The sequence below is a fragment of the Telopea speciosissima genome, chromosome 7 (genome assembly GCF_018873765.1).
Source record: "Telopea speciosissima isolate NSW1024214 ecotype Mountain lineage chromosome 7, Tspe_v1, whole genome shotgun sequence".
Classification (NCBI taxonomy): domain Eukaryota; kingdom Viridiplantae; phylum Streptophyta; class Magnoliopsida; order Proteales; family Proteaceae; genus Telopea; species Telopea speciosissima.
This window is the reverse complement of record NC_057922.1, coordinates 29,892,135-30,036,313: the sequence shown is the minus strand read 5'-3', so window position 1 is coordinate 30,036,313 and position 144,179 is coordinate 29,892,135. Positions and strand designations below refer to the sequence as shown.

General features: G+C 39.6%; 5 protein-coding genes, 1 non-coding gene and 1 pseudogene across 18 annotated transcripts; 6 read left to right on the top strand and 1 right to left on the bottom strand.

The window, feature by feature from the left end:
* The first annotated feature begins 4,144 nt into the window (after window positions 1-4,144).
* On the top strand, window positions 4,145-4,769 carry LOC122669429 (histone H2AX-like). The gene is made up of 2 exons (XM_043866187.1): window positions 4,145-4,423; window positions 4,533-4,769. Exons 1-2 carry the CDS (start codon window positions 4,226-4,228, stop codon window positions 4,752-4,754), a joined length of 420 nt encoding a protein of 139 aa, XP_043722122.1. The 5' UTR covers window positions 4,145-4,225; the 3' UTR covers window positions 4,755-4,769.
* Window positions 4,770-10,481: 5,712 nt separating this feature from the next.
* On the top strand, window positions 10,482-29,139 carry LOC122669428 (histone H2AX-like). Of its 2 annotated transcripts, none has more exons than XM_043866186.1 (4): window positions 10,482-10,738; window positions 10,835-11,061; window positions 11,569-11,576; window positions 13,241-13,251. In XM_043866186.1, exons 1-2 carry the CDS (start codon window positions 10,541-10,543, stop codon window positions 11,054-11,056), a joined length of 420 nt encoding a protein of 139 aa, XP_043722121.1. In that variant the 5' UTR covers window positions 10,482-10,540; the 3' UTR covers window positions 11,057-11,061; window positions 11,569-11,576; window positions 13,241-13,251. The 2 variants fall into 2 exon arrangements, with proteins under 2 accessions (XP_043722121.1, XP_043722120.1); XM_043866185.1 differs by lacking the exons at window positions 11,569-11,576; window positions 13,241-13,251 and adding exons at window positions 18,722-18,733; window positions 29,129-29,139 and having other exon boundaries at window positions 10,483-10,738; window positions 10,835-11,077.
* A 6,048-nt stretch (window positions 29,140-35,187) lies between these two features.
* On the top strand, window positions 35,188-42,852 carry LOC122667793 (serine/arginine-rich SC35-like splicing factor SCL28). 8 transcript variants are annotated; one of them, XR_006333859.1, is made up of 7 exons: window positions 35,188-35,576; window positions 36,255-36,332; window positions 38,050-38,214; window positions 38,304-38,368; window positions 38,504-38,543; window positions 40,935-41,120; window positions 41,256-42,070. XR_006333859.1 is itself a non-coding variant. In XM_043864222.1 (7 exons), the coding sequence occupies exons 1-7, from the start codon at window positions 35,404-35,406 to the stop codon at window positions 42,632-42,634; spliced, it is 795 nt and encodes a 264-aa protein (XP_043720157.1). In that variant the 5' UTR covers window positions 35,190-35,403; the 3' UTR covers window positions 42,635-42,852. The 8 variants fall into 8 exon arrangements, 3 of the variants coding, with proteins under 3 accessions (XP_043720159.1, XP_043720157.1, XP_043720158.1); XR_006333858.1 differs by having other exon boundaries at window positions 40,935-41,160; XR_006333860.1 differs by having other exon boundaries at window positions 40,935-41,531; window positions 41,900-42,070.
* A 2,690-nt stretch (window positions 42,853-45,542) lies between these two features.
* LOC122669951 (probable protein S-acyltransferase 17) lies at window positions 45,543-54,922 on the top strand. Its single transcript, XM_043866872.1, has 10 exons — window positions 45,543-45,754; window positions 45,828-45,921; window positions 51,409-51,503; window positions 51,607-51,774; window positions 51,856-51,928; window positions 52,029-52,081; window positions 52,446-52,537; window positions 52,618-52,670; window positions 54,033-54,158; window positions 54,339-54,922. The coding sequence occupies exons 1-10, from the start codon at window positions 45,606-45,608 to the stop codon at window positions 54,615-54,617; spliced, it is 1,182 nt and encodes a 393-aa protein (XP_043722807.1). The 5' UTR covers window positions 45,543-45,605; the 3' UTR covers window positions 54,618-54,922.
* A 3,281-nt stretch (window positions 54,923-58,203) lies between these two features.
* On the top strand, window positions 58,204-58,276 carry TRNAA-UGC. The gene has a single exon. It is a non-coding gene; the product is annotated as a tRNA-Ala (tRNA).
* Window positions 58,277-74,770: 16,494 nt separating this feature from the next.
* LOC122666619 (protein tas-like) lies at window positions 74,771-96,941 on the top strand. Of its 5 annotated transcripts, none has more exons than XM_043862644.1 (12): window positions 74,771-74,902; window positions 74,981-75,080; window positions 75,193-75,301; window positions 80,090-80,178; window positions 81,695-81,751; window positions 81,918-82,026; window positions 82,109-82,210; window positions 82,339-82,403; window positions 83,048-83,151; window positions 83,225-83,289; window positions 84,294-84,348; window positions 96,749-96,941. In XM_043862644.1, exons 1-12 carry the CDS (start codon window positions 74,845-74,847, stop codon window positions 96,907-96,909), a joined length of 1,074 nt encoding a protein of 357 aa, XP_043718579.1. In that variant the 5' UTR covers window positions 74,771-74,844; the 3' UTR covers window positions 96,910-96,941. The 5 variants fall into 5 exon arrangements, with proteins under 5 accessions (XP_043718579.1, XP_043718580.1, XP_043718583.1 ...); XM_043862647.1 differs by having other exon boundaries at window positions 74,878-74,906; window positions 74,975-75,080; XM_043862645.1 differs by lacking the exon at window positions 81,695-81,751.
* Window positions 96,942-115,743: 18,802 nt separating this feature from the next.
* On the bottom strand, window positions 115,744-116,586 carry LOC122669118 (annotated as a pseudogene).
* Between the last annotated feature and the right edge of the window lie 27,593 nt (window positions 116,587-144,179).

The window sequence follows — 144,179 nt, the reverse complement described above, 5'->3', positions numbered from 1 at the left end:
GGTAGGCTTTGATTTCTTTTAAGAGTGTTTATTTCATTCTTAGATGTATTTGCTAGGAATCATTTGCATATTTAAATTCATGTTTATTTATAACTTATGGTTGTGAATGATATGATGTGGAATGGTTGGCAATATGAATGCTTGTGATAGATTAGATGTCGCAGTCGGCTTGAAAACGAGACGTATGGTATGCCATAGTATGGGATGCGGGAGCACTATACACCTCATACTATGCCATTTAAATGCATGGCTAGGGATGTCATTCCTTGATGCTACAACCCTTACCAGCAGGGGTTCAGGTGTTGGGTGATCATAGCTCCCTGTCACTGAGGAGTGTGAATGACGCCGGGATGGGGTCCTGGCTATGATTATCGGGGTCTACCCATGGGAAGGTATATCATACCAACGACCACTGTGGGCTCCCTACAATAGTTGAGGTTACGTCTCGGGGCGGTTAAGAAGGAACCGAGAACGTCTCCCGAGCTGTTGTCATAGCACCGACCCGACTTAGGCATTTATTTGTTAGGTGGATTTAATATTAAAATTGAACCCATGCATTTAGGATGCATGCTTGTGTGTGTGTGGTCTATCCTTTACTTGCTGGGCTCAGTGGAGCTCACCCCTGTGGAATTTTCTCTTTTTAGATGATCCTGCAGGCGAATGCGTTTGTGACAGAAATGATTACTTGGAGAATAGGAACTGATGACGTGACGCTACCTTTTTATTTTCTTTTGTTTAATACTATTCTTTTTGGGTGGATGAATTTTCACTGTTTATATTTTAGAATGGTTGTGTGTTGGCTTGATGGTCATGAACTTAGGAACATCGAGCTGTTGGAACTTTCAATGTAAATAATATGTATAAAACTTATAACACTTTACTTTCCCTGCACTCTGATCAATGTAACAAGAGTTATCTTGAAATTGTGTTGTGCTTGTGACGTGTATTTACTGCATTTGGATCCTGGGGGTCTTCGAATACTTCGGGTATTCGGATCAGCCATCGAATCCTCCCAAGGGTGGTTTCACGGTGTGACAGAGGAGCTTTTTGACCTTTATAGAATTTGATAGCAACAAGAATCTCCTCAAAGTTTATTTTGTAGCTGGTTATATTTATGTGGGATTTTATCTACTTGTTTGCATTTCCTGGAGGTAGTCTGTTCTTTGGTAACGTCAAACCACTAGTTGTGATGTAGTTCCTTTATAGTCAACTTCATGTGAATGTAAGACAGCATAGCTAATCAACTTTTTTGAATATAACCTACTGTCTCAAAGCTGTCAGTAGACATTTTAATTTTGGCAATGATTGAATTTTTTGCCACATCAACTTATATGTAAGCAGAGGCGCTATGATAACTTTGATAGATAACCTAAATAGATCAATGTTATTTTGATTTATATATAAGCACAACTGCTATGAATTCTTTTTCAACAAAGGGAGTATGATGCAGGCTGACCAACATCATGACGAAGAACCAACCCACATCTTGAAGACCCAATCACAAAATCAGCTTAAGATCAACAAGAGCCTTGTTAGTGGAGAATCTCTACAAAGCCTCTTGAGTTATCATAGTGATGATGTGGAAAACTTATTAGTGGATGATGATGTGACACTCACAAACAAAATATCTTTGACTAAGTTCATCTCCTCTTGATTCTTCTCTTGAAAATAGCATCAAGACTCCCTAAAACAATAATCAAGGTTCTTTGAAATAAGTATCGATGCTTAGGAACAAGTATCAACACCTTGAAACAAGACTGGGCGGATTGGACTGCGCATGCTCGAGAGAAAAAGCATATTTCTTTCGATAGCCTCCTTTGACGTGATTCAAAAGCCATTTGAAAGCAAACTCAAAGGGCTAAATCTTTCATTCTTTGGGTTTTCTCTAAATCGCATTTTAGAAAACCCGAAAATACCCTTGAATTAGATATATGTTCACAGGTAAAAATTTGGTGACAACTTTGGATTGCCACTTTGTTGACCTTGGTCTTTGGTTCCTTTTAGATTAAGAGTTGGTATTGGGACTTGAGTTGGATCTTGGGCATGCTTTTGAAATAGGACCTTCATGATGTAGGTCTACATCAGAATGCCTTATTTCAGAATCATAAGTAGTAGTAGTAATTTGGTTGGATAATGGCATTATCATATTCGTATCTAATTATATTCAGACGGATTCGGATAGTGATTTTTTTAGTACAAATTCTCCTAAATGGATATCAATGTGGATCGAATACGAATTTTTACTATCCGTTGACATCTTTACTGTTTGGGAAATTATCAACGACACCCCCTTCAATAGCCCGCCAAATTAATGCCACCTCACTAAACACCAAAATATCAATTTTGGCCAAAAAATAAACGGAAAAAACCTTTTAACTATTAATTAGTGATGTTAACATGTTAGTATTTTTGTAATGACATTTTTTACCTTGTTTTTATTTTTTTTATTCCTTTTTTCTTTCCTTCTTCTTCTCATTCTCCTTCTGCTATTTTTTCCAACGCAACATATAGCCTCACCGCCGTCGCCACCACCACCACCACCTCCAACCCTCCTTCTCTCGCTCCCCTGCAACCCCACCATCATCCTCTCCAATCTTCCCCGCCCCACCATGCTCTCAACAATCAAAGATTTGAAGATGATTACACAGCACAGTTTGAATCAGTGTTGATCATATGGGGAAAGTGGCATCACCTCCATTCCATTGGTTTCAGATTACTTGACCTAAGATAATGAAATCGAGAAGAAAAGATTTAATAAAAAAACTTTAAAAAGCATCAAATCGCCACCATTACTGGAAGGATTTAATTATACTTTTCTTAATTGCATCCAAAACCTTGATTCTCCAACTCCCAGTGAAGTACGTCCACTAACCGTAGCCAAATAAGGAAAAGAAATGTACAATATTGACAGATCGAGAAGACGAACAGTATAGACTGAAGTAGAGATATCTCGTCTCTGGTTACACTATATCAATAGATTCCGAGTTCTAGCAGTTTGTACTCGATCCAAAAGCATCACAAATAACAGGAAAAAAAGAAGAAGAAGGGAAAATATATATCGCTAGAGAGAGAGAGAGAGGTCACACGACCTTGTACCAATCTGGCACAACTCAAATGTCCATTATTGCTGAATTAGGGTTCCCTAGTTCTTCTTCTTTTTCTATTTAAACGGTTGTGAAGTTGCAGAAATCGAATTGGGGATTAAGGATAGATTTGTGAGAGATGGAGATGAAATTAGCAGCTACAATGTTGTAAGAAGCCAGGTGATTAAGGATTTGTAAATAGATGGAAGTAGAGGATCCTCTGCTCTGTTCTAACAAGCCAAGGGAAGAAGGTGGGTGATGGTGGTGGTTGCCAAAGCCTGTTCTCCGAGCATAGGGTATTTTAGTTATTTTTATTGTACTCAGTTAACCCCTTTAGTTTTTGGGCTAAAATTGATATTTTGGTGCTTAATGGGGTGACATTAATTTAGCAGGCTATCGAAGGGGGTATCGCTGATAATTTCCCTTACTGTTTTGTTGATGAGGGTTAAGATTGAGACTTGAGAGTTCAACAACTACCCGTTCTTCTACTCTTCTTAGTATTTGATTTTCTCACGTTCTTTTCTTTTGATTTTATCTTGTATTTATTTTAATAGATATGTGATTCCATGTATCATAGTGTATAAAACAATATATATACCAATAGAAAATCTTGAAAAAGAATCACATTATCTTAACTTATAAGAACGAATTGAATAATATTAGATCAAATAGAGGGGGTTATGATTCAAATTCTCCTAAATGAATACGAACGACGATTGAATATGAATTCGACCATACGACATCCTTGATTTGGATGGAGGGAGATTCCACTCGAATGATTTCCTTATCCACACGTTTGAATGACACCACGCGTAGAAGAATCCGAAAAGAACCGCGAAAAGTAGGAACAAAGAGCGATTGAAACAAACCCAAAAATCGAATATTTGTTTCATTTATTTTCCCGCGAGAAGTGCAGGCAGTCGAGACTGAATGCCACGTTGGCGATCCGTGTGAAGACAATACAACTAATCAGCACAGAGGAGTCCACAAACTTTGACACTACATAAACACACCCTTGTGCAGATTTTGAAATTGGAATACTTCCGCAACGGTGTCTGAGACTCGCTGGTGCGAATTCTAGGGTTAGGGTTTGGTTGAACTGTACAAGTTGTCCAAAATTCCGATCGAATAAAGACGCAGAGATGAGTTCGACGGCTTCAACCAAGGGTGGGCGGGGTAAGTCTAAATCGTCCAAATCGGTGTCGAGGTCAAGTAAGGCGGGATTGCAGTTCCCCGTCGGAAGGATCGCTAGGTTTTTAAAGGCTGGAAAATACGCTCAGCGTGTTGGTGCGGGTGCTCCGGTCTATCTCTCCGCCGTCCTTGAGTATCTTGCTGCTGAGGTCAGTGTTGGATTGATCTATCCGCGTTCGTTTTTCAGTGTTTTTCTTTTTTCGTTGTCTTGTTGAATTGGAAATCTGAGGATTTGTTGTTTTTTTCTTGATTTGTTAGGTTTTGGAATTAGCTGGAAATGCTGCGAGAGATAATAAGAAGAACCGTATTGTTCCGAGGCACATTCAGCTTGCAGTGAGGAATGATGAAGAATTGAGTAAACTTCTGGGAGCTGTGACCATCGCAAATGGAGGGGTTTTGCCGAACATCCATCAGACTCTATTGCCGAAGAAGGCTGGGAAAGGGAAGGGTGAGATTGGATCTGCGTCTCAGGAGTTCTAAGATATTATCTCTAACCTTTGATGCTATGTAACATAAACCCCCTTTCTTTCTTCGTTTACTTCTATTTCCTCTTCACTTTTGTGAACGCTGTTGGAGGAAAAAAATGTTATTTTCCCCCTGTACAATTATGGTGTGGAATTGAAATGTTAGGGTTTATTGCTATTGATCCCAGAGTGTTTATGAAAGACTGGTTGGGCACAGATTGTGGTTGGTTGTTCCTTAATTAAACCCTTTTTATGTTGCACCAAAAATAAATTTAAACCCTAATTGTGTTAACTTCGCTTTGTTCTTCATCCATTTGAGATTGAAATTTAAACTTAGCACCCCATCAGTGACTGTACTTTGCACACGACATTTTAAACAAAAAAGAAACTAAGATTCGGTTCATGGTTTTAGTAATCCAAATCGAAATTAAGTGGGAATTGGGGAGGGTTATAATGTATGTAGTTTTTAACCTGAAGATTTGAACCTAAAACCAGTAGGTTTCAATTGAGCAATTTCTCTATTCCTTTTGGTTGTTAAGAAATGAAAAGAAAAGAAAAACAAACCTAATAAGACAACCTATGTTGATACAATGATTGATTTACTTGTCTATTTTTCTTTTCTTTTCTATCCATTTCTTACCAACCAAATATAGCTTAAAGAAAAAGAAAAGCAAGAGAAGGAAATGGAAGTGTAGTTTAAGGCTGGATCAGTAAATGTCTCCTACAATGCTAGAGTGGATAATAGCACTAATTAGCACCATAGAGGGGATGGGTGAAAACCTCCTCTCATGCCACACCAGTGGGGGAAGTGAAGAATATGGATTTAGGCTTTCCTTGGTATGATTTGTATTTGTATTTATCTTATGAATTTTTATTTTTGTAGATGTTTGGTATAGTTTATAATATTGATTTATATTTTAGACAAATTAGGAAAAATAAAAAATCATAAATAGGTCTGGACCTATTTGTGATTTGTGATTACAAATCATTTTTTTCTTATTTTTAAGTTTATCAGGTTTTTTTAAACCCTCAAATCTCAAATCTCAAATCCTGTCTTTCTCTCGCCCTCGTGTTTGTGAAGGCGAAACCTCTTGTTGTGCTCTCGGTTGCTTGCGAACTGAAAGTGCTATTCATTGCTCATCATCCTGAGTGAAGGTAAGCTCTCCCTCTCTCTCTCTCACCTTGTTCTGGAGATCATATCTTGTTCTATTCGTTCCATTTGTGAGATGAGAAGTGCATTTGCAACCCTAGATACTTGATAGGAAGACATCCCTCTTCAATGCTGAGAATATTTACATAAAAGAATCCTTCAACTGCCTTCAATTGCTGATTTGTATTAGCGAAGAACACCCTAGACTTGGTCGAGTTAAACTGGAGCCCTGCAACAATGTGAAAACGTGATACTATCTTCTTTAATTTGTCAGAGCGTACTTGGAATTGGTTGCCGAAGAATGACGTGAGCAAATCGTAGGCAATGGGAAGGAATAACCTTGTTGGGTTGCCGTACGAGCCTAGTTTGTGTGCAAGACACAAATTGCAAATCAAATTAGAGAAACTTGTCAAAATTGATGATAACAAAATATTTAAACTCATTTCAAGTTTTGCAGACGTGTGACAAAGTGATGGTTTTCTTTTTCAATTGTTATGTGTATGATTGTTTGCACATCCGTATAATTTGCCATAACGTTCTCATGGTACTGACAAAATTATTTCTCTTTGTACTTCATGATATGTGTTTGTAAAAGGCCTCAGGATCCTTTGTTCAAATATTTTATAGATTCTAATAAAAGTTTTAGGGTTATATAATATATGGCAGAGAATTCCTTGAAAGGTATTGAAACCCTTGTATTAGTGTGGGGGCAAATGGGAGCGCTCGCGGAAGCATCAATGGGGTGGATTTTCACCTTTCATGGGGGTGCGGTGATAATTTTGTGTCCTTGTGTGTTTGGGCACAAGGGTCACGCTGTCTTGCAAAGTTCTTTTTCCCATAACATATTACGTACATAGGCATACCAAACCTATTTCTAATTATATAATAGATTGTACAAATTGTAACCAAATGATTATAATTTGTAGATCATAATTTATTGTCACAAATGATTTTTTAAAAATAGATAATAAATACAAATATAAATCATACCAAAGAGACCCTTAGTTCATGATATTGGTCATCATTATGTTTTGTCCTTAAAATTTTGATATCTTTTCTTTTTTACTATTTTGCACTTAATATTTTTGTTATGTCCAAAACCGATTTTGATTTGATACAGATTCCTAAATTCATGGTGAAGAATGGTATCATCAAGATACAAATTTCTATTTACATGGTTATGAAATGAGAGAGAAATAATAAAAAAAAAAACATTACATTTGTAATTTTGTAGTATATGAAGAGTCGTTGACATTTATTTATTTTTCTATAATCTATATTTTAAAATGGCACAATCTTTTTAAATGGCTCTAAAGAACTGACATAGGACAAATTAAATAGGACCTTATTTTGTGGACAAATAGTTCCTTAAGTTTCTTCACATGTCCAGTACAATCCAATAGGAGTTGCCAAGTGGCAAATTGGGGCTATTAAAAATTCTATGGGAGCATGTACACTTAGAGTACCATAGGTATGGCCTATGCATAGACATACATGAGAGGATATTTAGTTTGATTTTAGTATAAAATTTGACATGTGACTCCAATACATCTTTGTTTTTCAACCATCACACATGCCATATCCTTTACGATGTGTCTCAAAATGGTAGACTATTTAGGAAACCCCTAAAATCAAGGTTGTGTAATCGCATTATTTCCATAATACAAGTTTGCTTTGTCAAACTTGCCATGGTACAACTTACAAGTATAATTGTACAAGTATGTCGTTTGTTTTTTTTTTTTGGGGAAAATTATAAAAAAACACCCCTGTAGTTTGAAAAAATTACACCAATTCCTCTTAAAATTACATCCACCTCTTCTTTGAAAGGGGTAGGCATAATTTTAAGGGGGATCGATGTAATTTTTTCAAACTACAAAGATGATAAACATAATTTTCTCTTTTGGTAAACTTACAAGTATAAGCGTGTCAATTATGAATTTTCTTACACCACCTGACTATGAAATCCATTGTTTAAAAATAATATTAGGAATGTCAAGGTGATGTAGCAATTTTAACCATTTGATTGATGGTGGTGCACTTGAACAATTATTTATCAAATTTTAGAGCTAAGGTCAATCATATACCCTCTTTACCCCCCAAAAAAAAATAAAAAAAATAAAAAATCAATCATATACCCTCATACTTTGGCATTTTCTTTCTATTTTCTATCATCCATTTGTTTCAATTATTTCTTTCAAAATGAAAAAACAAAAAACTCATTTACAATGTCCCACCTTAAAAAGGGCTTACTTTTAGTGTGCTACATGGATAGATGAAATTGCTATTTCAACTGTTGGATATAGATGACATGGTTTCGCTTAGCCATTTGGTAAATTTCAAACTCAAATTCAATCAAACCCTCAATGTATATCTATATACACTTATAGTACTTGCACCACTATGGTGCATTCTCCCATAGTTTTGGACTTTTCAAAAACATGTTTTGTCACTTGAAAACTTCATTTGGGTTGTGGTATATGTGACTAGGGACCCTTGTGGTCAATTCATCCACAAAATTTGGACTTCAATTCGTTGTGCTACATAGCAAATATTTGGGTCATGCTTCAAGAATTCACCTTTTTTCAAAAATAAGATACTAGCTTAAAGGAGCAGGTTTTAAGAATGAGATTGTCCATAGAAAATATGAGGATTTCCTACTTAAATTTGTTGATAGGTGGAGTTGAAAGTCCTCATAATTGATAAATCCAAGACTACTAGAAGGGTCCATGTCAATACTTAGATTACCAAAAAAAAATTACTTAGACTACCAAGAGGGTGTATGCCAAGAAATGGTGGGTATATGATTGACCGAGAGTGTGAAATTCGACAAGTGCATGATCAAGACCATTCATAAGATATTCAATAGTTGGAATTACCAAATTATCCTTTGATGTGGTATGAGCAACCCATAAATATCAAGTGGATATGTACCTTCATTTAAGTTTGGAGAAAGTTTCTCACCACTAAGGTGAAGAGAGAATCTTTATCATCCAAGTTAATTTGACATTATGCTTGGACTAGTGGAATAATGAAGGGAAAATTACATGATTAGTTACTTTTGGGTTTTCATTTACAAAACTGTCTACTTTATGTTTGAGTTAACAAAAATAGACAAAAACAAGTTAAGGTTTACAAAACTGGACAAAATAGTGTCTCTCCCTCCCTAACTTACTTTTTTAGATATTTTTATCCCTGCCATTGTCTTCTCGCCCATGCATCTTGACCTTTTGCCTTATTTTGTCACAATGATTGCAAAAACATGTTAACTCAGTAGTTGAGCCGGTTCAAATGCTTTGGGACAAGCAATTATGTGGATTGAGAAGGTTCAAACTAAATCTGCACTGAAACTAAATACAGTACATTTGCCCATTGGTTTAGGGTCCATAGTAGCGCCCAATGTGATTAGGGTTGCCATAATAGGTAAGGGTGTTTATCAGTTTGATTTTGATTCATTACTTAAATAGGTATACACCAAAACCAAATCTAAAAGTATTATGAAAATTTCATATCACTATTCGGTTTTGTTTTGAACTTAACTCCATAAGTTCTATAATAGCATTGAGGATTTTTTTTATTTTTTTTTGGGTACAAGCATTGAGGATGATAAAATTTACAAAATGATTATGATACTTTGAAACTTTAAAGGTTTTAACTATAATTAACATATTCAACAACATATAAAAATACAGTACATCTGCCCATTGGTTTAGGGTCCATAGTAGCGCCCAATGTGATTAGGGTTTGCCATCATAGGTAAGGGTGTTTATCGGTTTGATTTTGATTTATTACTGAAATAGGTATAAACCAAAACCAAATCTAAAAGTATTATGAAAATTTTCATATCACTATTCGGTTTTGTTTTGAACTTAATTCCATAACTTCTATAATAGCATTGAGGATTATTTTTTATTTTTTTTGGTACAAGCATTGAGGATGATAAAATTTACAAATTGATTATGATACTTTGAAACTTTAAAGGTTTTAACTATAATTAACATATTCAACAACATACAAAAATACATTACAAATCAAATTTTCAAAATCAAAGAATTTGATATATGTAATGGTTTTAGATTGATCGTTGAACGTTTGGTTCAATTTTATTCGATTTATTATTTTGCGACTTGTTTGATTTCTATTCAATTTAATATTTTATTTTGAATTATTGGTTTCTTATTAGTAAACTTAGAATCGATAATTTTATGGGTAACAATCGAACTTTACGTATTAATAATTGAAAGTAACCAAAACTGAATAAGTTAACTTTTATTCTGTTCAACTTTAAACGATTGGTTTGAATTTGATTTCAATTCACTTTTGACACCCTTCTAGGGCAAATGCATGTAGTAACTAGAGGCCAGAGGGGGCCATCCCAGCCCAAGAACCAGTTCTTTCATAGCCGGGTTTGTTCATTTCTTTTTTGAGCAAAAAAAAAAAAAAAACGAAGTATTTTCCACTGTGGCAATCCGTGTGCTCCTTGACGGACAAATTAGAAGTAAAGTACCATTCCTCCAACCCTCTTTTGCGTGCCCTATATAAATCAGAAATTCTCCCTCCATCTGAACTGTATTCGTGTGTGGGAAAGAGGAAGAGAAATGTATACTCCTATCCTGTAGCAGTTTGTGCCAATTGCTATTCGAAATACAGAAACGATGAGCTCCACAGCGTCAACAAAGGGTGGCAGAGGGAAGCCCAAATCCTCAAAATCGGTATCCAGATCTCATAAGGCTGGTCTGCAATTCCCCGTAGGAAGGATCGCCAGATTCCTCAAAGCTGGAAAGTATGCCGAGCGTGTTGGTGCCGGTGCGCCGGTCTATCTGTCTGCGGTCCTTGAATACCTCGCGGCTGAGGTATGTGAACAATTAGGTTTTCTTTTTGTTTTTGTGTGATTTCTATGAATCTGAGTGGATTGATCTAATGTTTAAATATGTTCATCTTTTTATCAGGTTCTTGAGCTTGCTGGAAACGCTGCAAGAGATAACAAAAAGAATCGTATTGTTCCGAGGCATATACAACTCGCAGTGAGAAATGATGAGGAATTGAGCAAGCTTCTGGGCACTGTTACCATCGCCAACGGAGGTGTTTTGCCCAATATTCATCAAACTTTGTTGCCGAAGAAGATTGGGAAGGGCAAAGGCGAGGCTGGATCTGCATCACAAGAGTTTTAGTTTTTGTGTTTTGTCTCTTTTTCCCCCCAAAAGAGAACATTTTTTCCTTGTATTACTTGTTGAATTTGAAATATCTCTCATCCCAAGGGAATCCTAACAAGGGTTATAATTTTTGTTTACGTTCTATTGTGTATAACTGCTGCATTCGCAATGTTAAAGGAAATGTTCCATTTTTCCGATCAACTGTCTTGTCAAGTTTTAGTTTTTTTTTTTTTCTGATAAAACTGTCAAGTTTTTGTAACCTTAGTGTTTATTGCCGTTCTTTGTTTTTTTCCACTTGCGCTGAACAAATGGTTGCAGTAAAGTCGATTAAAACTGTAGCCACCCGCTGTTGGAATTTCATTTGTCCATCTTCTAAATCATTATCAATTAGTCGACGATTGCGGTTTAGTTTTCTTATTTTTTCTTCCAAGCAATACTATTTTGTGGTTGAAAGTGGTGGAGAACTCCCGATTCACGTATTTGGTAAAACATTCGAAATTGATAGTGAGTGCCAACTGTGCTGCCTGCAGGCTTGCTTGTTTGTGGGAGATTGATCTTCTGGGGAAAGAAGAGTTGGGGTGTTTAGGACTGTAGGTTCTTTTCAACCTTGGTCGCAGAAAGGTTAGCGCTCTCTCATTAATGATTTTCAGGAAAAGCATGGTGCTCTCCCTGGCTTTGGTGCAGCGAGGCAAGTCGTTTGGTTTTTCACCTCTGCACTTTCTGAATGATTGAGGCCATTTATTTTGTATTTTCCTGTTATGAGTATATGGGAGTATTTTGTTATCATAGTTTTGGAAGGATTTATTGGCAGTATGTGTTTCTGGATAGAGTGCAAATATATTTTCTAGTTCCCAGTGAATGTTCCATTGAGATTAGGGATCTGGACATTTATTTCAAGCATCGATCATTTTGATGAAATTTGGACATCAATCTTTTGGGTGAAGGTATATGTGTGTGCAGGTTTCTAGGATTACATTCATGGAGATGGAAGATGAAGCATTGAGTTTCATTCTTATTCTGCTTAAATTTTAGTCCCAAAATATGGCACATGAGCAAGAAGTGGGCTCCTTGGGGAAGTTGATTCTTATTAAACTATTAGGGCAAAGAATTCAAGAAGTTTCAGTAATCTAAGTTATGCTGCTCCTTGTCATTGGTAGGTTATGTCATGGAAGTGAGTTTGGCTGTGGTTTTCCATAGAATTTTCAATGTTATTTTCCTTGCATTCCAATTTGATTCATGTTGTAAATCACAAAGATTGGGGGGCACTGATAAGTTAATTTTCAGGAGTTTTTAAGTTTATCTCTAGTCTGTAGTTTAAGTAGGGACTCTTGTGAGGAAGTGTGGCATGATTTGCACAATGATTATAGTAACCATATTCATTCTCCATGACTCTGTTAACTTTGTTTTGCTCCTCTGCTCTAATTTTCTTTACGTTGAAGAAAAAGATCCTGACATATCTAACAAGAAGTTTCAGGAATATATGTTGTTTATACTTTATGCAAGTTTTGTGGTGCAGATTCCCCAAAAACCCTACAGTTTGGATGAACTGATTGAATGGCATATATAATTGGTCTCTTCTATTGCCTGTGGACGCAACACTGGGGTTCAATAGAAAGAGGTCTTTAGTTTGCTGCTGCTTTAGGATGGCTTTCTTCAAGGGCGGCTTTTGGATTTACCCAACAACAAAATCTGTGTCTCTGGGTTTCCTGTTTCTATGGTCATTAGATACAGTTAGTTCCTTTGAATTTATAAATCGGTTACTTTTGCCATGTCTTAAATCACTTCTTATTTGTATTATCTTCATGATCATGGAATTTATCCTATATTATCATTCTAAATCATGACTTAAGGATGATTCCTTTTCCCCCTAAATTTATTTTCTCGTGTTCTTAAAAACAAATTATTATCCTCCGCTGAACTGCAAGTAACTTGGGTAGGAATAGGAACCTCCTTCCCTGCCACTGTAAATATCATTTGGATGTGAGTTTGTATGTTGTGATATGTCATGAAGCAAATCAAAGCATAGATGCCAGTTGCCCTTATCTTAATATGCTTGGTGAATGCTTTAGGCTCCTAGCTTCTAAACTTCAAGGCAGGGATTGAGCATTCTGTTTGTCCAATGTGGTTACTTTTCCAGTGTTCCCTCTAAGTGGGTGAGCCCTATTGCAACCTGTTGGTTGTGGGTTCAAAACTTGGAAACAGCCTCTCCTGTAAAGCAGGGGGTAAAGCTGCGTACATTTGCCCCTCCCAGACCTTGCAGTAGTGGGAACCTTGTGCACCGGGACACACTTTTTTTGTGAGATCACTGGCCAATGTAATGGGGAAAGTTTTGAAGGTGGACAGCCCCACTCCATGGTTCTTGAGAATGAATGCTGCAAGGGAGACAAACCTTTCATTAGCTGGGAATGTCACACAACAATGTGGCTCAATGAACCTGCTGCTTGTTAACAATCATCCATCTCAAAATCCAATTCTAAGACTACTCTCATTTTATGAATGCATTGTTTCTTGGTTGTCCAACATTGTGTGTCATTTACACCAACCTTCCCCCCCTCCAAAAAGAAATAAAGACAAAGGCAAGCTCCAGAAGAGCATGGTTGGACATATGGCTGTCTTGTAAAACTTTCTCTCAAGTACTGCCAATTTTTTTTAATGATATTTTCTGGTTATGCAGCATTCTAGGATACCTTTCACTTTATCCACTCTCTTTAATCAGTTGGGCAACAACCTTTTCAATCTCCCCTTGTATCCTTCTTGTTGACCAATTTTGACACTGTTAATGGAGCATCTTGAGGTATCTTTTGACTGTCAATCTAATTGCTTATTCTTCACTTGTGTTTTACTCCAATTTTTACTAAACACTCTCCATATGAAGCTTGAATCACTGTCTGAAAAGTTTTTTTCACCTTGGCAAGTTTTGAATGAATTGGTGCTTTGCTGAAGATATGTAAGTTTTGCTGTATGCAGGCAAAACTCTATCGGTATGTGAACAAAAAGCAATGCTAAGACTCCCTCATGGAAACCATGGTGCCAATAAACCACAGCATTAGTCTATAAATGAAGTTACAAGAAGGAAAAGTTAAAATTATAAAGCACCAGAGAACTTAGTGGAACTGTAGGACTTGCAAGCCCTGAGGAGTTTTGTGCTTGCACTATTTGGATTATGACCTTGGAATTAGTTCTCTATTGATGTTCAGATGTTTCAGTTGAGAAAATGGATTTTTGCGTTTTCCCTTGGGCTCCATTTGGTTGCTAGGGAAATAAGGGACGGACTGAAAAATCAAATCAATACAAAAGTGGAAACTTTTGTAATAATTACCTCATATGATAATGTAACTAACTCCAAAACCTACCATATTCGTTTATATATCATGTTGCTTTGCAATAGAATTCCTTTGATTTTGAAAAGTAAAATAAATTTTACATCTGAAAAATATATTTACTATATATGGTCAGAGTTTTAGGTAAGTTACACAATCATCATTAGGAAACGTTTCCTTTTCTTTTCAAAAGTGATTTCACTTTCCTTTGCTTGCAACTAAATGGAGCCTTGGAGTTGAGCATGATCTGATTTCATGTAATGTGAGGGCTGTGACAATTTTATCTTACAAAGACCTACTTGATATCGGCCTTCTTCCAAAAATTTTCGTTGTGCTTTCCCTTAGTTGATGTATTCTAATAAATTAAAGGGGAAAGGAACTACATGATGCCAGTGTGCAGATTCCTGTGCACGTTCTCTCACATCTCACCCATGGACCTCACACACTCTCTCCTCATTAAATTCCTGCCTCCTATTGGATGATTCATAACCCTCCCCCCCCTCCCCCTCATTGGTGCAAAACTGCACCCTGGCATCGTAGCAAATCCTCCCCCTAAATCAAATTAAGATTTAATGAACTGAAAACAACCACAAGACAGAATTGTAGTGAACTAGCTTTAGAAAGCTAAATGGCAGAGCCGATGGGGATAAAATTTTGACTTATAAGCTAGTCTTAACTTGGTGATCTTGTATCTAAAATATCATAGAGATCCAATGGTTTGAGAAATAATGGAGGTGGACAGAAATTAAAAACTTCGTGAAAATCGAAAATAGAAAATAGAAAGTTACTAGAACATGAAGAACTCCCAAACCACAGATCTGATGGTGCTGCAACTTTGGACAGATGTATTCCTAAGAGGGAAGAACATCATATCCAAGTAACGTTTGATTGACCGTTAGGTAATATAGGAAAGGCTGGAATCTTTAAGAGAATATTGAGAACACAAGTGGACAGAAACTGAAATGTATGAACAGAAACTTAGAAATAAGATTAGTAGAACAAGGGGAGGATATAAACCAAGGGAAAAAGATTGCTTCACTGCTCTTGTACACATTCTTTTATACCTTTATCACATAATAAATAGTGGGCCCACACTGACATTTTTTCTCCTATTCTGACCATGTTGGCCCGTGTGAATGATACCATTTTCCAGCCCCTTATTGGCGTAGTATGCAGATGCCTTCTTACACTGCCCTTGTAGGAAACCCTCCCCCATAAACCAAAACAAAACCAAGAGATTGGAAGCAAAGGTGTAGGAATCGAACACAGTAGAAGAGGGTTTCAGATTACTTTGATTAACACCCACACACTCACCTTGTAGCTTGCTGAAACTTGAGAACAAGATGGAGAGAAGAGAGGGGAAAGAAAGGGGATATGACCTTGGTTTCACCACCAAGGCCTATGGAAGGCTTTACCACCTAGTGTCGCTGATGATTCACCACAGTAGCATGCATATCACAAAAGAACACAAATTTTCTTCAAAGCCAAAAATCATTGGGAGGGTCTCCTTTCCCTTGTATTTATAAAATTAAAAGCATGTAGTACAAAAAAAGTAAGTCTTAGCTGCCAATCAACTTACAACTTAATAAAATAGCAACTCCCTTGAAGTTCTAGCTGCTATAACACACAAAAAAAAAGGAAAGAGAGGAAACCAAAATAGAAACTACTAAGTTGAAAATGACTAAACAACTAAATTTATTACAAAAATAGAAACTAACTACTTAATCCTGTATAAGACCTAAATCCCTAATATCTGTGCTTATAGATTTGGCCTATTATAACAGAAAACTCAAAAATACTAAGCCCATGCCCCATTTAGCCTATTGGGCACTCAAACTAAACCTAAAACCAAACTTGAACCATAGTGTCGGTTGGACCCAAAAAACTAAACTAAGTCCAATACAATAGGCACATCTTCTCTTCTTGTTGGAATTCTGCATTTTTTTGGCAGAAGATGAAAATTCATGAGGAATATTTTTGGGCATTCGTGCATGAAATGAAGTATTAATACTGATTATAGACTGTTGTTAGCTAGACATATTTGAGAAACTTACAACACTTTATCAAGCTCTTGCAAATTCTTCTGCATCATTTATTGGCCGGGGGGGGGGGGGGTGTTCTCTACGTCAAATAAAACATAATAGAATCATCTGATTTTAATTACGTATGTAAAATGTTTTTCAGAACTGGTTGCTCGAGATAACCAGTAGATAGGTACTGGAGGAAAAGTCTGACTCATTCTGCAATTATTTGCAATGGCTACTGGAGGGAAAGTGTGACTCAGATGCTGGAGTTATTTGCAATGAAGACCACTGACCATACTAGAAGAGTGCTATGATGCAAGTTGGAAGCCTTTGAAGAGACAAGGGGAAGGCAACAAGAGAAGTGGGTAGGGTGTGAGTGAAAAAAATGAACACTTGTCATTTAACAGATAATGTTGCTTCCAAGAAGCAGGATTATTCTACCAGGTCGAGGTTTTGTTTAATGGAGTTGAGTTTGTGATATTTGTTCCTCTTAATGTCATGAATTTGAGCTCTGAGACAACAAATGTATATAATCCTCAATACTTATCCTAGTGTGGTAATCTATATACTATGATATAGAAGCTTGAACCCACCTGGAAAAACTAGTAAAGGCTTGTAAATGCAATTGCTACAGTATCTATATTTAGTTATTATCAAGGACATGGAGATGACATGCATTATAATAAAAAAGAGAGGGATGTGTAGATAAGTTGCTAATGTTTTGTGCATGATGCGGTCTTGCCTTCCATCACTCATGAACGGTTTTGTCTGTCCTTTTAGTGACGCCAAAGGAGAGGATGTATGTTCTTTACATTGTTGATGTGGTGGACAAAATTATTCTGAAGGCTTTATGACCACCAATGTGAGATACATTTTTATATGATTCAAGTGGAACAGTAATATACTAATATATCCTGATGATCTTAGCCTTAAATGAGCTAATTGGTCAGGGAAAGCTGTTGTCTTGTCATTCCACTCTATTTTAGGGTAATAGCTTCACTTGGGGTATGCATGGTCAATATTTCATTCGGAATCTCTATTTATTTCCTTAAGGCTGCTTCACTTGGTGCATGTTTGCTCAAAATTTCATTCACAATCTCAATTTCTTTCCTTGGGGCTTTCTTCACCCATTAAAGTTTTTCAAAATACACCATGACACTTAATTTTACTGGTCTTATTGCTGGCCTAATTTACACACTCATTTTTGGCTTATATATGAGTAGAATTTTACAGAATTGCATAACAACAAATTCCTTGTACTGTTGTGGTTTCTCAAATGGTGTTATTTCTCTATGTTTGTGTGTGCATGGGCCACATGCATGTGAACCTGCTTGTGCAGAGCATTTGTTGAAGAATCTACACATTTGCTTTGGCAAATCTCTTCTGGGCCTCTGGGGTGTAGTTTTGGGTCTGGGTGTGGACATCAATTATTGTGGTCTTAGATAAATATGATACTTTGGATTTTATGATTGTTTCATGCTTATGCTTCTTCCATAATCTGTTACTGGAGTGTTGTGAGGTTATGTAGCTTTTTCACTTCTTTAACATTTGTCCATTGACGATGGATCACTCAAGAGATTCCTAAAAGGTGGTTCAAACTCTTTTTCCTTGATGAATTCTAGATGCTTAACAACTTCTTGTTTTGTTGGTCTCTTTTAATGGAGGAATTGGCAGTTTGGTTCTTGATACAATTGGTCACATACTAGGTTCAAAGTATCATAATAGGGTCATTCAAGTAAGATATGCACCAATTAATTGCCTTTTAGTTTGCTAATATTCTTATTGAACTAATTTATTGGTATGGAACCCTAGTAAATGATACCTCTTGCTTTGTAAATGTAAAGAACATCCTGCCTGAGATATACTTTGATGAGTTTGAACCCATCTGAGAAACTGTGAACTGACAGCATAAACTGGGTTGTCTTCTCTTTTGGCGTTATGTAGTTTTCTTATTATCTTGAACTTGCTTTTGCATATGAGTATATTATATAATAATGGAAAAACCTTGATCTTTTACATACTGTCATGTGTATGATATTCTTTCTCATGAATTAACCATTGCATGATATTTTATGCAAGCATGAAGCTGGCCACTTGTTGATAGCTCTAAGGAAAGAAGGCTCCCTCAATGTTCAGGCAGGGACAAATTTTGTGGAATTTTTAGTTTCTTGAAGAAGTAAGCTGATAATCTGCTGATTTATATGTTGCTTCTTATCTAGGGCTTTGTATTATGTGTGATACTTGAACTCTCTGTGTGTGTTTATGTTTGTGCTGCTGCTGCTGATATAACTATTTTGAGTTTGATGCGATGATGAGCATATTCAAGAGCTGCTCTTGACATTTTTTTTCTTCTTCTGATGAACAAATGTAAAGAAACAACAAACAATAAAAGCAGGAGAACGAACAAATTACTGCCTAGTTGTGCATCTCACCTGGCTATTGTCCGTAATTTTATGACAAAACCTGTTTCTCATATTTAATTGCATAAAACATGGATCTTGGATGATCTGCATTTTGATTTCCTTAACTCCAGTGCAAGAAACCTGAACCTCCCCTCCTCCATGATCATCATTTGATGGATATCTGCCACTATATTCATGATCTTCTACATGCCTGCTAATTTCTGGTTGATTCTTTCCATTAAAATCTTGGAAACTCCAACCATCCAGAGGTGTCTATTAGCAAGTGATAGGCTATTGGCATATGTTTTGTTCCCATCTATGGATGATAGATAAATTTATTTGGTGACTAGGGAAGTTTTCCCTCGTTGGAATAGAAAACAGTTGATGTTTGCTTAATTGTATCAGTATGATTGCTTTCCTCTGCTTTGTTGTTGCTCCTGTATCATGTAGGTAAATACTGAGAAATTATCTTCATAGGTGAGATCTCATTCTACTTGAGTTATGCTGATGAAATTAGGGTGGCATCGTACCTCACATATACTGCTCTAGAAGCACAAAAGGATGAGTTTCAATTTCCAGTTTCCGAATCCTTTATGCGTCTAAGTGCCATAGATGTCCTGTAATGATGTTAACAGACTAATACCAAATCTGTTTGGGTAAAAAATTATTGGTACTCATCATTTTAACAACTTTATTGTGCTTGTGGATTTTAAAAATTCTCTTTATGTTGGAATCTAGATATTGTCACATTTTTCTCTTCATGTTGGAATCCTTAATTTTTGAATCATTTAAAATTCCAACTACCGTTCTAGTTTTGTGTCATCATGAAAAGAGGTCAGAGCTAGCTTAGGCCATGTCCATGGGAAGTTCAGTGGGCTTTTGAATTGAAGCCATAGAGCGAGCCATAGATGGTGTTGACATTTAATGGCGAGTGGATGACAAATGACAATTCATTATTATTGATGATGCCAAATGATGAACCCAAATTCTCACCAACCAATCAGGGACCGCCACATGTCCAAACCCAATAAGGAGGACCGGTCCAGGACAAGAACCCAAAAATGAAGAGCCAAATAAGGATTTGACCTAACCCAGCATGGGCACCCGGGGCGCAGATCGTGGGCACGGACCCGGACTCGGGCATGACGTCCCCGACACACGTCATCTCCAAAGCACAAGTTCCTTCGGATCGCCATCAACAAGACAACATCGCCAAGGACTCTAGGCCACCACCTATCGAGTCACGCAGAGTGAACGGACTCATACATCATGAACCTCATCTACCACGTAGATGAGTCTATCCATCAAGATTACTAAGGCAACTTCCAAAGACACCACATCTCTAAGGAAGGCAGCTACCTAGTCTACCAAGGACACTACATCTCTCGGGAAGACAACCAATCAGGATAAGACCTGCCACTCAAGGATTCCATCACCTACGGCAAACATTCTACATCAACTGGGACTCTCCACACCGCCACACACTACTATAAAAGGTAAGGTACACAACCCCATCAGGGGGACATCTTAACTCATCTAGAATACTACTATTCATCTGTTTGCTCAGAGAGATCTAACTTAGGCATCAGAGAGTCTTAGGCCGGAACCACACCGGTTCTCCTTTGTCACCTTAGGGTCTTTTGCAGGTTACGGCATTCGAAGGACCGCTGAGCGATTTCTTGACGCAACAGATTGGCGTCGTCTATGGGAACAACACTAGCCATCACCTCTACTAGCTTGTTTCCATACTTGTTCAACCATGGCACATAGGAAGACCGCTCCCTCCACCAACAATGCCCCGAGAGAGGGGAACGGATCACCTCCTCCAGAGAGTTCATGTCGCAGGGTCAATGACCATGTCTCTCATGAGGAGGAGGTCCCAGAGAACCAGTAGGTTGGGGGAGTCAACCTCAACCCTGAAGCAGCCATGGAAGCCCCCGTGGAGTTAGTACCTGATCCTAGTGCACCAGCCACTGCGGGTCAGATCAACGACCTGTAGCGTCAGATCCTCGATGACCAACGACTCTTCCGTGAATACCTCAAGCAGAAGGCGATGACCCACCGTCGCAGAAGAGAGCAAAGCCCCAGGAGATCACCTCCCAGGGGTGACAAGTCCGAGAGGCATACTAGGCAATAGGGAGAACTCTCCAACATCCAAGGAGAATGGAGGATCTCCCAGCACGATCGGACCGAGGGAGAACACCATCACACCGTTCCGTGGTACCTAACCCTGAAGGGTCCATTCGCAGGTCGATGTTTGATGGTCGACTAGAAGGAAGTCATGTACCAAAGCGAAGCCAGACTTACCGTGAAGGAAGCCCCTCGCGGTCAAGACAAGATTCGTCACGATGTGACCCTTCACCATCTCGCCAACAGTCGAGACCGGAGGGGACTCCTAGGAGAGGACGTGAACGAGCTCACAGTGAACGACCAATAAGGCGTGAGGAACAAGCACGAGATGAAGAGTTAGACAAGAGACTCCGAGAGTTGAACGAGAAACTGGAAGGGTTGAAGAAGCAAACCAAGGGGGAGATACACTCAATCCCTGGGCAATACCCCTTCTCAGAAGAGATCATGTTAGCTTCATTGCCATCTAGGTTCAGGTTACCTACCTTTGAACTCTACAGTGGTACCATTGACCCTAATGACCATATCAACTACTTTAATGGCATGATGACTTTATATGGTGGATCGAACGTGGTATCCTGTCGAGCATTCCCTGCATCCCTCAAGGGTGCAGCAACTTCATGGTTCTCCCGACTACGACCACGGTCGATTGGATCGTTTGCAGAGCTATGCGAAAAGTTCGTGACTCGCTTCCAGAGCAGCGTCAAGCAGAAGAAGACCACGGTCAACCTACTGAATGTGATCCAAAACCCTGGGGAGTCCCTCAGGGAGTATGTCAGCAGGTTCACTAAGGAATCCCTAGAAGTCTGTGACCTAGATGATCAGACCCAGCATGCAGCCCTAGCAGGGGGCATCAGAGACATGGAACTAATCAAGGACTTGGCACGTCATGAGACCAAGACCATGAAAGATCTCCTGGAGCGATGTAATGAGTTCACCAACATGGCCAAAATAGTACAGTCACGGACAAAGGCCATTGAAGGCAAGACCCAAGACAACAAGAGGTCAGCACCAGATGACAGCAAGGAAAATAAAAGATCCAGGACTGAGCGACGACAAGAGAAAGCCGATCGCCCATCGGGAAGAAGTGATTGCTGACCATAGAGAGGTGAGAGGGCAAGCAGCCCAGAGTTCACACCCCTCAACACCACCAGGTCACATATCCTCATGGAGATACAGGACCGTGACCTAATCAAATGGCTACGACCCATGCTGGCAGGACCTGAGAAGCGTAACCCACACAAGTACTGCCTCTTCCACAAGGACTATGGGCATGACACAGAGGAATGCTATCAACTCAAGAGAGAGATAGAAAACCTTGTGAGAGTAGGGAGTCTGAACAAGTACGTGAAGCAGAGACGTGATGGCCGTTCGAGCCAAGGAGATCGAGGACATGACTGAGAAAGAGAACCAAGGAAGGAAGAAAGAAGAGCGGACCAAGATAGGGAGAGAGACTGCACTGATGAAAGAAGAGATGCAGCAGAGCCAAGTGCCACCAAGGGAGCCCCCATCCTCACCATACTTGGAGGGCCGGGGCAAGAGTCTACCAGAAAGGCCAAAGCCCAAGCTAGGTTCGTGGGAGTAGCAGAGAAGCCAAGCAAGATAGCAAAGACCGAGACAGTGATCTCCTTCTCGGATGATGACTTGGAAGGTGTGGGCTTTCCACATGAGGACGCCCTGGTAGTACAGGTGGAGATAGCCAACCAACCCGTGCACAGGGTGCTGATAGATACAGGGGCGTCCGTGGATGTACTCTCACTGGAAGCCTACCGCAAGTTCGCATTCGGAGACGATCAACTCAAGCCAGAGCCCACCTACCTCCATGGATTCTCAGGCACCACAGCCTCCATCAGAGGCACCATAGAGCTGCCCGTCACCTTTGGAGAGCACCCTCGACAGGTGACCATCATGGTAAACTTCATGGTCGTCAGGTCCGTGGTGTCGTTCAATGGCCTCCTAGGGCGACCTTCCCTGATAGCCCTTAGAGGTGTGGTGTCTCCACTCCACCTAAAGATGAGGTTCCCCACTAGCAACGGAGTGGGGGAAGTTCGAGGTGATCAGAAGAAGGCCAGAGAGTGCTACGCCACCTTTGTGAAGAAGAATAATGGCAACACACGGGGGATGGCACTATACATAGAGAACCTGGTCAGTGACCAGAGAGATGAACTAATCGAAACAAAAGGAAGACCAGTGGAGGACCTCATCCCCTGGCCACTCAGCAAAGACGACCCTTCTAAGGTCGTACAGGTTGGCTCATTATTGAGTGATGAGCAGAAAGAAGAACTAGGACACCTCTTGCAGACAAACATAGATGTCTTTGCATGGTCAACTGCAGACATGCCAGGCATACCCAGATCCATAGTAGAGCACTGAATACATGTAGACCCAACCAAGAAGCCAGTCCAACAAAAGAGAAGGAATTTAGCCCTTGATCGATAGGCATCCAGGTCGAGAAGTTGAGCCGAGCAGGGTTCATCAGAGAAGAAAAGTTCCCTACCTGGCTAGCAAACGTGGTCATGGTACCCAAGCCTAACGGGAAGTGGAGGATGTGCATCGACTACACTGCCTTGAACAAGGCATGTCCCAAGGATGAGTACCCACTACTCAGGATCGATCTATTGATCGATGCAACTGTAGGACATGAGATGATGAGTTTCATGGACGCCTACTCCGGCTACAACCAGATCTTCATGCATGAGGATGATGAGTCATACACCGCCTCCCGAACGGACAAGGAGAATTACTGCTACCGTGTCATACTGTTCGGAGTAAAGAATGCAGGGGCCACCTACCAAAGGATGGTCAACAAGATGTTCAAGGAACAGATCGGGTGCAACATGGAGGTGTACTTAGATGACATGCTCGTGAAAAGTGTCTAAGCTCATTAACACCTAGCTAATCTGGAAGAGGTATTTTTTTTTGGTCAAAATCTGGAAGAGGTATTCACCCTGCTGAGAAGGAACCAGATGAAACTCAACCCTGCGAAGTGTGCTTTCGGAGTAACGTCCAAAAAATTCCTGAGGTTCATGGTCTCAGTACGAAGAATAGAGGCCAACCCCTCCAAGATCAAGGCCATCCAAGAGATGGCACCCCTGAGGACAGTCAGGGAAGTACAAAGGTTGAATGGAAGGATCGCCGCCCTATTAAGGTTCGTGTTACGGTTCGGAGATAAATTCCTACCATTCTTCAAGACGTTGAAGAACCTTCGAAGTCCTAAAGACTTTGCATGGATAGAGGAGTGCCAAAAAGCATTTGAAGAGCTGAAGGTGTACCTCGAGAATCCACCATTGCTTGGACGCCCAGAACCCAATGAAGAGTTGCAGACCTACTTGGTAGCGACCCCCGTCGCAGTGAGTGCAATGCTGCTTAAAGAGGAGGGTAAAATCCAGAGGCCCATCTACTATGTAACTCATGTCTTAATTGATGTAGAGACCAAATACACAAGAATAGAGAAGGTAGCATATGCACTAGTGATCGCGGCAAGGAAGCTCAGACCATACTTCCAAGCCCATACCATCACAGTCCTCACCAACCTACCATTGAAGAAGGTACTGCACAAGCTAGACGTCTTTGAACGATTGATTGCCTGGGCGGTCGATTTGGGTGAACACGACATCAAGTTCCAACTCAAGACGGCCATCGAAGGCCAAGCTTTGGCAGACTTTGTAGCTGAGTGTACCCTGCCTGAGAACGAGACAGAAGCATAGGAACCAGAGGAGCAAGATCGAGGATCGTGGGAGATGTTCATGGATGGCTCGAGTAATGCCACCGAAAGTGGAGCTGGTTTCATACTTACCAGCCCCGAAGGATTCCGAATACAGTATGCTCTCCGGTTCACCTTCCCAGCATCCAATAACGAAGTAGAGTACGAAGCACTATTGGCTGGACTCCGTGTGGCCAAAGTCATCCAGGTCACACACTTATCCATCCGGAGTGACTCCCAGCTTGTAGTGAACCAGGTGAACGGAGAGTATGAGGCGAAGGATGAGCGCATGGTGTCATACCTAGCACATGCTCGGGAATTGATCGGGGAGTTCGTGAAGTTCGAGATGGTTCGAGTACCCAGGATCGAGAATGCTACTGCAGATGCACTGTCTAGGCTAGCCAATGATGAACCCAAGAACCTAGCCAGTGCAGTGTATGTGGAAATATTGCATGAACTGGCATACCAGGAGAAGCTGGTCAATGAGATCGAGGAAGGGTCTAGCTGGATGGACCCTATACTCGACTACCTGCAGAACGACGTCTTATCAGAAGACAAGATCAAGGCAAGGAAGATAAGGATGAGAGCTGCAAAGTACACTGTCTTGGACGGAGTACTGTACAAGAGGGGGGCCACGGCACGGCTACTTCGGTGCCTAGGGCCCAAGGGAGCCTAATATGCCCTAGCAAAAGTACATGAGGGGATCTATGGAAGCCACATGGGAGGAAGACATCTAGCCTATAAAATCCTCCGTCAGGGGCTCTACTGGCCAAGAATGCAAGAGGAAGCCATACAGTATATCAAGGCCTGCAAGCAATGTTAGTTGTTCGCCCCAGTACCCCATCTACCCGACACCAAGCTGACATCGATCCTCAACCTCATTCCCTTTGCCATGTGGGGGGTCGACATCTTAGGGGACTTCACGGCAGCATCAGGCAACCGCAAGTACTTGGTGGTTGCCAACGATTACTTCACCAAATGGGTAGAGGCCAAACCATTGGCCAAGATCACAGAGAATGAAATGGAGAAGTTTGTCCGTGATGACATCATCTATAGGTTCGGCGTGCCAAAGATCATAGTCTCCGACAATGGGAAGCAATTCAATAACCCCAAGTTCAGCACTTTCTGTCAGAGCTACAACATTGACCATCGGCCTATTTCGGTAGCCTACCCACAGGCCAATGGTTAGGTGGAGGTCACCAATAGAACCCTGCTGGACGGAATAAAGAAAAGATTGGAAGGAGCCAAAGGGAAGTGGGTCGAAGAATTGCTAAGCGTTCTGTGGACATACCGTACCACAATAAGGATACCCATAGGAGAAAGCTCATTCCTCTTGGCATATGGCACAGAAGCCCTGGCACCAATAGAGGTCCTCGCCATGTCCCACAGAGTACTGCACTTCAATAAAAGAACTTACACAGATGGACTGCGAGCGAACCTAGACTTCCTGGATGAGGTACGAGAGAAGGCACTGCTGAGGAACGTGGCCTACCAACAACGAACAGCCAAGTACTACAATGCCAGGGTACGTGAATGGTTATTCCATCAAGGAGACCTAGTCCTAAGAAGGGCAAGTGCATCACAGCCAAGAAAAGAAGGGAAGCTATCAGCAAATTGGGAAGGACCCTATATAGTTTCCAAGCAAACATGTCCAGGGACATACCGCTTGAAAACTTTGTGGGGCAAGAAGGTAGACCATACCTGGAACTCAGAACACCTGGAGAAGTACTATTAGCAGAAGCAACAGCAGAGCAACACCACCACCAACAATAGTAGCAGTAGCAGTAAATGGCAGTACTGCTTCAAGGATAATTTAAAATTTTAGATGGGGATACATTCGTCTACTCTACCCAGCGGTCGAACACCTCCAAAGCACCAAGGTCCGTTGACCACCAAGGCATTATGCCACCGAGGCTTTATGCCTAAGGCATTATGCCACCGAAGCTTTATGCCTAAGGTGTTATGCCACCGAGGCTTTATGCCTAAGGCATTATGCCACCGAGGCTTTATGCCTAAGGCGTTATGCCACCAAGGTCCATGGACCACCGAGATAAGACATCCCTATGGACCACCAACTACATGGGGTTGCAGAGGTACGAGAACCATCGAAGCAACAAGGATCAAAGGCATGTCATATCAACATCACTAAAAGAAAAGTCAAGTACATATCATCCCGGGAAGACAAAAAGCAAGCATCATAATCCAAAAGTTCTCATCCACAAACTCAACATCAAAAAAGAACATCTATAAAATCATAGGGCATCTGATGGAGGAGCAGCCTCTGATCCAGCAGGAGACGTCATGTCAGCCTCAGCAGGAGGAGAAGTAGAAGCTGGGGATACCACACCAGAAGAACCACCCCCAGAAGCAGTAGCCTGAGCGCTCCTCTTCTGCAGGTTGGAGCGGAAGATGCTAAGATCCGACCTGATGTCCAATGCACAACAACATCCAATCGAAAATACAAGACAGGTCAAACCAGCAGTACATTGAAGGAGGGTACATAAACAAATGCCAAAGAAGTCAAGTATTTTACCAGGACTCAACTTCCAAAGACACAAGAAGGCCTCAGAATCCAACTGATGGACATCGAGCGGGTGGCATCCCTGACATCGCTGGAGGCAGTCGCACTCATAGTCGCTCAACTCAAGAGGGCGGTTCACCCTCTTGATATCAATAACCTCCCAGGTAGACCGCAAGGCACATCGGGGGACCGTGGCAAAAAAGAAGCGATCCCTCCAGTACTTCACCGAACTGATGATCCCCACCAGAGGATCGAGCGTGGCAAGAGATCCCCTAGGGAGACGACGGGCGAAGTGGTAACACCCACCTTCCCCCTTCTTCAACACATAGAAGTAAGAGAACAAGGGAACAGTGGCAGCACACCCCATTCGGGCGAAGAACACATAGAAGCCCAGTATGACCTGCCAAGAGTTGGGCAACACCTGCCCAGGGGTAAGGCACCAATGCTCCAACACCAGCTCCACAAAGCGGGAGACAGGGAAATGAAGACCATGAACAAAGAAAATGCGGTACAAGCAGACCTCATCTCCTCGATGGGAGTAAGCATGGTCGTCCGGTCCAGGGACATGAAGCACGACCTTAGGGGGTATATGGAGCTCCTGGCGGAGGGACACCAAGTCTGAAGAAGTCAAAATGCTAGCAATATGGGCCAACTTACTCCTAGGGTCGCCGACATAAGTGGAAGCTTTGGAGGCCTGACGACCTCTACTAGGAACGGAATCTCCAGAAGCCTCTTCCCCATCACTAGCAAAGGGGGAAGGTAAGGAAGCAGAAGTATTCGCGGGGGAAGACGACCCCAAAGAAGATGCCTCAATAGATCCTACTCCAATCGAAGTCGGATCAGAAGTCGTCAGAGGAAGACATGAACAGACAAGGAAGACAACGGGTCACTTACTCAAAGAGACGATCTCCCAAAACTTAGCAACCAGGAAGAAGAAGACCAGCCTGCAATCATCAATGCAGGGTCAATCAATCCAAAAAAAAAAGAAAAAGAGAATGTAGATGCTACATGAAAAAGCAAGAAAGGAAGAATAGTACTCACCAAGGACGTCGATCAAAGCCGGGTAGGCGCGGATAGCAATCAGATCAGAGGTGCGGACCGCCTATAGGTGTGGACCTAGGCGCGAATCCCCTACAGGCGCAGATCGACCGAGTAGATGGACCGCGGACCGCCTACGGGCGCTAAGGGTGTCAATTTGGGACCGGAACCGGGAACCGTCCCAATACCATCCCACTAAAACTCGGTACCGGACCGTCCCATTAGTAAATGGGACGGTACTGGTATTTGATTTTGGTACCGAATGATAAATGGAACGGGACAATTCTGGGACGGGATTCCCAACGGTACCAGTACCGAAATACCAATTAGGTACCGGATGGTACCGAAACTACTAGTACTGTTTAAAAAGAAAGGGTATATAAGATCTTTTAAAAAAAAAAAAGAAAGGGTATAAGAATTACGATTCATTAGGGTTTCACTAATTGCCTTTTGAATACGAAGAGGAACAACAGGTCAACAGCCGTAGCTTGAAGTCTCTCCTCACAGAACCTACTACAGTGCTACTCCCTCCTCCCTTGACCAACTACATCTACTAGGTTCTTCCTTTTTGCACTTCGTACTTTGTACCATACTACCATGTGACATGTGTGATAAATAGAGTTTTGTTTGGGAAAATCAAAGAGGAAACACAACGGGATTCTTCCATTTTGTAGGACTTCTCTAGATTTAAAAAAATGAGAAGCTTATTACATATGATCTTAGGGAGTTTGAAAAAGTAAAACTATGATTTCATAATTTAAGTTGCTTTATAAAAAGCAGTAGACAACTTAGATTTCATGATAGTGAAAAAATTCCACCACACTACTAAACCTGCCTTGTTAGAAACAATTAAACTTCTTCTCCATTTTTTTACAGTGTCTAGAACCGTTTAAGAACCGGTATCGTCCTATCCCGCTAGTAATCGGGATTGGGATCTAGGTTTGGTCCCGTTAACTAAATGGGATGGTACTAGGATTGGCACTTTTAGTACCGGTACCGGTACCGTCTCATCCCAAATATCGGGAACCGTCCTAATTGACACCCTTAACGGGCCCGGATAGGCCAAGCAGACGGGCACGGATGCCTACGGGCGCGGACCACCCACGGGCGCGGATCGGCCAAGCAGACTGGTGCGGACGCCTAGGGCACGGACCACCCACGGGAGCGGACCGCCTACTGGTGCGGATCGACCAAGCAGACCGGTGTGAACCACCCACGCGCAGATCGCCTACTGGCGCGGATCCACTGAGTGGATGAGGCATAGAACCGCCTACGGGTGCGGACCAAATGCACTAGGCGCGAATCGTCGATAGGCGTAGACCGAAGGGACTAGGCGCGGACCGCCTACTGGCGCCGGACCGAATGCACTAGGTGCGGATGGCCAGTAGGCGCAGACCGAAGGGACCAGGCGCGAACTGCCTACGGGCGCGGATTGAATGCACTAGGCTCAGATCGTTAGTAGGCGCAGACCGAAGGGACCAGGCACGGACCGCCTATGAGGCGTGGACCAAATGCGCTAGGCACGGATTGCCAGCAGGCCAGGCGCGGACCACCTACTGGCACAGACCAAATGCACTGGGCACGGAGGATCGACAAGCACACCCCTGGGCGTCAATCAGATCATGACCGTTGACCCCTCACAAGACGCTCCGTGACCATACACGAACTCGAAACCGCAACAGGCACAAACTGATCGAGTAAGGGTAGACGTCGCAAAGTGAACTATGACACGCAAGTGCAAGCCACAGGTAGCACACATGGGCTAAAGTCTAAGACACCAAGCCAAGCAAAGCACCAAGGACAAGGCAAGTGCCTAAGAGCTAAGCAAAACGCCCCTCCTTGTGACAAACGATCAAACACTTAGGGGGCATAATCATGGGACACAAAAGCCAAGGCTCAAGCAAAAAGTGAAAGAAGAGAAATCAAGAGAAGAGAAAAAGTTAGATAGAGAGAGAGAAGAGGAAAAGCAAAAAGTGAAAAGTGAAGTGAAGACAAAGACATGTTTATCTACAAAAAAGAGAGGAAAAAGATAAAAAAGTGAGAATGAGGGGTTTTGAACCCCCAACCTCCACATCACCAAATAAATAGCATAAGCACCCTTTGCAAGGAAATTATTCGCAGGGCACCCCTCAGATGATACAAGAAGACAGGGAGTACTCTCTTGAACACGTTGTTCTAAGAGAGTGGGGGGCAAATGATGAACCCAAATTCTCACCAACCAATCAGGGACCGCCACATGTCCAAACCCAATAAGGAGGACCGGTCCAGGACAAGAACCCAAAAATGAAGAGCCAAATAAGTATTTGACCCAACCCAACATGGGCACCCGAAGCGCAAATCGTGGGCACGGACCCGGACTCGGGCATGACGTCCCCGGCACACGTCATGCCGACACACGTCATCTCCAAAGCACAAGCTCCCTCGGATTGCCATCAACAAGACAACATCGCCAAGGACTCTAGACCACCGCCTATCGAGTTACGCGGAGTGAACGAACTCATACACCATGAACCTCATCTACCACGTAGATAAGTCTATCCATCAAGATTACTAAGGCAACTTCCAAAGACACCACGTCTCTAAGGAAGGCAACTACCTAGTCTACCAAGGACACTACATCTCCCGAGAAGACAGCTACCTAATCTATCAAGGACACTACATCTCTCAGGAAGACAACCAATCAGGATAAGCCCTGCCACTCAGGGACTCCATCACCTACGGTAAACACTCTACATCGACTGGGACTCTCCACACCGCACCACACTACTATAAAAGACAAGGTACACAACCCCATCAGGGGGACATCTTAACTCATCTTGAATACTACTATTCATCTGTTGCTCAGAGAGATCTAACTTAGGCATCGGACAGTCCTAGGCCGGAACCACACCGGTTTTCCTTTGTCATCCTAGGGTCTTTTGCAGGTTACGACACTCGAAGGACTGCTGAGCGATTTCTTGACGCAACACCAAGCATCGAGCCCTAAAGACTTGTCTGGGTACTTAATGAAACAAAGAAAAATGAAGTGAAATCAAATACTTTTGAGTTTTGTCCAAAGGCCCATGAAACGTTTTTTTTTTTTTTTTTCATTTGCTTCATTTTTTTTTCTTAAATTTCACTTTTAATCGAAGTAATATTTTTCGAATATTTATGTCCATTTTCAAATGGAGAATCAACTAACCCAAACACTTTCCCCCACTTCAGGTATGGCGCTAGCTATGCTTGTCATTAATTCATTATTGTAGTTCTTCAAAAGCTCATCTGACCCCAAGGGGGTACGGATCCTATAAAATCTGTCACAATCATTAATAGGAAGATTACAACTCCGAGACACTGAACAAATTCCCTACGACTGCCAAAAGCTCGTGCTAGGGCAAGGACATCTAAAAATCTCCCAAGCATAAAGTGTCTCTTCTCATCATGAGACCATCCAAAGAACCTCATGATGTCTTCATTGTACTAATGTAAAAATTTCTTATTATTACTATTTGGGGAAAAGTTTCATGCACGATTGTGTATGAGAGGAATCTTTTACATTGGTTTTTAGTGACTGTCAGATTCAAAGGTTTTAATCAGAACCGTCCAAGGATAAAGTATGATAGATAGTCCTCTTATACAGTTACAATTTCAAATACGTGTAAAAGACTTGTCAATAATGATTAAAAAAAAAACTTTTACCGAAAAAAAAAAAACAATTTCCATTATTTTAAGTTCTCTGTAACCTGCAAGCACTAGCCATTGTGCATTACACTGCAACCCAACCCATGTACCCATTCAACCCATACTCAGCCGTTGTGCATCACAGCCACGCCAATAGCCGTTGCAACCCATGTGCATCGTATCAGGCTCCATCGCCGCAACCCCACACTCTCCTTGCAACCTCCATCATCAAAACCTAGCAACCATCGTCACTTTGTCACCCCGCTAGCCACCATTAGCACCACCAAGCACTTTCCCCCACCACCAGCATCTGAAACTCCACCGTGTGCAAATCCCTCTCTAACCCCCTGTTGCCGAAAGTCCCTCCCGAAACCCCTCCTGAAACCGGTATTTTCGAAGCCCCTCACACCCTCCGCTGCAAACCCTTGCGCTCCAGCTCCCAAAACTCATCTCCAATGCAAATAGCAACCAACCTCTATTACAAGTCTGTATCTTGAACCGCACCCAACCCTTGCTCTCCTCTACCACCAGTGGCAGGAATGAGAGAGAGAGAGGGAGAGTTACTTGTTGATCAAAGTGAGAGATAGAGAACCGCAGAATGAGGGAACAAGAGAGAAAAAAAAACCGGATGAGGGTAGGCTATCATTCCCCCACTCCCTATTGCTCTTTGATAGCTTACCTGTACCGTGAATCCGTGATAAAGCCCTAAGCAATGTATCCAAATAACTTTCCTCCGACCAAGAATTGCAGAGAGAAGATAGTACGAGATAGAGTACCCAAGCCAGCAGTGAGATGAGAGGAAAAAGGGTGAAAAGATTAATCGATTGAGAATTGAAATTGAAATGAAGAAACCGTGTTTTGCGGAAGAGAGGAAGAGAGAAAAGGGAGTTGCAGAGAACGAAAAAAAATGGAAGTTGTTTCGTTTTTTTATCAAAAACAATATTTTTTTTGTTTTTTTTTAAATCATTATTGATAAATACAAAAGACAATCTTTTACACGTATTTGAAAATGTAACCGTATAAGAAGAGGAGTTACCATACTTTATCCTTGGATGGTTCAGATTAAAACCCTTGAATCTAGCGATTACTAAAAACCAGTGTAAAAGATTTCTCTCGTACATGAACTGCATGAAAATCAAGTCCTTATCATTTTTGTTTACGTTAAAAGATAAAACAAACAATGAAAATCATATTTGCTAAAAAATATCTTTTAACGTGAAAACAAAGAGATATGGAGAAAACAAGTAATAGAAAATTGACTAACATTAATTTTGTTTAAGACATTCTACATGGAAACAAATGGGAGTTTAACAATAAAATGGAATTTAGGTATATTTTTGTATTTTATTGATTTGAACTTGCTTTTATGACACTTCTCTTCCATGTGTAAATTTGACTAATTAGATTTGTTTGGTCTTATATCGTATAACCGATAGGGGTGCCAAAACCTAATGCGAATCAATAAAAAAACACTCTGATTGAACCAAACTGGTCTTATTGGATTGGTTTTTAACTGGGGTATGATGAGACCGTTTGAAAAGTGGGCATCGAATCAATTGATATCTAAACAAAAACCAAACCAAATGAGACCGTTATAAAAATCATTAAGTATGAGGTTATGAATAGAAAAATTGATTTGTAACAATGCTTCCATTGATTTCTTTGTTCACTATACAAAATTAGATAGACATTTAAGTGAATGACTTGATAGTAAGATTCATTTTATGATTTCAATATTAGTTATCTTTCTCTTACAATAATAAACAATTATTTGATTTGTAACAATGATTTTGCTACAAACTATATATTTATCCATAATTTCAATATTAGTTATATTCCTTTACCATATATTCCCCTTTGTTCTTATTACAACATCAACATATCAAATCAATTTCATTGTTCCTTATTGTTTACTTGTTTGACTTGGGGAAGAATGGAAGATGTTTTAAATTGTTTTATTGAATCTTTCCTCGCTACATATTATGAATGTAAGATTTTATTGTGGTTCAAACCCGAAACAAATCGATCAAAACCAATATTAACCTGATATTGTAAAATCGAAATCACGATCGAAAACCGAATTCCCTTAACGGATTGGTTTTGGTCTCACTCATTCATAGACTGAAACTAGGCTGAACTGACTGTTTGATATCCCTAGTTGTCGATATGGTGAGTGATGGTGGTTATGAGACATAACAAATTGTTGTTGCTAACAAGAGGTTCTAAATTTTTTTATTTGATTATAATTAGACATTGAGGTATAGTTTTTTAAACCAGACAAAGCTTGAACCAAGATGGAACCCAAATGACTTTAATTGATGACCTTGCGGTGTCTGAAGAAAAAAAAGAATTGAGGGCAAGAGATCTTTGCTTGGAAGTGTAGCGCCTGCACCAATGGGAGCACGTGCAAAGGCATCAACATGGATGTGATTTTTTATTTTAGGAGGGGATGGGTAGTAATTTCACGTGCTCCTATATCTGGACGTAAGAACCATGCGACCACGCATTGTTCTTTTTCACAAAAATTAAATAGGAAATTTTAAAAGGGAAATGATTCACACTCTGATTGCATGATGCGCCCTCTAACACGCTGTCCCATGTGTACGAACCATGTTCCAATCCTCTCACACACTCCCATTGATGAGGTGAGTGGATTCCATTAGCCGGCATTGTGGCGATCACCCCCTTTTATTTAAAAAAAAGGGAAGGGTTTGTTGTCCGAACCCGGGTCCTCTCCAGCATACCAACTCCTCTAGCACGCATTCGACGACTGGAAGCACTTGGGGTGCGTGTGGAGAGGCTGATATACTGGAGAGGATTTCTTTCTTTGTTGCCTGTTCGCCTGGCCTCTACACAAGTCAGGGGCAATGAGGGGACACTGGACACATTGGGTACAATGGTCATTTCACCCCCTTATGTGGGTGCAAGGACCACAACCAGGCAGTGTTCTATTTTCCCTTCAAAAAAATGTATAAGTAGGAAAAATTTTTAGGGGAAGAATTCTCTATTTGGGAGTATGGTCCCTACACCAGCACGGGGGCCAATGTGAGAGCACGCTGGAGCATCAATATGGACAATATTTCGAACTTTCATGGGGGAGGGGAAGAGCTCTCTGTCCGTGAACGTGGCCCCTGTGCCAGCACGGGATCAATGGGAGAGCACACTGGAGCATGAACATACTTCCCTGGGGAGCGCGGCAGCGCCCCGCCCTGTTTGGTCTGTTTTTCGGCGTATGGTGGTTCTGTGTATGGACCAAGCTGAAACGGGCCGGTCCAGTTTATAACTTATAGGTTCCCACCAGTCCCACGTTAAACAATATCCAATCGAACCCTTTTCACCCTATCTCAATTCTCCAGGTAAGCGCGCTTCACTCGGTGCTCATGTCGGACACTCGGACTCCGAAAGCGCCATTTGTTAGGGTTCATATAAATTCCTCCAACCTCTTTCCTTCGTCTGCTTTCTGAGGATTAAGGATTCTGAAAATTCTTTTGGGTCTTTTGGGTTTTCGTTTACGGCACTTTAGTTTTAGGGTTTTTGTGAGGTGACGAACAGAAAGAATCAGCAGCGAAGATGGGAAGGTACAGAAGTCGTAGCAGGAGCTACAGTCCCCGGCGCAGCAGAAGCCCTCCTCCTCGGAAGCGATACGACGATCCTAGGGATAGATATCAAGGTAGTAGGTCTTACAGGGATAGACGATCTGGTCCTTCTGGATTGCTTGTTCGCAACATTGCCCTGGACGCAAGGTAGCATTCGTTTATCTGTTCTGTTCTATAAACGGTAGAGTTTAGGGTTTTATTTTCCCCGTCTTTTTCTGCCCCCCATCTCTCTCGCTGAATCTTTAGCTTTGAAGGTTTATTTACTTCTTTATTTAAGTTTGCTATTTGCGCTTATCTTTGCTGTACTTTTTAATTGGAATATTGTTTACTTTGTTGGAGTGGTTGAGGCGTGTACATGCTAAATAGAAGGCGTTTTGCAAAACCTCAGCCTCCTTTTTTCTCTTGGCGATTTCAGTGTTGAATTCTTGCTGTTGAGTGTTTTATTATTTGGGAAGACAGGTATAAGTGGGTGAATCCATGTTCTTCCATTTTGAACCCAAGTGCATGGTATCCACACTCTCAGATTTTGGCTTATAATGCTGGCGTTTGTTATTGTTGGGGAAGTGTGGTTTCTTTTATTACTTTCCCACCACGGTGGAATTGTTCTTTGCTGGAGCTATACTGCATGCTTTTTCTCTACCTTAAAAGAACGGCTCCCTCCCCCAAACGTTTAAGTGAATATTTACTAGTGTCTGTTTACATTATTTTAAATTACAACCATTGTTTAAAACCTACTATTTCTCCCTATAGTTTGAATTGAGTCGGTTCAGCAGTTTTTAGTAAGATCTATTTAAAAACTGATTACTGTAATTTTTTTTTGTGCAGGTCAGAAGATCTTAGGATCCCATTCGAACGTTTTGGTCCCGTGAAGGATGTATATCTTCCAAAGAATTATTACACTGGGTGAGTTTTGCGTCAACATTTGATGCTTTGCTTTACCTTGTATAAGTTTGATACGTTGCAAGAAAACCGTTTGAAGTGGGATGGCTATGCGCAATGGAGGCCTTTGGATGCTCCAGGACAGACGGGTGGTTTGATTCATATTGAACTATTGAAGGAGTTAAAAGAGCGAGGGGTATGCCTAAAATGACTCTAGCAGAAGTGGTGAGGAAAGACATGCATAGCTTAGGACTAGTAATGAGTATAACTTTGAATAGAGTTGATTGGAGAAAAGGGATCCATGTAGCCAACCCAATTTTAGTTGTGATAAAGCTGAGTTGAATTTAGTTGTTGAATTGTTTGTTTTTTTACATTGGATGCTTTCCCATGATTACTCCTTGCACAAATTTGTATGGATTAAGTTTTCATTAGGTTCCCTTGGGTGAATTATGTAGCCTATCATTGTCCAGACCTGGGTTTGACTCTCTCCTTCACTTAGCATGATATGCAGCTCCCTCCTTTAGCCTATAGCTTTGTCTCACCATCAAGTTTCTTATTCCCGAGATCAGTCTTGGGATCGGTCAATGCCAAAATCGATCCAGATCGGTCAAAATCGTTTTGGATCGGTCGAAAGTGGGAAAAATCTCGGTTTTGTTGGATAGGTCCTGGAATCAGTGAGTATCGGTTAGAAAAATATTTAAAAAATTAAAAAATCTAAAAAAAAAAAAACAGTAATCAATGGTTTGCAGGGATTAACCTTACCCACTACCACCATTATCGCCAACTTATTCCCTAATCCCTATTTTTTTTTTTTAGAAATTCCCTAATCCCTATTTCTTTGTTTAGCTTAACTTGACTTGCTTCCTCAACCTCACACACTGCCACCATTATCGCCACTTTATCCCTATTTAGATAATCTTTTTTGGAATTAAATCCTCTTTTAATTGATTCCCCAATAAAAAAAAATAATATCCCCCCTTTTTCTCGCGGATTTGAGACTCCCAAATATCCAAATCGCAAATCTGGGTTTTAAAACTCTAACCACCTTACGCAATGAAATCTCCAAATCTGGGATCAAATCAATGTTTACTTTGAATGAATCTTTCCTTGATCTATTCCCCAGTCAAAAACGGTAAGATCCCCCTTATTTCCTGTGGATTTGAAGCTCCCAAATCCGTGAATTGTGGCTTGAAAGACTCAGGATGAAGAACAAGGAAACAGGTTTTATAACCGTTTTAGTCATGCGTATCGGATCGCCCGATCCTGCCACCGTTCCATGAAAACTGGATAGGATTGGTGATGACCGATACCGATCCGATCCAGCCAATATCGGCTGACCCGATCTGAGATTACGCTCACCATGGTTAGATTGCATCATTTTGTGTTGAAACTGATTTAGTTTGACTAAAATTAGCCAGCTTTGATGTAACAAGTCAACTCTGTATGTCTAATGTTGAAGCAATGCTGTGGTACAATGTTTAGAATTGTGGTTTGGGACCCACTAAGTGATGTGTGGTTTTTGGCCTGAGTTCATGCAATTGTAGATTAGTTATTAACGGAAAAATTTGTTTGAAGTTTCCTCCAAATGGACAGGAAATATTGTACCTTTTTTTTGGGTTAATATAGATTTTAGATTGTTCCTTTGGTGGATGTTGCTTTATTTTGGATACAACCACATTATGTACTTCAGATAAATTTTTAGGATTTTGCATTGTCTGATGCTTCTGGATGTAATCCTTAGAGAGCCACGAGGCTTTGGGTTTGTTAAGTTCCGCAATGGTGACGATGCTGCTGAAGCCAAGAGACAGATGAATCATCAAGTTATAGGTGGACGTGAGATAACCATTGTGTTTGCTGAAGAGAACAGAAAAACTCCTCAAGAAATGCGTAGTACCGCACGTATAAGGTGCATCTTCTTATCTCTCAAATTTTCCTGTTCAGTAGGAATATTCAATTTCCACTTTTGCTAATAATATTTTGCTTTTGTGTCTGTAGTAGCCGATATGGGGGAGGCTCTAGAAGGCGATCTCCACTGAGGTCCCCAAGACGTAGATACCGTTGTCAGTATCAGAATACTTAACATTGGGTGTTTATTTGTAATTTATTTGTTTGCTGCTTCCTCAGCTTTGGATTGTCTTAATTATAGTATATTACATTTTATCGGCGGACTACTAATGATATTTTCTGTGTGACAGCTTATTCACGGTCACCTTCACCACCCAGGCGTGGCTCGAGGTCTGCATCTATTCTTTGCTTATATTTTTTGATGTATTCTTGATGGTATTTACACTTTGGGGATCAGTATCTTTGAGGAATGGAAACGTTTAGTCATGCATTAGATCTCAGCAAATACGATTGTGGCTTGTTAAACTATTGTCAAACGTCACTTTGATGCAGATTCATCAGTGATGGACTCCTTAAAAGATGGGAGGAAAAGCTCCCAATTTGACGGCTAGGTTTGGATCAAATCTGATCTCAGATCTAATGGTCAGATTCTAAGAGAGTAATTATCAAGTTTCACTAATGTATTTTTAGAATATAAATCAGAATTAAATACAATCCATTAATGGAGATCAATGAGGTGGATTGAGAGAGGAAAAAGGTTGTCAATGGGTAAGTTGTGGGGCAAAAATTTAGGAGAAGATTGACAGTTCAATAGGAGCAGGAGAGTGAATATATAAAAAAAATTCTAGTATATTGGATCGATGGTGGAGGAAAGGGAGGGGAGAGAATCTTTCTTTGTTGTCCAACTAAGAATGAGAAAAAATAGAATAGATAGGGATCTCACTGATGGGGGAGAGAAGAATACTACAGCTCACGATTGAGAGAGTGAATTTAGAAAAAAAAATGGATAAGAAGCAGAGAAAAGAGAAATACTGTGGGGGGGAGGAGAGAAAAAATCTCATACCAGATCTGAGGAGTGAGAAAGAAACCAGCACACCCGGCAATTTCAAAACTAATAAGTAGCCCTTTCCCAAAAAAAAACATCATATTGGAGGGGGGGGGGGTTTGCATATTTATAAGAAAGCAGAAGAATATCTTCTTAGTCTAAGACTCCTATAGTTTAATATTTCTAGTACTAGGACTCTAAATACTTAATTAAATAGGATTTGTTTGAAACCTAAATCTTCTAGATAATGTGGACCCACATAACTAACAATAGTTTATCATTACATGGCGTGTTAGAGACCTTCTACCAAAAAAAAAGTATATATTAGAGATCTTGAGATGTGGTCCTTGCAAAAGCAGTGCTCTTACATTATGGTTAAGCGTGGCAAAGCAAGTTTGTATATGGTGGATGTACTTGCACAAACATTGCAGTTAATACTATAATAATTTGTATCATTCTTTCATGTACTTGGAAGATGAAATATAAGTAGTATAAATTAACGGATGTATAACTTAATGGTGTGAATTTTATTTACAATTACAAAATTGAAAAACAAAAGTAACTGCTGAAATGATTGTACTTTTGAATTAGTGTATGCCTGATTACAGTTAAAGGATGCAATTTGAGTTACCATTAAGTTGAAGTGATTGAGTCTTTCATCCTTTTGGCCATATTTTAATTGTTTTTGGTGGTTTTGGGATAATACTGACTTTGGTGAATTTTCCATTTTCCTGTGGTTGTTAATAATATGGATTGGGTTTTAATAAAAAAAAGGGTTTATATATGGATTGGGTTTCACTTTTCACATATGCTCGGACAACCGTGTGGATTTTGACAAAGCACAATTATTTCATATTCACAGCCAAAGCCACTTTTGGAGTCATGGATTGAATCCTTTAATCTGTTGTGATGTCTTTATCATTGTGCGGTTTAACTGATGGTGTTGGTGGGTTGACCGTTGGTCCCTCAACTCAACTCAACCCAACCTTATCCCCAACTAAATGGGGTTGGGTATATGGTTCCTTTTTTGCCAATCAACTCTACTCGAAGCTATTCTTGTTACCAGTCGTAAGCTATGCATGTCTTTCCTCTTCACTTCTCCTAGAGTCATTTTAAGCCTACCCGTGGCTTGTTTAGTTCTTCTAATTTGAATCATATCATTCTCACTGGAGCATTTGAAGGTCTCTGTTGCACGTCCATACCACCTCAAATAACTCTCTCAACTTATCATGTATTGCAGCTACTCCTAGCGTTCTAGTTTTACCTCTCATCCATCTCATCATTCTCATTTCAGCTGCACTAAGTTTGTTTATATGTTGTTTCTTCACGGCCCAACATTCAACTCCATTCACCATTGATGGTCGTATAACCTAATTTACAAGGTTTTAGTGGAATCACAATTTTTTGGGGGTGGGGGATGTGCTAAATTTTTTCCCTTGGATGTTTCTATGTTAATTTTTTTAAGGATAGTGATATGCTTTTAGGTTTTCTTCTTATGCTATTTAAAAAAAAAAAGAGGAAAATCAGTTTTCCTTTGCCCTCCGTACCATTGGTGTCAAGAGTAAGCCATCCTCTGACATCTTTTCCTACTTGATAGTGCTTTAACAGAATATTACCATCACCTGGATGGCCCATTTGTGTGATTCTTTGATGTATGCTGCTTGTTCTCTCGGGAGGAATGAAGCATGTGTTCCTATGGATTTGAATAACATCTGCTGGTGGTCTTGTTCATGCAGATTATAAAGTGAAATGAGAGACTTAAAGAATTCATCGATTAGTAAAGACTAAAGAGAAAAGAGATAAAGTGACTACTTGGTTACCTATCTTTCAAAGCCACTCGAGAAGTATTCATTACTGACCTCATCTTCATCAACTGTAACCAACGAATGGCTTGGGCTTTCCAAATTTTTGGATTTTGGCTTGTAAGGCTCAGCACCACTAAATTGAACTGTCAAACCCATGGTTTGTGAGATAGATTACAATCACAAGAAAGCTTTATTTTTCTTACATTATGCAATTTTTTAAAATTTGATATCTTGGTTTTGCATACTATCCAGTTAAGAAAGAATCTAGAGCTTATAATTGCCAAAAGAGAGAAATCTTGATCTCCAGAGAATGGGAGCCCATTGAAGTTCCATACTGCTAGAGGTAGAGGGTATCTTCTGGATAGCCATATTTTCCATCAAGAAGATAATTTGGGTTTTAGAAAGATGGGGCAAAGAGAGCTGTAAAGTTATCAGTTGCTGATCAACCACCTCCCCTGGTAGAGCATAACTCACTGTGTGTGGACCAAAAGTTTCTTATTTTTGTCAGAAATCTGAAAAAAGGTGCAGGTAAAGGTCATGTATCCTGTGCTTGGATTCTGAGTGAAGATTTAAGTAAAGGCTTTTCTCGCTTGGCAACAAGTGAACTCAAATCAGTTATATTTACTTGTTACATTATTCAAAAAATTGGTTGATTATGTTATTGTTTTGTGTTGGATTTTTAGGGAGTTTTGGAATAGTTTAGGCTCTTTCATGCGAAGTGGAGATGGAGGTGTTGTTTATTGTATATCCTGCCTGGATAAATCCATTAATGCTCCTGGACTGGTTTTTATCTTTTCTATATTTTACTTATATATGCCTTTTGTGATTGATATATTCTTTGTATAATATACGCTTGAATTTTGGTGTTGAGTGTTTTTTTGTGCTGGTAAAAGCAGAGACAGAGACCGTGGTGCTAGGGATGATTATTACTCACCATCACGGTCGAGATCCAGATCCAGATTGAGGTCCAGGTCAAGATCGAGATCAAGATCCATCACACGGTCCCCCTCGCCTCGCAATGGGAGGGACTATAGGAGGTCCCTAAGCCCAAAAGAGAATGGTCGAAGTCCTCCCAAGGAGAGAGGCTATGGTTCGGATCACAAGCCAGTGAGTCCAAGTGGGAATGGTCGTAGTCCATCAAGGTCTCGTTCATACAGGTATATCTGAATTAATTTTGTCTTCAAATTTTATATAATCATCTCCCCCTTCCAACCCATAAGTCAATTCAACCAAGCTTTGTATCAACTTTGGGTGTGTCGCACTTGCACAAATCCTGTTTTGTGATTGAGAGAGAAATCAATACATCTGTCTCTGTTGGAATTCAGTTTATGGTGCACATTGAGATCTATTGGTATGGCTTGAGAGGTAGAGGTGGTTTGATCAATCTTGTAATTTAAATGATCTAAGTTGGAAATTACTTCACAGTGGACATCTGAGATCCTCCGATCTTTGCAGTACACATCTGAGATCTATTCATATGAGTGGTGAATTCTAATTGGGTAGAGGTGGCTTGCTAATCCCTTAGTTGGATAGTAATTTATATCCATAAAAGTTTTTTTTTAAAGTGCTGAAATTGAAGAATTAATAGTCTGATTGATCTATATATGCTTTGTTCATGCAGCCCTCGCTGATTAAAGTTCTGGGAGCTTGGTGTTACTTTCAAGGGTTGCTCTGCTGAGAGTGGTTAAGCGGCTAAGAACTCTAGTTAGGTAGGTAGGTTAAGAGTGGGATACATGCCTTACATTTGTAATATATGTAGTGAGTATGATTACAGCGAATCATCTGTGTTTATGAACTTTAACATTTTTGTTCCTATTTGATATCCTTCGGAAATTACTGGAAACAGCTACTGTTCCCTTATTTTTTTTCTTGATTGATAGTTACTTCTATTTATCAGGTCAAATTGTTCTCTTTGGGTGTTGCTTATTCAATTTTCCTGCGGTTTCTTTTCATCTTTTCCTTCTCTTGCTGTCGTTGATAAAGTTATCTGTAGAATATCTCTACATTGAATTTTTTTTTTTTTTTTTTTTTTTTGATGATACACATTGAATGCCTTTGGGACCAAGAAGCGCCTGCATTTCTGCCCTAGGAGACGTTGGATTGTGCGTTGCCAATCACCAGTTTACTGACACATTCCATGTTCTTTAGAAAGGGTGTCTGATTATTGTGGAATGCCTTTGCCACAATGTTGGTTTTAAAAAGTATGGCTTCTCCCCAGCTTAGCTTTCTGCCCCGTGGACTGAGCTAGATCCTCTTACCATGGCTGTGTATTTTAGAGATTCTCACTTGAGATAATTCTGTCTAGGGTTTCTGGTTATTTGTGATGAGTTTCTGACTAATGAAATCGTTACCATATATATATAAAGTAACAATCTACCTATATGGGTATCCAGTAAACCCACGAGACCCATTCAAGAATGGCTGATAAGTTCTGTATGAGAGAAATTTCTCCCTAAAATTCATGGAACTTGGGATATTTGTTTAGGATGGGGTGCGATTTAAGCAACTTCTATCTCCAATTTGAATATCAAGGATATTTTCTTCGAAAAGAATTTGAAGAAAACTTGGGTCCGCGTTTGATAAATGCCCAACGTCCAAGTATTGAGTAAGATTTTCAAGCTATGATGCCGTTGAACTGACTTTATTTTTTGAAGTTTTCAATCCAAAACTTACAAATTTTGAGGGAAAAGGAATGTCACCTGGTCATGAGCTGTGGCATGTACTTCCGCCCAGACACAGCCAGACGTGAAGTGACCGCCTTGTCCCATGAAAAGGCAGGGTTGTGCTGGTCATTTTTGTATCCATCTGTACATGTCACAGCATGTGATTGGGTGGCCTTTTTTCTCCCATAATTTAATAACAAGACTTGCCTAGCATAGACTATTTTGGTGTGGATGTGGTTACATATAAGCTACATCTTAATAGGAAATAAGACATATTTTTGGAAATTGAGAGCTTTTATATATATATATATATATATTTTTTTTGGGCGGGGGAGGGGTTGGGCGTCTAGAGTTGATCTTATGACAGTCTTACTTTTGAGGTGTTGGTCACATACAAGACCTTTCTTCTACCGAAAAATAAAATAAAATAAAGAATACACGACCTTTCAACAGTATATCAAGAGTAAGGTTACTATATTGTGATCTGATAGTCGTGGGATCAAATCGGAAAACAATTTCTTTTTGAAGCATGGGTAAAGTTGCATACATATCTGCCTTTCTCAAAATAATTAAGATAAAAGGATCCGTGTTCGTGCTTTACGGTCATTAGGTGGGGATGGGAGACAAAAGTGTAATTACACATCTCCTTTTTCCCTCATCTAATGGTTAGAAACACGACTGGGTACGTGCAACTGTGCAAGGCGGTGTATAAATTCTCTTATCTAAAATAATGTCACATAAAATTGGAAACAATATAAGGTCCCCATTCTTAAAAGTTTTGGTGAGGAAGTTGCTTCACCACCATAGTTCATAGTTCAAGTAAATAGAAAAATGGCAACTGTGCCTTCATGGATTCTGATTGTGATCCAACTTTAAAACCAGTACAGATTGATTAGAGCTGATTCAGATCCGGTTTGACCGAAATTAGTAATTCGAATCTGATCCCTCAAACCATGTGTTATGTGCTTAATGGGGTTCGATCTATTGTATAAGTGTTAGATTTTATGAGCTTAGTATGAAATAGGTTAAAGGGGTTGATTTAACACGTTTCATCAATTTTAGAGTTTTTGACGTATTGATGAAATATCTATTATATCAATGAAACGGTATGGACAAAAGGGTAAAATAGTAAAAACCTCTATTTTTAAAGAAAATCTGATCCGTATCAATGTTATCAAGGGGTGCAAGTTTGCTGTTGGGAACCCGCCGACGCGAGGTGGTTGAGATATTTGCCCAGGCGGGGGCGGAATTTGCCCAATTAGGTCGGTGAGGCCTCGAGCGTTTGCAGTGATTTAAGATACTATAAAATATATATTGACAAAATTTATACATTATAAATTTAAATTTCACCACATTTCTTTGTATAATATATTATATATGAAGATAATAAGTGTTATAATATAATTTATTATATTGTTATTTTATGTAAAATTATTAATGTTCTTCCTCATTCCCCGTTTCTTTCCCTCTCCAGAGTCATCATCGGCCAACCAGGGGGTTGGATTTTGCAGTCGGGTCGGTGGCTACTAAGGACTTAGGTTGACTAGGTTCTAGCCAACCGACCGACCCGCAGCCTATGTATCAGATCGATTGATTTTGCATGTGACGATAACCAATCGATACTGTGTCATAGAGGATCCATGACAGTATTGCCTGAGGTGACATATATCAATTGCATTTGTATGGCAGTAGAATGGTTCTATGGTTCCATGAACGTTACAACCCGAGACAGCAAAATCTACCGCTTCCATTAGTATATATAATTACCAGTAAGATTTTACATCAACGGAGGAAGTCATCATTTACGGGTCAACGCTACCAGCCTTGAAAAATGCGAACGAGGATCAAAATCAAATGAGTGCTTTGTCCAATCAGTTAAAAGTCTTGTCGCTCATTCTCTCAACAGTAGTCTCTCTCAACAATTCTAAGTTTCCCAGTAATGGAGGTACAGTGGGTTTTAGTATGCCATGGCTTAATCACTGTATTGGTGGTGGTTTCGTTCCTCTGCGGTCAGTGGCCAATCTTTCAGGGGACTTTCATCGAGCGCATCCATCACTTCATGACTTTCGGTGCTTACGATTATTTATTGTATGTCTATTTCTTTATTCTCAATTCAAACTCTGTTTGCTACTTCAATTAGCCCTAATTCTGTTTCTTTCAGGCGGTTTGTTGGGGTAATATGTGGTTCAAGAGCCAGAGATGTGTTGCTCTCTGTGGAGGACTACTGCTGTGATCGACCCAATCCAATTTTACAGGTTTCTCGACGTTGTTCTATTTTCTTTCTGTCCTCCCTATAATCTGTTAATTGCATCTCTTCTCTTTTTTGTTTTTTTGTTTTCACATGTTTCTTTAATGTACAAGTAGCTTATTTCCTGTTGTTTCCGCTCTCTTATTTGAATTCAAGTTCTTCGATTACCTGTGCTAATTGAACCATCCTACATTTTTTTCTTTGAAGTTCAGTTAGCTGTTTGTTTGGGATTTTCTGTTGGGCGCTGTCACACATCAGTTTAAGGCCGTCTTCTCTAAATGCTTTGATATTGTAACTTTTTTATTTTATAGTTGGAATTCGATTGGCTAAAAGGAGAGACGATTCCTTATTTTCTATAAAATTTCTAAGAATATCTGTTTTGGTCTGAGAGTTTATTCCTCAAAACGGAATGTTTATTTTTTTCCATCCCAGAATAATTTTGGTTGGTGGGAACGTTTAGATATAAATCTTAACACACATTCACGTTGATAACTTTCTTATTGTTCAGTCAATTTTATTAAAAATAGAAAACCAATTGCTAATCAAGACAAACACACATTGACATGGATAACTTGCTTATTATTTGATTTGAAGGGTTGGGTTGAGGGGAACACTGTTTCTGATGAATCTGAACATGCATTGACATTGATAATTTACTCCCTATTGAGGTTAACATCCTTACCTTCAGAAGTTACATGGTACCGTAGAGTAGACCTTTTTTCATTTTTCAAGCCCTTAAAGCAAGCAGAATCGGATGTCTCCAACGTTCTGTTTGATCTCCCTAGATTCACGGATTTATTCCATGGTCTCATGCCCTGACGTTTACTTTTAACTTGTTTATTCTGTATCCCTAAGTTGTGTATAGAAAAGAAACACAATTTCTAGATTCTGTTTTTAGCTATTGGACTTATTTCTAAATGTTATTATCTTCACCCTATTTCAAGAGTTCCTTTTCTCTTTTGAGGAAAAGGAAATAAATAGATCTGGATTTTCTATTTGTGTCATTTGATTTTCCCAAGGCACTGTCAATCTGATATAAATTCGTAGTGTTTATCCCACCCTATCAGTCTGGAGACTCCGAACAATCTTATCAGTAATGGACCCTGTAGTGTTTATCCCATCCAATCTGTCTGCAGACTCTGAACAATCTTATCAGTAATGGGTGCTGCTGTGCATGTTCCATGGAGGATAATTTTTTCTTATTTGGCGGTGATCCTTAATCATTTCAAAATGGCAGCAGCATATACCTTTTGTAATTTCTTTCTATCCAAGAATCATAGGAATGATTGATTTGCGAATAATACATTTTTGGTCAAAAAGCTTTTATCAATTCCAACAAATTTTCCCTTTTGTCAGAAAACATACTGAGCTGGTCAATTACCAAGTGTTGTGATGCAAAACTAATCCCGAACAAGAGAATTTCAGTGGGAAATTAGCTTCCGACAGGATTGCAAGTAAGGAAGAAGAGCCATAAGAGCAGATGAAGGTGGAAAGATTACATCTGTTAAAGCAGATCAAAAGAAGAAGAGGAAGGAAGGAAATCAGGTCTGGGATACCAATCCCGTATGCATTGCTCAACAGCACCAAAACTCTTGAAAGAACTCAAAAAAAAAAAATTCCACTCAGATTGGGGTGTATTACATGTATTAAGACCTTTTGAAATTTCTAAATTGACTTATAAAAGGACTCCTAGTCACTCTCACACACTCAATTAAGTAAACAAACTAAAAAAAAACACTTAAAAGCTATTAAATATCATAGTCTAATTCAAATACTTAACAACTTATCCCATGTACTAACTTTACCCATTTTATGGGCTTATAAATTAGGCCCATTATAATAAAACCCAGAAATAAAATAACTCAACCAATAATATAACTACCCAAATGTCAATTTCAGCTCATTGGACTGCCACCAGCACCTTGTTTTCCAGTCGTTCACGGTAGTTAGGTATGTAGTCCTCAGGACGTGGCTTTTGGCCTCAAAAAATGTGGAACATGCTCAATCTCCGGATCAATCTCAGATGTGAAGGGTGCATCCATAGGAGTCTTTGGAATGGCTTTGTGAACCTCCACTTCAACTGTATTGTCGAATTCCTTAATCACGACCTCACCGTCCATTGTGTCAACCTTGTCATCATCAGTTTTTTGAGTCTCTTCAACTTTAACCTTGACTTCAGGTTCGTGTGCTTTGATTGGTGCTCTCCTCTTTTTAATGTGATGGTATAAAGTTGAGATCAGTATGTGAACCATAGGGTAATTCTGGTATGCCCCAACTTCACTGAATTCGAACCAATCATTTATCCAGTTGCCTCAAATCCCCAAGAAGTTGATTAAAAGCAATTTGGGTGTTGGTCGTCTTAGAGGGACTTAATTCATTGTTGGCCATAACTCTGATACCAAATGAAGCAATCTGATTAACGTAAAAGTAGGTTCAGATGCAAACCACAAGTAAGGATCGCAAGACAATCAAGGAAACCAGACTTAGGGGAAATCTAAAAACTTTCAATCCCAAACTCTGATTTCTGTGGAATTCTGTTCGTAGACAGTATTAAAGCAACAGAAGAAAGTCTCAAACTTTCAAGGGAATCTAATGGTTGGATTCTAACCTGTGATTCACAGCAGGAAATATAAACCAAAATCCTAAATTTTAGGAAACCAAATATCTTCAGATCCAAGGATCAGATCTGCAAAATCTTCTAGTCGAATGCAGTCTAACGGGTTGTATCAGCAGTCAAAATCTCAGTCAAAACTAAGGGCTGGATATTGAGATACAGAATTAGTATCTTGTCTGAAATTAGAAACTAACAGGAAATAATAAGTCAGTTTCAGTACCCAATGGAAATAGCATCTAGGAAAATCCAAAATAAAAACAAAGAATCAGGTTAGGAAACTTAGATGAACAGAATTAGCAAGTACATCAGTAATTAGTAACTTGTAGAGAATAGAAATCAACCTTGGAAACAAGAGGCCTTAAGATTAGTAGAACGAAGACGGAGTATATGATGTGTAATTTTGGTCACATTATGATGGATATTGATATGGTGCAAATTGAGGAAAGAGAGATACCGCAAAGTGACTATTTTAGATATCTGGGGTCTATCATAAATAAAGAATGTGACATAGAGGACGATGTTTCACAGATAATTAAAGTGGGATGGATGAAGTGGAGAGGTGCGTCCGGAGTGTTGTGTGACCGACGTGTTCCTTTAAAACTTAAAGGAAACTTCTATAGGACTGTTGTTCGATCGGCCATAATGTATGGGGCAGAATTTTGGCAGTTAAGAAGTGTCATATTGATAAGCTTTGTGTAGCAGAAATGAGATGTTAAGATGGATGTGTGGAAAAATAAGGAAGGATAAACTACGGAATGAACATATTAAATCGGACTTAGGAGTAGCTCCGATCAATGACAAATTACGAGAGAGTCGTTTAAGGTGGTATGGTCATATTCAACGGAGGCCTAGGGAAGCCCCAGTAAGGAGGAGTGATATGATTCTAATTGAAGGAGGTAAAAGAGCCAGGGGCAGACCTAAAATGACCATAGGAGAAGTGAGGAAGGACATGCATAGGCTAGGGCTTGTTCCAAGTATGACCTCAGACCGAGCCTATTGGAGAGCAAGGATCCATGTCGCAGACCACATTTAGCTGAGATTCTCCTAATGGGCTGGGCTATGCCTCTTTCCTCTTATTAGCATTCATCGTTCATTTTTCTATTTATTTTGCATCTTTCATTTCTCCTTTTCCTTTTTCATCTCTCATCTCTTTCCCCATCTCTCTTTTCCCATCTTTATTACCCTTTTTTGGTTAGAACTCTGTTTTCCCTACTTTGTTTTGTTTGGATCCATGTAGCCGACCCCATTAAGTTGGGATAAGGCTGAGTTTGTTGTTGTTGTTGTAGAGAATAGAAATCAAGGAAACTAGTGCTGCTGTAACAGAACATAGAAAAAGGGGCATTGAACTGTCAATAGAACTTGAGATCAATGGGATGAATCTACTGCTATTCCGGTACTAGTAATCTGATCTGAAACTTGAAAAGTTGAAGAAGAAGAAGAAGGGAAAGGATAAGAAAGAATAAGAAGGGGGGAAAGGATAGGGTGGATATGATCTTGGAATCACCACCAAGGCCTGCGGGAATGGCTTCACCATCAATCCCAACCTATTTCTTCACCACAATAGGGCTGGAGCTGCATCAGCACAGTCCAAGGACAGCTTCACTACTGACCCAAAGAGGGGAAAACCCAATTTCTCAATAACTCAATTCATAGAGGAGGTTTATGGCCCCTCTCATTTATTTATAACTTCCATAATAATCCCAAAAATAGGAAACCCCTATGTATGGTTGGAGGAATCCCTTGCAACTTAAGTCCCTCTTCAAAATAGAAGCTATTTTAGAACACTATAAAATAGAAAGTAACTACTTAATCCCGTATCGGACCTAAATCTCTAATATTTAGGCTTATAGAATTGGTCCATTACAATAAAAAAAAAAAAACTAAAAAATACTAAGCTAAGGCCCATATAACCCATTGGGCACTCAAATTAAACATATTAATCCATTCTTGACCCGTTCCAATGGCCTGGTTTGCAGTTCTCCTTCTTGTTCTTTTGAATTGCATCACTAACGCAACTGCCACATGTTGTCACGGTTATCGTGAAAATGTCTTAGGTCTGCTTTTGTACTTTGTTGTTAATCTGGAAGTTGGAAGTTTCCTGGACAATAGGGTTATCTCTTAGGGTCCTGTTATGGTTTTGATGAAATAGGATATGGTTGACAGCATCATGCACTCTATAGTCTGGAGTTTGCTGTTGCTGCATCTCCAGACACATGGGAGTGTCTTTCATATACATTAATTTGAAATGTACTACTGAGGGACAACTCCTGATGGATTGTACAGGGAATAAATTATATGGATGGACTGTAGAAGGGAATATATTATACGGAAACTCTGAATGTATGGACAAAGCTGCAAATACATGGCTAAAAGTGTGTAATTAACTGCATGAGTCCATACAATTGAGGATTGCAACTATTGATTTATATAATCATCTATACTTATGACTCATCGATTGTTGTAATCTTTTGTATCATTATGTGTCAATTGAATGGTCTATACGGCTGAGTTGGTGGGGAATTTTTATAGATATGGCACCGCAGTATATTTTTCCTTTGATGGAACTCTTTCTTATTGTATGATTGGAGTACTTGGTCCTTGATAGAATGGAATGTTGAATTTTCCTAACAATGGGACAAGGACTTGGATGGTGGTAATGAAGATGAAATGCTTCCTCCATGATTATCTGTCACAGTTGCTGGATGTGCTTCTATTGTGTCTAATCACATCTTTATGGTTTAACATGTCACTAGATATTGTTATATCTGTAAACTCCATTTTTTAAGGTTTTAGTAGTTCACTCTACTGATAGTGGTAACATACTGTTTCAATCCTTTTTGCAGTTCTTTTTATCTTTTTCTACCCCACCTTGTGTTGCAGGTACTATATCTGTCAATACTTGGGGCAACATATTATTTTATTGCTAAGTCATCCTTTAGATATATTCCTGGTTATTATCTTAGTGAAATACACAGGTACAATACAAAGACAGTCATGCGGTACTATCTCTTTCACATGATAATGGTGATCAATTGAACTATACCGTTCTAATTTCCTTGCACATGATGCATTTTGCAGGTACGCAAGCTTGTTGGCTGCAGGTGTGGGGGTTCTACTCTTTGTAGTGACTAGCTTTTCTGATCCAGGAACAGTGAAAGCTGAGAATGTTTCTCAATATATTGCTGCTTATCCGTATGATGATATTATATATTCCGAAAAAAGATGTTCCACTTGCAAGATTCCAAAGTGTGTAATATTAACTTTTAGCTACAGTATTCTTTAGAACTCATTTGGTATTTTCTTATGGGAGTTGGAACTTTGATTCAGGCCTGCAAGGTCCAAGCACTGCAGCATATGTAATCGTTGTGTTGCACGGTTTGACCATCACTGTGGATGGATGGTTGGTTGGTTTTGTTGTTTCTTTTAGTTGTTGTGGTTCGATGATGGATTAGACAATTAGGATTCTTCAACTAAATTTTTAATTTGTGGTTCATGTGCAGAATAACTGCATAGGAGAGAGGAATACGCGGTACTTCATGGCTTTCCTTCTCTGGTGAGGCCTTACAAGATTTTGCATTGTTTTGTTCTAACATGTGTATGTTTCTAAATTAAGTGAAGTACATCTCCCACTTTGTGCTTCTGTGCGTATGTAGCATTAATCCTTTTCATCTGATGCACACACCAGTTGGCTGTTTGTGACAAGTACAATGGGATTGAGCCATGGCTGTGCAGTGCTAATAAATGGATGGTGGCCAATTGGACAAAGGTCCAGCCTCATTTAGTCATGGGTCTGTGTCTGTGGTGTTTTCACTTGTAACTGAGTCGCTACTTATATCACTGTTTTTCTCCTAACATCTTATTGCAAATTTTATCTTCCAGCTTGTTTCATGGATTCATGTAAAAATTTTACATTTCAGGCATTTCCTTCTTTGTATATATGGGACAGTTGCCCTTGGATTGATTCTCGCTGGTCAATTGAAAGAGTTGAAGGTCATCTACATTCTTACAGGTATAGCTGATCCAAATGTAGAACATCTTATTCGGTGATTAAATTGATAATCTTGATGGTGTTTCGAATTTTTTCTGCAGCTTATTATGGCGTTGAAAATTCATTTTACAGTTTATTTCCTCATGTTGTACAGGTGAGAAATTTGTTTGTGAGCTCACGCTTTTCATGTTATTTGTACTTAACTAAATACGGGAAGCACTGGGTGGTTTCTGGTTACAATGGTCTAGTCAATCTATAACTGGCTCATTGCATAAACACTTACAAATGAAGTTTGATTCCCATTGGCAACTTTGGGGATGCTTGAAATATTTGTGTCTAGTCAAATGGATCCTTAATTTAGTAAAAATTCAAAGACTGTTCAAAAAAATCTCTCGTACTGTATTCTCCTTATCGTTTTCAATAACAAGTTGCAATGATGTTTTAACACAATTGTTTTTCATGGAATCTGGTTTCATGAAATTGGACTTTTGATTTCAAGATTAAAGGATTTTCCCATTATTAATCTCTGGTGTCTAGACTTTCAGCATCTCATTAAAATAATATATTTTTCTTATATTTATTCAAAAAAGTGTATGTAGATATTTTTCAAATGGCGGTGTTGTCAAGCAACTTGGAAGTCATTTGTGTATTTCACTAGAAAGTTATATGTTATTTTGAAAATTTGATGTTGAGAAGGCATTGATTTACCGTTCTAAAGTTCTACTTGAGCTTATTCTTGATATTTCTTTATAATATAATACTCTTTTTTTAATGTGAATTACAATATAATACTTGGTATCTCCTTAAAATGGAGTGTATTCCCCCCCCCCCAACTACAAGTAGTCTGATAATCAATTTTGGACATTGAAATTTTTTTTCTTCTAGAAATTCTACTTCCTCGCTGTCCAACCTTGAAGTAGAGAGACTTGTGGGCTTTAAGATCTTCATCATTTAAATTCTATTGTAGATGAAATTTTGTGTGGATTTGAAACCAAAAGTTTTGATCATTTTTTTTGCTAGATATGTTCCTCCCCAACCCCCCACCCCAAGAAAAAAAAAGGCCACAGAATTTGGCTCATTTGGTGCAAGGCCTTCTCTTTGCCTGTTTTGGATTTTAAACGAAGGTGCTTGTTTAAATTTAGTTTTCTCTTAAAAATTTAACTTTTCCAATAATTTTTTTAATTATGTTTTTAGTTTATTTAATTTTTTTGGGTAATCTACGAGTTCTATATCTATTTTGTTTCGTTCATTCCTTAATCGACATAATTAAGTAAACTGTTTTAAATAAGAGTAATTATCATCTTCATTCCTTGTTTTTGCATGTTAAGTAAATGGTGCAGACTTCTTTATAAATTTATGCTTATGCTTTTATTGATTGTTTATTTGGTCACACTGAATGTGGAACCATGGTGCATCTCAGTCAATGAATAAATGAATGTACTACCTAGGCCTACTCATCTGTCACACTTTTTGGTGATCTTTCTCCTTTTGCTAAATGTTAACTTGATGTGTGCAGTGGTTGTTAAGTTCCTATAACACACAAATACTTCTCATGGTCTTCCTAGTCATAGTTTCTTTGTTACTGGCGGGATTCTTTGGGTACCATGCTCATTTGTGCCTTACAAACACCACAACAAATGAGGTAAGTCTTGTTTTCTTTTGGTTTTTTAAATAAAGCTTCTCTACGACTGCATTTCTCTGTCACCATCGGTTGCCCATTGCCATACTCTATATAAATTGACTGATGCTGACAAGGAATTTTGATGCACACATATCCTAAATTGCCCCATGTACTCTCTCATTGGTTTTCTGTTGAGTACAGACCTTCAAGTGGCAAGACTATTTAAGTTGGAAAAAGAAAATAAATGAAGCAAAGGTAAGTGCTGAAGCACTGAAGGCCAGTATCAGCGAGTTGAGCAAAGAAAAGAAGCCTCCAAAAAGCAAATGGAAGGCCTTCTTTCGGAGGTCCCCCCTTGAAGAAGTAGTGGTCGTTGTTAAAAACAATGTTTATGACAAAGGAGCCTTTCACAATCTTAATGAGATAATATTTCCATTGTCAGCGAGGAAATCATTTTCACGCACTGAGTCGAAATTGGACTAAGAATGCTTTATAGATGAACTGCGCGCTGTTTTCTGTTGTGTTTCACATTGGAAGGTGGTTGATGGCCTGCTCTAACAAATTTTTGTGCTTAGATAGCTTGATGATAAGGGTTTCAAATGGAGGATGTGTAACATCAGAAATCTATTGTACAATTGCAATATTGGTGCAGTACTTGGGATATGGGCCCTCCCAATGTCAGATTATCAATTGGATGGTTCAAATGGCACTATGCTATAATATTTGTTGTATTGTAAGAGTAACAATGCAGATTTTTCTTGGTTATAAAAGGTTACAAAATTTTTGTATCTTTATTAGTGAAAGTATATATGGTCAGTTTAGTTTCTGACATTTCAGTGAAGCATTGTGAGTTTTGGTGTGACATTTTATGTATTGCCTCATATGTTATGGCATCAATAGTTGTGTTTTCTTCCAGTGGTCCAGTTTAATGTGGCACATCTTTCATTTCCTCGGCCAAGATCAGCTCACCTCAGTGGATCCAGACCCTTCTGTATGAGCTTAATTGATCGGTTTTTTGCTGGTTTTCTTGGAAGTTTGGAACACATGAGCCTGTTATAAACCCAATAACCCATGACATAACTCCTGCGATAAATCATACTAATGCCGTTGGACTGTAGGACTGTGTTTGGAGACCACAACTCATCTGAACCCAACTAAGACTTTCCGCCCAACATGTGGGAAACCATATGATGCCCAAAAATCATTTGACCTTTAAAGGAGTCAAATACTTTGTTTTTTTTTTGTTTTTGTAGTATAATACAATTTTTCTTTCAAGGGACTTTCTTATAGTGTCAGATAATTTATAATTTTTTTAGGGGCCTTTTTATAGCACTATTTTTTTTTTTTAAAAAAAAAAAGGAAAATCCTGTCATTTAACATGTTCACTTGAAACATAGGGAAAAACAGCTAAAATATTTGAGAATGATCTAATGATAAATCAATTCCAAACAATTTTGAATTTTTTTTTCTCTTACTTAAAAATTTTTTTAGAATAAGATAAGGTGCAATCAAAAAAGGTTACAAGTTTTAAATACACTTATACACCTATAGAGGTGTCATTTAGATGCCCTCCCCCTTTCTTTCAATGAGGGTAAAAACTACATTTTACATGTGTACCAAAAAAGAACAATGGCATTTTGATAAGGGATTTTCTTTTTGACACTTCTCAAGGTGTCCAATAATTTGTAACCATATTTTTTTTGCCTATTTGGTATTACACAATTTTTTTCAATGAAGTTAATAATGTCATTTCACATGATTACTCGAAAAATCTGCATAACAATGACATCTTTTGATAATGACAATAATATGTCACTTATGAAAACCTTTTTATACCTCTATCTTAAAAAACCTTTTGAAAATAAAACAAAGGACATTAAGAGAAGGTGTCAAGTTCTAAATACGTCTATGGATGTGTCATTGAGAAACTCCCTTTTGACAATGATGTAATGGTAAATCATTTTCAAGTAATTTTGAAAACTTAATATTAACTTTTTATTTTTTTGTTTGATAAAAAGAAATATGCATTAAAACTTGAAAGAAAGAAAAAAAAAAAAAAAAAAAAAAAAAAAAAAAAAACACCATCCATGTCTATATTCTTTTGACCACACCTAGCAATAATGGCGGGAGCCTCGTGCATTGGATATGCCCTTACAACTAGCAATAATGACTAGTTGATGATGAACTGGTTGGAAATATGATCTATCTTTTTTATTAATATCTATAGATTCAAAAGTTTTCAAAAGAAAATGTAATGTCTAAAAGAATAGAAAATATCTCCCATGGCCAATGAAAGGAGTCTTGCTGCACCTAGGTTACAAGATCAATACAATTAGTCCAAATGTCGACGCTGACAAAGTTTAAGGATTTGGCTTTTTGTAGTTTCTTGAGAAGTTCCTTCTGCTTCTGCCTCTTGAGCTCTCCCCGCAAATCCAAAGTCCAAACTTGCAATACAGAAAGCATTTATTGTAGATTATCTAAAATTTTAACAAAGCTTCCATCATAGATAATTGTAGCAAAAGTAAGACGTCTAAGCTTACGATAATCTGTCATAGGCACTTGTGGAGGTATAGGGAGTGGGTCTTTATCCATAGATATAGGGGTATTGATGAGATGTAAATCAACAATCCATTTGTTTATATTAAACATGACCTTATGGGGGGTTAGGTTGGCATGAAGTAAACAAACATTGGTTTCTCAGATGCCATAGAAAATAACATTTAATTAATGGAAAATACAGCCAGGAAGAAAGACTTATCATGTACTTGGTTAAGAGGTCCTAATAATATCTCTACTACCCATAACCACTCTTGGACATGTACTTCCTTTACCCTCTATTTTTGTTAGGATAAAAGAACGCTGCCAGACTATGATGCGTACATTAGCGCCTCTTTTTTTTTCTTTTTCTTGTTTTAATTCATCATAATTCATTCATTTAAGGGAAAGATATCATTGTCGGGGTCTCTAGAGCCTGCACACGTGGGCTAGTCAATGAGAGTGTGCACGCAAGCATCGCCTAGGGCGAGATTTCCACCTTTCCATGGGGGGCAACTTGGTACTTTTGTGTGCTTCTATGTCTAGGTGAAAGAGCCACACGGGGCACATGACCAGGTAGCGTTCTTTTCCCCTTCATTTAATTATGAAACAATTGCTAGCACATTCATTATAATTTGAGTCCCATGAGGTCAGGTCAATGGATTGATTTTCTTGTTTTTGCAATTCATAAAAAATATATTGGAGAAGAGTATTTTGGACCATGAACAATAAGGAGAGTAATAATAATGTACCCAAAATCCAATCATAATGTCACATCACCCTTTCCTAGTCCAATCTACAGGTGAAATATCAGGATCTGTCCAGCCCAGCGAAAACACCCAAAAACCGGTGGGGGGGGGGGTAGGGGGAGGGGTTAGGTCATTGCATAGTGGGGTCCCACTTGTGAAATGATCAAAACCATCCTTGTGTTGCTGGGTTAGATCCTCCAGCTCCCGCCATAGCTTGAGGAGAGCCAAATTGGAAATACCATTGCTTAAGATGTTCTTAGCAAACTTGGTCCAAACTTCTGGTATCTCCAACCTTGCAAAAGATTTTCATTTCTGAAAAAATTCTTCTATCAACTCCCAAGTCCCAAAGCATAAAAAACACACCACCATTATATTAATAGCGATATCCTTTATTCGTCTAAATGTCTAGTAATCACAAAGAACTCAGCCTCCTGAGCCTCTTTGCAACATTTTCTTTTTCCTCTCTCGGCCCTTGTCTCAGACAACAAATTTTTATTAGAATCCACGTCACCTTGCCTATAGGAGGAAATATATGGGGTTATTAAAAGGCCCTAGGTTTGTCAATTTGTTTCAGTTTATCTGAGACAACATTTCAACAATTACTCCATTTCTAGGATTCAGGTGGATTATGACCGGTCAATTGGAAACGGAATGGGCTGGACCCGATCCTGATTCCAAGTTTAATAATAGTGATTTGAGTTGCCAAGTGTGTAGCTAACCACAGATCAAACAAATTTTCTTAAGTTATAATCAAATTAAGATATTAAGATATTAAATGAGCAATAGGGGATGTAGCTCAAATGGTAGAGCGCTCGCTTTGCATGCGAGAGGTACAGGGTTCGATCCCCTGCATCTCCAAAATGTACTTACTTTTGTTTTAGCAATGATATCGCATCCCATCTCCAATTCATGGTTTATCTTTTTGGGAAAAAGAACGCAGCATGGAGGATAAACGCAACAGATTAATCTAATCCGTTGAATATATACGACTACATCCTAACCGTTCAGAATACTTACTTCCTTACCGGTTAAGAGTTTCCCCTTAGCCGGTTATCGAGCAAACGAATTTAAAAAATATATATATACTAAAAAATTAAAAAATCTATTGCGTCTCGTGTTTCCGTTTGGGAAAAACCCTCTTTCTGGCGAACTCCTCCTCAACATTCTCTGACCGTAAACTCCTGGTTATAGATCATCGAAGAAATTTCTGACCGTGGTGGGAAAAACCCTTATTTCTCCAACCGTTTCAATGTCCATATATTAAGGTTAGAATCTTTCCTCTATTTCTCTCTTTCTGTATCTCGCTCTCACTTTATAAATATTTGCATTATGAATCTGTTGTTGAATAGTTCGATTGGATTAGATGGTGATGTTTTTTTGGCATTATTGGCTTTATAGAAGAAGGAATAGTATCCGGCAAAGGGATTTATCAGCATTTGTCATGATTTTGCACTGAGCATTTTGCCGAAGCCCTAGATTTGCATTAATCATCGTTCTTTCACAGGTTTGAAGACCTCAACAATTTTGCAATGAGCATTTTGGCAAAGCCCTGGAATTGCATTCACCATCGATCTTTAAAATGTTTGAAGTCCTTGCATTTACCTCTTATGTGTTGTTAATTTGATTTATATGCAAATTATGATGGTTGGAATCCAGAAAATTCTTTGACCGTTGTCTCTGAAATACACATTGCACACACACAAGTAGAGTTGGTCACCACACTCCATTGTTCCACTGAATTGGGAAGGTGATGTTCTGATCTCTAAATCCGAAGTTCCTAAACTCTTTGAACTCCATTTTGAGGCACTATGGCTTATTGAAATATGTAAAAGAGAGATGGCCATCTCCTTCACACACATACACACAAACTAAAACAAGGAGAATTCATGGTAAAAGGAATGGTCAGTAGATAAAATCAATGTTAGTCATCATTTTGTTTTTCATTATAATTGTCATTTCTTGTTTACATTTACACAGTGACCAGTCATAGCAATTCTGGACTTTTGAATTGGTGAAATTTTGTAGCAAGGTAAGGTCTCTTTGATACTTCTCCTTTCTAGTGATATCGTGATTGAATGATTGTATGATTCCCATGATTTCGAGTTAACTGACTTCTCATTTCTGATTAGGACTCATGTCGTCATATCTACATTAATCAAAATTTCGAAACCGATTTGCTAATCTTGATTAAACAATCTGACAATTAGATGCACCTAACCCCTTCGTTGTTTTGAGATGTGTTCATGATTTCTTAATGTTGAAGCATATCTATGATCTGCCTGTGTTAAGGTACATCCATAATTCCTCATAATGTATCAATGAGAGAACATGATTATTGCTGTCTTGTTCATTAATAAGGTTATATGATTATTGCTGTCTTGAAGTGACCACACTTGATTAACCATTGCTTAATTCTCAGCATTTTTCAAATATTAATACATGTGTTGCTGTCTTGAATAAGACCACAATTGATTAACCATTGCTTGATTCTCAAATTCTTTTTCATATGAATACATGTGTTGTTGTCTTGTAGTGGTCACACTTGATTAACCATTGCTTGATTCTCAAATTTTTTTTCACATGAATACCTGTCTTGCTGTCTTGCAGTGACCACACTTGATAAACCATTGCTTGATTCGCTATTTTGGTATCATATGAATACATGTGTAGCTGTCTTGTAGTGGCCACAGTAAATAAACCATTGCTTGATTTTATTTCTTATATGAATACATAAGTTGTTGTCCGACAGTGACTATATTTGATAGGACATTGTTTGATTCTTAGATGAAGACATGTGTGGCTATCCTATAGTGGTTGCACTTGATAAGCTTCTGTTTGAATTTTTTTCAACTTTACATGAACACTTACCTTTTGGCTTTGGTTTTCAGAATTTAAAAAAAAAAAAAATCTTTTGGTCTATTCATCGGTGAATGTTTGAAATTATTCTTGATCTTCTACCTAACCACTTGGCGTACAACAAATTTTGTGTACGAAGTTCTTTATAGATGAGGAATAGCCACATCTCCAAGGTATTAATAGGTGCCAAACAGATTTCATTTGTCTTATACCATTTATGAAGTTCACAAACCTCATCTGTGCCATAAACTTGACAGATTTGCTTGATTGTTGTAAAATCTACTATTTTTGAATGTTCTAATTTAGTAGGATGAATTCAGTCTTTTATGTCTACAGTATCCCATGATTTTGTTTCAACTTACAAATTTGAATTTCCTTTGAGCCTACTTGATATTATGCTATCTTTTGTTGGTACAATTGACCAGATGGCTACTTGTGAACTTTGTGGTATAAGTTGTAACAAAAACATTGCTAGGTCAGTCAAAAATAATGGTTGAGAATATTACAATTGTCCATGACAAGGATGTGAATGGACAATGTAAGGTTAGAACTTCTAAATCCGAAAAAAGCAAAGGTCGGCCATTCTGGTGTTGTCCAAACTCAATTTCGGTATGACTACCATACCAACTTTTACACTAATATATCATTTATAGCAAACGATCTTGGAATTGATTCTTTGATTTTTACTAACAATTTTTTAATTGAAAAATAGGCTGAACGTAAAGGGTGTGGAATGTTCAACTGGATAGAAGATGAAGGATAATGCTCTTCTACCCAACATTCCCCAACTTCAGCTGAGGGTGTGGAAACCTCCATTACTGAAGCTCCGACGTTTTCATCCGAGTTCATGAAAGGATATTTCATAGTAGCTATTAAAGGCTCGGAGAATCAAACAAGAGCGTTAAAAGAAGTTTTTGATACCTTCAGTGGGTTTGACGTAAATAAGAAGACTGAGTAATAGGTGATTTTGATGTTCAGAACGCAAGGAGGAAAGCATGCATGAGTAAAAGTTGAGAACTGAGAGATGGTGATGGTACATATGTTGAGAAGAAGAAGATGGTTGTCTGTACTAGAATACATGGTGTTGATATTTATTTTTGTTCTATCATGGGGTGTGAACACAAATTGTTGTAATATTGTTATTTTAAGGTGTTTGAAAGAATGACTCGAAGTGTATTTGCTAGGATTGATTTGGATAACTATTTCATGGTTGGTATGTGATGAGCACATGTATGTGTGAAATTATTTCATTTAATTCTGTATTTTTATCTGCTTAGAATGGAGCTACCTTGGGTATTTTCTGTCTTTTTCAGGGTACAGGGGTACTTTATGTGATTTCATGGTATTCTGGACTATTAGGCATCATATCTTCTAATTTACATGTAAAGTGGTCCAGTTTCTTTTCATGGTTACAAAAGGAGCTGAATTTTGAGCAAGATGGACGCGTTGCATTAAAAGTACGCATTGGTTTTAAAGTCCATTCATGTGATTATTCTTTTTAGGCCAGAAAAGAATAATGGGTCGAAAAATAAGTTGAAATGCAAGTCCGAGCACAAAACCAAGGGAGATTGACTAGCATCATACAAGTGGGCCCCTCCTTCATTGTTGGACGAATTTCCTCCCTTATTTTCTCTCTCTTTTATTTTATTCTCTTATTTTATTTTCTCTCCTATTTTCTCTCTTCCATATATTTTATATATATTTTATTTATTTATTTTTTCTTTCCCCCATTCACTTTCCTTTTTTTATTATTATTTTATTCAAACCCCACACGGTTTCCACTTTCCAAATATATTTTATCCTCCTAATTGCCCATCTTACACAATTTCTCTCTCTCTCTTAGTTTCCTAATCCAAGCCCTATTCTGTCTCTTTTCTTTTTATCTTTGTTTAATTTTTAAAAGTCATCCCTATCTCACACGTATCTCTCTCTCTTTTACTCTCCCATTCCAACCGGACTCCCTTTTAGCTTTATCTTTGTTTAATTTTTAAAATCCCACCTAATCTCCTCTCTCACGTTCCTATCTCTCCTCTAATCCCATATGCTGCCCATATCCTAATCTCCCATCTCACTACCCCTAATTCCCAAATTCCTCACGGATTCTCTATCTCTACCTCTCCTCTATCTCTCACGTTCTCCTTTTGTTTTTTTTATTTTATTAATTTCTTTTTAAAACCAACTATAAACACCCACTGACAGATGAGGAGATTAATTCCAAAGCAGCAAAAGCCATCAAACCGTGCTCTCTTTCTCTTCTTCTTCTTTCTATTTTCCTCTTTCTTCTTGTTGGTGTTTTTGGATTTTGGGTTCCGCAAGGGGAGGAGGATCACCGTTCCAGCAGCTTCATCTCCATGGATCGTTGTTGCCATTGCTGCTCTTTGTCTATTAGCACCATGATTGGCTAAGTTTCATCTGTCTTTAAGTGTAGATGAATTAATGGTGTTTGCTATTGAAAATTCTGGTTTGCATTCTTGATTGCTTGATGTTGAGACCCCATCCCTATTTGGATAATTTTAATAGATATATTTAGTTGGAAAATTCTGTTTTTGTGATTCATTATTTTCATTCAAGCAATGGTATTTTGTTCTTATGTGGTTGTACCGATGATGGATTATAGCTGAACGAACTAAGCATGCCAAGCCCTATAGACAAAGGACGATAGTACTTGTCAAGATAGTCCATACCCAGGAGGAACCCTACATTCTGTGGTATTATTAGGCCTGTGGTTATAATAAACCGAAGTATGCAACCAAATTGAATAGCAACCCATTGGAGATTCGAACCCTAAAGATAGTCTTCTCCCGTATTTGCATATCGTTGTTAGCTTAGATTCGTTTCTTTCTTTCGTAGTTTAAAATCAGATTTATTGTAATTTAATTTTCATCACTTTCATCTAACCATCTTAATAATTTAGCCTTCCAGTTCCCCATAGATCAACCCCTTACTTGCTACTTGCTAGATTAATTTAATGTTTTATTTTTGACTAGTTAACGACACAATCAGTATGTTAATGGGATTGAATTACACTTGAATGGATTTAAGTGGAATGATGTTGGATTTTAGATATTTCTGTTAAGATTATTAGTGTCTTATTTACAAGTAAGAAATATTGTATTGTATGTACCGAAATGCTGCCAATTTGAAAAATAAAATGATGTTCGAGTTAAGGCCTATCTTTAGGTTGTATTATTTATAGGTTTGCATTATTTTATTGTATGTACCGAAATGTTGTCCATTTAGAAAATAGAATCATGTTCGATACTAAGTATTCAGATATTTTTCCGGAATATCTCTATACGAATGGTAAATGAATTCTTTAATTTTTGTTTATCTATTTAAACCCTACAAATACCCCAATGATTGACTCGTACACAAACACACCCTGAAAATTAGTGATATCGGATATTAAATTATATTTAGGGATTTAGACTAGAGATCTTAAGTAGATTACCAAATTATCGAATTCAATCCGTATCAAGATACTTAATAAGAAAAAATAAAGTAAATAACGATATTCAGGGTTTTTTTAAGATCCAACAGGATCAAAATGAATTTAATAATTTGGTCGAGTATATTGTATTGAGCAGTATGCCAGTATCTCTATCTAAAAGGATTGACTCATCAGGATATATCTGTGTATGCCTCTATACAATCCTTGTACCTCGTACACAAACACACCCTGAAATTATTGATATCAGATATTAAATTATATCTAGGGATTTAGACTAGAGATCTTAAGTGGATTACCAAATTACCAAATTCGATCCGTATCAAGATACTTAATAATAAAAGGGTAATTTACACAAACCACCCCTGAGGTTTAACGAATGGATAATTTTACCCCCCAATTTTGGATAATTCTGTGTACCCCCCCAGAGGTTTTCAAACGTTAACACATACACCCATTCCGTCAGTTTATGACTAACAACATTAAAAATATGATGTGAAATGGCAAAATTTCCCTTGCAAGGAAAAAAAAAACCTGCAACTCATCTTCCCCAAATCGTTTAGGGTTTGAAAAAATGGAAGATGAGTTGTAGGTTAGATCTAGCTAAGATGAAAATCTTTGGTTCAATCTGGAAGGAAGAACATCCATGACAACCTTGTACAGGTATAAATGCCGTCGAATTTGTCAATATCCTCATCCCATTCTCATCCCAAAAGACGAGCATGAAACTTCCAGATTGAACGATAACAAAAATATTTTCTTGGCAGCATATTGGTTTCCTTCCAGATTGAACCAGTCAAGTTTACTTTGATCAACAAAGTAAAGAAATGGAGAAATATACTACCCAAACAAGAATATTTCTTCATTGGGGTCATTCGATCCTACTTTCTTTTTCCCCTCTCCATTGTTCTGTTTTCATCGGTTGTAGATTGATTTTGTGTTTGTGTTGTCAGGCGAGCCTAATAGTTGGAATGGGGAGCAATGATTTAAGTCCACTGTGGTTGAAGCCGATGTTGAATGCAAATTACTTCATTCCCTAAAGAATCCATGGCGATTATTAGCCAAAATTCCTATTTTGTTCCAGCTTTTTACGGGTTCCATTATTTTCTGGTTGAGTATGGGCATTAGAGCTTCTCGTCTCATGCCAAATCTTCAATTAATTTTGCTTCAATTAAAATCTCATTCCAATTAGATGGCAACGCTGGATCAGAAGACCTTCTCGTCTCACGCCAAATCTCATTTCTTCTTCTCAACTCCGACCTGTAATTCTTTATTCAAACTAGAGCCAAAGAAGATGAGGTGAAGTATCAGGGCTAGGTGTTTGTTCATGTCCTATCGGGTTTCGCAACATCAATCAGTAGGGCTCCTGCAACTCTTTTTTTCATCTACCTAAATCTCTAATGCTTCTTTTTTTTTTTTTTCCAGACCTAGTTGACGAGCGGAACATCCTCGAGGCCCCTGCACCTGAACCTCCACCGTGAGGCCCCTACACCCATTGTCCCAGCTCCACCACCTGCAAAACCTCCTCCCCATGAATGCCAGGCAGTTTGAACCAGACCTCAGCTCTCATGCCTGCGAATCCTGTGCCGCCTACAAGAACCCCCCCCGCCGCCCAACCTCCTCTTAGCTAGATCTAATCTGCAACTCATCTTCCCTTTTTTCAAATCCTAAACCAGTTGGGGAAGATGAGTTGCAGGTTTTTTTCTTTTTGCAAGGGCAATTTTGTCAGTTCACATCATATTTTTAACGTTGTTAATCATAAACTGGCGGAATGGGTGTATGTGTTAACGTTTGAAAACCTTAGGGGGGTACGCAGAATTATCCAAAATTGGGGGGTAAAATTATACTTTCGATAAACCTCAGGGGTGGTATGTGTAAATTACCCATAATAAAAAATAAAGTAAATAACAATCTTCAGGATTTTTTAAGATCCAACAGGTACAAAATGCATTTAATAATTTGGGTATATTGTGTTGAGCAGTATGCCGGTATCTGTATCCAAAAGGATTGACTCATTAGGATATATCTGTGTATGCCTCTATACAATCCTTGTACCTCGTACACAAACACACCCTGAAGTTAGTGATATCGGATATTAAATTATATCTAGGGATTTAGACTAGAGATCTTAAGTGGATTATCAAATTACCGAATTCGATCTTTATCAAGATACTTAATAATAAAAAATAAAATAAATAACGATCTTTAGGGGTTTTTAAGATCCAACAGAATCAAAATGCATTTAATAATTTGGGTATATTGTGTCGAGCAGTATGTCCGTATCTGTATCTAAAAGGATTGACTCATCAGGATATATCTGTATATGCCTCTTTACAATCCTTGTACCTCGTACATAAACACACCCTGAAATTAGTGATATCGGATATTAAATTATATCTAGGGATTTAGACTAAAGATCTTAAGTGGATTATCAAATTGCTGAATTCGATCCGTATCAAGATACTTAATAATAAAAAATAAAGTAAATAACGATCTTCAGGGTTTTTTAAGATCCAACAGGTACAAAATGCATTTAATAATTTAGGTATATTGTGTCGAGCAATATGCCGATGTCGTATCTAAAAGGATTGACTCATCGGGATATATCTGTGTATGCCTCTATACAATCCTTGTACCTCGTACACAAACACACCACGAAATTAGTGATATCGAAAATTAAATTATATCTAGGGATTTAGACTAGAGATCTTAAGTGGATTACCAAATTACCGAATTCGATCCGTATCCAAATACTTAATAATAAAAAATAAAGTAAATAACGATCTTTAGGGTTTTTTAAGATCCAACAGGTACAAAATGCATTTAATAATTTGGGTATATTATGTCGAGCAGTATGCCGGTATCTGTATCTAAAAGGATTGATTCATCAGGATATATCTGTGTATGCCTCTATACAATCCTTGTACCTCGTACACAAACACACCTTGAAATTAGTGATATCGGATATTAAATTATATCTAGGGATGTAGACTAAAGATCTTAAGTGGATTACCAAATTACCAAATTCGATCCGTATCCAGATACTTAATAATAAAAAATAAAGTAAATAACGATCTTCAGGGTTTTTTAAGATCCAACAGGTACAAAATGTATTTAATAATTTGGGTATATTGTGTTGAGCAGTATGCTGGTATTTCCAAATTTGATCTGTATCCGAAAATCCAAATACACCTAATATAAAGAATAACCAAATATGCCTTATTTAAAGAATATTATATACTTCATATTTTTTAATTTACATATAGACCATTGTACAAGAATAAAGATCCAAAAAATAATAAAATACCAAATAAATAAGGATTTAGAATAGGGGTGTAAATCAAATAAAATCATCAACCACAAGTAATCGGATACATTTCTACCAAAAAAAAAAGTAATCGGATACATTACCATATTCGTATCCGATTGGTTGGTGGCCTAAACTTGTATTATCCAAGCCCTTGATTGTTCCACCTTACGCTGACCATCCATGTCCCATTAATTAAACCGAAAATTAGGGAAAAGTTAACCCGTCAGACTTTTTTACATCACTCAATGTCTAAATCACTTTACATTTAGGGTTTCAAAAAGAGAAATAGCCCCTGAAAGCTTTATGGTATGGAACCCTAGCCGACCTTTCTGCAAAGAGATAGAGATAAAGAGAGAGAGAGAAGCAATGAAAATGGAGGTGAGATACCGCGAAAGCTGGCAAACAACGGCGATAGATGGACAAAGATCTAGACTAATGGATATGACGTCTTGGATGCAGCTACATTTGGGTTATAGAACAAGGAAAATGGGTTTGAAGAGAGTGTGCGACAGACACGGGTTGCATCTGGGTTTTTCTCCAATAATAGGCGGAAAAAACTCTTAATCTTCCTTCCACTTTATCGCCAATGTGAAGCCAGTACTATATATAGAGGTTTGGTATTAGTTCACAAAACCTTTTCCATTGTCTCCATAATCGGTAAAGACTCTTCACTTCCACATTCTTTTGTTGGAATGGTTCAATCAAGTTGGGTTCTTTAGGGTTTCATTGCCCTTTTTGTTATGAATCTTGATAGCATCTAAGTTTGTGTTGTTGTGGACAAATCTGTTAGGGTTTGTGAACTCGTGGCAACTACATAGTTTGATGTTCATTTAGTAAATGTTCAGTTAGTACGATTTTATGTGCTTATTGGGCAGATTATTGGAGATTAGGGTTTTTTTCTTTTGTTAATCCTTTTAATCTTCTTTATATTGGTCTTAATTTGTTTGATTTGTGTTGTGAATCTTGTTTAACAAATACATGATTACTTCCTATTTTAGCTCCAAATACTAGCATAGTTATGGCACGTTTTGGGATTCGGATATGTAGAAGGCAACAAAGGCCCATTCGTAGGAGGATTGCTAGGAGGAGGATGAGGAGACCCCCTAACCTTATCCTTATGACAGCGTATAGAAGATGGCATCTACAAATGCAGTGAAATGGCATAGCAAATGAGTAAGCTCAAGTGGGTAGTCCTGGAGATTCGTATGATAATCCAATTCTTATCGAAGATAGTGTCTCGTTGGAAGACATAACTTCTGGTGATGAAGATTAGGCTACCACCACTTACGGTGGTTTTTTTTGTTGTTAATACATTTTTTGAATGGATTACTGTGGAAGGAGTACCTTGGGATCTTTTGGATTTTTTGTATGATTTTCTGTTGATATGGATATGTCAAGTATGACATAATGATCTTTACTCATGGATGGTTGTGTTCCATGGTAAGTGGGTGGTAGGCTTCTTCCAAGTGATGTTAAGCACAATGATTGAGTGAAAATCATTATGAATAGAAGTTCATAGGTAGTGTTGCTATTCTGTATAGGCAACATGGTTGGTTGTAAATCAGTTCCAAAAAGGTTTAATGAAAGTAAATATTGCCGATTTTACTTCAATTTTGTATATTTTAAGGGTTGAATTTAGATTGGTGTTCTTTTGATGTGTCGTTAGAAGTTGGAACTATCAAATTGGCTAGTGTGATGGGCGATTGTTGGGTTTTGTAGGGAAAAAAACCCCTATTGTTATGTTTAGATGACAATTCCCAATTTTGCCCTCTTTAAGCTCATGTGATTTAGTGCTTCACTTTCATGACCTACCCAAAACATTAGTTGGATGAGTAATTAAAAACCTAAACAGAATATGGTGGGGAAGGATATCTCTACAAACTTTCAATATTTTTGGGCATCTATTCATGAAATTCATTAAAAGGATTTTTAGAACCCCTTGATAGAAGGATTTCTGGTGTAATAATACGACTTGGTTGGACAATTATTCAAATGGCAGCCTAGATATCCTTCCATGGCCCAAACCAGTTATGATATCTCCTCAAGTTCTATTGAGCCCAGATCTGTATAATAGTCGCATTGAGTACTTTCTAACTTCTAACTTGAACAATGAGAATGCAAAATATAAGAAGTCATATTCAAAATTAGATGGTTATGATCTTCTGGGCAGGCCTGACAGAAGATACATCGAGTTGGCTGGGCAACGCCTCTCTTGCCTAACTAGTTTTATCTTGCAGCTATGCAATAGAAGATTGGAAAAAAAAGGGAACCAAATCTATTGCCTAGTTTTATATGTTCACACAGGTCATTGAAGCTGTTTTAAACTTTGACACAAGTGAGCACAACCACTCTACATAGAACTGGAAAACTGAAACTTTAAAAAAAAAAAAAAAAGGTGATCTCATATCTGGTTCATTTTCCTTTATATCATTAAGCATCCTTGCCTCGTGCTGATAAGCCTAAATTTTTTTGTCAAGGTGTTGGTGTTCCTGGGTCACATAGCATTAGGCACACACATATACATATGCATTACTTGGAACTATTAAAAGATTCGAAGAAAAAAAACTAAAAAAAATAATTTCCAACCTATTGTTCTATTGTTCACAAATTACTTTATCAAGAAGCCCATACATTCTTCATTGCTGGGTATACATAGTGACCCAGGAACACAAACACCATAGTATAATTACATTCAACCAAATGACCAGGCATAAAATCTATATGAACTCTTATACCAAAATTTTTTTTTAAAATTATATGCCCATCAGCGCATGGTGTTCCCTCAAACTGCACAGCCTTGTCCTCGGTCATTGCTACAACACATGAGCAGCATAGTGAAGTAGCAGCTATTGTAGGTCATGCAATATAGAGAAAAACAAAATAAGTACGTTATTTAACGCAAGCAAATGAACCAAAATGAATTCAACTCAAATCATAGACTAAATAGAATAAAACCAACTAGATTAAAAAGAAGAAGAATGGGAGTCATAATAGTACAGATTTAGTAAGGGAGGTCAATGTCAGTAAGATAAAATTATTCTAAAATTTATGGGTTTGAAGGACATACCAAAAATGTAAATTAACCTAGGATGTTGATGTTGGTATTTGCAGGCATAAAATACAAGTGAGCACCTTCTCTTGACTCATATTCTAGGAGGTGCTGCATCACAATCTACCTGTTAGTACGCTATTAAGACAAAAGTATTACAAAACAAAACTAAATCAACAAATAAAACAATCAATTAGAGGCTATTTACCATTCAAATCAATTTGGAGATTGGTAGGGTGGCCGGCTTGTGTATTATCATCCAAAGACAAACCATTAACCTATAATTACATTATGCGAAAAAAAATTATCTATCAATTGAGTGAATTTAAAAATACAAAGTTGATGACACAATATAATTACCAAAACAAAGAGAAATATCATTACCCAAGGACAATTTGTAATGTTGTGCCCTGTACCGTCACAACTAGAAAAATGGTAACCCCTTCTGTTGTTTACAGATTCAGTCCAATCAAACAAATGACGTTCGGTCTCCCTAGTGTTATTGAGGTACGTAACGGATTAGGTATGTGTTGTTCGACTATAGTCGAACGACCCAAATGACCAATATCATTTATTCTAATAGTTACTTGTAATCTAAACACCTTCTCTAGCCCTTCATTCAATCATTTTAGAGCTAGTTCATATCTCTCTTGGGAAAGAGATCCTTCTCTTGTGAACCTGTTGGCAAGGTCTTGTAGAATCCACACAGGTTGTTGTTGTTGTTCTTGAGATGAACCTGAGGCAGGTCCAGAACCTAAATTAGCATATCGGGCAGCTTTGGACCTTCTAGGCAATACATACCTAGTGGAAATTTGGGATCTATCTCTATTATCACGTAAATCTTAAGTATGTGCCTGCAAAGTATCCCTTTCTGATCAAACAAGTTGCACCCACAGATAGTGATATCAGTCTGTTGATTATCTAATACATACTACACATCAATATTTCCATCACCAATCCTTTTAAAGACCTTGTACCTCTTTTCAATAATTTCTTCATCGCATCGATTGGCCTCAAGACCAAAACATGCATACCATTCTTCAAAGAAAACCTTAAACACTTTTGCCGTAACATCAGCAGCTTGATGCTCGATCTTGTGAGTTGTAGCACAAGGAGGGGATGAGGTGATGCAGCCAACATCTGCTTTGTCTTTCTTTTCTCTTCTTTTTTGGACAGCCTCTTCATATTAAGTCATAAATTCATTTAGAGGCGTTGATGATGTGAAGAAGCCCTTAAAATATTTATTCATTGACTCTCCTTTCTGCGTCGTACTCATACCAGCAAAAAAGATATAATGATAATAACATGGCACCCAATGTTGGCGTATCCTGAATTGTTTCTTACGCTACTTGTGGTCCTGTAAATTAAATCTATGTAACATGTTGGTCCAACTCTCCTCAAATTCAATGGATGTATTAGAATCATTAATACAACTCCTATAAACTGCCCTCAAGTCAGGAAATTTCTTGTACAATGGTCTCATGTGGTTGCCCTTGTGTTTCTTTAAGTACCATCCACAGAGCCGATGGACAGTCAATGGAAATACTTGCCTAATTGCTTTCATTATTCCTAGGTCTTGATCAGTAAAGATTGCCTTAGGTTGGATATCTTGCATTGCTTGCAACCATGTGCTAAATAGCCATATAAATGATTCTTTACTTTCATCAGCTATTAGGCCACATCCAAACAAAGTAGACTGCATTTGGTGATTAACACTAGTGAAGGGAGCAAATGGGAACTTATACTTATTTTTTTTATAAGTCGTGTCAAAGAAAACAACATCACCAAAAATCTTGTATTGTTCTCGTGCACGACTATCCACCCAAAAAATCCCTGTAAATTGCTGCTCTTCATTGACACGGACTGCATAAAAAAAAACCTGGATCTGCTTGCCTCTTGCTGTCCAAATAGTTGATTGCTTATTGACAATCAACCCCTATGCAATTCCTTCGCTTAGCCCTTAATAGATTCATACAGAAATCATCATTTATACCAGGATACTATGCGCCACCAGCAAAATCTTTAACAACTCTCATAATTTGGGTTGGTATTATCCCACATGTACACAGTCGTTCTATAAGTTGAACAATACTTCTATCCCTTTTTTGATGTGATCAAAGTCTAAATGACTGAGTATTATCCACCAATGGATGATTGTGCTCCTTTTCAAAATCATCAACCACCCACAACCCATTATTACACTTGATCATCATTAACGCCCCACATTTAGTTTTCTTTGACACACGAGGCTGATAATCAACTTTTCTCCGTTTATTATCTCTTTTCTCACCTTGATTTGAACATACATAATATCTTGATACAATGTGTTTATCTACCTTTGATCGTTCCACCCTGTCTTTTCTGACTGAAAAACCCTTTTCCTTAGCATAGATGTTATAATGTTCATATGCGTCCTCCTCAGTCAGAAATACCATGCCAACAGTATGTTCCAATTAATTAGCATTACTACACCCTCTGTGTGGCATGTTGTCATCCCCATCTAAGCTCAAATTCACAGTTTCTTCCTCATTAACAGCATCAACTATATCATTATCATCATTGTTCTCACTTTCAGAATCATTATTGTCTTCTTCATCTATACTACTACTACCATCAAGACCATCATTTTCTTCTTCATTCCATGTACTATCACTATCACTATCACTATGACAATCATCATTTAATACATCGCTAGACCTAGTTTCATTTTCATGCGACAAAGCATTTTCCAGATCAATGAATCCATTGTATGCATCCTCTATTTCATTCAAATCCATTGCAACACAATAATTGGATGATCCTGCAATATGTAACCATATGTAAGAATATTAACAATGGATTTATATCCTTCCTATCTACTAATTGGAAATCATACATTTATTCTAATAAAGAATAAATCTCTGAAAATAAATAGATCTATTACAGATCTAATCAGAACTGCCGCAAGGTAGCAACTAATCTGATTTCAGAAAAACAGATCACTAAACTGGAAGACGATTGAATCAATTGCATCAAATGGCTTCCAGAATAAGTCTTCAATATAGCAGCATGAGTAAGTAACTGATTGTATAGAAAGCTTAAACCGATTGCATCAGATGGCTTCCAGATTAAATCTTCAATTGCATCTTACTCATGCTGCTACTTACTAAATATAGTAGCATGAGTAACATCGAGATCTTAAGAGCTTCATCAGTTGTAAGTAGGTAATATAAACCCTACTTTTATCTCTGAATCTTTTCAAACTAAGGGCATCATGTAGCAGATATGCAGCACAGGCTGCTACAACCAAGAACTGAGAGAACCTTGAAGACCAATCACACCAGAGTGCAGTTGGATCAATCATTAGTTCGGCTAGTGCTATGACACAATGTAACAGTTGTTAACTAAAGAAACCAAACACAATAAAATAAGATGACAGAAGAAGGGAGACTATCTAGAGAAGGATCAAAATTATAAGTTAGATACATATATAGAGTTCAAGTATGAACAATCAAACGAAATCTTTCATACATCATGAACCTTATGGCCTCTTATTGAATAGTGTCATACTACAATTAACCCTCTGATAGACAGTTCGGAAGTTAGATACATATATAGAGTTCAAGTATGAACAACTAAACAGTTGTTTCATTTAATTTGAATTTAACAATTTTAAAGTGTTCCAACCATTTCTATAGGTGGATCTATCCACCTCAAGAGTATAATGCCAATTTAATTTCCCTTAAAAATACATAGTCTTTCATATAATATGAATATATCAAATTTAAATTGTTCCAACCATTTCTATAGGTGGATATATCCACCTCAAGAGTGTAATGCCAATTTAATTTCCCTTATACATATAAAGCCTTTCATATAATCTGAATTTATCAAATTTAAGGTGTTCCAACCATTTCTTTAAGTAGACCTATCCAGCTCAAGAGTGTAATGCCATTTTCATTTCCCTTAAAAATATAAAGAGATAGAGAGCCAGATAGAGAACAAATGGAGTATACCTGCTCTTGAGAGCTCTGGATCTCGAAATGGGGGATATTGGGTCTTTTCGCTGCACGAAGAAACAAATCTGCAACCAGCGATTGGGGGAATCTGCTATTAAAGACAAACAGAGAAGGGTTATTTCACTTAAAAACCCTAAAAAATTAGAGATAAAGAGAGCGAGAACAGCAAATGGAGGATAGTGGATACCTGCTATTGAGACCTCTCGATCTCCCAACGGTGGTTAGAATCAATCAAAATAATGATATTGTTGGGTCTATTAGGTATTCCCACCCCCTAATAAATCTGCAACCACCACCTCTGAAGAATCAGGATTTTGGGTCTTCTCCCTGGCTGAAGAAAACTTCCGCCAAAGAAAAATAACTTTGCAATCACCACCTCTATGCACGGACTTCAGTCTACTGACTACACCACTACATGCAGAACGTCTTCCCGGCGAGAGCAGAATGAAGGTCAATTTTTTTTTAGGGAAGAACGAAGTACGTTTCATTTCCTCATTTAAGTCGTTTCACAACCGAAGATAGAAGGTGGTACCGGCATCCTTGGAATAACCTGGTACAATTAATACCAACAGTTCAGATTGCAGTCACAAGAAATCAACGGCTAACATTGATTCGTTGCGCTTAACGCTGCGTTTAAATAAAATAAGGGTCGCGCTGCGACCAGTCACTCTATCTTTTTTGTTTTCGTCAGAAGATGGTCAGTGTCATAGGCTTCCCGCCCTTCCACGTTGAGGGTTTTTCAGTTTTGCAGATGAGTTAAACACAATGGCGGTTCCTCTCTTCAACCTTGCTCCTGGCCTTAAGGTTTCAAGGCTATGCTTAGGTTTGAAACTCTTCTACTACTCTTTTGTCTTTGTCCATCTTCCTGTGAAAATCAAGTTCGAATTCAGGTTTGTCGTAGGAACCATGACGTTTGGAGAGCAGAACTCGTTGCAACAGTCTTTTCGCCTCCTCGATGAAGCTTTTGATGCAGGAATTAACTTTATTGATTCTGCAGAAATGTAATCATCACATCCCTTCCCTGTGATGATTCTTCTTCTTCGAGTCTCCTCTCTGCTTCGAATATGGTCCATCTTACTCTTTCCTTTTTACCCCTTCTGTTTGATAACTTAGGTATTCGGTGCCTCAGCGTGCAGAGACTCAAGGCAGGAGCGAAGAATACGTGGGCCTCTGGATTAAAGAGCGGAAAATTCCTCGGGATCGTGTCGTCTTGGCTACCAAGGTGAGGCTATGCTATGATATTCTGTCTTGAATGGTTTCCTATTAATTTTTATCTTTTCTTTTTAATTTTTAATTTTGGTGAATTATTGTTGTCTCAAATGCCACAAGACAAATTTTGCCGTGTGGACAGATGATATGTATATTCTAACAGTTGGATAGAGAGGACATGATTTAGAATAGCCACATATCAAATTTTGGAGTCTAACTCAATCAAATACCCCCTTTTGTATTGGCACATATCATGTGTATGTCCATGCATGCTTAAAAGCACTCTTGGCATTATCGTGCACTCTTCCAACTTTGAGTGGGAATAGACGATCTAGATTAATAGTACCATAAAAATGGATGGCGCATATTTATTTTGTGATTTTTGAAAACATCACGTTCTATTGTTATATGGATAACTACTCTATTTTTAATTTGGCCTTTTCTCTTCCGCTATTTTTGCATCGCCCTCTCTTTTGAATTTAGTAGTTGCAATGGTTTACAAGTGGAAGACTTTTTTTTACTCCTTTTTGAGGGAAATGTAACAACCAACGTAAGATGCTCTAATCATACGTTGAGTTTTTGCGTAATTGAAACAACCAAATTAATACTCTGATTCATCCGTATCTGTCCCCCCACTGCTACCCCCATGTTGGGTTATATGTCTTGTATTCTGTTATTGGTTTACATAATTAATTCTGGGTTTGTATATGTTTGGGTTGGGTTTTTGGGCCCATTACATGTATGAGGATAAAATTGCAATTGTGTGGGGATTAGGGTTTTTAAGGGTTCTTGTATATTACCTTTGTGGGGGGCGGGGGCGGGGCGGGGGGGGGGGGGGAACCCTAGACACGAACAAGGGAGCTCACTTTGTGAGGTGGAGAGTAGTGTAGAGTTTTTTTCAGGCTTGTCAAAAAATTCTCTGGCTCTCTTGGGTGGATGTAGGCATTCGTGCAGAAACATGTTAAATTCCTCGTGTTGTTTGTGATTGTTTGTTTGGTTTCTTCCTTATGGTTACACATTTGTCCTCAACAAGTGGTGTCAAAACAAGGTTCAAGAGATCGTCACAAGTGATGCAAGGAGATCGTGGTATGCAAGGAGAGCAAAAGAAGGTATGATTCCGATACATGAAGAAGAGGAGAAAACTCTTCATGTAAGAGGAAGAAGAAAAGAAAAGAAAAAAAGAAAAGTGAAAAAAGAGGTACGATATAGAAAAGTGGGGGAGAAAGAGTAGGTGCACACAGATACCTACTCTTTGAAAGAAGAAAAATTAGAGAAACAAAAAAGGGGATATCATGTATAGGAAAGGGTAGTGTTTTGTCCTTTTTGTTTTTGTTTTGTTTTCTCTTGGTGAAGGAAAAAAAGAAGAAGAGTTGGGTGAAACTTAAGGTGTGAAGAGTTTGTTTAGTGGTTGAATTTGGTATCCCAACATTTTATGGCAATGCAGACACAACAGATAGTCTAATTCCGGCATATTCCACTCCATTGGTATAGATCGTGCAGGTTCATGCAAAGATCACGATGATCAGGTTCGTTGAGGTTGGTGGCGAGCACAGAAGGTGAAGATCTGGTTAATCGGATGGTGATGAAGGAAGGGTTCAATTGTTCTCCATAGAACCCTTCAATGGCTATAATGATTTCATTTTTTGGCAATAACTGGTGAAGAATATTCTTACGTGGGAAGGGAGTGTTAAGGCTCTTTAGAAGAAATCAAACAAGCCGATCAAGATGACGAAAGATGATGGCTAAAGTTGAGGGATCTAATGAATAGTAGGATCTTGTTTTATCTTGTGAATGACGCTCCTCGTGAGGTCATTGGGTTGACGGATCCAGAGGAAATTTGAGCAAAGCTGGAGAACAAGTACAAGTCTAGGTCATTGACAAATCGGCTGTTTTTTAAGAAACAATTATATAACATTTGGTTGTCAGAGAGAGTAAAATTTAAGATGCACTTGGATGAGTTCAACAGGATACTGACGGAATTGTTGGCTCTAGATTTTAAGATTGAAGAGGAGAACAAGACACTTCTCTTGTTGGGTTCACTACCTCCTTCATTTGATCGCATTGTGACTACACTATTATTTGGTTAGGATACTCTCAAACTTGATGAGGTTATTGCTGCTTTTTGATGAATGAGTCGTGGCGGAAAAATAGCGGTGAGGGAGAGTCAAAAGAGGGTAATGCCTTGGTTGCAGATGGTGGTTAGGGCAGAGGCAAATCAAATGAGAGACTGGAGGAGTTCAACAAGTATAAGGGTCGGTCCGTGTTGAAAGTTCGTAAAATACCTTGTTATTATTGCGGGGAAGAAGGTCATTTGAAGAGGAATTGTCCAAGGTATAGGGAGGATAAAAAGGAGAACGAAGATAAATCATCCAATGCAACTATCATGGAAGGATACTGGAGTGATAAAGATGTCTATCTCATTACTTCATTAGGTACATAAATTTCAGATTGGATTTTATATTCTGGTTGTTTATTTCATAGGTGTTCAATCAAGAATCAGTTTGCATATCATGCATGTAATAGTGGTATGATCAAAATGGCAAACAATATTTTAAGCAAGATTATCGGGATTGGGACCATACGGATTTGCATGTTTAATGGGATTGTGCGAACTTTGACTGGGGTTATACATGTGTTGAATCTAAGGAGAAATCTAATTTCATTGGGAACACTGAATTCAAGAGGTTTCTGATGCTCATCTGAAGGTGGACCTTGGGATTCCAAGAGGTAATGTAGGACAAAACATGAAGAAGAAGAGGCCAAAATGCTGTTCACGTGAACAGTGTCATAGCCCATATTTTCCATGTGTGGATATATTCTTTTAGAAGATTTTGTGGGCCCATCAAATGGAGAAAGATTCTATCCTAATGCTGCCATAGTTTAGTTTCTATTTTCAGTTTTGGAAAGTATGTTAGGTAGTTTCTAATTCCAGTTTGTTACTTTTTTTGTTTTGTTCTCTAAAATAGGAGTTTCTATTTTGAAATAAGGCAGCTAGATTTTCTACTTTGGTTGTAAGCTACTTGGTAGCAAGTTACTTTCTATTTTCTATTTACTTGAGGGGTAAGGTATTGCTGCCTATATATGTAATGGTTCTTAGTAGCCTCCAGAGAAGGAATGAAGTTGATTTGATTGCTTTATGCAAAGTTTATCATTCTACTGTGAGGATGAAGGGTGAGAGGGTCTGTGTGAGAGAGCCGAAACCATAGGGCTGCTGAGAGCCAAATCTCCTTATCCACTTCTCTCTTCTTTTCCTTGTCTTCTCACCTCAATCGAGCTATGCCCCTGCTGTTACTTTGAGACATCAACTGTTTGCTGCTGCTTCAACTGAGAAGATCAGAAATCAATCCAAACAAGTACTGGAGTTGCTGTTGCTGAACAGGGGCCATAAATCCCATCTCCACACCTGCCGGCTGCAACCCTTTCAAGTTCTCTGCTGCTGCCATCGAAGGACCTAAACCGTGCAGCCTTTATTTCATCGAAGGTGATAATTTGAAGACTGTTCCAGACCCCTGAGGAGACCACTCGATCCCAGTCTTGGGCTCTGTTGTTGGCTGGATTGGCCTGCAACTCTACACTTTCTATTTTTGGAGTTACCTTCTAATTCCGACTCCAGTTTAGATCCCTACTTCTGGCCTTTGGAATTGACAGAAATTTGGGGCAGAGATTCTCTTCACCATTACCTCCACTCAACCTAAGTTTGGTGATATTATGTTGGCTGGTTTGGTTCTTATTTATTGAGTTACTAATTCTGATTTGGTCTCTAATTTGATGTTCTGCTGCAACCTATCATCGATCCAACTGTAGAGTGGTTCTTAGTTGAATCCCTTCTACATTAAGAGGGTCCATGGTTGTGATATAGGGATGGATGATTGGGAATCTATACAGACTTGCAGGGAGTGATGAAACAATTGGAGGTACTATTGGAACTCAGGCAAGAGATATAAATAGCGACAAAAGTGCAGGCAGTTCAGGTTGTGAACAAATGCAGGTTCGGAAAGAAGCAGGTCTCTTTCGCTTCAGATTTTGTGAGTGGAAGTGATCTCTTCGGTTTGGTTGTAGTGGTAGGAGAGATGGAGTCGCATCATATAGTGCGGCAGTGAGTTGTGAGGGCATCTTGGGCAGGTTGTGGGCCAAGACTGTTTGAGTATGGCGGACAGGCAGAGACAATGGCAGAATTTGCGGAATCAACATGAATACTGGTCTTCTTCAAGTTGGCTTGCAGAATCCAAGCCAAGGTGGAGATTGTTGTGTTTTATTTCTTGTACTCTATAGTGGTCCACATAATTATTATTGAGTTCGTATATGTTTTGGTTTTGAGTCCATTACATGTACAAGGATAAAATTGTAGTTATGTGGGGATTAGGGTTTCCTGTATATTGTCTTTGTGAAGAAAATCCTAGACACAAGCATGGGAGATCACTTTGTGAGGTGGAGAGTAGTGTAGAGTTTTTTTCATGCTTGTGAAAAAATTCTCTGGTTCTCTCGGGTGGATGTAGGCATTTATGCTGAACCTCGTTAAATTCCTCGTGTTGTGTGTGATTGTTTGCTTGGTTTCTTCCTCGTGGTTGTGCATTTGTCCCCAACACCCCTCCACACCCCCACTCCCCCACCCCCCCCCCCAAAAAAAAAAAAAAAAAAAGTACTAGGGTCAAATGAATGCACTTGATTGTAAATTCAAATATCAAACACAGTTTATTTTCTTTCCAATTTATTATGTTTATCATATGAAGATTTGTCATTGGTTAAATCCATTCAAGATAATATTTTTGCTTTAGGTGATGGTAATATGTATTCTGCACAGGTTACTGGACCATCTGGACAGATGACCTGGATCCGTGGTGGGCCCAAATGTTTGGATGCTAGCAACATAATGGAGGCCATTGGCAATAGGTTGGTTTTTATGTTAAATATACTATGTTGTTGCTCTTCTGTTTCCCTGAACTAGAAGATTGTGGCATAATTGTTCCATATTCTGAAACGATTCATTTGTCTTAGGGGGAAGTTTTCCTTCACCCACGGTGAAGGGTTTACTCACGAATCTAAGGTCTTCATTACTCCCCCTATATGTTGGAATCCGGATCAGCTACCCACATGGGGATGGGTGGGGACAGATCTGACTCCTCCATGGGACGTGGGTCACACACCCTAGAGGCGGGTCCCACACCCCCATGGAGGGTTCAGATCTGTCCCCACCCGTCCCCATGTGGGTAGCAGATCTGAACTCTATATGTTGAAGGTCTGTAATGCCCTCCACTGTTCCCTGACACAGTGACACCCATTCAAGCACAATGATGGCCATCGGTGAAGGAATTCCTCCTTCACCGTGGCTTAAGGAAAACTCTGTCCTTTGTCTTATATATATATGCATCCCACATAGGGATGTAAACGGATCAGATTCGGCTCGGATAGTGCTATATCCGCATCCGCATCCGCATCCGCATCCGCATCCGATTAGCTTTCAGACGGATTCGGATAGTGCTAAACGGATACGGATACGGATTTGGATCGGATATTTTATCCGTTTACATGTAAATATAGCTTTTCGGATAGCTATAGCCTATCCGCATCCGCATCCGTTTAGCTTTCGGACGGATTCGGATGGTGCTAAACGGATGCGGACATGGATACGGAAACGGATTTCGGCTATTCATTTACACCCATTCCCACATTATATTTGGAGCCTAGATTGAGTATATAGCTTTTATAAAAGGCTATGACAGTTAAGGGTACAGAACATCAAGTTGAAGCACCACCAAACTTTTGGTGGTTCCTGCTCATACGATACAAGGTATGTCCATTCTAATAACTCAAATTTGTTCAATTCGGGCCCACCAGAAAGATCTACTAGCCCAAAGAGTATCCAATTTAGATCATCTGACCTCTGAACCCATTGTATCTCTTTAGGCAATCCAAAAGTTCTTGTTCGATAGTCTTCCGAAAGAAGTTTATGTATCAAATGGTTAGGATCATAAAATTGAACTGTTTTCTGGTCCAAGAGGACATCAACATATGGTCCACTATCTGTTGGGAATTGGACTGAAAAATCGACTCACCATGGCTAACAGGTTTTTCTTTTAAATGGGTTGATTATAGGATTAATAGGTTAAAAGATGAAGATTCATTGTAATTTTCGTATATCTGTTCGACACTGTTGACAGGATTATTAACATATGTAACTACTATATCTAGTTTGCATCTGACCTTCACTTTCTGCTTCTATCCAACCCATGCATATAGAAATTTTTGTTAATATCTCCATTTATGGGAATTGTGGAAGTGTGATTCTACAGTCTAAAGGGGACCTTTGCCTGCGTACAGAGTTCAGCTGCTAAGTTCTTAATGGTAATTGGTCTTTGTATGGATTTGAGTTCTATGATCTTAGTTATTATTAAATGAATTTGTGCAGTTTGTTGAGGATGCAGACAGATTACATCGATCTATATCAGATCCATTGGCCTGATCGGTCTGTATGCTGCTCCTTTCCTTTTTGTCTTTGACAAGTTTTTCTTTTATTATACTAGATATTGAGAAAAAAATTACTTTTACCATTGATATTTAATTTATATTTGTTTATTTCAGATTTGACTTACCTCAATCTCTTTCAATACTTTACATGGTTGTGCTTGTAGCTATGTTCCCATGTTTGGAGAAACTGATTATGATCTGACTAGGCAGTTCTCGTCAGTATCTATAGACGAACAACTTGATACTCTAGGAAAAGCTGTTGATGCTGGTAAAGTAAGTTTGTGGCCTTGCCTATACTGCCAGAATCTTTTCCCAAATTGGATTGCTCTGAATGGTTGAGAAATCCTGTATGTAGATCAGATATATTGGGCTCAGTAATGAAACACCATATGGTGTCATGAAGTTCCTTCAGTTTGCAAAAGATGTTCCCAGTTATCCTAGGATTGTGTCTTTGCAGGTAGTGGATTCACTCACGTTCAGAGAATGATATTCTCATAGTCTCTTACAATTTTCTTTTCTGTTCTTGTTGCTCCCTCATGTTTGCATCTCTTACAGTCTGTAACTTTTTTTTTTTTTTTTGGGTAGAATTCATACAGCCTACTTTGCAGAAGTTTTGATTCTGGACTGGCCGAATGCTGTCATCATGAGAGGTAATCTGTTTGTCCATTATATATTTTATGGAAGATTGAAGCTTGATTGGGGAGACTTTCCTGATAATGACTATTATTTACTGTTTGAACTTCTGAACAATTAGCCTTTATGTGCACCATGAGAACAAAGGAGAGAAGTAGTCATAATGCTAAGGCTTTTAATGATTTGTTCCTCTTTTGACAAGAGGGAAAAATGAGTTCCTTTTTGTTGTGTTACATTTTTGTTTGAATTGTAATGAATTTCAACTTACACTTCATAGTAAATATCTATGTTTTTTTTCTTTTTAAAATGAATAGTTATGCTAGGTATACAAATTTACTTTATTTATCTAGGTACGAAAAGGATTAGAATTTTGAGATAAAAAAAAATATGGTACTGGATCTTCCCAAGAACTTTGGAATATTAGGATGTGGACTAAGATCTGAGTGCGGAAGAGGCACTTTGACAGGGTATTCCATTACATCATGTGTTTCTATTAAATGGTAAGTAAGTTGTAAGTTCAGCATATAAATGTTTTGCAAACTTAATATGCTTGTGAATTTCATGACTTAAGACTACCTCTGGTTTAATTATTTTAAAATTAGTTATCATTCTCATTTCAAACTCAGTTATTCTTTCTATATTTTGTTATTGAAACATCCAGAGTCAGCTTATTGGCTTATAGCCCTTTGGCAATGGGCATACTTTCCGGCAAGTATTTCTCTCCAGATGGGGGCCCAGTAGATGCTCGAATGAATCTTTTCAGAGGTCATATCTTATGTTTGGTTTCCTAGAGGATTTCTCTGTAGACTGCAAAGTCAATGTTTTCTTTCCTTTACAGGGAAGTATGCAGAAGGAGAATCCAGATACAACTTGTCCAATTCCCGTATAAAAGCTGCTACCAAGGTACGTAAGCAGATTCTTCTGAGCCATAAAACAAATCTTAGTTTAGAGAGAAATTTGTTTGAAGTTTTTCTTGATAGATGAAAAGGTAAAAATTTTATTTTGAACCTTCCCTCTTATAATGAAAAGTTTCAGAGAATAGAACTTTGCTACCCCATGTAAAGATTTTGGTGGAAAGGATTTAACATATCCAAATGGATTGATCCTAATATTGATCTGCTTATTTTCCAATTTAATGATAGTATAATAGTAGTCTGATAGATTTTGATAATTTTCAGCCTATTTATCCATCATCAATTTATGCTGAGCAAATCCCATTTCCTTTATAAATAAGGTAATTGGGTGATTTTGTTTGTACCGACTTTTTGCCATGTATTAGTTAATTTATTATTATTTTATGGTCTTACATTCATCCCTTGATTGAGGAAAGAGAACAAAATACAAGTATGAGTGATAGACATATGAGACCGGTGGACTTGCACATTCATGGGAGTGATGGTAATGTACTAATGTTATACTAAGAGTGAGCTAACTACAAGTGTTTGGAGCTTAGTCGACCCTTAAATCTTCTTTTGGGGTTATATTTGCTGTGAATTACAGATATGAGCCAAGAATTAATTGAGCTCCTTGGCTTGGTGAATTAAAAAAAAAGAAATGTACTGGACTTGTTAATTTTTTGCTAGTTTTTTTTTTCTCAGTTCACCTCAGGTGCATTCCTTAAAAAAAAAAGCTCCACTTTTAGATCCAAGTATTTGTTCATAGAAGTCTTCCACTCTTTTGTTGCCCCGATACTTAAAATGTAAATGTTGTATCTCGGTAAAATGGCTGTGAGCTTAGAATTCCTTATTTGATGCTATGTATATCTCATAAGGTGAGGATAGAACTCAATAATACCAATATCAGGTATCACACTTTGCTTGATGATAGCCAGCCCCATTTAGTTGGATAAGGCTGAATTGTTGTACAGTTTGCTTGCTGAACTAATATGTCTCATTGTCATTTTGCAGGCGTATCTAGATATTGCAGAAAAATATGCACTTTCTCCTGTATCTCTTGCAATAGGTATCAGAGCTGACATCTTCCTGTACATTCTAGATAATTCAATGCCTAGATTTATTCCTTAGCATAAAAAAGATGAATTACTCACCTTGCAAAATGATCCTGTACTGGATTCCTTCTATTTTTATTGTTTTCTTTTCATGGATTTTTTATGTGGTTGCTTAGTCATGATTTCAGTATGATGAAACAACTAAGTGGGTGATCCTTGGCGTAACAGTTAAGTTGCGCCATTGCAACCTTCGGGTTACGGGTTCGTGTTAGAAGTCATGTAATAGGGGTAGTTTAGGAACTAGTCCCATTACTAGTTGCCTTATTATGTAATTATGTTTTTCTTCTTTATTTCCCTTATACCTCCCTAGGGAGGTGGATGTAATTTCCTATTTGTTATGATTGAATTAATATAGGTGTATGGAGAAGCCTCTTCAACACAATCGATTACAACCCAAATATTCTCTTCTCTCTTCTCTCTCTTCCCTTGCTACCGTCTTCCTCCAACTTCTTCCTTCTCTCTTCTTACCTCCTAAACATAAAATCTAACTTGGTATCAGAGCAGGCTGAAGGTTTGAGAGTCGTGTTCAGTCCTTGTTTTCATTCTTTCTCTTCTCTTTGAAATCCTTTGTGTCTAAGGATTCCAAAGAGGAGATTCCTGTGTACAGCTTTGCTTAAAGAGTATGGAATAGGCTCAGTCTAGCCTCTTTTGATGATCGAAGGATATACCTGATCTGTTTTTGAAGCTCTCTTGAAGGTTTAGATCTCACACAGTTGCTGCTACAAGTTCCGCCAGGTTCAGGTTCAGGTTGCAGCTGCTGCTATTCTCGGATTGCTTTTGTGTCTTGGTCAGGCTCATTTGTATGGCCCTAGGACACTTATGAGGATGGCTATGATCTTTCTTGCTGATTGAAGAAGCCATATGAGCAGATTTGCTTCTTGTGTGGGATCCTCTGTTCTGCCCAGGTAAACTCGAGAGTGTTTACCCTTTTTTCTTGCTTTGAGCTACAGTTTGATGCTCTCTTGGTTGAGGGATGTGCATGTACAGTCTTTATGAGGCCTTTCCTCTTGTTTGGAGTTGATACTACTCCTTGCAAGCTTTGTGGTACAGTATTATAAGGGACTGCTTGCTGGACTGATGTTGGAATGCACTAGAAGTGCTTGATTTAAGTCCTCTTAGAGATTTGTTGCTAGGACTGCTTCGGCAGTGTGCTATCCTAGGCTGCTTATTGGACTTTTTGCTTGTTTGGGTTGAGTGTGTACTCCCCACTTGTCTTTGGTGTTCTTGTTTATTGTCAAATCCTTTCCATCATGCCTGATTCGGATACATCTGTGCTTGGTACTGCTGATTCACAACCCCCTACTGTTGTCCCTCAGTTGGCTTATGAGAGTACTCACCAACAGATTTCTTTTGTGAAGCTTAATGGTACTAATTACCTAGATTGGTCACACTCTGTGAGACTTTCTCTCAGGAGTAAGGGAAAACTTGGATATATCATAGGTGCTATCAAGGCTCCCACAGCTGGTTCACCTACTTTTGATAAATGGGAGACTGAAAATTTTACAGTTATGACATGGTTGATCTTCTCCATGAAGCCCGAGATTGGGAAAAGATTTATAAGGAAGGAAACAGCCAAAGCTATTTGGGATAGTGTCTCTGTGGCCTTTGACAGAGTAGGTGACACTGCCAAGGTCTATCAGCTCCATCAAAAAATTCACTCATTGAAACAAGGTGATAGCACTATTTCTGAGTACTACAGTGCGTTCCTTAATCTTGTGGAGGAGTATGATCACTACAGGGACCTTCATTTGACCAACCCAGAGGATGAAGCAAAAGTGTATCTGACTCTTGAAAAGGAGCGTGTCTTCTCTTTACTTGGTGGTCTGAACCCTGACTATGAGCCAGTTAGACTCCAGCTGTTAGGCCGGTCTCCCCTTCCCTCTCTTAGTGAAGTTTGTAGTTACTTACAGAGTGAAGAGACCAGGCGGCTTACTATGGCACTACCACCAGCATCATCTGAGAGGTCAGCCCTCAATTCTAGTTCTGTTCGAGACACCTGTGGAGGTAGTAGAGGCCCAGGGCCTAACCGTGAGGAAGCCAGTACTTTGGAGACAGTTGGTGCCAGTGGAGTTGGGCGAGACAGATTTAAATGTGATCATTGTGGACGCACTGGACACACCAAGGATAGGTGTTGGTCTCTCCATGGTCGTCCTCCTGGTATGTGTGGTCGTGGTGGCCGTAGAGGGGGAGCTCGAGCTCATTCCGCTGCGGCAACTGATGCTGATGCCCCACAAGATGACTCTACCTTCATGGATGCAGTGGTTCGTAGGGTTGTGTCACAGTTGAGCACATCTTCTACATCTAGTATGGCTGGATCCTCATCATCCTCAGCTTTGCAGGTCTCCACCTCAGCTTCTACTGCCGCCCAGTCTTGGGTCATTGACTCGGGTGCCACAGACCACATGACTGGTACGTCTCATTATTATGATTCCTATACCATTTGCTCTGGTAAGGACAAGGTTAGGGTAGCTGATGGCTCCCTTTCCTCCATATCTGGTAAGGGTAATATCCCTGTGACATCATCTATTTCCCTCTCTTCTGTTCTTCATGTCCCTAACCTTACACTGAATCTTTTATCTGTGAGTCATCTGACTAAATCTCTCAACTGTTGTGTCACATTTTTTTCTTCTCACTGTCTTTTTCAGGATTTGGTGACGAAGAGGATTATTGGTAGTGGACGTGAGGAGCAAGGCTTCTATTTTTTTGATCCGTTTTTGCCCACAGCTCATTCCTATGTGTGTGGACTTCATGATAGTAGTTCTATGGATTCTGTTATGTTATGGCATCGTTGTCTTGGCCATCCATCTTTTGTTGTAATGAGGAAACAATTGCCTCACTTATTTTCTTCTATTGCCTCTTCTCATGTTTTTCAATGTGAACCATGCATGTTTGCCAAACATTGTCGGTCTTCATATCCTTATCATGGTAATAGAACTGTTGCTCTTTTTCATATTGTGCATACTGATGTTTGGGGTCCTTCCCCTATTACTTTATTTGGCTTTCATTACTTTGTGTCATTTGTTGATGATTTTTCCCGTGCCACATGGACTGTACTTTTGAAGCATAAGAGTGATGTTTGTGATGCCTTTCAAAATTTTTACCAAATGATCCTTACTCAATTTGAGACCCGCATCAAAATTGTGCAATCTAATAAAGGGGGAGAGTACATGTTTGGTGGCTTTCAAACCTTCTTTACTACTCATGGCATTATCCATCAGCTAGCGTGTTTTGACACGCCCCAACAAAATGGGGTTGTTGAGAGGAAAAATCGCCATCTACTAGAGGTCACCCGTAGTCTATTGTTTGGCATGCATGTCTCTAAGACCTTCTGGTCCGCAGCTCTTCTCACTGCCTCCTTTCTCATCAATCGTATGCCTACCAAGCTTCTTAATTTCAAATCTCTCTTGAACATCTTATCTCCCAAGGGCTCTGCTTTTTCTCTTCCTCCTAGAGTCTGTGGCTATGTTTGTTATGTGCATGTTAACAAATCTGCCCGCACTAAACTTGACCCCAAAGCTCTTATGTGTCTTTTCCTTGGGTACTCTTCTACTACCAAGGGGTACAAGTGTTATCATCCCTCTTCCCGCCAATGTATCATTTCCAAGGATGTTACCTTTCTTGAGTCAGTCCCTTTCTTTGTCCCTTCTCAGCATCCTCTTTAGGGGGAGAATTGTGGGAGTGAACAAGCTACTGATGATTTCTTTCTTTCTCCTCTACCTACCTCTCCTTTTATGCTTGACATTGGGAAACACAGGACTCTAGATGTGGTTGAGGTTGATGACCAATCACCAAGGGGGAAAACAGATTTGGTTGTTGGAAGTGGTTCTGGTAAGGAGAAGGATTACCACATTACATACAAAAAAGGTGAAGGCTTGCATAATACAAGAAAGAAGACCTACCAAGAGTCCTCTTCAGATCCAGATCCATATCTTGAGATTCATTCTTCTCAATCAAGTGACATTTCTTCTCCTCCATTTGATTTGGACCTTTTATTGCTATTTGAAAGGGAAAAGAACTTGTACTAATCCTATATCCCAGTTTGTTTTCTATGATGCAATTTCTCCTACAGGCCTTGCCTTTATTACTGCTCTCTCTATTGTTTCCATTCCCAAGAATGTCATTGATGCTATGTCTGACCCAAAGTGGAGACAAGCCATGTCTGAGGAGATGATGGCACTTGAGAAGAATGGTACTTGGCAACTTGTAGACCTTCCCAAGGGACGTGTCCCAGTTGGATGCAGATGGGTCTACACAATCAAGTACAAATCTGATGGCAGTATTGAGAGATACAAAGCAAGGTTGGTGGCCAAGGGGTACAGTCAAGTCTATGGAATTGACTACCAAGAGACATTTGCCCCTATGGCCAAGCATAACTCAATAAGAGTTCTTTTATCTTTGGCTGCCAATAAAGATTGGCCTTTATATCAGTTGGATGTGAAGAATGCCTTCCTTCATGGTGATTTGGAAGAGGAAGTGTACATGCAAACTCCTCTAGGCTTCAAGATGCCTTCAGCTGAAGGGAAAATGTGCCTCCTTAAGAAGGCTCTATATGGTCTCAAACAGTCATCAAAGGCATGATTTGAGCGCTTCCGACAGGCTATTCTAAAGAATGGATATTCCCAGAGCCAAGCTGATTACACTCTCTTTACCAAGCGGAGTAATGGTACTATCACAGCTCTCATTGTCTATGTTGACAATATCGTGGTTACAGGAGATGATACAGCTGAGATAGGTAAATTGAAGAGCTACTTGGCACAACAATTTGAGATCAAAGATCTGGGTCCCTTGAAGTACTTCTTAGGAATAGAAGTATCAAGGACCAAGAAAGGAATCAACATATGTCAGAGGAGGTTTATCCTTGACTTGTTGACAGAGACAGGGATGTTAGGCTGCAAACCAGCAAACTCTCCTATTGAGCAGAATCACAAACTAGGAGAGGACTGTGGTGCTTCTCTTGTTGATGCGGGGAAGTATCAAAGGCTAGTGGGGAAGCTTATCTATCTCTCTATGACTCGGCCAGATATCTCTTATGCAGTGGGAGTTGTCAGCCAATTCATGCATGCTCCCAAGAGTGGCCATTTGGATGCTGTGTATTGCATTCTAAGATATTTGAAGTCCTCTTCAGGGAAAGGACTGTTGTATGCAAGGCACAACCACTTGAGAGTGGAAGGTTTCACAGATGCTGATTGGGCTGGTTCCATTACAGACAGGAGATCTTCCTCCGGCTATTGTACCTTTGTGGGAGGTAACTTAGTAACTTGGAGGAGTAAAAAACAGCATGTTGTGGCTAGATCTAGTGCCGAGGCAGAATTTAGAGGTATGGCACATGGAGTGTGTGAGCTCATCTGGCTAAAAAGACTTGTTCAGGAACTGGGATTCGACACTGAAGGACCCATGAGACTGTACTGTGACAACAAGGCTGCCATCAGTATTGCTCACAACCCTGTTCAACATGACCGGACTAAGCACATTGAGGTTGATAGGCATTTCATCAAGGAGAAGATAGACTCTGGCTGTATTTGTACTCCTTTTGTGAAGACTGGTGATCACTTGGCAGATATCTTCACCAAGGCTCTTGGCTCTCCTCAGTTTAGTTCTTTCCTAAGCAAGCTGGGAATGCATGATATATATTCTCCAGCTTGAGGGGGAGTGTTAGAAGTCATGTAATAGGGGTAGTTTAGGAACTAGTCCCATTACTAGTTGCCTTTTTGTTATGTAATTATGTTTTTCTTCTTTATTTCCCTTATACCTCCCTAGGGAGGTGGATGTAATTTTCTATTTGTTATGATTGAATTAATATAGGTGTATGGAGAAGCCTCTCCAACACAATCGATTACAACCCAAATATTCTCTTCTCTCTTCTCTCTCTTCTCTTGCCATCTTCTTCCTCCTCCAACTTCTTCCTTCTCTCTTCTTACCTCCTAAACCTAAAATCTAACTGTTCGAAACATGGAAGCAGCCTCTCCATGAAGCGGGGGTAAGACTGTACATTTTCCCCTCTCAGACCCTGCAATAACAGGAGCCTTATGCACTAGGATGCTTTTTGAAACAATTAAGTGATAAAATTTCGTATGGAACATTCACTCCCTCCCCCTCCCCCCCCAAAAAAAAAAAATCATATGGACCTTTTTCATTTTGGGGTGGGAGCCTGGAGGGGAATGTAAATGCCCATTGATCTCTATTAAAGAAATCCTTAAATCAGGATTTTGATCTGCTTTTAAGGTGAAAACTTGTATTCTTGCTTCTTTATTTGTTAAAATATTAGATTGTATCCATGAATTTGAAGTTCCTAGATATTTAGTTCTTATGTGCCATGGAGAAGTGGTATCAATGATAAGCATTGTATCTGAAATTCTGTGCGCTACTGAATGAATGCTATATACTGTTAGAAAAGCAACGCAGCAGAATGGCGATTTTGCAGAAGAAATGCAAAAGACAGAGAAATCGCACACACATGACAAGATTTTATGTGGTTCACCCCCAAGAAGGAAGGCTACATCCACGGCCGAGCGATAACGAATCCACTATTTCTGTGAAGCAAGTATAATTCCTTTTTCACCCATCTCTCAAAGAGAGCGCTACAATTTATAAGAAAACCCTAACCCCAGAAAGTACAAAACTGCCCCCAGAAACCCACCCGGTTCGGACCTGAACCAACATAGGGCGAAGTATGCACTTTTTGGCCATTCTGGTGCGTTTCAAAGACGAAACAGCCTGCCAAAGAATCACCACAGCACTTTCTGGACTGAGATCAGGCTCCACCAATAACATATAGTTCTTTTTTGTTCACCAGAATCACATCCCAAGTCATTAGGGTAAACCAATTTTGTTGGGGGTAGTTGGAAGCACTCTCTGGCATAGTTCTTTTTTAACCTGTTTCTCTGAGTCTGAAGAAAATGGGATGAGGTTACTTGGGTGATATGTGTGTAGTTTTACTCCTGAAATTGGGATTTCCCAATCTTTCTCTCTGTTTGAATTTCGAAAGCACACAGCTGAAGGTGCATTGTCAGCTCAAGTTGAATATTTAGCATTGAAGGATGGAGTTGGATGAAGTGTGGTTTTGAGCATAAAGTTAGTAGACTGTTGCTGCACATAACACTTTGTGTCGCGAAGTAGACATGATGTCTACTACTACTGGATATTCTCTTGATTCTAAGTATTCCTAATGTATTTGTTGTAATATGGGTTCAGGGGTAATATTGTCCTTGCACCTATAGTGTCTAGGTTCATTATGCACATGTTAAATGTGTTAGTTGAGTGTTGAGCAAGTCATTCCATATTTGTAATATTCTGAGATTATAAATAAAGGCATGCCCATTGTCACAGAGACAAGCCAGTATTCATGGAATTCTACATGGCATGAGAGCCAAAAATATTCCGGGAATATGGGAATTAATTTTTTTCAATTCTTTCTTCTTCTCTCTTCTCCAACGTGATTCTGCCCTAAGGAACTAGTACCGTCAGCCCCTCCACCACCTACTGCTAGCTCCGCCAGCCACTACCAGGCCCTTTCCGCCACCTCCACCAACCCTGTAGGCCTCTTGCCTCCTTTTTCTCCCTTGCTGCCCCTCTTATCCATCCCCTTGGTGGTGAGTTGACTCCCACCGAGGGTTTTTTACCCTTTCCTACATATGTTCTGAGTTTCTGACTTTTTTTTTGGGAGATTTATTTCACCGTTTTTTTTTACCAGCCACCATGCCTGACATTTCCGAGACCTCTTCTGCTTCCTCTGGTTCTGATGGTTCATTGCAACGTGACTTTGTTCCATTCTTGGTGAATCCTATCAAGTTGAATGGCAGCAATTATCTTTTATGGTCTCGCTCTTGCTTATTTGCGATTGGTTCCCCTGGTCTCTCTGGCTACATCACGGGTACTCAGGTTAGGCCTATGGCTGGTACTACACTTGATCGATGGACAAATTTCAATTTTCTGGTTATGTCCTATCTGGTAAATTCCATGGAACAAGACATTGTCGGGCGTTATCTCCTTGATTCGGTTGCGAAAATTTGGAAGGCAGCCCAAGACACCTATTCTCAGGTTGGGAATGCTGTCCAATGTTATGAGCTCCGTCAGAAGATCCATTCTACCAAGCAGATGGAGTTATCTATTTCTCAGTATTACAATACAATGTGTACCCTGTGGTAGCAGTTGGATTTTTTGGGCACATTTCGTGCTACCACTGATGTTGATGCTACGACCTTCCGGAAATGGGAGGATGGTTTACGTGTTTTTGATTTTTTGGCCGGCCTCAATATTGAGTTTGATCACATCCAGTCGAATATTTTGAATGGGGATCCACTTCCCACTTTGGAGCAGGCGTATGCCATCCTTTCGGCTGAAGACAGTCGGCGTACAGCCATGGTTCATCCTGTGACTCAGGAACGATCAGCCCTTGTTTCTGGTTCCCAACCTTCCCGTGGAAATTCCTATCGTCCTGCTACTATTGATCGGCCAGCTGGTGATCGCTGCCCGATTAAATTCGATCACTGTGGGAAGGAATGGCACACCAAGGACCGATGTTGGAAGCTTCATGGTCGCCCTGCAGATACTCGAGGGCATGAGAAGGGTGCTTCCAATCGGCCCAATAATACCCGTGCTCATTAGGCCACAACTGAAGACCAGCCTGATCAGTCTCTTTCCTCAGTAATGGCTGAATTACACAATCTACGGGATATGGTGAATCGCTTGGACACATCTTCTTCAGCATCTGTATCTCCTTCCATGGTTGCGTCGGCTCTGTCTCTGCCTACCCCTCCCAATCCATCTTCTTCCACAGGTATTTCATTTGGTGGGAATTGCACCTCGGTCATGCCTAATTCTTGGGTTATTGACTCCGGGGCAACCGACCATATGACAGGTTCTTCATCTATTTTTTCCACATATTTTCCTCTATCTAGTCATTCTAAGGTCCGTGTTGCTGATGGGTCTCTATCTCCTATCTCGGGAAAGGGATCTATTCAGTGCATTTCCTCTCTGACTCTTTCTTCTGTGTTACATGTTCCTAAGTTTACTACTAATTTACTTTCCATTAGTAGCATAACTAAGGATTTAAACTGCAAAATAATTTTTTTCCCAACTCATTGTTTATTTCAGGACTTGGAAATGAACGATACGATTGCATGTGGTAAGGTGGTTGGTGGTCTGTACGTGCTTGACGATTCTCGGACAGCTTTGACATCTCAACCGACATCTTCTACTTCTGATTCTGCATTATTTGAGTTGAATAGTTGGCATCGTCGTTTGGGCCATCCCCCATTTGGAGTTTTATCTGATTTATTTCCTAGTCTAGTGAACCAATGTAATAAACATAGTTTTTCTTGTGATGCTTGCATTTTGGCCAAGCAAAGTAGAAGTATTTTTCCAATTTCAGATAATTGAAGCTTGATTCCTTTTGGTTTAATCCATTTTGATGTATGGGGGCCTGCCCGATGTGTTTCTACTTCTGGTTTTAGATGGTTTGTCACCTTCATTGATTGTTTTAGCTGGACAACTTGGGTTTATTTGATGCATAGCAAGAGTGATGTGTTCAATTGTTTCCTTTTGTTCCATAAAATGGTCCAGACCCAGTTCGGTGCCAAGGTGAAGATTCTTCGATCAGATAATGGTAAAGAGTATATGGATGGTGCCTTTCGCTCGTATTTGGACAGCCACGGGATCATACACTAGACTTCTTGTGTTGACACTCCTGCTCAAAGTGGGGTGGCTGAACGCAAAAATAGACATCTATTGGAGGTTGCTCGTTCTCTTATGTTTTCTATGGCTGTGCCTCCTTGTTTCTGGGGTGATGCTGTACTCACCGCCACTTATCTCATCAATAGGCTTCCCTCTCGGGTCTTACATGGCAGCTGTCCCTTGGATCTGCTGGTTGGGAAATCTACTTTTATTGTGCGACCAAAGGTATTTGGCTGTGTCGTGTTTGCATGAAATCACCATGTACACGGCAAGTTTGATCCTAAAGGGTTACGGTGTATTTTTCTTGGTTACTTAGCTACCCACAAGGGATATAAGTGCTATCATCCTCTTACAAGAAAGGTGTTTGTCACCATAGATGTAGTTTTCTGGGAGTCTGAGGCTTACTTTCCGTAGCCAATACCTCTTCAGGGGGAGATTCCAAGTGGTGAAGAGGTCCCGCTGATTGCTCCTCTGGATGTTGAAATACCTACTATAGAGGATGTTTCGGTTGAACTAGAAGATGGAGTTACAAGTCAGGAACAAGAAGTGGGAAAGACTGAGCAACAAGTGTAGGGGGAGAAAAATGTGAAACAAACGTACTCTCGGGGAAATGATTTTCCTTTGGATGGCCCTCAGTACAAAGAGAAAGAGACCACCACCATTGCACCACCCTCACAATCGGCATCTGTTCCTACTCCAAGTCTTGCTCCTAGTCGTATTTCTGATAAGCCTCCTCTTGATCCTAGTCTCGATTTACCCATTGCTATTAGAAAACCAAAAAGTTGTACACAACACCCCATTTCTAACTTTGTGTCATACAAATGTCTAACTCCTGCTTTCCATGCTTTCGTATCTTCTTTATCCTCTATCTCTATTCCTAACAATTGGTAGGAAGCAATAGCCGAACAGAAATGGAAGGATGCAATGAATGAAGAGATGCTTGCCCTTGAGAAAAATCAGACCTGGGATTTGGTAAGTCTCCCTTTGGGAAAGAGACCTGTTGGTTGTAAATGGATCTTTGTTGTGTAGCACAAGGCTGATGGTTTAGTAGAAAGATACACGCAAGATTAGTAGCCAAAGGGTTTACTCAAACCTAAGGAATTGACTATCAAGAGACCTTTGCTCCTGTAGCAAAGATGAATACTGTGCGGGTCATTATTTCTTGCGTTGTGAATCAAGGATGGAAACTCCAACAACTCGATGTGAAGAATGCCTTCCTACATAGAGACTTGGAAGAGGAAGTTTACATGGAGATACCTCCTGGTTTTACCTCTTCAGAGACTCAGGGAAAGGTGTGTAAGTTGAAGAAGGCTCTATATGGTCTGAAGCAGTCACCAAGGGTTTGGTTTGGCCGATTCCATAAGGCTATGGTTGCATATGGGTATAAGCAGAGCAATGTTGACCACACATTGTTTGTTTAAAGGGTGGGACAGCAAGTGACAATCTTGATTGTCTAAGTTGACGACATAGTAATCACGGGCAGTGATGCATAGGAAATCCAGAAGCTAAAAACTTATTTAGGCACAGAATTTGAAGTCAAGGACTTGGGCAGATTAAGATATTTCTTAGGGATTGAGGTGGCCTATTTAGCTAAAGGCATATCTCTCTCCCAAAGAAAATATACTCTGGATCTATTGAATGAAACAGGGATGCTTGGATGTAAACCAGTGGATACTCCTCTGGAGCCCAACACACATTTGAAGAGTAAGGAAGGTGACCCGTTGGACAAGGGCAGCTATCAGAGGTTAGTTGGCCGATTAATATACCTCTCACATACCCGACCAGATATCACATTTGTTGTGAGTGTTGTCAATCAATATATGCATGATCCTCACTCTTCTCACTTGGAAGCAACATATAGGATACTCCGGTATCTCAAGTCCTCTCCTGGAAAAGGGGTACTGTATTCTCCAAATAATCATCTCTGGATAGAAGCTTACACTGATGCAGATTGGGCTGGCAGCCCTGATGATAGGAAGTCAACATCTGGATATTGCACATTTGTTGGAGGAAACCTAACTACTTGGAGAAGCAAAAAACAAGTTGTTGTAGCTCGATCTAGTGCTGAAGCTGAATTTCGGGCTATGGCACAAGGTATTGTGAACTCCTCTGGCTCAAGGGGCTTCTTCAAGATTTGGGGATGAATGCTGATCTTCCCATGAGGCTCTACTGCGACAGCAAGTCGGCAATCAACATTGCTCACAACCCGGTTCAACATGATCGTACCAAACATGTTGAGATTGACCGGCACTTCATCAAAGAGAAGTTGGAACAAGGGATAATTTGTATCCCGTTCATTCTGTCTAGTGAACAGTTGGCTGATATCCTTACCAAAGGAATCAGTACCAAGTTATTTTTTCCTATTGTTAGAAAGTTGGGCATGTTTGATATGTATGCACCAATTTGAGGGGGAATGTTGTAATATGGGTTTAGGGGTAATATTGTCCTTGTACCTATAGTGTCTAGGTTCATCATGCACATGTTAAATGTGTTAGTTGAGTGTTGAGAAGTCATTCCATATTTGTAATATTCTAAGATTATAAATAAAGGCATGACCACTGTTACAAAGACAAGCCAGTACTCACGGAATTCTACAGTATTATAGTATTAATTTCTGAATTTTATTTTTATTTTTTTATAGTATAATATTTAACCCAAATATCCGTTGCTTCCTTTATGCAGCCTACGTTTTGAAACACCCTCTTGTTGCCAGTGCTGTTTTTGGAGCAACAAAGGAGTGGCAGCTGAGAGAGGTCCTCGGAGCATGTGATGTCAAGCTCACACCAGAAATAACTGTAGAGATTGATGAGGTTCATAGAAGGTATCCAAATCCCTGCCCCTGATCAGAAGTTATACTGTGCTAGCTTCTCTTGCATTTTATAACTTTCAGAATGGGCTTCTTGTTTCAAATGTTTTACTTTTGACATAATTAATGAAAAGGGGTAGGGGAACTCTACTTCTGTTTCAATTATTTGTCAAGAGGTGACTGTTGGTAGGAGGCAGAAAAGAGAATATTCATGCCACTGCATAAAACAAAACATAACCGTGGAAGAAAAAGCTTTCTTCCGATGATTTACAATTGAGCAGTGTTACTTATGACATAATTAATGAAAAGGGGTGGGGGAAGTCTACTTTTGTTTCAATTATTTGACAAGAGGTGACTGTTGGTATCAGGCAGAAAAGAGAATAATTCATGTCACTACGTAAAACAAAACATAACCGGGGGGTGGTGGTGGTTGGTCACATGTAATAGTGGAAGAAAAAGCTTTTTTCCGATGATTTACAGTCGAGCAGTGTTACAGTTGTAGTTTTGTAATTTCTCATTAGAGCTGTGAGATATGCTTCTTAGTTGGCCTATGTCATACAGTGTGATGTATACTACCACTGGTTGTATCCTTCCTATGAGTGTAAATAAATTATTGGAGTTTTGACAGAATTTATTTCCCATATAAATGAACTTATTGAGAAAGTGCACCATTTCTACAGTCTAATCATGTTGATTAAGGTGGGGGAAAACTCTTCAATGGTTCTTGATCCACTGCATGTTGTCATCTGCTTTAGAGGAGTACCGCATAGGTCTCTTTTGATGGGGGGTTAAAGTTTTGTAACATAGCTTGTTACGATATTCAAACCTACAAGCTGGTATTCTGGTAATACCATGGAGCAGGGGTTTAAAACCCCTTTCTCACTGCAAACAACTAACCACCATTTCGTCCCTTCTGGCAAAAAATTATTATTTTCAACGTGCTATTCATATTGTACTCATGGTCCATGTTTCAGTCACTCTCTGCTTAAATCTGACTCGTGGGATGATCAAAGAAGATGATTTTTGATTTAAATGATCAAATTCTGGATGGGAATGAACATCCCTAGGCTGGTAACACACCTAAGATGAGTTTTAAAGTAATGGCGTGGAAATACTCTTTGTTGTTGGATGTGGTCACTTTAGTCAGGAAACATGTGTATTAATTTCTTTTTCACTAATTTGGACATGCACGTACACACACATACACGTGCAGTTGTGCCTGCATTCATATGTCATAGTGATAATTAACAATAAATTAGTGAGGGATGAGGTGAGAGGGAGAAGTGTTTAAGAGAGAGTGGGATTGTTGTTGGATAAATCTTTAGACTTTATAGATCTTGGTGTTCCCATCTGAAGGTCTTGTGATGAAGATACTGCCATTTCTCAAAATAGCAGCTCTTGCATTGGTTGTTCCATTGTGGGCGATAAATTGATAACTCTGGCTTTAATGTTCTCTTGTTGAATTTACTGTCAGTACCTGTGTTTCTATTGGATTTAGTCAGGAAATCAGGATTGTTCAGAACTTATTCATATTTGACTTGGAGCCCCAACATTAGGATCCACATCCAAGATATGGATTTTTGTTTTGGGTTAGGTTGGGTGGGGTGGGGGTGATGAGAGAAAGGGTGGGTTTAAATATGAATCTTACCTGCCAAATGTTACATAAAAACTCCTACCGTTTCCCACCGTTTGTTTTGATTTGGTGATGAGGGTGGGCCTTGGTGCTACGGTAAGGTTGCTCCATTGTGACCAAGTGGTCACAAGTTCGAGGCTAGAAACAACCTCTCTGCGAAAGTAGGGGTAAGGTTACGTACATTATGACCCTTCCCAAAACCCGTAGAGGCAGGAGCCTCGTGCATTGGGTATGCCTTTTTTTTTTTTTTTTTTTTTAATTTGATTGGGTGAATTTCACAGGCATGTGATATTACCACTGCTCTCATTGGCTTCCGTGTATGTGCAATAGCTACACTCTCCCATAGAGAATGTCAAACCATATATTTAATAGGCCAAAGATTTCATACATGACTGTGCAAACATGCACGGTCATGTCCCCTCACATGGAGTTGGAAAAATTCATAAACCCTCCACCCCTATTTAAAGCCATAAAACACCTACCCTCTCACATACACAATGTACACAGCCGTGAATGAAAACTGTTTCCTATTTAATTAGAGAGGAAATATAGGAGAGGGAGTGAGACAGAGACAATTTGGATCCTCTACTGCCGAGCTGCCCGGCAGGACCCTATTGCCAAGATAGAGCAATGCAATAAATGACTGCCTTATCCCCACTTAGGCAAGGTGCTTGGGCAGGGATAAGATGGTCATTCCTTGCCTTGTTGTGTCTTGGCAGTAGGGTCCTGCCGGGCAGCTCGGCAGTAGAGGATCAAGGTCCAAACTGAGAGGGAAGTACATGCTTTCTTCTTCCTTGATTTGGTGGGAAGTACATGCTTCCCTTTCCATTGATTTGGTTGGAAGGAATAAAAAGGCAGAAATTAATATGCGGAGACAGTAGGAGGGGGGGGGGGGGGTGGGTTTGTTATTATGTCTACTTCACTGGTGTCTTATTAATAGAGAGGAAATATATCATACAGACGAGGGAGTGAGAGTGAGAGTGAGAGACCGAGAGGGAAGTACATGCTTCCTTTTCCCTTGATTTGATTGGAAGGAAAAAGGCAGAAATTAATAGTGAAAATTACATGATTAGCTACTTTTGGGTTTTCATTTACAAAACTGTCCATCCTATGTTTGAGTTAACAAATAGACAAACAAGTTTAGTTTTATAAAACTAGACAAAACAGTGACTCTACTTCCTTCCTCGACAGTTCTCCTTTGAAAAAATCTCTTTCTTTCCCTCGGTTACTTGGGGTTACTTGGGGTAGTAGAGATTGGCGGTGGCTGGGACAAGGACAGGGTTGCATGGAACGGAGGATGCCTAGGTCAGAAGGCAATGACAGGGGTAAAAGTATCTAAAAATGTAATTGTGGGAGGGAGAGACTATTTTGTGCAGTTCTGTAAACCTTAATTTGTTTTTGTCTATTTTTGTTAACTCAAACATAGGGTGGATAGTTTTGTAAATGAAAACCCAAAAGTCCTAATCATGTAATTTTTCCAAATTAATATGCGGAGATGGTAGGGAAGGGGGGTGGGGATCATGACCACTTCACTCGTGTCTTATTAATTGCACTTTGCACTCATGTCACATGTGATTTCATTCGCAAAAGAAAAAAAAAAATTGTCACACGCGATAGAAGTTGACTATGACGCAATTGACGCAAACAAATGAGTTGCAAATTCTAATTTGGATTTTTTACAATTACCACCCCAAAATCTTTCATATTTATTATTATCCTCCCAAAACTTTGAAACAACTGTTACCCTCCCCTGTTGCATACTAATAACTAACTGGCCCCCACCGTTATAGAACCGTAACGGAAGGGGTTAGTTGTGAGAGTGTGCTGTTGCCATGGATTTTCTAGGACCAAAATGCCCTTTTGGGGTGGTAATTGTAAAAAACTCCCACCCCATCACCGTCCCTTCTCCTCCTCATCTCTGAGTACCCAATAAGAAAAGTAACCCTAGAAATCCAAAATCCATAACCCACCAAGAAAGGGAAATTAGTTAATTACCAACCTTAGCAATGAAGATAAGCATCCAGGTTCTTCCAGGTGATTCAGATCCTGCAAGCGTATTGAGAAATTCAGAAGGATCAAGCTTGGAGGTTCGTACGGTTAATGTGAGCAGGAAGAAGAAGAAGGAGAAGATGGAGAAGAAGGAGGAGGAGAAGGGATGGTGATGGGGTGGGAGTTTTTTACAATTACCACCCCAAAAGGGCATTTTGGTCTTAGAAAATTTGTGACAACAGCACACTCTCACGACTAACCCCCTCCGTTACGGTTTTGTAACGGTGGGGGCCAGTTAGTTATTAGTATGCAACAGGGGAGGGTAACAGTTGTTTCAAAGTTTTTTTTTTTTTGGGGGGGGGGGGGGGGTAATAGTAAATATGAAAGATTTTGGGGTGATAATTGTAAAAAACCCTATTATATATAATAAAAAACACTCAAAAGCGTCAAAACCCTAAAAGCGATTCAACTTTTAACTCAACCCCATCTCTTTCCCTTTGAAAGTCGAAACCCCATCTCTTTCCCTCTACGGATTGCGATGTCTTGAAGACTCTGGATTAGCCTCATCTATCGTTCTCGTTTGGACTTTGGAGGAGAAGGCTGACGAGGAGAACTGCAAGGCGAGTTTGGACCAATTAGGTATGTCCGATTGTTCTTATTCTTTGATATCTCTCTCTTGGTTCTGTCTCTCGCTCTCTTCTCTTTGCTATTTCTCTTTTTTTTTGTTTTCCTTTTCACTGGGTCAAACCCTAGAAGGGGTTAATCAAAGTTCCAGAGGAAAAAAAGGGGTGGTGGGCATTTTCGTTGGGTGCCAGTGGTTTTTTTTTTTTTTTAAGTCAAATGGGTGGGGTGATTTTTAGTGAAAATTGAAGAGGTTATCTTGTTTGGGGTAAGGAATTGGATGGGAATGACTTTCTTAGTGAACATGAATGGAGTGTTGATTTCAGTCTGGTTCGCAGTACATGGTATGGAGTATGCATTTGGAGCCCATGAGTACCCAACAAGTGGAGTGTTTGAGGTGGCCGCCACTAATCCCAATCGTCTCCATCTTCATCTTCTCCTTATTCTTCATTCTGATTTCGCATTCTGTTCCTTTCATTGTGTTACACGGTGAGCATCTTTACGAGTTTTCGTTGTGTGAATTTGATAGCTATCGGTTTAATTATAAGTTTAATTAGCGTTTTTTTTTTTTTTGCTGTCTTTTGATTCATTTGCTAGAATATTTCATTTGATTGAAGAATTTTTATGCTTTAGTCAAAGATTAAAGTCAAGGTCAGGTCAGGGACAGGGTCAATCAGGGCCAACCCGACCCATTGACACCCCTATATTGACTCCTTCCCCACGTAACTTTCTCTTTTGTTGCAGAATGATGCTAGAGGGGAAGACATATCTAAGATTGTAATTCTACACTTGTAATTTATACCACCCCTGAGATTTGACAAAAGGATATTTTCACCCCTCCAGTTTTGGAAAATTCTGCGTACCCCCTTGAGGTTTGCAAACGGTAACAAATAAGCCAATTCCGTCAGTTCATGACTAACACTGTTAAAAATTAAACTTGAATTGAGGGAATTGCCCTTCTAAGAAGAACCCAAAAAAAATAATAGATGAATGGACAAAATTACCCTTACAAAGGGGGGGGGGGGGAAACCTGCAACTCATCTTCCCTAATTCGATTGGGGAAGATGAGTTGCAGGTTTCAAAACCATAAGGGCTTTTCTTAAACAATAGCCAAACCAGAAACACATGGAGTGTGAGAACTACATCAACTATCAGATCTTGTACCCTCTACTCCACCAAAATCTGTTTCAGAATTCTCTAAACAATATTCAACTTCTGGTTCAAGGTTTTGTGGTTTGAATTGATAGAGCATTGAGGTATTGATCCATCCTTGGAATTTCGAGTCAATACAAACCTATTTGGTAGAGATTGAACACCCCGTCGAATGCCAGTTTTCCATGTGCGCAAGGAAGAAGACGACCCATCCTTCCTTTCCTAATTCCTTTCTTTCCTTGATTACAGGGTTTTAAAACGCGGGAACGGTCAGTGCCAATTCTGATCCGAATTTGCCCTCGAGAACCCTAAAATCGGTCCTCAGATCCAAAAAAAGGGAAATTTCTAGGGTTTTGAGGTGTGAATCAGTCATATTGAATTGGTCAGAATCGAAACCTTCCGTAGCCAATTCATATCCGAATCAACCTATTCACTGTTGGATATTGTTTAAGAAAATCCTTATGGTTTTGAAACCTACCACCCATGATGAGTTGCAGGTTTTTTTTTTCCCCCTTTGTAAGGGTAATTTTGTCCATTCATCTCTTTTTTTTTTTTTGTTCTTCTTAGAAGGGCAATTCTGTCAATTCAAGTCTAATTTTTAACAGTGTTAGTCATGACTTGACGGAATGGGCTTATTTGTTACCGTTTGCAAACCTCAGGGGGTACGCAGAATTTTTCAAAACTGGAGAGTGAAAATATCCTTTCGTCAAACCTCAGGGGTGGTATGTGTAAATTTCCCTTTATAATATATAAACTCTCTTTTAACCAAAAAAATAGGAGAGCCCACTGGGCTTTTGAGTTTGAGGGAGGTCTCTCTTGCCCGTGGACCTATGGAGACGGAAGAGATCTGCAACGCTCTCATCCTGCAGCCCTTCAAGGTGAGGCCATTTTTAGAGGATCTCTCATCTTTCTCTCTATCTCTCTCTCGCTCTCACTCTCTTCTCTCGCTATCTCTTTCTCCTTCTCTCTCTCTCTCGCAGTCTCTGCAACTCTCAAGTGAGAGACGGTGTGGAGGGTTGTATGTGCGGGCTTGATGGAATTCTTGGAAGTGGTGCCGTTGATGATGTCGAGTTTGCCTGTTGCGTTAAGGTTGAAATTCTTCTGGTACAGCTTGAGAGCGGATTCTAGGGTTTCATCAAAATTGTCGGTGAAGTTTGAAGAGAAAGAGGAGGGGATGTAACTGAATTGGTGAAAGTAATGTTTGAGTTTGGCCAGGCCGGCGATGTGGTCGCCTTTGTGACATCCGGCGGAGTTATGGAATGGTTTCCTTGGGTCAGGGGATGGGTGTGAGGAAGTCGATGGGTTGTTCTGAAATAAGTTTGAGCGACCAGCAACGAATGTTGTCAAGATGAGTCATAGATAAAGTAGCAAAACTGATGTGGCTGGAGAGAGAAGAGAGTGCAGAGATTTCATCATTCTTTTCTGAGATTCAATTTTGTATGAATTTCTAGCAGAGGAGGAAAGAAGAATTGAGGACGAGTTTCATAATTCATGGAATTTAATAGATTTTGAGGGTTTGGTGTTCTTAGATTTTTGCTGAACTCCTTACAAGCCTCGATTGATAAGCTGACACTCGCTATTTTCAAGCTAATGGAGAAATGAACATTGGGAATGGTGGAGTACTTCAACAAGATCTGAAAATCTTCAACTTTTCACCCTTTCAGACGATGATGGTATTATTGTAATTAAATTATAATTTGGAAGAACAGGTTTTACCAAATGCCATTTTTGTCCTGACCATGATCTTGAGACCGTTACCAAATGGTCGTATTCATACACAGAATGTCGTTTTAGACCGGAAATACAAAAGAACGTTTTTGACCAAGAATGGGTGTTATTTACCAAGACCGTTATCAAACGTAGCCTTAGTAAACACATCTGCAAACTGCTCCCCAATTCCAACATGCTTTGGAGGAATCAACCCACTTTGCATCTTTTCTCAAACAAAATGACATTCAATTTCAATGTAGAACAAAAGAGAATATTTTTTCTCAATGAACTATTCTTACCTTGCCAATTAGGGTTACACAATAGATACCCAAAACGATGGAGTACAACGAATGAGAAATTTTTCTCGATGAACTATTCTTACCTTGCCAATTAGGGTTACACAATAGATACCCAAAACGTTGGAGTACAAACAATAACAACAACAACAACCATAGCCTTATCCCAACTAAATGGGGTCGGCTACATGGATCCAATATAGCCAATAAAGGATGCAAGAGAGATAAAAAGTAAAAAAGGAAAATAAGTAAAGGTAGGAGTCGAAGCAATAGCCAAAGCAGCATCCTAAGAACATCCCCCTACAAAGGGTCGGTTATACGGATCCTTGTCCTCCAAACAACTCTATCCGCAGTCATACTAGGGTCGAGCCCTACCACATGCATATCCTTTCTTAGCACTTCATCAATAGTCATCTTAGGCCTGCTCCTACCCCTTTTAGTTTCATTAAGTTGAATCTTGTCACTTTTCCTTACTGGTGCATTCATGGGTCTCCGTTGGACATAACCATACCACCGCAAGTAGCTCTCCCGGAGCTTGTCTTGGATTAGTGCAACTCCCAAACCAGTTCTAATACAATCATTCCTTACTCTATCTCTCCTGGTCTTGCCGCACATCCACCTCAACATCCTCATCTCCGCTACACTCATCTTATTGTTGGAGTACAATGAATGAGAAAATTTTCTCGATGAACTATTCTTACCTTGCCCATTAGGGTTACATTGTAGATACCCAAAACGATGAAGTAGAACGAATGGGAAAAACGGAATAAAGAGTTTGGATCCACCGGTCTGTTTTTTGTGTCAGTGAAACATACCGGGTTAAAAAAACAAAAGAAGAGCAAACTACATGCACTCCTGGTGTTTGAAACAATAATACAACACCCCCTAGTTTCACCTATTACATGCACCCCTGGATTATTGGATGACTTACAAATAAACCCTTACTGTTAAGTTTAAGCCTTAAACATTCAAAAATATCTATATTACCCTTCAATATTGGACAATTTTACCCTTATGAGATAACCGAAATCCATCTCCCCCAAAACCTTCCGCTGTCATCTTCTTCTCCGGCGATTCTTTGAATTAGTGCCGACAGGAATTATTAGTTTCACAACACGATGGAAATCTTTATGACACAGCTCTGCCGCCATGGATTATTGGTTGAATGGGGGTATTTAACGTCACACAATCCTGTAAAATTAAATTCCTGAAATATTTTGCTCTCTGCCGCCATGGATTATTGGTTGAACATGGAGCATCCGTAGCACCCATCTGTTTTGACCGGATGGAGGTATTTAACATCACAAAATCCTGAAAAATCAAAATCCTGAAATATTTATTAGACTCGACTCGATCTAGAACTTCTTGTGGGTTGTCGTTTCTTCCATTTTTGTAGGTAAAAGGAAAAAATGGTGTTGGGAGCTTTAAGGCCGTGATTTTCTGAGATCTTAATTTCTCTTGTCCCCTGCAACTACAGTAGTTTGCAGTGCCCGAAAATGGCGATTTGCTTTCACCAACTGCATGTGTTACTAATAACCCTTTTCCTCGTATCGGGGTCTGCCGTTGAAATCATCTTCAACGGCTTCAATTCTTCGGATCTCTTACTTTACAGCAACATAACCCTAGAATCTAGCATCCTTACTCTCACCAAAGACTCCATTCTCTCCCTTGGCAGAGCTCTCTACCCTTCCAAGATCCCTGCCAGAAGATACCCCAACTCTTAGAATTAGATTCCCTCCTCACAGCGATTCCCATTAAAGCATGAATTAGGGTCTCTGGTCATCTTCTTAGACTTAGATTCCCTCCTCACCCCTCTTATTTGGAATCGGTACTCTGATCTCAGTCTCTAGCTAGCAGAGAAAGAGGAAGAATTGAACAATTAACCATCAAGGTGAGTTATCGAATAGCTTAATAATGAATTAATGGTGGTTGTGGATTTCTGATCATCTTTGTCTACTTCTTATTCTTTTTCGTCAGTTTATCAACCGGGTGGGACAGGTTCTCCGATTTCGTCGACAAGCAAACCCATTTCAGGGAATGGAGAATCCTGATGCCGGCCAGACGTAAGCTATGGCTACCTTCGCCGGAGCTGGAGCTTCCCAAGGGCAAAAGCCTTAATTGATTTAGGGATTTCTCGGTTGGAGGAGAAGAAAGCAAATAAGGGTAAAATGGTATTTAACATAAGTCACTGAAGTAAAAGGATAAAATGGTCTTTTCATTGTCGAAACTAACAGTTCACTAATACCGTGAGCCATCAGGGACTGATACGTAAAAAGTGAAATTAAGGGGTATTTTGTTATTATTTCAAACACCAGGGAGGTACATATAATTTTCTCAAAAACAACTAAAACACCCATTTAAAACCTTGTTCTTCAATTGTAAAACGTTTCAAATAAAACAAAAGAGGAAAAATTGTAAATGTGTGCCCTATAATTTTTGAAGACACCCTAAGCTCCAGCGACCACTCTTGCTTGCGACATCGTCTTCTCCAACGAGGAGATCTGTGAGGGTCTTCTTCAATGAAACCCTAGCTCTGTTGGGAGAGTCTGTCCCTCATTGCTCATTGCTTCATGCCATTCTTCTGGATCGAAACCGAAGCGAGTGGGTAGAACGAAGCTCCATTGAATTCAGGTAATCTCTGCTCATCAGATCTTCTTTGTTTGTTTTCTTCTTCGTCTTTGTCTTCTATCCAGCTTCTTCTGTTATTTTCTTCTCTTCTTCCTCTGCGCAGCTTCTTCTCTTCTTCTTCTTTTGTTAAATTTTTTGCTTGCGATTTAAGCCTCGTACTCTAATTTTTGCAGAAACCCTAAAACTGCAAGACATTGAAAGGCTTTTCCCAAAAGGTCAAAGGTCGACTCTCAAAATCTGACCTCTCACACACCGATCCAACCTCCACCAGTAAAACCCCTCTCTGCTTCCTCATATTCGTCTAAAAAAATCCTATTTTGTTTGATTTTTTTTATGTCTTCCGATCTGGTTCTCTGATAGTTTTGTATAATGTAATGGAAGAATTGTAAAAAATTGGAATAACTGTACAGAAAAATCATGTTCTTTTTTTTGGCTTTTTGTTATTCAAATTTGGTTCTCTGCTTCTTTTTTTTTGGTGTAATGTTAATGGAAGTTTTTGGAAAAAAGATCAGGTTCTCTGGTTGTTTAATGCAAGAAATTGAACAGAAATGGAAGAACCGTACCTTCCTCTTTTGTTTGATTTTTTTGTCTTCCAATCTGGTTCTGTGGTTGTTATGTGAAATTGAAGAAAAAAAAATGGAAGAACATTTGGGTGTCTGGTTGTTTTTTGCTTGTTTTTATTCAGACCTGTGAGTGTGTGAGTGTGTGTAGGACAGCAAGGGGTGGGTGTGTGTGTGGGTGTGTGAGTGTTTGTAGGGGCAGCAAGGGGTGTGTGTGTGTGTGAGTGTGTGAGTGTTTGTAGGGTAGCAAGGGGTGGAGGTGAGTGTGTGGGTGTGTGAGTGTTTGTAGGAGCAGCAAGGGGTGGGTGAGTGTGTGTAGGGCAGCAAGGGGTGGGGGTGAGTGTGGTGAGTGTGTGTGTGGGTGTGTGGGTGTGTGAGTGTTTGTAGGGGCAGCAAGGGGTGGGTGAGTGTGTGAGTGTATGATTATGTGTAGGGGCAGCAAGGGGTGGGTGAGTGTGTGTGTGATTGTGTATAGGGACAGCAAGGGGTGCACAAGGGGTGTGTGTGAGTGTTTGTAGGGGCAGCAAGGGGTGGAGGTGAGCGTTTGAGTGTGTGTGTGTGTATGTGAGTGTGTATAGGGGCAGCAAGGGATGGGGGTGAGTGTTTGAGTGTGTGTAGAGGCAGCAAGGGGTGGGGGTTTATAACGCATTTCAAGATCAATTCATTCCTCAATAATAGCTCATTTTTGATTGATTTGTTTTAACATTAGCTCATGTTTTGACATGGATCCCTTTCTCCTTTCTCTGTCTTATCTGATAGGTTTTTGGTTTTTGTCCTATTTCTTCATGTTTCTATCAACTATTTCTGCAATGCTTTGAAGATTCTATTTTTATTAATGCCCACATTAGGCCCTAAAGTTTATATAAATCTCAGCTCACATGGAGATTTATCGCATATAAATGCCCTGCACAAGCGTGAGTTCTCCATTTATGTGTGTACATGGTTGTATTAGGACAGACTGGCCAACTATCTGGTTTTATTGGTAGTTCTAATATATTAGTACAGTTATTAGTCACTTGATGGCATCTGCTGTTAACATTCAGTAATTTTTAGTGTATGGAGAAGTTGTTACATTTACTGAAACTTGCACGTGTGAATGTCTTTAGGGGCAGCAAGGGGTGGGGGTGAGAGTGTGAGTGTTTGTAGGGGCAGCAAAGTGTGGGTGTAAATTAGTATGCGAGTGTGTGTAGGGGCAGCAAGGGGTGGGGGTGAGTTCTCAGGCGTGAGTGAAATGAAGGAATACAGTCAATGATGCATTACATACTCTGTTATGAAAGTTTTTGAAATACAGAATCCTATTTAGATGTTGTTGTGTTTACTTTGCTCTAGTGTTTGTGTAAGACTTGTAGTTCTTTACCGTTGAACTTCCTAGCATTCCATTCTCACCCAGATGGACTTTTATCCGCTGCTGTAACTGGAGCGCCGTTGTGGCCCCACTGTGCACACATGGCTGCTGCTGCGCCGCACGATGCGCACAGCAGCGCTCCAGTTACAGCAGCAGATAAAAATCCCTCCCAGATTGCATGAAGAGTGAGCTGCCACAGAAAGTTGCCCTTTTAACCATTACCTTATCAGTCATCACACTCTACAATGTCCTTAGGGAAGACTCAACTCCTACAACTGTTCTAACTCAGAATAGCCAATCTATCAAAATTGGTTGAGTCTTAACTTGAGTGAACAAAAAGAGAAAAATAAAAGTTGACCCCATATACATGTTTGCTTCTAACACGTGTAATGTGGTGCTCTCCTTTGATTTTTGCTGTTTTTTTTGTTGCTTCTTAATCACCAATCACTTATTGAATGGACTTATACAGACTTGAAGAGGTTGGACTTCCTCTTGGTCGGACAGTCTTTATTGACCTAGCCTACCCTTTTGTTGTCCATCTATATTTTTTGGTCCTTTCCTCCCTCCTACTCCCATTGTATAGAGGGCTTTAGTCTTATTTTTTTCTTAATAACTTTGAACCCTTTTCACTTTATATGAGGGATTTATATCACGGCATTGCCATATTGGGTACCGCATCAGTCACTGCCCATATTAGACTGATTAGAGATAAAATGGTTTATGGTTTCAAACAAGTGCGTGGGTCTAGAGTGATTTTCTATGTCCACAAGGTTGGGGTTCTTTCATCTTGGAGAATTTGTGAATTGTTTTGAGCGTTTATATATTGATTGCGGTGCTGGAATTCGATGGCACCTGAAGTTAGTGCCTGATAGGTGGGGAAGTTAACTCATAAATTTACACCCACCCCTTGCTACCCCTATAAACACTCACACCCGAGTACTCACCCCCATCCCCTGCTGCCCATACTCATACACTCACACACCGAGCACAACATGCAGAGATGTTCTTTTATGATTGTAAAGAAGACCATGGTCTTCTTAAGATGTAGTTGTAGAAGTAAATTGAATGCAATGAATAACAAGAATTGGGTTATTTGTAAACTTCAAACTTTACTTGTTGGGTCTTTAGCTCAAATTGGTAGAGCACTTGGAACATGAGCATATCTCAAGCATGTTCTAAGGAGATGATAGTTCGAATCCACCAAGATCTTTTTTGGATAGTCATACATGATCATTGTAGATGTTTTCATCTTAATTTTAAGTAAGTATAGTCAAGTGATGACATTTCTGTAATAATTCATTAATTTGGTGAAAGGTGTTTCAGAATAGATTTTATCAAATGGATAATTTTTTTGTTCTAAAAACGTTTCTGAAACAAGTTTATCAAATACCATTTTAAAGCCCAGATACATGTTTCCAAAACAAATAGAAAAAAATGATAAAGATAAAAAACACCTGTTCCGGAACAGAAGCGTTACCAAACGTAACCCAAAAGTCAATCATATTCACTGAAGGAGAAGGATGATACAACATATAGGGATTAGGGATTAGGGAAAAAGAAAAAGACAAGATTGCCCTCACGATGGAGCCAAAAGGGAGTCTTGGGATTTGCCCCAGGCGCTAATCCTGCAAGATTATTTTGGGCTCACAAGACCACAACATACATTTTAATACTCCCCATCAAATTAGAGCGTATATATCATCGTGGCCAACTTTTTACAAATATACTCAATCCTCCTATTACCATACTGCTCTCCAATTTTGACATGCCTTGGAAGAATCAACCCACTCCACATCTTTTTTCGAACAACATGACATTCAATTTCAATGTAGAACAAATGAGAATATTTTTTTTCAATGGACTATTTTTACCTTGCCAATTACGATGGAGTACAATGAATGAGAAAATTTTCTCGATAACTATTCTTACCATAGTTTTAGGATGTATTTGATTTCAATAAACTAAAAAATCAAACACCTGTTACCCACGGTTATGTTTAGAGTTGCTATAGGATTTATTTTTTTTTCCTTATAGAATAATTACGCTGAAGCCCGAACCCTACGATTATCTTGCTGTGGGGATTCAAGATTTTTATCTGCTCCATTACCAACACGCTCCATTTTGTTTCATTACACCCTTAGATGGTTGACACGTGTCCAAAATAGATTCAACGGCTAAATTTAAATTGAGACGGAGGCAGAGAAAACAGAGAACCCCTGGCATTTTCCCTTAACTATGAAGACGGGTCCTAAAAGTGCTAGCTTTTTTTATGGTAAAGCGTGAAAGGAAAGGAATGACAATTTCCTCTATCTCTGATAACTATGTTCAAGTCACTAAACCTATGGATTTGCTTCTCAAGGTCAGGAGCAGTGACCGTGTTGTGACCCTCGACCTAAGCAATGTGGCAAGCTTACGCCAACACCAACTCCTATGACAAGCTCCGTGCACCAGCACCAAACTAAAACTAATGGATAGACAGCGAAAATAAAGGCTATGATGTAGTCCATAACGTGACTGAGAGAGAAAAGAGTCATTAACACAACGAAAATGGTTTAACTTTTTGCCATTGTGTGTTCTTCCAACTGAAAAAAAAAAAATATGAACCATATCTTTCTAAATGGTATGACTAGTAGATTCCTCATAAGAAACTTCACTATACAGTAGACGACTCCTCAGTAGACTCTTTCTTCTCCTCAGTAGAACGCACTGAAAGAGACATACTCGACCTGTTCTTTGCACAGATTGTTCCTATTCCATTCTTCTCAAATACAATCTTCTTTGGAAAACCAGCATTTAAGAACAACTGGGGAAAGCTGATGTAGTAGAACCATTTTAAACCTTTCATCTTTACATTTACCTGCAGCCATTATGCGGAGTTCCACACGATTCTTACTGCCTACCTCACAAATATATTCGGGATATATTTGATTTCAATAAACTGAAAAATCATACACCTGTTACCCACGGTGTGCGGTGTGCGATGTGGAACGAATTTTACTCCTACCCTTCCCACTACTCTCACGAAGATCTCGAAGAAAACTTGCTTCTTTCACTATTCCCACACCACCCAAGCCCCCATTTATTTAGCTACAATGGTCTTTTTATTGAAGCTTCAAAATCTGGATTCACAAGACAAAAACCACTATTCTTGGAAGCTTAAGAGAGATTGAGGTTGCCATAACAGTAAACGAAAAGCCCCAACAGAACTAGTAGCAATAGTGCAATGAAAGAGGCTTATTGACCTCTCCCGTAGCCATGAAAGTTGCACATAAGGCCCACCAAATAACTAACTAAACGTTTAAAATTATACCTGGATGAACACAAGATAGATGGAGAGAAAGAGAGATTGGAGAGCACCGTTTGGAGAAGATGTGGAAAATTTGAAGGATTTAAAAAAGGGGTTTTAGGTTAACATCGAGAGAACAAGGAGAATTGCGTAAGGAAGCAACATCGATGGCTGGGGATCGCCAAAATGGCTAACAATCGGAGGGTCCATATTTAATAGTAAGGGGTTCACACAGATCGCTGGCGTGGATGGGAACCCTGTTTTTTTATTTGGCTTTTATACACGAAGTACCAAAATTATCCCTCATTTTCACAATAAACAAATCAAAAAAATGAAAAACAAGTCGTACTGACTGCGGTAGTTGTAGATCATTGCTTCGCAGTTCGCATGGACCCACACTTGCATGAATATGCATTTGTAGAGGTGTCAATTGTTCGGTAGACCCGAATACCCGATCGAACCCGCCCAGTTAAAGCCCGTATCGATCCGATCATTAAATGGGTCAACCGTAAGCCTACTATACAATTATAATGCTTATGGTGTTGGTTTTAGCTTTGTGGCTTCTACGAATCGTAATCACCTCCAATTCTTGCCTGCTCGAGTTCCCTCCAATACCTTAAATAGGAGTGGAAATGACACCTTACCCACTGTCCAAACACACTGCCCAAGGTAGGGTAGGGTGGTCATTTATGCTCTTGTATGAGGGATTGGAGGGAATTAAAGCAGGCAGTAAATTGGAGGTGATAAAAATCCGGCTTCTAGGGGTGTCAATTAGTTATTTTGGATTTTTAACCAAAAAAAAATTAAAAAAATGGTTAGTTTGGATCGATTTGGATTCAGTTTCAAGATCCGATAAAGGTGTGTCGGTTTTGGTTTCTCTTATTAGTTCAGTTGGTTTCAATTTCTTTTAAAATCGGTTTGATATCGATTTACCATACAAAAATATTTCATTAATATGAAAAAAATATGTTTTGTATTGACTTTCAAAATGGTATCGAGTTATATTGGTTTGGATTCGGTTTCGGTTTGATTTTCTAAGATCAGTTTAATGCAGTCCAGTTTTGATTCGGTGTCACAAAACCAAAATCCGAAACATGATCCCATAAATTCATATTAGTTTTAGTTGGTTCAATCCAACTTTTGACAATTCTAGTGTTGCCACAAGCCATTAAATAAGGAGAAAACAAAAAAACTAAGGCTATGTTTGGTTGCCAAAAAAATTTTGCATTTAAAGGGAGAGAAGACATATAAATCAATCAGTGTGGCATTAATTTTATCTTATTGTACTTTTTCTTTGCTTGACCTCCAAATATAACCTAAGAGATCAAGTTACCGGTAAACTTCAAGAATTTGAAAGCTCAGGCCGTCATTTAAAATCAGCTTGAGTTAACCCTGAGTCCCCTTAGTTGGACCCAGGCCCGACCCGGCCCTGACTCAGGTCCAAAAAAATCCAACACTAACCCACCCTCAAGGTCAGGCCGGGCTGACCCTGATTGGCCCTGATCATGGGGGAAAGGGAGATCTGCATGGGCTGGCCAGGCTGGGAAGAAGAAGAAGAAGAAGAAGAAGTAGAGGATGAGGAAGAACAAGAAGAAGACAGGGTTGAGTTGGGCCGCGCCAGGCTCAACCCAAGGCCTCAACCTTAACCCGGCCTGACCCTGACTCAGGGTAAAAAATTTTCAACTCTGACCCGTCCTCAGGGCCAAGGTATCTCAACCTACGCCCTGTTCGGCTCAAGGTGGGCCAAGACAGGCTCGGGCTATCAGGGCCAAACTTGCACCCCTAGTTTGAGTAGCAAATTCTGGCCAACACCATAAGCATGGTTGGTTTCAGACCTTGAATAAAGTTTGAGGGTTCACCCATATTTTACAACGAGTTAAAGAAAAGAATGAAAGACAAGAAGTAAGTGTAGGGTTTCATCTAACAAGAAAAAGACCCTTTTTTTTTTTTTTTGGAAAAATTACGATACCATCTCATGAGGTTTCTATTAAATATACAATGACCACCTGGGTTTTTAAATTAAACAGTCGTACCCCTAAGTAGCCGGTGTTAAATAATATAATGTAAAATATCAATTTTACCCTCTTCTAAGATCATTAACCAAAAACAATTTAAAGGACACAAAGACCCCTTAACAATTAACAAAATGAGTCCCGTCTTCTTCAATCGACCAAAGGAGAGGGCTTTTGACCATTGCTGCCACCATGGTTGCACCTCATATTTCCAACTCTCAGCCCATGAACACCATCAGATGCCATAAAATAGACAACCTGATTCGTAACCACAAAAACCCTAGAAATTTTGTTAAATAAAGTATAATACCTTTTCGCTTGCGATTTCAACTTCCCCGAAATCTTGAAAAAATAGAGACCACCTTCGCTTGAGATCAACCGGGGTGTTCTCGAATTCTGAACTAAAGAGTGCCGCAATCGAATCAATCACAATCAACTTCACTAGTAATTTTGAAGGTGGGTCTGTGAGTAGAGCATCAATTCTGTCTAATAGAAGAAGTAATTCTTCAGCACAGTGAACGGCACGAACAAAGGTGAAATCACAAGGATCTTGAGAGGGGGGGGGGGGGAGGTAGGGTTGAAATCACAATGCAGGTTCGAATGGGGGGTTCAGCAACCAAAGACGATTCAATTACGGACTGTTAAAACCATTCAATTATTTCCTAATCCCTTTGTATCTGCAAATATCTCAAGAGCATTCCTGAAGAATAGAATGGGGGTTTCAGCAACCAAAGACTTGATCGCAATTCACCATCAAAATTAATTGAAGAATAGAATCCAATTGGAACCATAGACGATGTCTTGTGAAAGTGGATGTCCTATGAAAATGGATACCAACCACTACATTGTTAAAATGAGGAGAAGAATGAATTATTTTTTTGGATGAATATATTTCTACAACTTTTTTATTGGGCATCTTCCAATCCGTTCTACTCTGTTTATTATTCTGAAAAAATGCTGCAAATCAAAGCAGAAAATATAGTTTAGAGAAATTGAATCAATAAAAACTGGCTATGTAAAGTAACCATGTTAGTTTCAAACAAATTTTCCCTAACATAATAGATTAGTCTTTAGTTGATATTTCCTATTTCCTCTAAATAATTTTGGCACCAATCCAATCCAATCAAATTTAAAAATTGAAATAAAAAAATTCATCTTAAAACACAGTGTATATTGGAAAACAAAGCGTAGGAATATACTTTAGGGAGAACATCGAGAGATAAACAAATCAAAAAATTATCCCTCATTTTCCAAAATAAACAAATCAAAAAAGTGAAAAACAAAGTCCAACTATTTCCGTAGGCAGTAGTAGACCCAGTAGTCCCATTTGGGGGGAAGAACCGTCTTGCTACGGTTTGGGCCTCTAATTGCATAGATATAGGGTTAAAATGAGAATTTGTTCTAGTTCCATCAGTTCCTAATTGGTTGATAGATCTAGAACCAAATCAATAAACTATTCAATGGACTAGTTTCAGTTCCGAATGGGTTGGTTCGGACTACAATGTACATTCAGACACTATTCTATCTAGAGAGATTTGAGAGAAACTGTCACGCCTAAAAAAAAAATATATTTTTTTTGCCAACAAACAGAAATCAATATATAAAAGGAGCAGGAATCTATGGCTTCAAGCCTTCTCAGGATCGACTCCCTGGATAGAAGACTAGAAGTACTCAACACTATTTTCCTTGATGTTGAAGTGGAAATTACATACTCTGTTCCTCAAACTCCCCTGCTCATCAATAATTCCCTTGTTAATAACAGTCAACTGTCCATGCACATCAGGAGCCAAACCAGTAACCAAAGGCTCTGCCTTTATCACAACATCAGCAAGATATTCCATCTGTAGAATAAGTGTAGGGCCCATCGTGTCTGAATAGATGTCCTCATGATTTAGTATTACTAGTGAGCAACCAAGTTCTGAGGTTAAGGTGTGACAGTAATTGCAGAAAGTCTATGACATTGTTTGAAGTGCCATTAGCAGCTACCTCCATAAGAGATATATCATCAATCATAATGGTAATGCAGCTGTTCTTGTACTCAGGCGAGGCGAGGTACTAACAACTTCCAATGCTTTTTGGATTTTCTCATACAAATCAACCACTCGATCTTGATCACTGTTTCCTACATCTGCATCTGGATGATCCAGCTTAAGCATGTCAAAGAAAAAGAATCTACCATTATCCCTGTGAGTGACTAAGTTGCAACTAAGTTTTCTTCAGATGCGCTCGTAGTGAGAAAAGGGTTGTGCAAAAGCGACAAAGAGCACTACACCATAGCTGTTGGGAGATAGGGAACGTTTTATCAACTGGTGAAGAACGAAAGCTCCACTGGTCTCAACGCAGTCCTCAATGAGTACGACTCTCCCAGTATGTAAATCCACAGTTGCATTGTTGAATCTTAGGGCTTCATCGAGCACATTCAAAGAGTGATCCATGTCTCTTCTTCAACGCTGGTTGAAAGATTTGAAATTGGAAAAAGCTCAAATCCGCTGGCAGTTGAGAATTGAGAGAGATGACTACAGTTTTTGGCGAGGACAAAAACATGAAGATGATGTGTCTAAGCTTTATCACATAAGTGGAAGACCAGTTTTCCACTCAACTCGCCTTCCTGAAACCCGGTGATTTTGTTCCTGTTACACCTCAATTTAAGAAGGATAAGCTAAGAACATAAGAACAATTACCTAAGTACAAAACTGAAGATGTTATTGAAGATAGCAAAGGAATTACAAAAGAAGTTGACCTCCAAGTGTCAGTTGACTCCATGAAGAAATGGAGAAGAGAAAGAAAGAGAAGACTACAAGACATAGAAAAAAAAACTACAATCATATTTCTTATGCCCCTATCCTTCAAAGCCACTTACCAAAAAAAATCCTTCAAAGCCAAACTTGCAAAATATGCTACAAAACTGGAAATATTCACCATTTCACTTCTGATATAAAAGAAATGTACAAGGAGGAAAACTAAGGGGTTTGAAGACATATATTACTATTTTCACTTCACTACAACCTGTTGATATACCTATCCAATGAAAAGACTAAAATCTCCAAAATCAAATGTGCAGTACAAATAAAGGATTGAAGCCTAATTTTACTTTGCTACAACATTTGACATAACCTATTGATAAACCAATCTAATAAATAGATTGCCATTTCCAAGATCAATTATACAATATAACTCCACATCAATGATTTTTTTTAAAAAAAAAATTAGAAACTATTTCATATAACATAATCAACAATATTTTATTGACATCTTCCTTATATGTACGATCGACCTCTCATGAAGAACTGCTCCTAATAATTATGGCACCCAACTAATTAAATATAAAGATTGAAATAATAAGCCATAGAGAAATTATGTACATTTTATAACTGGTTGTAAAAAGAAAAGACCCAAGTCACTCGAGTTCCAGCATGCAAGACATTCAAATGGCTCCAACATTCACCCTTCCCGACACCACCCAAGTCTCCATTTGGCCACAATTCCAAACACATTTCAACCCCAATGGCTTTCTTGATTGGAGCTTCAAAACCTGAGTTCACCAGACAAAAAACCAACTCCTCCTCAGCAAGAAGCTTAAGAGGGATTATGTCGAGAGGTTGTGTTAGCAGTAAAAGAACAGCCCAGCAGAACAAGCAGCAATAGTGCAGTGAAGGAGGCTTATTCACATCTTCCGTTCCGTAGCCATGGAAGTTTTTACATAAGACCCTCCAGACAACTAATTAAAAGTCTACAACCATACCTAGATGAACCAAACATGAAGAGAGAGAGAGAGAGTAATAGGGGTGTCAATGGGCTGGGCTTGCCCTAAACCCTAGCCCAAGTGATCCCAATCCTAGAGGTCTTAAATTCGATCTAAGCCCAGCCCGGCCCAGCCCTGCCGGGGCCTAAAAAACCCTCGACCCAAGCCCGACCCTGTCAGGGTTTACCATAGCATGGCCCGACCCTGAATGGCCCTGAAAACCATAAATACTCAATGACAAATTAAGTAACTAATTAAACACATCAAGTTCCCTAAACCTTGAGATGATCATAGAACCTTTTCCCTGACATGTACAAGTTTTATTCAATTAAGGATACAAACAAGATATCACACAGTACAACTGCATTTTACAAGGTAATGGTAGAAAGTAATTATGGTGCAGTTTAATTATCAAGTCTCAATAATATATAGTGATAGAGCTTTGTTCCTATTCATCTCCTAGTTCAATGCATAGTAACCCAACCATGTCAAAGAAGGAACATGCAAAATATAGAATGGATGGTAGGCGAACATGTGCAGTACACATAAAACCGAGCCTAAAGGCCATGATAGTGGCGCAAGAAGTTCAGAACACCTTTTCACCACTGGGACACAATTATCAATAGGTTGGTTCATAGTGATACATGAACCCGTCATCCATTAGGGTTCAGAGTTCAGACAGCAAACTGAAAGAAGTGAACTTGTGCTAATTAAGACATAATGATACAAGCAATGAAACATAATGATGCGAGCAATGAAGCAGAAGCTACTGAAAGCTCTCTACGTCGGAGCAATAGGAGGAAGCGCAGACCGATAATTCTAGTGATGGAGAAAATACCAATTCAAATTAAATGAACTCAAAATGAAGTTAATGCATGGATCAGAAGTACAAATTTTCCATTTTCATCCATTAAATAATATTTAAATTCTTGGAAAGTATGTTTTAAATTGTTAAATAGTAAATATTTATTTACCAAAATCTGATTATGAGTTATTAAATAGTAATAAGATGAATAAAAATTCGCAATTTTAGAGACAGTCCCAAAAGGACCCAACGAATTTCTAATTGAAATTAGGGGATCCCTTTCAATTGATTCTTTTGTCACATTGTGATATTTCAAACCATTGAAGGGACCCACCCAATGGGTCTACATCCATCCCTGAATGTCGTCGGGTACTGTTAACTTCCCCACCATTCTTGTAACTATCACCTCTGTGTAACAGTCATTGTCAGTCAGTTGGAGTTAGTTACAGTTAGTTGTTCTAATCAGTTGCAGAGTTTGTTGCTTGTTAACCGATTGACTATAAAGAGTAGAGAGGTTCAGTTTGGGAGGGCAGAGAGACATTTTAGCTTCTATGATTCTATCTCCGCTGTTCTTGGACATTCCTACCCTCGAAGTAGTGAATTGTACTGCAACTTACATATTAGTAATACCATTCTTTAGAGATTTTACTTGGTTATCTCAGTAGTCGTATCATTTGGTGCTTTCATTGATCCTCCTGCCATGGCTGAAGGTACCAGATTCCATCGGGTCGAGGAGTCCAAGCTCTTGGGGGTATGTATTTGAGATTTCGTATTGCCCAAGTAAGGAGAATGTCGTCGCCGACGCTCTTTCTCGGGTTTCACCTCAGTTCTTGGCTGTTTCTGCACCTGTATTTGATTTTCTTTCACAATTGCACTCCGAGCAACAAGACAACCAGGAACTTCAGCTTCTCTGTCAATAGTTGGTCGCTGATCCTTCTCACTTGCCTGATTATATGTTTTGGGATGGACTTCTATTTTAGGCAGCACCTTGTAGTGCCCGACGACTTGCCTCTTTGTACCAAATTCATGGAAGTGTATCACTCCACAGTGTAGGGTGGCCATGCTGGGTTCCTTTGCATGTATGCTTGGTTGGCAGCAAACTTCTTTTGGTAGGGAATGTGGCAGCAGCTTAAGCATTTCATAGCTCATTGTTTGGTTTGCCAACAGGTTAAGGCTAATAACACCTCTCCTGCTGGCGTCCTTCAAACACTTCCGATTCTGGACCAGGTTTGGGTGGATATCGCCATGGACTTTATCACCGGCCTACCCATTTCCAATGGGACATCGACAGTCACGGTGGTGGTGGATCGACTCACAAAGTACGCACATTTTTGTGCTCTTTCCTGTCACTTCACAAGTGCCATGGTTGCTGCTCTGTTTGTCTCATACGTCACCAAATTACATGGAATTCCACGTACAATTGTCAGTAACCAGTGTTAGAATAAATCGATCCGAATAGGGACAAAATCCCAAAAGCCAGGATCTCCATAGGGCGTTCAAGAACACAATCAAATAAATAATAGAAAATAGGGATAGAACCACTGACCTTGTTTCGCATCCATAGTGATGATGATTGCAGCGGAAAATAAAGAACAAAGATCTAGGTGCTTCCCCTCTATTCCCAAAGTAACTGGCCTGATGAGAATACCGAATGCGCAGGGACGACGAACACTAAATATCTCCCTCTCTTTCAAGAATGCACTCCTCAATAGTAATTGAGAATAATAAGTTGTGATGGGTAGAGGGGGGACCTAGCTCTCCTTATATAGTAATCCCTATAAGGTCTGACTCATCACAGTCCCAATAGGAATCTATCTGGCCCACACTAAGCCAGTCCACATTAGACTTCTAATATAACTTAATGACCCCACTTTATTAGACCAAAACCCTAATTAGCCTGGTTTAGGGATTTAATTATGTCCATATAGAATTTTATTAGAACTAAAATTCTAACATTCTCCCACTTGGACTTACATTAAATTCCTTATTTTTAAAAGGATTTAAAAACAGTTTTGACCAAAACAAATCACAGGCTAACAACTCTTTAAGAAAACTTTATGTGCACAATTTTTAAAATAAATTGGTCTAGAGGTCATATTAGAAAGTCAATCCTATCCCATAGAGTTTTAGACACCAAATCATGGCGGTAACTGCATCTATGATCAAGCGACACAGAGCCTTCCATGGTCACGAGAGCCCTCAACTCTACTAACATGGATGCAATGTGGTAGTGTGGCAACGAGATAATACTCACGCAGTGATTCCTTATGTATTATCCGTTTATCAGTCCAAAATTTCTCTTCTTTAAGTGGCACAGGCTCACTAGAGAAATAAACTTCGTGATTCTAACGAATCTGTATGTCTTATCAGAAATAACTCGAGTTATACTTTATGTGTTACAAGACATACCTTTAGGCTAACAACTTAATGCCCCAGCCTTGCTTAAGGTTAACACATTCCTTAAGACTTTAAAATCAGAAATATATACATCATGTCAATAAATAAAACACTCATGTGTTTAAAAGAAACTGCATGCAATGACACCTGATATGTATATAAATCAAAGTTTACCATAAGGTAAAAATACAGATGAAAAGAAACTTTAAATTACAATGAAGCAAAATAAAACAAACTCCCACTAACTAACCACATCCCATGATGCAACTAAGCCCATGCCCATGACATGTCTCTCAAAAACACAAGGGCGAAGACCTTTGGTTAGGGGATCTGCAACCATATCATCTGTACTAATATGCTCCACTGTAATGTCACCTTCCTTTACTCTCTCCTTTATGGTCAAATACTTGACCTCCATGTGTTTAAACCCTCTAAGTCCTTTATTATTGTTTATAACCAATATAGCAGAGCTGTTATCACAGTATATCTGGATGGGTCTATCCACAAAATCTACAATAGTCAACTCCTTTATGAGATTTCTGATCCAAATAGCCTGAGTAGCAGCCCCATAGCATGCCACAAACTCTGCCTGCATAGTCAAAGTGGTCACCAATGTCTGCTTTTTACTCTTCCATGATACTGCCCCTCCTGCCATCAAGAAAACATAACCTGATGTGGATTTCCTATCATCCTCACAGCCAGCAAAGTCAGAGTCTGTATACCCCACTAGCTTGAGTTCAGGAACGTGTCTGTAAGTCAGCATATAATCTCTTGTCCCCTTCAAGTACCTCAATACTTTCTTAGCAGCAACCCACTGACTAAGACCAGGATCTGACTGATACCTGCCAAGAAGTCCCGTCACAAAAGCAATATCCGGTCTGGTATAGACCTGAGCATACATGATACTACCAAGTGCGCTAGCATAAGGCACCTTCTTCATTTCATCCCTCTCAGCTTTATTTTTCGGGCACTGTGTCGAACTCAGTTTGTCACCCTTGAGAATAGGAACATTCCCAGGTTTGCAATCCAGCATACTGAACCTCTCCAGAACACGATCAACATAAGCCCTTTGAGAAAGACTTAATAAACGGCGAAAATGATCCCTATGGATCTCAATCCCAAGAACAAAAGAGGCCTCACCAAGGTCCTTCATGTCAAATTCCCTAGATAAAAGTTGCTTTGTATTATGCAACATCCCTAGGTCACTGCTTGCAAGTAGGATGTCATCCACATACAGAATGAGAAAACAGAATTTGGTCCCACTGACCTTGTGATATATACACTGATCCACTTTGTTTTTCATAAAACCAAACGAAGTCACAACACTCACAAATTTCGGATACCACTTTGCCTAGAAGCTTGTTTGAGACCGTAGATAGACTTCTTGAGTCTACACACAAGATGATCTGAATCATCCACTGCAAAACCCTCAGGCTGAACCATATATACTTCCTCATCAAGATTGCCATTGAGAAAGGCGGTTTTAACATCCATCTGATGCAGCTCCATATCAAAATGAGCTACCAATTCCATGATCACCCTGAAGGAATCCTTCGAGGAGACTGGAGAAAAGGTCCCATTGTAGTCTACTCCCTCTCTCTGAGTGAATCCCTTGGCTACCAGCCTGGCTTTAAACCTCTCAACTTTTCCTTTGGAATCTCTTTTGGTTTTATACACCCATTTGCAACCAATGGGCTTACAACCTTTAGGTAAATCAACAAGCTCCCAAACATCATTATGTTTCATTGATTGCATTTCATCTCTCATCGCATCTATCCACAAATCTGACTGAGGACTAGAAACAGCGCCTGAATAAGTAACTGGATCGACCACACAACCAATATCATAGTCATGTTCTCCCAGATAGACCTCATAGATAGGTGATATAGCTGACCTTCTCTCCCTGGTGGATCTCCGTAATGGTGCCACTACTGCCTCAACCTGAATCTGAGGAATCTCAGCTGGAACTGCATCAATGATAGGATCCTCAACCGCATCCTGAATAAGAGGAATCTCATCAGGTGCTACATGAATGTCGGGGACGGTATCAATATCAGGCTCCTGAACTCCAGCAGGTGTAACCAATGGCACAGTATGCCCCACATCAGTCTGAATAGGTAGAAGAATGGGTACCGATGTACCAACCATGTGACTATCTTGAACAGATCGAGAACAGTCATTCTTTTCGGCCACATCAAATTCCGAAAACTTCATTGCGCGACTCCACAATCCTAGTGCCTCCGCAGGGATTATAAAATTTATATCCCTTCGAATGATCTGGGTAGCTGACAAAGTAGCAACGAGTAGTCTTGGGATCCAACTTGTTTAAAGTTGGATTATACAACTTCACTTCTGCAGGGCACCCCCAAACTCTAAGATGGTTTAAACTGGGTTTACGACCGGTCCATAACTCAAAAGGTGTAAGAGGAGCGGCTTTAGTAGGTACACGGTTAAGGATATAAAGAGCAGTTTTCAAGGCTTCACCCCATAAGAACTTAGGTAAATTTGTCCTACTAACCATACTCCTCACCATGTCCATAAGGGTACGGTTACGCCTTTCGGCGACCCCATTTTGTTCAGGACTTCCTGGCATAGTAAACTGACTAACTATTCCAGAGTCCTCAAGGTATTTGGCAAACGAGCCCTTAAGCTGTCCAGCATCGTCATGTCTGCCATAATACTCACCCTCACGATCAGATCTAACAATTTTAATAACTTTCCCTAATTGTTTCTCAACTTCAGTCCTAAAAGTCTTGAACTTGTCAAGAGATTCAGACTTTTCTTTAATTAAGTACAGGTATCCATATCGGGAATAGTCATCTGTAAAAGTGATGAAATAAAAATTTTTACACAATGTGATTGAATAGGGACCACTGATGTCAGTGTGAATGACCTCTAACAGGTCAGAACTACGGACTGCAGTTTTCTTCTTTATTTTGGTCATCTTTCCCTTACAACAGTCTACAAAAGTTTCTAGATCACTTTCGAGAGTAGGCAGGATGTTAGACTTTATCAGTCTTTCCACTCTTGCCTTAGAAATATGACATAGCCTCTTATGCCACAATGTGAAAGACCGTTCTTTAGGTAAGGGTCTTTTAGAAACAATACTTTCAACATTATAGGAGACGTAGATATCAGTGGGAGACAAACACAATCTGTACAATCCGTTGGACATAAAGCAGGAACCAACTTTAGTTGAATTAAAAAATAAATTAACCATAGTATTCTTTATTTCAAAATAGAAACCACTAATGTTCAAAACTGAAACCGAAATTAAATTCCGCCTAAAGGACGGTACATAAAAAGTGTTCTTTAAAGTCAATTTAAAACCAGAATCTAATAATAAAATGACATCTCCCACGAACTCTACGTCAGAATGTCCATCATTTCCTACGACCATCCTTGATTCATCCTTGTTTGGCCTCCTCCGGTTTATGAACCCCTGTATGGTAAAAGCAACATGGTTAGTTGCACCGCTATCTAGCCACCAAGAACTGGATGGGGCTTCTGATAGATTGGATTTACAAACAAAAGCCAAAGAATCATTACCTGATGGCTGCTTGGGCTTGAGTAACCAAGCCTTGTATTTGTCGCAGTCTTTCTTCATGTGACCCTTCTTCTTGCAAAAGAAGCAGCGATCACTCTCTTTCTTCAAAGAGTCTTTCTTGGGTCCCAAATTGTTAGTCTGATCAGACTGTTTATTGGCAGACTTATGAGTATGGTTTTTAGACTTTTTACTCTTACGGGCTTTGGAAGTAAACAGGGCAGTAGGCTTTTTCTCTTTCTTCAGTTTCTCTTCCTCAGACACAACCCTAGAAATTAGGTCATTAATGCTCCAGACTCCATCTTGGGAAATGTAGTTGGTTTTTATGATGCCAAATTCAGAAGGTAGGGTATTTAAGGCTTGATGGACAATTAGGGCATCTGGAAGAGGAATGTCTAAGGCCTTGAGTTTAGTTTGGTAATCAACCATCCTAATAATGTAATCCCTAACACCCCCAGAACCATCATACTCCATATTAAATAACCCTTGCAGAAGTGTCCCAATCTCGCATTCGATGAAACTTTGTATCTCTTGGAAATTGCATCTAGCAATTCCCTGGCGATACATTTCTCGAGCGAGACCACTTTTTAGGTGTTCCGTGATCGACCTCTTTATGGACGATACTGAGTCGATTACTCTTTTGCCATGCAGCATGCACAGACTTTTCATCCTCAGTACTATCAGCAGTTAGTTCCATTGGTGTGTCCATAACAAGGGACGTGTGCACATCTGCCATTTCCATAGCAAACATAATGTCCTCTTTCCACTTCTTAAAGTTTGACCCAGTGAGGAGCTCAATAGTAACCATGTTATTATTGACAGAGAAGGTGACTGAAAATTTAAACAATGAACAGTATAATAATTAAAATGATGCAAGTACAGCTTGAAAACTTTATAAGCTAATGAGAATTTTACACACATCATTGTGAAATCACCTTTGGGCTGAATTCTCAATATGCAATTGTAAAAATCCCTACATACCAGTGGCCATGGGAATATAGCTCAACTTTCAAAATCCACCACCTTTGGGTGTGCAGAATTCTAGGGTCAACCTATTCACATGCATACTGTATATGTACCCCTTCAAATACCAATACATGGCCACCACCTTTGGGTGTATGACCACACATCAGAGTTGAAGGACATCCCACAACTGTATAAGACCGGTGTTTCACAAATCCAACAAGGAAAGTCGCTTTGGCGGCTGCATCCTGTCGAAAACATGAAATCCTCTTTCGGGATTTTCCAAAATTACTTACTTCCTTAAACAATTTGTTATTTTATAATTTATGACAAGAGGCTTTAAATGTCTTAAAATTAACACAAAATAATAATAATTCTGTTCATCAAGGTAGGTATTCTAGCAATTCAAAAATTGGTTCGGTTCCCAATAGAACGAACCGATAAATTATATAAAGGGCATGCATCAAAAGAATATCAAAAATATTTAAAATATTCATATCTGATCAAAACAAAGGGCACCACTGTGTAGAGCACAGAAAAATAGAGCCAACGCAAAAAACGGGACCCCAAACGGAGTCTCGTAGTCCCCAGAAAGCCCGGTCAAAGTTCAAGTCCAAATCCGGTCAACTGTACTGGTCAAACCGGTCCGAAAGGTAAACCAAATCAATTTGGTTCAACCCCCGGTTCAGACCCGGTCCAATCGGTCCGGGTTAAACCAAATCGGTCCATTAGTCGGGTCAATGGGTCGGGTTTTCGGGTCAGAAATCGGGTTGACCTGACCCGAACGGCGCACGTTAGCATCGCCTGTACATAGCATCAGGCGCACGATAGCAAAACCCAGATTCTTTTTTTTTTTTTTTTTTTTTTCACATCTGCTGGCAAGTGAAGATCACTCGCGGCTGCCGCCGGCGCGTGAGAGCGCGTCCGACAACCGTCGACGGTGATCCACCCACCGAAAACTCTGATTTTGTGAGCTCTACGCCCCCATGTGATTAGATTCTGTTTTCGCCGGTTAAAAAAATCGGCAGAATGCCTGTGTCCGTACGGGTTTTTGGAAAACTGGAAAAAACCCTAAAAACCTTGATTTGAATCGAAAAATTTTCGATTCCCTTATTATGTTCTATTATTTTGAATCCATATAGGTTCAAGAACGGATCTATGGAGGCTTTGATACCACATGTTAGAATAAATCGATCCGAATAGGGACAAAATCTCAAAAGCCAGGATCTCCATAGGGCGTTCAAGAACACAATCAAATAAATAATAGAAAATAGGGATAGAACCACTGACCTTGTTTCGCATCCATAGTGATGATGATTGCAGCAGAAAATAAAGAACAAAGATCTAGGTGCTTCCCCTCTATTCCCAAAGTAACTGGCCTGATGAGAATACCGAATGCGCAGGGACGACGAACACTAAATATCTCCCTCTCTTTCAAGAATGCACTCCTCAATAGTAATTGAGAATAATAAGTTGTGATGGGTAGAGGGGGGACCTAGCTCTCCTTATATAGTAATCCCTATAGGGTCTGACTCATCACAGTCCCAATAGGAATCTATCTGGCCCACACTAAGCCAGTCCACATTAGACTTCTAATATAACTTAATGACCCCACTTTATTAGACCAAAACCCTAATTAGCCTGGTTTAGGGATTTAAATATGTCCATATATATAGAATTTTATCAGAACTAAAATTCTAACAACCAGGACCCTCTTTTTGTCAGCTCATTTTGGAGAGAATTGTTCCACTTACAGGGGACGAGATTGACCATGAGCAGTGCCTACCATCCACAATCCGATGATTAGTCAGAAGTCCTCAATAGATGTTTGGAGAACTAACTTCGAAGCTTTGTTTTTGCTGAACCTAAGCACTGGGTTAAGTACCTACCGTGGGCCGAATTCTAGTACAATACATCGTTCCGTTCTGCTACAGGAATGACACCGTTTCAGGCCATGTATAGCTGTCCTCCACCTGTGTTGGCCAGGTACATTGGTGGTTCTTCTAATGCGGCTATGGATCAGGAGTAACAGCTTCGTGATAAGGTTTTACGCTCACTCCGTTCGAATTTGCTCCGCGCACATGCCCGTATGAAATCCCAGGCTGATAAACACCGAGTGGATAGGCAGTATGCTGTGTGCAATTGGGTGTTTGTCAAATTACTGCCGTATCGCCAACATTCGGTCGCTTTGCGTTTTCATCAGAAACTGAGCTGTCAATTTTTTGGCCCCTTCCAAGTCTTAGAACGTATTGGACCAGTGGCGTATCGCTAGGCGTTACTAGATACTTCACGGATCCACCTTGTGTTCAATGTTTTCGTTCTCAAAAAGTTGGCCCACCTGGGGAGCAAACTGTTCCAATTCCATTGCTGGCTGTCCTCAACTATAGACACCAGCGACAGCAGGGTAAATGGATACCCCAGACTTTGATTCAATGGGATGGCTTGCCGCTTGAAGATGCTACTTGGGTCGATGTCTCTACTTTGCGTCAGCTCTATCCACACTTGAACCTTGAGGACAAGGTTCTTTCCAATAGGGGTGGTATTGATATGAGCAATGAAGCAGAAGCTGCTGAAAGCTCTGTACGTCGGAGTAGTAGGAGGAAGCACAGACCGATAATTCTAGAAGACTTTGTGTAACAGTCATTGACAATCAGTTGGAGTTAGTTACAGTTAGTTGTTCTAATCAGTTAAGAGTTTGTTGGTTGTAAATTGATTGACCATTAAAAGTAGAGAGGTTCAGTGTGAAAAGGCAGAGAGACATTTTAGCTTCTATCTCCCCTGTTCTTGGGGTTTCCTACCCTTGAAGTAGTGAATTGTACTGCAACTTACATATTAGTAATACCATTCTTTAGAGATTTTACTTGGTTATCTCAGTAGTCGTATCATATAATCAAAAACAGACACACATTTTTGACAGCTCCAAGATACTGTGGAACCCCCTCCCCCCTCCATAAAAGAAAAACTCTTTGATATTCAACGAATGAAACATAATGTAACCAAGTTTTTCAAATAAAAGAACTTTGATCAAGGACCAGAGCAGGGTTTACAGTTACCAAATCAAAGCACAAGAGCACCAAGTTACGGGATCTCATACGAAGAAATTTAGTTGAGAAACAATTTTGTAACAAAACTTCAAAGGAAGAGAAGTAACTCATCTACATTAAAGCAATAACCAAAGAAACAAGTTAAGGGATGAAGAATCAAAGCAGGGGAAAGGGATGGGAGAGTTTGAACCGTTAATTGGAAGAGCTCATGAGGGCAAAACTCAACTAAAAACAGACAAACATCTTTGTCGTATATTCACCTTCCTCACATTGCCATTATGGTTGTGAGAGAGAGAGAGAGAGAGAGAGAGAGAGAGATTACCATGAAGCTGAAGGCTTGAAGGTCGAATTGAATATGTTGCAGCGTTTCTCTCTGGCAGCCGTCAATGAAGGTCGAAGGATAGTAGGAGTAAGGAGCAAGGTTTAATATTTCGCGATATATCGGTATCTCGGGCCTACCGAGATATCCGAAATATCGTGAAATATTCTCGAAATATTGCATTTTTTCTGCAATATTCCGGGGGTCCATCTCGGGGGTTATTTGGCCATATCTAGGCCTGAAACTTCATGGACACCCTTATTTAAGATAAATAAACACATTTAAACCATAAAATTGCAAAAACATGAATTGAAATTGGTGTTTTGGTCTTGCACCCTTAATTGACATACAGTCGCCGACCCTAATGTATAAACCTTGGTTAAATACACATTGGTTAGGTAGTTAAAGTCTTAAAGACATAGAAGAAATTCTAACAAACTAATTAAAACTCATACGGCATAATTCATAATCATTTTCTCATAAACTCCATAGTACATTAATAGTCAATAACTAAAAAGTCAAAACTCAATAGCTCAAATGCTTAAAGGCTTAAAGGCAATACAGAAAGCATCAAAGTCACAACGTCACAAGTTCACAAATTACAACTTGTAAGTTACAAGTGCTAATAATAGTTGTTGTGCCTCCCTGGATCAATCCCACTCATACCCCGTTGGAATCGACGTCCATTGTTCTCTATTTGAAGGACATATGTGGACCACAGTATAGAATCGGAGAAGAAACGAGTGTAGTCATCCACAAGTGTCATGTAAATGGAGTCATCAACATACTGTAGGTATCCAATCTTAGGATATAAACTAGGATTACCAATCGATCCAGTCTGTGAAGAAGATGATCCACTGATATGATGTTGGCACCGACGCAAGAGGCGTTGGCATTGGCTGCATGTATGGCTGGTGAGGTTGGTAGCTAGTCCTGCTAAGGTATGCAAAGATATCATCTACAAAAGATGATCCAGTATGTCCCCGGGACTGGGACTGGTAGTCATAGTCCCCTACCCCAGTAAAATGCCCATATGATGATGATCCATATCCATATGGAGTGGTATGTATGTCAAAAGATGGGGCACGCCAATGTCCAGTCGGTCCTCCCTCCCTATCTGTCACACCCCTATCCCGACAAGGGATAAAGTATAATATCAGGATCTCGATGCAGTGGCCAACTCACAGTCATAAATCAATAATAAAATATAATAATATCAGAGTGCGAAAGACAAAGGAATATTATATTCCAAGATAGGTCAGAGTTTGCGGAAGCATAAATGAAATAATTATAAGATGTTCATTGGCGAATGATAATAAGCAACATAGTTACAAAATTCCTATGACCATCAAGTAGCTACCAAAAAGGTAACACATAAAAAGTTATACAAAGCACAATGCTCTAAAAAATAATAAAACGAAAACGATCCCAAGTAACAGTACAGCCCGTAGGCACAATCATCATGGGCAATCATCGCCATGATCCTTAGTCACGGTCTCTGGCTCCATAGTAATCATCTGCATCCAAATCTAAAAAGAATGTGTACACGGGGGTTAGCTCCACCGAGCTAATGAGAGAGAAAAGGGGATGCACAATCACACAATCATAAATAGTCCATGGTACATACCATTATTAATTCATTTACCACCTAACACACAATGCTAAGTCAATGGGTATATGCTACTGCAATAACTCGGGAAGACACTGTGGATCCTTCCATTCTCACCACAATGCAACCTCAATTATTACTATGGAGCCCGCGCCGGTCGTAGTCATCACCACCCAGAGGCAGACCCTGATAACCATTACTACCCCTGGCCTGGCCTCTCTAACTCTTCACAGGCAGCAGGTGCTCTGGCTACCCAACACCTAAACCCCTGCTGGTAAGGGTCGTAGCATAGGGAACTGAGCCTAACCACAGATATATTACATGAATCCTATTGTGTTGAGAGGTACATCTGGGTGTGTCAACGTCCCATTCCATCTAACACCCGGGTATCAGCACAACACGGCGCATACAGGCAAGAATGAGATGCAATATACAATTCCACGTAATCCGGGGGTGCCGGTGCCAGTACTTCCTGGCACCGTAACCCAACACAAATCCATATCATCCTAATCAATCATCATCATCATTGAATAAGAATAAATGCAAATATGCAATCATGCTTGAATGATAATGTCACAATATAATTCATAAATGCATGAATAAGCAATAGTAAACAAGCTCAAATAGTCACCCAAACCCACTCACCAATTACTTCAAATAGAATTTGTGTAAGCGCAATAATTCCTGCTCAAAATCACTCCATTGCACATATGTTGGCGCCTATGGAAGTGAATAAGAGTGTGAGAGAGTATAGGGGAGGTCTCATAGAGAAACCCCACAGTTTACATAAGTTATAAGCCTTAAAAACTGAGTCGGAGGCAATGTCGGACTCAGCAGAGATCTGCCTCCGACCTAGAGTCCGACCTTCACTGCAGGCTCTGGCCACATCGGAGGCAACGTTGGACTCAGTAGGCTTGCCTCTGACCTTGAGTCCGACCTTCCTTGTAGGCTCAAGCCACATCGGAGGCAACATCGGACTCAGTAGGCTTGCCTCCGACCTTGAGTCCGACCTTCCCTGCAGGCTCAGGCCACATCGGAGGCAACATCAGACTCACGCAGTCTTGCCTCTGACGACCTTCCCTACAGGCTCAGGACACATCGGAGGCAACATCGGACTCACGCAGACTCTGCCTCCGATGCAACTCAGGTGTGATTTCAAGGTCTTTAAAAGCCCAGGGTTGTCCCATTTGGTTCTCTAAGCCTCAAGAGACTAGGGAGGGGGTGTCTTGGAGTCTATTTAGGTCTTAGAAACACCCAACATCCAAAGATTTAAGGGGGTTTAAAGGATCAAAAGCTCAAAAATCCAGATTTGGGGTTTCCTTTGGTGGTTGAAGCTTTAGAATCAAATAGATTCAGCAAAAGATCAAATAGAGGTCTTTATAGGATTGTAATACATTATTGGAGTCCCAAAAACATAGCTTAGGGTAAATCATTTGGTTCCAAGAGGAAACCCAAACTCAAGACTGAAATTAGGTGAACCATCTAAGCTCAAAAAGAAGGACATGGAGGGCCTTCCAAGCTCAACCGAAAAGAGAAAAGAGAAGGGAGAGAGGCAAGAGTGTTCTTGGCCTACCTGATTTGAGATACACAAGAGGTCCTCCTTGTAGATCCAAGCTCAAGCAGCCGATCCCACCTTCTTCTCCTTCTTCTCCTCCTTCTTCTCCTTGCTGCCTCCTCTCTTCAAAGCTCCCCTCTCCTTTCACGATTAGGTTAGGAAATAAAAAGAGAAAGACTAAGGAATAGTCCTACCCACCTCTCTCATATAGAAAATCACCTTTATTGGCCTATTTGGATAAGGCCTCATAAGTGTAACCTAGGGTCTATTTGGATAGGGTTAAACAACCATCCATCCCTACACAAGCTTTAAAAAATCCTAACTTGAGCCCTAAGGCCCACACAAGGTCAAGTTAATAAAAAGGGGTAAGGGTAAGGTCAAACATGGCAGGACACCAATAGCACCTTAGCCACAGGGTCTCACCCACAAGAGTCTTTGTCAGCAGCATTGGATGCAGGGTCGGAGGCAGCCAGTAACCTTGCATCCGATGCTAGTAGGAAGGTGGTTCCCACCATAAGAGGTCAGGGCCTTTGGAGCACACTTCGAGGGCTTTGAGAGGGCAGTAAGCACACAATAGAATTTGGTCAACTACTTATCCCTAACACGTCAAGGTGTAACCTTCGTGATCCCGAAGAGCTTTCCCACCCCGACGCTAAGTTCGTCACCAAGTGAAGTGTCTAAGTTGGGCAATACGGGGTGTGCCGTCCGATACTCCTCACTCTTGGGATTGGTACTTGGAGGGTAGTCGACGAAGTCATCGTCGATGAATTTCCCCCACTCCCGGTTGAGGAATCTTTCCTCGGCTGACAAACCCATGTCAAATTCAACAATCTTGTAGCTTGGTTTGACCACCATCGTGAACAACTCACCGGCATACATGACAGCACCCTCTACACATCACAAGGATTAAAGAAAGAAAATATTAGGATACCGGGTGCGGGTATAACATTCTCCCCACCTTACAAGAAATTTCGTCCCCAAAATTTGAGGCAGCTAGGGTCTCAAGTGTTAAGGGCTGTTGGATAACAACATCCCAAGTCACCTACATCTAAAACTAAGTCAAAGGTCGAGTCAAGATGAGGCAGTGCCTACATGGCATAGCAAGTCTGGTTCCACAATTATCTTTTCCTTACAGGGTCACATTACCACAGGGGTGTGGTTCACAATAACCCTAGGAAAACAGGGTTCTAACTACTAAGTTAAGTCTCAAGGAACAGAGGTTGCATAGATCTTCTAGATCATGTGATACTACTCTAGCCTTCACTACTCTGGTCATTCTTGGGTTACAGGATTTAACCTGTCCATGACCCAACATAGGGTTTACATTCTGAAGGCTGTCACATCTGGTTGTCTCATTACCTAACCCAACTTTAGAATGATTTGGAATATTGATGGAATCTCCTATTGTTCACTCCCAGTATGGAGGAAACACATTTGGTGATCCATTACCTCATTCATACCTGTCGTTGGAGAAGGTCTTGTTACATCCTTCAGTTTCAGTTTTCACAACCTTTAAACCTACTACACAGTCAACTCTTTAAGCAGGTCTCAATAAATTAACCTACTCGGTCATTAAATTCATTATTCATTACCCTAAGGTTTGGTCAACCAAGGTCAGGGCTCCAACTAGTTTCACAGCAAGGTCGAGGTAAGTTATACTTGTAGTACCAGAGAATCACTCTAGTCACACAAGTCCAAGGTTCTAAGGGATATCTATATATATATTTATCACACCAATATGTAGGCATAGATTCAATAATTACATTCAAATCCCTATGGACATATCTGTCATCTAGGTCAATCCACCAGAACAAGAAGTTCTCAGGTACAGTTCGCTAAGTCCTTTTTTTTTTTGGAAAGTCAAATCACGGTGTAGGACTCCCTCTATGAGTCTAAACAAGGTTGGATAAACCAAGTAAAGTTCAAATAGAGTCGTCACTAGCTTGCGGTGTTATGAATGACTTTCAAATACACGTGACCTTTATGGCCCAATCACATAGACCAGTCCAAACCAGCCTATTACTTTCCTTTCTTAGTACCTACCCATAAGGTTTGGGTCCTTAAATTCACAGGGTCTAAGGTCTTCATCCTCAAGGGTAACTCTTCTCCTTTTATGTAAGAGAGGAGTCACAGCGGTTACCAATGCCTGCTAGTTCTTATTAGCTGGCCCAGTCGGGTACAAGTCCTAACCTCTTTCAATTTTAAGGTATTAACTAGACTTAAGTGGTCCCCACAAATGGGTCACACAACAGGGGTGTCCGATCTAGGGTATAGGCACATAATCATCATATATAGGTGTGGTCAAAAGGTCTCCAAAATAGGCTCAAAATCTTAAAAGAAATTGGGTGGACTCACGAGCGACGTCAGCACTCTGGATGCGTTCGTGGCTCCTCCATGAAAATAGGTAGAGCGGACTAACGGGCGGATGTGGAATGCAAATCCGTTCATTCGTCAGATCTCAGAAGTCTCAAAGGCTGAGAGAGTTGAAGTCAAATGGATCTATGGACGGACGTATGAGTGTGGATCCGTTCGTTCGTCTGTTCATAGAATTTTAACAAAACAGAGCCACGAGTTTTAAAACTCATTTTTGGCTCCAAAGAAAAGGACCTAACCACAGGGAGAAAAAGCTTTACAGGGACTTCCGTTCAAGCTCCCCTTAGGTGGTTTTCTTGTAATCCTAAGCCTCAAGGTTCAACTCTCAGTTGTTCAAGATATGGCTTTCTTCCCATTTCTACTTCCTCTTTTCTTGGATTTGAGATGAATCATCTCAAATTGTGATCATGTCTTGATTTTGCTTGTAATCCCATAGCCATGTACACCAAGTCCATGCCAAAATTGATTGGCCGAAACTAAGGTTTTTTAGGTGTAAATCAAGCCCTATTTGATCGATGGCACTAAGTTGTTGGATCCTTGTTTGATTATTGCATCTTTTATAAATTTTCAAGTCTTTGCAAGCATTTTAGAGATTGTTGCTATGTTTGTCATGTCTAGTTGAATTTTACTAGGATTATGTTCAGGTTTTGGTTGTGGTAAAGTCCTCAATTCATAATATTTTGGAAAAACTCTCCAAGTTCAAATCTAATTCTTTTACATGCCATAAAATCTCATAGAAAATTATCACATTGTCTTATCTTCAAACATATTTTCTTGTATACATGATTGTTGATAAAATCCTTAGAATCTTTCCTCTTCTCTTTTGCCATATTTGATTCGGTCTTACTAGATAGGGCTTAGCTTACATTCTCTGAGTTATCACAAATCATAATTACTTGTTTCCCAAGATTCAAACTTCCAACCACAAAATCTGAAAATTTTCTTTGAAGTTCAAGGCATGCTCCATGATTGAATAAACCCATTTCTTGCTTGAACCCACTGTTTTGTATAAAATATTACTTTCTAGGCATATTATGACCATGAATCTTCATTATTTATCATGTCATTCACATAATGGCCATGCCTTTCCTTTTTCCCCAACTTCTTAGATCACAATTTGATAAAAATCAGAATTTTCTAGCCTAAGAATCTTGTTGTAATTTAATTTGCTTTGGAAAAAGAATCAAAGGCTAGATTTTAAACCTCATAACCTTACATTGATCATCTACTTAGGCCCTAGCATTCAAGGTATTAATTTGCTATCCACTTGGTTTTTGGTTGCAGGTTAAAACAATCAATGGCTCCAAGAACACGACGTGCATGCGTGGAACAAGTTGCACCAACTGTCCTAGATCCACTATGATTTCAAAAGATAGAGGACCAAGAGCTTTACCAAGACTACTTTCGCTTTAAAAATATAGTAGAAGGGGCGGAATGTGGTGTTGGATGATCTCAAAGCATACAAGGTGGAACAGAGATTCGAGGCATTGGGGTGGACTGACATTCTCAATCTCCTTGAACCATATTATCCAAAACTCATCCGACATTTCTATGCAAATTTGAATACCGGGAACCCGGGCACACAAAACTATCGGGTTGTTTCATATGTAAAGGGGGTTCACAGTTGGCCGGCATTATCAATGTCTCCATTGGGGAAGAGAAGACCTACTGTTCACCTGGAAGGAATCCCTACTCCTTCATCAGACGAGAGGTAGTGACATTCTACGACCATAAGGCGGTTGAACCTACGAGTGGTGGATAGCTTCGATAAGGTCACGAAGCAACTCTTCGACTAGACTCGGTGCCTAGAGGGTATCGAGAGAGGGGTAGATGACATCAACATCTTTCTTGGTCGTGGTGGTGGCGGTGGTGCAAATGACTAGCCCAGCTTTCTCTCAATAAATTGAAGTTATCCCGGATCAGTTCTTCTAGTTCTTGTCTTAGGATGAATAACTGGGAACTTTTAGAAATGGTAGACTTGTATATTTAATCTGAGATAACAAGAATCAAATGTTTCAAATTGGAACAAATGGGATCTTGCATTCTGAGTTGGGAAAGGCACAGTTATGCCCAAACAGAGAATCTGGAACAATTATGGTGTTTAGATTGGTATCTCTTGATTGAGCAGGAAGGAGTCATATGTTTTTGTTGGAATAGATGAAATCATGAATGTTGAAATGGGAAGGATATGATTGTCTCCTAAGAAGATTGGGAACAATTGGATATTTGTAATTAATCTTATATGTATCTCGATGTATTTGCTTAAATCTCTCTTGTTTAAATCATTGTTGATATTTGTGCTTGGTTATGATTGATTTATTATTGTTTATGAATTATAACATATAATTGTCCATCTATGACCTACTTAAGACTCAACCAAACAATTACATAGTTGTAGCTTAACAGCCTATGGTTCGAGTCCTAAGTTCCATATTACCTATTATCTTCTAAGTCCTTTTACCACAATCAGTCTTCTCCTATGTCTGCACACAATCATTTATGTTCTTGAAGATTTTTAGTTTAGAACCTAATTATGGAGAGTAAATCAAGAGTCCGCAAGACTGTGGTCGATGCAGAGCATCATGGCTCTGATACCATGTTGTCACACCCCTATTCCGACAAGGGATAAAGTACAATATCAGGGTATGATTGGGGTGACATGCGTCATCCCCCTCACCGCCAGGATCTCGATGCAGTGGCCAACTCACAGTCATAAACCAATAATAAACTACAATAATATCAGAGTGCGAAAGACAAAGAAATATTACATTTCAAGATAGGTCAGAGTTTGCGGAAGCGTAAATAAAATAATTATAAGATGTTCATTGGCTAATGATAATAAGTAATATAGTTACAAAATTCTTATGACCATCAAGTAGCTACCAAAAAGGTAACACATAAAAAGTTATACAAAGCACAATGCTCTAAAAAAATAATAAAACGGGAACGATCCCAAGTAACAGTACAACCCGTAGGCATAATCATCATGGGCAACCATCACCATGATCCTTAGTCATGGTCTCTGGCTCCACAGTAATCATCTGTATCCAAATCTAAAAAGAATGTGTACACGGGGGTTAGCTCCACCGAGCTAGTGAGAGAGAATAGAGGATGCACAATCACACAATCATAAATAGTCCATGGTGCATGCCATTATTAATTCATGTACCACCTAACACATAATGCTAAGTCAATGGGTATATGCTACTGCAATAACTCGGGAAGACACTATGGATCCTTCCATTCTGACCACAATGCAACCTTAAACATTACTATGGAGCCCGCGTCGGTCATAGTCATCACCACCCAGAGGCAGACCCCGATAACCATTACTATCCCTGGCCTGACCTCTCTAACTCTCCACAGGCAGCAGGTGCTCTGGCTACCCAACACCTAAACCCCTGTTGGTAAGGGTCGTAGCATAGGGAACTGAGCCTAACCACAGATATACTACATGAATCCTATCGTGTTGAGAGGTACATCCGGGTGTGTCAACGTCCCATTCCATCTAACACCCGGGTACCAGCACAACACGGCGCATACAGGTAAGAATGAGATGCAATATATAATTCCACGTAATCCGGGGGTTCCGATGCCAATACTTCCTGGCACCGTAACCCAACATAAATCCATATCATCCTAATCAATCATCATCATCATCGAATAAGAATAAATGCAAATATGCAATCATGCTTGAATGATAATGTCACAATATAATTCATAAATGCATGAATAAGCAATAGTAAACAAGCTCAAATAGTCACCCAAACCCACTCACCAATTACTTCAAATAGAATTTATGTAAGCGCAATGATTTCCGCTCAAAATCACTCCATTGCACATATGTTGGCGCCTATGGAAGTGAATAAGAGTGTGAGAGAGTGGAGGGGAGGCCTCATAGAGAAACCCCACAGTTTACATAAGTTATAAGCCTTAAAAACTACGTCGGAGGCAACGTCGGACTCAGCAGAGATCTGCCTCCGACCTTGAGCCCAACCTTCACTGCAAGCTTTGGCCACATCGGAGGCAACGTCGGACTCAGCAGGTCTACCTCCGACCTTGAGTCCGACCTTCCTTGCAGGCTCAGGCCACATCGGAGGCAACATCGGACTCAGCAGGCTTGCCTCCGACCTTGAGTCCGACCTTCCCTACAGGCTCAGGCCACATCGGAGGCAACATCGGACTCACGCAGTCTTGCCTCCGACCTTAAGTCTGACCTTCCCTACAGGCTCAGGACACATCGGAGGCAACATCGGACTCACGTAGACTCTGCCTCCGATGCAACCCAGGTGTGATTTCAAGGTCTTTAAAAGCCCAGGGTTGTCCCATTTGGTTCTCTAAGCCTCAAGGGACTAGGGAGGGGTGTCTTGGAGTCTATTTGGGTCTTAGAAACACCTAACATCCAATGATTTAATGGGGTTTAAAGGATCAAAAGCTCAAAAATCCAGATTTGGGGTTTCTTTTGGTGGTTGAAGCTTTAGAATCAAATAGATTTAGCAAGAGGTCAAATAGAGGGCTTTATAGGATTGTAATACATTAATGGAGTCCAAAAAACATAGCTTAGGATAAATCATTTGGTTCCAAGAGGAAACCCAAACTCAAGACTGAAATTAGGTGAACCCTCTAAACTAAAAAAGAAGGACATGGAGGGCCTTCCAAGCTCAATCGAAAAGAGAAAAGAGAAAAGATAAGGGAGAGAGGCAAGAGTGTTCTTGGCCTACCTGATTTGAGGTACACAAGAGGTCCTCCTTGTAGATCCAAGCTCAAGCAGCCGATCCCACCTTCTTCTCCTTCTTCTCCTCCTTCTTCTCCTTGCTGCCTCCTCTCTTCAAAGCTCCCCTCTCCTTTCACGATTCGGTTAGGAAAGAAAAAGAGAAAGACTAAAGAATAGTCCTACCCACCTCTCTCATATAGAAAATCACCTTTATTGGCCTATTTGGATAAGGCCTCATAAGTGTAACCTAGGGTCTGTTTGGATAGGGTCAAACAACCATCCATCCCTACACAAGCTTTAAAAAATCCTAACTTGGGCCCCAAGGCCCACACAAGGTCAAGTTAATAAAAAGGGGTAAGGGTAGGGTCAAACATGGCAGGACACTAATAGCACCTTAGCCATAGGGTCTCACCCACAAGAGTCCTTGTCAGCAGCATTGGATACAGGGTCCGAGGCAGCCAGTAACCTTACATCCGATGCTAGTAGGAAGGTGGTTCCCACCATAAGAGATCAGGGCCTTTGGAGCACACTTCGAGGGCTTTGAGAGGGCAGTAAGCACACAACAAAATTTGGTCAACTACTTACCCCTGACATGTCAAGGTGTAACCTCCGTAATCCCGAAGAGCTTTCCCACCGCGACGCTAAGTTCATCACCAAGTGAAGTATCTAAGTAGGGCAACACGGGGTGTGCCGTTCGATACTCCTCACTCTTAGGATTGGTACTTGGAGGGTAGTCGATGAAGTCACCGTCGATGAATTTCCCCCACTCCCAATTGAGAAATCTTTCCTCGGCTGACAAACCCGTGTCGAAGTCAACAATCTTGTAGCTTGATTTGACCACCATCGTGAACAGCTCATCGGCATACATGACAGCACCCTCTACACATCACAAGGATTAAAGAAAGAAAATATTAGGATACCGGGTGCGGGTATAACACTATCACCCATACTCAAACCACCAACAGAGCTAGATAGGTCATCAATGTCCATGTGATCAGGTTGCAACTGTGTTTGTCGACCCCTACGCTTCCTGCTGTATGGTCGTAGGGGGCGTCCTGAGGGTGGGGGTGCTGGGGCACGTGCTCCGTGGTCCGTATCTTATGTGGCATGATCAAACTGTGTCTCTCCAGTGAATCGAAGTGGCTCTACAGGCGTCATATCCTGGCCTACCACATAACGCTCTCGCATGCTGTCAAATTCTTCACCAGCATTACCACCACCAACATCACCATCACCACCACCAACATCACCATCACCACCATCATCATCATTTGAGGACTTAGACCAGTCTTCATCATCAGCAACATTGCCACCAGTGGGCTGGAATGGTATGGGTGAGGCTTCCCGTGCATGTATCTGACCCTCGTCAGCCATATACTCATCCACATCAACACCAATCTCAGAAGCTATCATGGGGTTGGGCCTGCCTCCCTCCTCATCCAACACTAGCTCACCTCTATCCCTCACCCAATCCACAATAGGGTCCTCATCGTCTGAGTCAACTTGAAAGATGTCAGCGAGATCAATAGTACCCCTCTGTCCCTCATGTCCCATGCGTATGTGTTACAGTTTCAGCCTCAAGTTATAGTGCACATACACCATGTCAAATAAACGTTGAGACCCCAATCTATTGCGCCTCTTGGAGTGGATGAGTGCAAAGGTACTCCAGTTCCTCTTACAACCAGATGCAGAACATGTTTGGGCAAGGACTTTAATTGCTATTCTTCTTAAGGTCTCAGCTGATTCCCCATACAACACCCACCATTCAACTGCATTACAAGTTTACAACAAAAAAGACATATGTCAAATGTTGTTTCAACTTTCAAATTTCAATACATATGTAATTTAAAACTTAAAAGAATTACCAGCATCACCACGTGCTCTGCCTTGTATCGCAACCTCAGTTCCAAAACTTCCCAATGCTTCCCTAAATACCTTGATCTACACCCATGTGAAAAATTAGTAAGTACTTCTTCACTACTTGTTTGAAAGCATCAATAAATTGAGTTTTTAAATGAATTGTAAGACTCACCTTATTGTTGCAAATTGCTTGTAGTGCACTATTTGGCTCCAACTTCTTCACTACTTGTTTCACAGCATCAATAAGTTGAGTTTCCAATCCAAGCCTATTGTTATATTGATCCTTAGGGTTCAAGTAGTATGCTGAAATATAACATATACAATAGAGGTATTGTCAAATGCATAGGTAATTAGTAAATAATAATACTATGAATTAGTAAACATAAAACAAATTTACTCACCAGCCTTATACAGTGGATGCATAAGTTGATTCTCCCAGTGAGCATTGATGATATCTAAGAAGTGTTTGCTACTGCGAGGATCCACACTGTAGACACTATCTTTCATCAAGTCTATTGTAGCATATAGGACTAGCATGGTTGGGCCCTTTAGAGCGGAGTCAGCAACATGTAGAACTTTAACTACTGGGTCCAAAACTTTCACCACTTTGCTTAATTTGGTCCAGAAGTCCTCAGATGACATCGCTATTTGTGCTTCCCTCCCACTTGCAGTCTTGGAACCCTTCCATTCAAACCACTCCTCAAAAGCAAACATACTTCTCAGCCCGGCCTTCTTTGTCTCAATACTTTTGAGGGCAATGTAGTTGGTGGCAAATCTTGTGATGCCAGCCCTAACCAAGTCACCCCCACATTTTTCCCTCAATAGATTGAGTGCATAGGAGTGGTTGTATACAAAGTTGGTGACTTGTTTTGCACTTTCAACCACAGTCTTCACCAACTTTAACTTTCCCATATATTTTAGCATTAAGTCAATGCAATGGACTGCACAAGGAGTCCAGAAGAGTCGGTACTTACTATTGTTCATCATTTTCTCACGGGCCAGCTTGAAATTGCTTCCATTATCCGTTACAATCTGGACAACATTCTCAATACCCACATCTTTTTCCACTACTTCCTTTAACAATCTGTAAATATATTTTCATCCTTTATCTCTTTGGATGCATCCACAGATTTGAAGAACACTGTCCTCCCATCACAATAAATCATGAAATTGATGATGGACTTTCTTATAGGCTCAGTCCATCCATCTGCCATTATAGTCACCCCATATGTCTCCCACATACTCCTCATCTCACTAATGTACTCATCAATCTCACTCTTTTGTTGAGATAGATAAACATTCATTACCTCATATGGGGTGGGGCCCTTGAATCCTGGGCCAGCCTCTGCAATGGTATCTATCATGGTATCATAATGGGGGCCTTGTGCAGTGTTTGCTGGGATGGTATGATATAGCATCCACTTAGCTATTGATTCTTTAACCAATCCCTTCATCCCCTTCCATGCTCCTTTGGTTCTGGGTTGACTGCTTCCTTTCTTCTTATGCAATTTAGGATCAGATGCTGATGGTGGTACTGGTACTAGTACAGGTGTTGGGGCTGCCCTCACACTTTGTGATCCAGAACTGCCAGCTCCTCCACTGCCCCTTACTCTCTGTCTCTGCTGATCATCTTGAAAACTTACTATACTCCTTGAAACAGTCTGCCTAAAATCCCTAGCCTCCTCTGTTGTTTGTATGTCATCAGGTACTGCAATGTCTTTATCATCAGAGGAGGAGGAGGAGGAGGAGTCATCATCATCATCATGGCATCGTCTTCCTCCTCCCATCGAACTCCTCACTGTATCCTCAAGTTGTTCTCTTATCCTTTGCTTGTCAGCCTTCCTCTTCTTCTTTCCCCTCAAACTATCACCAATCTCCCTAGCTACTTCAGTAGGGACCATATGAAAACCTACAACATCTTTAGATCCTCCAGTCAGATGTTGTTTAAGTCTACTGGACCCACTTCCCATAAATTGCATGTGACAATAGTTACATATAGATTTTCTCTTATCCCCAACAATGGGAGTGCCATGTAACCATGCAATGTCACCCCTATGCTGGCTGGCTGGTCTCTCTTATTCCCTCTGTTCTCTTCGTTCCCTCTGCCCCCTTTGTTGACTACTTTCCCCCACCTTTTGCTTGCCCTTCGCACGTTGTCTATCACGATCCGCCATAAAGATACTTGTTTACTGCAATGTAAGTAACATAAATAATTAAAAAACTTAATGTAGATGCACTTTAATTGACACTTTTAGATTACTAATACACTTGTATATTTATTTAATATTTTCCCCCTAACCCTTATCTTTTTCACATAATTAAAAACAACTCTTTATATATAATGTTAATATAAGTATTGACCTAACACAACAAAATCGAAAATTAGTAAACATAATATACATGTAATGCATTTCAAAACATGTAGAAATAACTTTCATATTTTTTCATTATTTTTTAAACTTAAAACTCATATTTTTCTTTATTTATTTCTGTTTTTTTTTTATTTTTTATATATTTTTCTTAATTTTAAAAAAAATTAAAATAATTATTTAAGAGCAGAAAAATAAATCTGACACCGTGAAGCTGTAGATCGGCCATTGGTGTCTAACATATATTTAATTCATTACCATCTAAGTCATATTATCCCTAATTATTTCATATTTTAGTTGTAGAAAAATGAATTTTTAAAACCAGAAAATAAAAAAAAACACATATGGAAAAAAAATTTCTACACCTTGAGGGTGTAGATCGGCCTCCAATGTCTAACATATATTAATATCATCATTATCCAACAACATTTGTACAAAGTATTTTAAAAAAAAAATAGTTTTAGAGAAATAGAATTTACCTTAAATAGTGGAAAAATGCTTGGATGATGAGCTTAGATGACCCTCAGATGAGTTTCCGACGATAATGTGTCGAAACTATGAAGATCAATGCTTGGAGAGTGGAAGAAAATCAAGAAGAAGAGAAGAAATGAGGAGAAGAGGAGGAAAAATGAGTTATGTAGAGGTCTCGGTCGATATTAAATATGATTCTTATCACTAAGTGTCACGTGATCTGTTAAGTGAAAATGGAGTTTTTTTCAATATCTCGCGATATATCGAGAATTTACCAAGATATTTTGATATCTCATGAAACATCAACTTA

What these genes read in the sequence shown, in the direction of transcription:
- LOC122669429 (XM_043866187.1), top strand. Translation starts at nt 4,226, where the DNA reads ATGAGTTCGACGGCTTCAACCAAGGGTGGGCGGGGTAAGTCTAAATCG. An exon ending in TTGAGTATCTTGCTGCTGAG is followed by an intron (nt 4,424 to 4,532) that starts GTCAGTGTTGGA and finishes TTGATTTGTTAG; the next exon opens with GTTTTGGAATTAGCTGGAAA.
- LOC122669428 (XM_043866185.1), top strand. Translation starts at nt 10,541, where the DNA reads ATGAGCTCCACAGCGTCAACAAAGGGTGGCAGAGGGAAGCCCAAATCC. An exon ending in TTGAATACCTCGCGGCTGAG is followed by an intron (nt 10,739 to 10,834) that starts GTATGTGAACAA and finishes TCTTTTTATCAG; the next exon opens with GTTCTTGAGCTTGCTGGAAA.
- LOC122667793 (XM_043864222.1), top strand. Translation starts at nt 35,404, where the DNA reads ATGGGAAGGTACAGAAGTCGTAGCAGGAGCTACAGTCCCCGGCGCAGC. An exon ending in AACATTGCCCTGGACGCAAG is followed by an intron (nt 35,577 to 36,254) that starts GTAGCATTCGTT and finishes TTTTTTGTGCAG; the next exon opens with GTCAGAAGATCTTAGGATCC. An exon ending in CGTAGTACCGCACGTATAAG is followed by an intron (nt 38,215 to 38,303) that starts GTGCATCTTCTT and finishes TTGTGTCTGTAG; the next exon opens with TAGCCGATATGGGGGAGGCT.
- LOC122669951 (XM_043866872.1), top strand. Translation starts at nt 45,606, where the DNA reads ATGGAGGTACAGTGGGTTTTAGTATGCCATGGCTTAATCACTGTATTG. An exon ending in TATCTTAGTGAAATACACAG is followed by an intron (nt 51,504 to 51,606) that starts GTACAATACAAA and finishes TGCATTTTGCAG; the next exon opens with GTACGCAAGCTTGTTGGCTG. An exon ending in ACCATCACTGTGGATGGATG is followed by an intron (nt 51,929 to 52,028) that starts GTTGGTTGGTTT and finishes GTTCATGTGCAG; the next exon opens with AATAACTGCATAGGAGAGAG.
- LOC122666619 (XM_043862644.1), top strand. Translation starts at nt 74,845, where the DNA reads ATGGCGGTTCCTCTCTTCAACCTTGCTCCTGGCCTTAAGGTTTCAAGG. An exon ending in CTAGGATTGTGTCTTTGCAG is followed by an intron (nt 82,211 to 82,338) that starts GTAGTGGATTCA and finishes TTTTTTGGGTAG; the next exon opens with AATTCATACAGCCTACTTTG. An exon ending in TCGAATGAATCTTTTCAGAG is followed by an intron (nt 83,152 to 83,224) that starts GTCATATCTTAT and finishes TTTCCTTTACAG; the next exon opens with GGAAGTATGCAGAAGGAGAA.